Here is a 112,584-nt window from a genome sequence, read left to right as displayed (position 1 = left end):
GATCTGTACATTGATGTCAGTGTTGTGTTGAGCAACTCAGCAGGGCCAGGTATCCCAATCTGTACAGTGATGTCAATGTTGTGGTGAGCAACTCAGCAGGGCCAGGTATCCCAATCTGTACAGTGATGTCAGTGTTGTGTTGAGCAACTCAACAGGGCCAGGTATCCCGATCTGTACAGTGATGTCAGTGTTGTGTTGCGCAACTCAGCAGGGCCAGGTATCCCGATCTGTAAAGTGATGTCAGTTTTGTGTTGAGCAACTCAGCAGGGCCAGGTATCCCAATCTGTACAGTGATGTCAATGTTGTGTTGAGCAACTCAGCAGGGTCAGGTATCCTGGCTCAATAGTAATATGAAACCAGACATAGGTGGAATCATCATGTGAATAGTGCTTCTTTTTTTTCAGACACGATGATGTCAGAGTCTTTTCATCCACTTCATGTAATGAACTATGCACTTGCAGTAATGGTCCGTTGTGTGCAAAGATGTGTGGAAGTTATACTCATGTGTATATGCGTTGGAATACGAGCAATGAGTCAGTGTAAGCCAACAAATCTTGTTTACTCCATCCTAATTTATGTGTTTGTTCAGATCCTGTGTGGATGGTTGTCTAAAGGTATATAACACAACTTTGTGACTTCATCAAATACCATACACATAATGTTGTGCCAAATAAAATCTTCAGGTACACACGTCCACGTTTATCATTTTGACAAACCCAGAGAAACTTGCTTCCAGAGGTGTGCAAGTCTTACAGAGTCACATGTGAGAAAACCTTTTGAGATAAAAGTCACAAACATGGGTGTTGACCCTCTAGGTGTGTGAGTGGCATCTCCAAGGTAATGATGAATAATCAGATTATGACAGACAGCTTTGCTGAGTGTAAATCTTTGACAGGTTTCTGTGTTCAAATTCACGCCTATGCCAAAATGCTGCAGTTGTGGAATGGTGTTTAATGTTCTAGATTTCTTGGCTATCATGACTCTGATAATGTCAGGATTATCTCGGTGTGGGCGTCCCTTATGCTGCATGACCAAGGTTATCTTGGTGTGGGCGCCCCTTAAGCTGCATGACCAAGGTTATCTCGGTGTGGGCGCCCCTTAAGCTGCATGACCAAGGTTATCTCGGTGTGGGCGCCCCTTAAGCTGAATGACCAAGGTTATCTCAGTGTGGGCGCCCCTTACGCTGAATGACCAAGGTTATCTCGGTGTGGGCGCCCCTTAAACTGAATGACTAAGGTTATCTCAGTGTGGGCGCTCCTTAAGCTGAATGACTAAGGTTATCTCGGTGTGGGCGCCCCTTAAGCTGCATGACCAAGGTTATATCGGTGTGGGCGCTCCTTAAGCTGAATGACCAAGGTTATCTCGGTGTGGGCGCCCCTTACGCTGAATGACCAAGGTTATCTCGGTGTGGGCGCCCCTTACGCTGAATGACCAAGGTTATCTCGGTGTGGGCGCCCCTTAAGCTGAATGACCAAGGTTATCTCGGTGTGGGCGCCCCTTAAGCTGAATGACCAAGGTTATCTCGGTGTGGGCGCCCCTTAAGCTGCATGACCAAGGTTATCTCGGTGTGGGCGCCCCTTAAGCTGAATGACCAAGGTTATCTTGGTGTGGGCGCCCCTTAAGCTGAATGACCAAGGTTATCTCGGTGTGGGCGCCCCTTACGCTGAATGACCAAGGTTATCTCGGTGTGGGCGCCCCTTAAGCTGAATGACCAAGGTTATCCTGGTGTGGGCGCCCCTTAAGCTGAATGACCAAGGTTATCTCGGTGTGGGCGCCCCTTACGCTGAATGACCAAGGTTATCTCGGTGTGGGCGCCCCTTAAGCTGAATGACCAAGGTTATCCTGGTGTGGGCGCCCCTTAAGCTGAATGACCAAGGTTTTCTCGGTGTGGGCGTCCGTTATGCTGCATGACTAAGGTTGTCTCAGTGTGGGCGCCCCTTACGCTGAATGACCAAGGTTATCTCGGTGTGGGCGCCCCTTAAGCTGAATGACCAAGGTTATCCTGGTGTGGGCGCCCCTTAAGCTGCATGACCAAGGTTATCTCGGTGTGGGCGCCCCTTAAGCTGCATGACCAAGGTTATCTCGGTGTGGGCGTCCCTTATGCTGCATGACCAAGGTTATCTCGGTGTGGGCGCCCCTTAAGCTGAATGACCAAGGTTATCTCGGTGTGGGCGCCCCTTAAGCTGAATGACCAAGGTTATCTCGGTGTGGGCGCTCCTTAAGCTGAATGACCAAGGTTATCTTGGTGTGGGCGCCCCTTAAGCTGAATGACCAAGGTTATCTTGGTGTGGGCGCCCCTTAAGCTGCATGACCAAGGTTATCTCGGTGTGGGCGCCCCTTAAGCTGCATGACTAAGGTTATCTCGGTGTGGGCGCCCCTTAAGCTGAATGACCAAGGTTATCTCGGTGTGGGCGCTCCTTAAGCTGAATGACCAAGGTTATCTCAGTGTGGGTGCCCCTTAAGCTGCATGACCAAGGTTATCTCGGTGTGGGCGCCCCTTAAGCTGAATGACCAAGGTTATCGCGGTGTGGGCTTCCCTTAAGCTGAATGACCAAGGTTATCTCGGTGTGGGCGTCCGTTATGCTGCATGACTAAGGTTGTCTCAGTGTGGGCGCCCCTTACGCTGAATGACCAAGGTTATCTCGGTGTGGGCGTCCCTTATGCTGCATGACTAAGGTTGTCTCAGTGTGGGCGCCCCTTAAGCTGAATGACCAAGGTTATCTCGGTGTGGGCATCCCTTATGCTGCATGACTAAGGTTGTCTCAGTGTGGGCGCCCCTTACGCTGAATGACCAAGGTTATCTCGGTGTGGGCGTCCCTTATGCTGCATGACTAAGGTTGTCTCAGTGTGGGTGCCCCTTAAGCTGAATGACCAAGGTTATCTCGGTGTGGGCGTCCGTTACGCTGCATGACTAAGGTTGTCTCAGTGTGGGTGCCCCTTAAGCTGAATGACCAAGGTTATCTCGGTGTGGGCGTCCCTTATGCTGCATGACTAAGTTTGTCTCAGTGTGGGCATGCCTCAAGCCATATTACCATGGTTACCAAGGTTATCTCAGTATGGACATGCCTTCTATTCTGTAACACAGCATCACACCACCTTCTATCACAGTATGTGGGGTACATCTTCATACCATATGTTGTGTTCCCAGCTGTTGCATCTACAGGTGTTGTTTATCTTCTATTAAAGTTCCAGCTCACAGATATCACACATATTAGCAAAATCAATTTCTACTTCGTCTCCAGCCATACAGAATGATTAATTAGCCTATGGTTATTTCATAGATACAGTTTTGAATTTCATTGGCAAATGATAAGTAATGCTCAGTTTGTATCTATGAATTCAAGTTGTACAGGTTCAGATATAATGACCGGAAATGCTCCATGTTCATGTAGCTTCATGTTGACTCAACCAAGACATTTTACTTAGGAGCACATACTGGCATGTATGTTTTGTTCTCGCCCATGATCAGTAAACTATGTCACATGGATAGCAACTGACCCAGTGAGATAACATAGTTCATGGTTAGTGGGACGCTGAGTTTCTGGGGGGTTTTCTGGGACACTGATAGGTCTCAAGTTGACCTAAAATGTTAGAAAAATTTGCAAATTTTGATTTAAATACTATAGTTGATGTTAGGTATTGTATCATATTTTTGTTAGGCATTTCTTCCCTGGAAACAACACCTGTTAATGAAGTGTCATACAGTGATATGTACAGTGCTGAAATATCTCCAAATTTAACAGAAAATAAAACCTTTCAGTTTTCTTCACATGTGCACAAACCACTTTTTCTTCCAACTTGTCTGTCACAGCATGAGTTTATGTGTTACACAGAACACCTACTGAGGCCCTGTCTGTGTAGAGTTGCATCTCTCAATATCCAGGTCCAGCTTGTGAAGGGTTGACATCTCAGTCTAGACTCTGGAATGGTTAGCTGAGTGTCAGCACCACACCCTTTGCTCATGTAGAGAGGTAGATATTGGTTAAGTCCTACTCCATCATAAAGCTTATAAGCTGTGATACAGTTTCCCTGTACCGGATAGCGGTATTATTACTCTGCTTCAGTTCTCTTCTCAGTGATGGTGTGTAACCTATGTTTGACATTTTGCTCTAGGACAGCAGGATCCTATTCAGATGAAGGTTCTTGACTATGTGAGAAACAGCATGTGCTGCAGCTTGGGGGCGTGGTATCAGGCAGCTTGTATGACTGTACATACATCACCAATCTCCTGATAGATTTAAGTGTGTGATAAACAGCATGTGTTGAAGCTCATGGGCGTGGTATCAGGCGGTGTGTGTAACACTACATACACCACTAATCTTATGTTATACCAGCTGTATCATTACAAGATGTACATAGATGTGATATATTCAATACTTATCTGAATGCTAACATCGAAAACTCTATGGATGAAAATTTATGTGGAAAAGTGTAAATAATCAAGAAACAATTAACAATAAATTAATCAGTTGCCCATGGATTGATTTGTTCTGTATTGTTTTACGTGAGAGTTTATATTTATATTGAGAGTTTATATTTCAGCCACAAACATTCAGGATTTCTGTGACAATGTTTAAGAATGCAACATGGACAACTGGCTACAAATCTTCCATCATGAGTCAAAGAATCACTTCAACATCCACCAAAGAGTTATTTCTTTTTACGCCTTGCAGTAACTACCCTAAAAGCTTTTACAAACACCAGAGTTCTGCACAGTGGTTTGTCAAAAACACAGTGGCTAGGAAAATTACCAGTCTTATCATATTCATTAAGATCTCAATTAAAAAATAACAACACATAAGAAAATATAATTCCACCTCCCCATTCCGTACTATCGGAATCCCGTGAGATGTGCGCATGCGCTGAAACATCAGTTCGTGTGAGTTGCTTCATCAGTCGACAGCCTCCATATAAGTTCCAAGAAGTTTTATTTACATAGTTAATAGACAGGATAAATCATCGATCAGAAATCGCCAGACACTTTCTGGTTGTGTCAGGAACAGTTGGGAATTTTGGACTGACCGTCTTGTGAGTGTGTGGCTAGAACACTCAGGTTTTGTCTCAGAGACCGATACGGCCACGGGTCGTGGTCTGCCAAAATGGCGCAGCCAGAGGGGCAAGGGGCCAAGGGCCAGCGTGCACCCGATTCTGACAATTTCTTTGAATTTGTGGAAAACCTCACGGAGGTTACCACCATTCCTTTGGAGAGTACGTCCACGGGAGGAAAGTCAAACTCTATGCAAGGTTTCCGGAGTGAAACTGAGGGGGTCAAGAGGAAAGCCGCATCTCATAGAGAACTTGACCCCGCGGGGGAGAAACAGTCCCCCCTTGATGCCATTTTGCGCTCGCTACTTGCAAGCCAGCAGGCCCAGTCACACACCATGGCTCAGATCAGCACAGCGTTGGCTAAAATTAGCAACAGCGCGGAGAAGGCCGAACAAGACCGAGAATCGGCGAGTGGCGGTCTAAACAAAAACAAACATGGCGGCGCCCAGGAAATAGAGGAGGGTGAAACGTCCGACGAGGATGAAATGGACATGTTGATACACAGGTGCCTTGATCAAGGGGAGGAGACGCAGACCGATGATGAGACCGACGATTTTAATAGTCTCATGAAAGACATGACGGAGTTTTTCGGGGAAGAAGATAAAACAGGGCCTGTGATTAACAGCGACTTAGCTAGGTCTATCAATGATGGGCTCACTAAAACCCCGAACTTGGAAAAACTCAAAGCCATTATGGAAGCTTACAAACGCCCTAAAAACCTGGAATACTTGATGTCACCCCGCGTTAATGCCGTGATTTGGCATGAGGCGAGAGCTATGACCAGGTCCAAAGACATTAACCTGCAACGGATTCAAAATCTGCTGGACAAGGCCACTACTCCGGTTATTCAAATGATGGACTCCCTTATGTCGGCAGTTGTTCACAAGAAGGACATTAACCCTAAAGAACTCCTGGGGAAAACCAAGGATGCTGTTAGAATGTTGGTGGGCCTACATAGTGATATCAACAACACAAGGCGAGAGAATTTTAAGCCAGACCTTCGTGGGCCTTATAAACGGTTGTGCTCAGTGGATACAGTGGCAACTACAAACTTGTTTGGAGATGACCTCCCAAAGAACATAAAGGACATAACAGAGTGCAAAGAACTGAGTAACAAATTACATAGCTCTGAGAAGCAAAATAGGAGTTTTACTGCTCCATCACCCTCTCCACGTGGACATGGCGGAGCCCACCATGGAAACAGATTCAGGCCTTATGACTCACCTTATAGAGGACATAAGAAAGGTGGTTTTACTAAAGGTAAAGGTCAGTCCTCTCACTCAGGCACATATGGACCTACAGGCCGGCACAACCAAGGACCTTTTTTAGGCAAGCGACCGACAGGGTCACCATGGAAAAAAGGGGACCAGCGGAAACAGTAGAACAGTCCTGTAACCAGGGTGATGTGGAAACCGCTCAGGTGAGCTGGCTACTTGACGGTATTGGCAATACACCCCAAAATTTTATGGCAGGGAAAGTTGGCTTGTGTCATGACAATTGGAGGGTGATCACGTCAGACACGTGGACACTAAAATGCATTCAGGGAGCGCGAATAGAGTTTAAGCATCAAATATACCAGCCCGTCATACCTACACCCTTTAGGATACACAGTGACGAGTGGGAGCGGGTAGACAACGAAATCTCCCGTTTGCTTCGCATTAGTGTGATTGAAAAATGTACCCATGTTCCAGGGGAATATATATCTAACATTTTCTGCAGGGAGAAAAAAGACAGTTCACTAAGAATAATTCTGAACTTAAAAAGCTTAAACAAAGAGGTTGACTCATCACATTTCAAAATGGACACTTTCAAAACAGCGATCTATCTGGTACAAAGAGACTGTTACTTTGCATCAGTAGATTTGAAAGATGCATATTACTCTGTTCCGATACATGCTCAAGATAAAAAATTTCTAAGGTTTTACTGGAACAATGAGCTATATGAATTCACTTGTTTACCAAATGGATTAGCATCTGCTCCAAGACTTTTCACTAAAGTTATGAAACCTGTCTTTTCAAGCCTAAGGAAACAGGGATTTGATAACACTGCCTACATTGATGACTCCCTGTTGGTAGGGGAGACGGAAGAGTTTTGCATGGAGAATGTGAAATGTACAGTGAACACTTTAGACACATTAGGATTTACAGTTCACCCTGAAAAATCGGTGCTAAGGCCTACAAAATCCATTACATACCTGGGGTTTGTAATTGACAGTGAAACCATGACTGTAAATTTAACACAAGAAAGAGTAAAGAAAATTCAAAAGTGTGTCGTGACCTACTGAAGTCCAACATGACTAAAACTACCTCAATCAGGACTCTTGCTGCAGCAATCGGACAACTAAATGCTAGTGGACATGGGATGATGTTTGCACCCTTGTACTATAAACATTTGGAAATAGTTAAGAACAAGGCTCTCAAGAGGGAAAAAGGGAACTATGATGGGAAAGTTTTGCTTGATCATACTTGTATCCATGATTTAAAATGGTGGATTGACAATGTGGGGAAAAGGCCACAGTTTCTTGACCAACGTCAGCCAGATGTACTGGTAACCTCAGATGCCTCTAAGACAGGTTGGGGCGGAGTTATGAATGGAGTTAGTGCACAGGGACTCTGGTCTAGTGAGGAAAGTGAAATGCATATAAACTCCTTAGAGCTGTATGCAGCCTGGTTAGTGCTAAAATCACTCTGCGCAGATGGCAGTCACCTTCACATAAGAATAATGATAGACAATACCACTGCAGTTGCCTACATTAATCACATGGGTGGTACAAAAATAGGATGCAATAGCATAACAAGGAAAATTTGGCAGTGGTGCATCGAACGAGACATTTGGATCTCAGCAGCTTACTTGCCAGGGACACAAAACACAGAAGCAGACTGGCACTCTAGGAATATGTGTGATGATAAGGAATGGCAATTAGATTGCAGCGTTTTCCAAACCTTAACATCCATCTATGGTACCCCATCTAGAGACTTGTTCGCCTCACGGCTGAACACACAATTGGATAGATATGTGTCCTGGCACCCTGATCCTTGTGCAGAAGCAGTGGATGCCTTTTCTGTTTTTTGGGGAAATTCTTATGACTATATTTTCTGTCCTTTTAGTGTGATCGGACCAGTCTTGCAGAAGATACACAGAGAAGCGGCCGACGTGTTAATGGTGGTTCCCATATGGACAACCCAGCCATGGTTCACCAAGCTGCTGCAATTGTTAGTAGATTGTCCAAGGCTGCTGCCAAGATCACCAAACCTACTGACACTGAAAAACCGACCACAAGCTTTACACCCGCTTCACCAGAAATTGCGACTGGCAGCTGTAAAATTATCAGGGGATCTATTCAAACGGAGGGATTTTCAACAGCAGTTGAGGACATCATACTGCACTCATGGAGAGAAACCACGCACAAACAATATGGGACATATCTCTCAAAGTGGAGGTTGTTTTGCAACAAATGGAGTATCAATCCCTTTTCACCCACTTTGAGGCAAGGTTTAGACTTCCTAGCTCAGCTGTTTAAGTTAGGTCTCAGTTACTCGGCAATTAACACCGCCAGATCAGCCCTGTCTGCTATTGTGAAGACGCCAGAACTGACCCATCCACACTTTGGACAGCACCCTACAGTCACAAGATTTATGAAAGGTGTCTTTAATTTGAGGCCCTCCTTGCCTCGTTATAATGTGACATGGGACGCAAGCACAGTGATAAAATATCTAAAAGGTGTCAATGAAGATGAATCCTTGCTGTTGCTATCAATGAAGTTAGCAACTTTGATACTACTGCTGTCAGGACAGAGAATTCAGTCTCTCCATTTGATTGACAACAGGAATGTAGATATTTCTAACGGACAAGTCAAGATCAGATTTGGTGACCTGTTAAAACAGACACGACCAGGATACCAACAAAAAGAACTAATTTTTCAGAGATACCCAGACAAAGCACTGTGTGTAGTGTCTTTGCTAACCCAATACTGTGAACACACCAAGGATCTGAGAGGAGAAGAGACAGCTTTATTCATAGCCACACAGAAACCACACAGAAGGGTCTCCAAGGACACCATTACTAGATGGGTGAAGACTATGCTAAAGAATGCTGGCATCAACATGAAAATATTTAAGCCTCATAGCATAAGGGCAGCCTCCACTAGCAAGGCCTGTAACCTTAAAGTACCTTTAAAAACAATACTGAATACAGCAGGCTGGAGCAAGGACTGTGTGTTTGGACGTTTCTACAACAAACCAGTAGAAAATGACAGTGTTTTCAGTGATGCTATTCTATCACCTGAAAATTTGAGTAGTTCTTAGCAATACATTTGCTCTGGAAGAGCTTGATCCTGTTTCGCCGACCTAGTTAATGTGTAGAGGTTTTAGGCATAGTGACATAAAATTTTCGCAATAATGTTTCATTGTACTTTTGGAATACATATTGAAAGAGAACGAGTATTGTGTGTGTTCTTTAACATGTGGTTGAGGGGAAAACACTTTTCTGGAAATATGCCTCCTACTCTAAAATCTCACGGGATTCCGATAGTACGGAATGGGGAGGTGGAATTTAAATATTAAACGAGACTTACCTGTAAGGTGAAGTTTGATATTAATTCCACCGACCCATGAAGTACTGAGGGATTACGTGCCCTCCACTCCCACCCTTGCTAGCCAGGAACCATATTTCTACGCTAAAGACTGATGTTTCAGCGCATGCGCACATCTCACGTAATCCCTCAGTACTTCATGGGTCGGTGGAATTAATATCAAACTTCACCTTACAGGTAAGTCTCGTTTAATATTTAAAGTATTTCATATAGATTCTGCCATTAGCATAAAGTCATGTGTCCCTTACACAGTTGCATACATAGCTAAACTGTACCATGTGTCACAGTGCCAGTCATTCCAAAATGCTTGTCAGCAACTTTCTGCATGATTGTAACACATGTACCCTGTGGAAATCAATGCATGTGATACACAGCTGGTGCCTCTGCTCATCTGGGCATGTGGTATGGACTGTCAAATCCTAGGTCACATATAATCACATCTTGAACATACCTTGAATGTATGAATCAATCAATACCATTGAACTCCGATACAGTACTGTTTTTACTATAGCTGTGAAGATCCAACAACGCTTCCCTCATCATCAGTGGAGAGTTCTTGGAATCTATACCAGACATATCGAGAATGTGCCATCCTAGATTGTGTCAGGAGTTTTGTTATGGAACCATCCACCCAACCTTGCTGAAGGATGCATGGATTCAGGAACCAGTCTGATGTCAGCCTCCCGTGGCACTCACATCTACCATGATTTTCACACCATTCAGGACAATACAACAGCATGGACAATACTGTGTACATCGGGACTGCTGTCCTATATTTATAAGGTACAGTAACTGGACAATTTACTGAGACTGGTACTGTTGCTTGTAGTCAGCTCTATCACAATAACCATGGACACTTCAGCAGTTGATTATAAGGCACTCACTGACCCTGACCACACACCAAGCACTGGGTAGCTGTGTTCACCGTTCATGAGATGCTCAGAGAGATTTACCAGCCAAACTGGGAAACACCTGACTGTTATCCTCCACCATGTCTTGAAATCAGTCACACTTTCCCTGAGTCTGTACTGAGCTCTGTCCTGTCAAATCCTTCTATAACAAAGCTGTCCTAATACCATGGAGGTTACAAATATCCTAGTAACGTGGAGGTGTGGCAGGACACACTCTGTTTCGACATGGACAACGTCTGCAGTGGTTGCCAACAGCAGCACAACAGATCCATCTCAATAGATAGGTCCTTCGTCCACATCATCATCATCATCACCATAGCCCTCACCATTGTCAAAGTAGTTCAGGTTGTAATCAGTTTCCTGCAAAAACAGTACCTCCAAAGGATCAAATAATGATGTGATCATTCAAGAATAAGAGGGTGTTCAAGTACCTGGAATAATACAAGGGACATAACTCTGTTAAGCTTCATCTCCAGACTTTCTGCAGTCTGGCACTGAATTGCAGTGTTCTTCAGCACTTGCAATCCATCTGTCACCTATTCTCAGCATTCAGTGTGCCTGAGATGATTTTGTAATGATCCAAAGGTAACATAATTTCAGCTGTATCAAGCCCTAGCACTGACATGCTTCATGCATACACACGCACACACGCACACACGCACACACACACACACACACACACGCAGCTGACAACCCTCGAGCCTACAGCTCCCAGCTCTGACAGTCAGTCACCTCCACAACCCGCACCAACTGATACACACCTCCAGCCCTCCAGCCTACAACCCCCAGCTCTGACAGATGGCCACCCTCAGTGATACATAACTCTCGTCGACCCACAAGGCTTCGGCTCCCAGCTCTGACAGATGGCCACCCTCACTGTATAAGCACCTCCAGCCTACACCCCCCAGATCTGACATATGGCCACCCTCATTGTACACATACCTCCAGTCTACAACCCCAGATCTGACATATGACTACCCTCACTGTATACACACCTCCAGCCTACAACCCCAGATCTGACATATGGCCACCCTCACTGTATACACACCTCCAGTCTACACACCCCACATCTGACATATAGTCATCCTCACTGTATACACACCTCCAGCTTTCACCCCCCAGATCTGACATATGGCCATCCTCACTGTATACACACCTCCAGTCTACAACCCCCAGATCTGACATATGGCCATCCTCACTGTATACACACCTCCAGCCTACAACCCCAGATCTGACAGATGGCCACCCTCACTGTATACACACCTCCAGCCTACAACCCCAGATCTGACATATGGCCATCCTCACTGTATACACACCTCCAGCCTACAACCCCAGATCTGACATATGGCCACCCTCACTGTATACACACCTCCAGTCTACACACCCCAGATCTGACATATGGCCATCCTCACTGTATACACACCTCCAGCCTACAACCCCCAGATCTGACATATCGCCATCCTCACTGTATACACACCTCCAGCCTACAACCCCCAGATCTGACAGATGCCAGACTCACTGTATACACACCTCCAGCCTACAACCCCAGATCTGACATATGGCCATCCTCACTGTATACACACCTCCAGCCTACAACCCCAGATCTGACATATGGCCATCCTCACTGTATACACACCTCCAGCCTACACCCCCAGATCTGACATATGGCCACCCTCACTGTATACACACCTCCAGTCTACACACCCCAGATCTGACATATGGCCACCCTCACTGTATACACACCTCCAGCCTACAACCCCAGATCTGACATATGGCCATCCTCACTGTATACACACCTCCAGCCTACAACCCCAGATCTGACATATGGCCATCCTCACTGTATACACACCTCCAGCCTACAACCCCAGATCTGACATATGGCCATACTCACTGTATACACACCTCCCGCCTACAACCCCAGATCTGACATATGGCCACCCTCACTGTATACACACCTCCCGCCTACAACCCCCACATCTGACAGACAGCCACCCTCACTGTATACACACCTCCAGCCTACAACCCCAGATCTGACATATGGCCACCCTCACTGTATACACACGAGCCTTCACCCCCCAGATCAGACAGACGGCCACCCTCACTGAAAACACACCTCCAGGCTACATCCCCCAGATCTGACAGGCGGCCACCCTCACTGTTTACACACCTGCAGCCTACAACCCCAGATCTGACAGACAGCCACCCTCACTGTATACACACCTCCAGACTACAACCCCAGATCTGACAGATGCCACCCTCACTGTATACACACCTCCAGCCTACACCCCCCCAGATCTGACAGGCGGCCACCTCACTGTATACACACCTCCAGCCTACAACCCCCAGATCTGACATATGGCCACCCTCACTGTATACACACCTCCAGCCTACAACCCCCAGATCTGACAGATGGCCACCCTCAATGTATACACACCTCCAGCCTACAACCCCAGATCTGACAGATGGCCACCCTCACTGTATACACACCTCCAGCCTACAACCCCCAGATCTGACATATGGCCACCCTCACTGTATACACACCTCCAGCCTACAACCCCAGATCTGACATATGGCCATCCTCACTGTATACACACCTCCAGTCTACATCCCCAGATCTGACACATGACACCCTCACTGTATACACACCTCCAGCCTACAACCCCAGATCTGACAGATGGCCACCCTCACTGTATACACACCTCCAGCCTACAACCCCAGATCTGACACATGACACCCTCACTGTATACACACCTCCAGTCTACAACCCCAGATCTGACAGATGCCAGACTCACTGTATACACACCTCCAGTCTACATCCCCAGATCTGACACATGACACCCTCACTGTATACACACCTCCAGCCTACAACCCCAGATCTGACAGATGGCCATCCTCACTGTATACACACCTCCAGCCTACAACCCCAGATCTGACACATGACACCCTCACTGTATACACACCTCCAGCCTACAACCCCAGATCTGACAGATGCCAGACTCACTGTATACACACCTCCAGTCTACAACCCCAGATCTGACACATGACACCCTCACTGTATACACACCTCCAGTCTACAACCCCAGATCTGACAGATGCCAGACTCACTGTATACACACCTCCAGCCTACATCCCCAGATCTGACAGATGGCCACCCTCACTGTATACACACCTCCAGCCTACAACCCCAGATCTGACATATGGCCACCCTCACTGTATACACACCTCCAGCCTACAACCCCCACATCTGACAGACAGCCACCCTCACTGTATACACACCTCCAGCCTACAACCCCAGATCTGACAGATGGCCACCCTCACTGTATACACACCTCCAGCCTACAACCCCAGATCTGACACATGACACCCTCACTGTATACACACCTCCAGCCTACAACCCCAGATCTGACAGATGGCCACCCTCACTGTATACACACCTCCAGCCTACAACCCCAGATCTGACAGACAGCCACCCTCACTGTATACACACCTCCAGCCTACAACCCCAGATCTGACAGATGGCCACCCTCACTGTATACACACCTCCAGCCTACAACCCCAGATCTGACACATGACACCCTCACTGTATACACACCTCCAGCCTACAACCCCAGATCTGACAGATGGCCACCCTCACTGTATACACACCTCCAGTCTACAACCCCAGATCTGACACATGACACCCTCACTGTATACACACCTCCAGTCTTCACCCCGACATCTGACAGATGGCCACCCTCACTGTATACACACCTCCAGCCTACATCCCCAGATCTGACAGATGCCATCCTCACTGTATACACACCTCCAGCCTACAACCCCAGATCTGACATATGGCCATCCTCACTGTATACACACCTCCAGCCTACAACCCCAGATCTGACAGATGGCCATCCTCACTGTATACACACCTCCAGCCTACATCCCCAGATCTGACACATGACACCCTCACTGTATACACACCTCCAGCCTACAACCCCAGATCTGACAGATGGCCATCCTCACTGTATACACACCTCCAGCCTACAACCCCAGATCTGACAGATGGCCATCCTCACTGTATACACACCTCCAGCCTACAACCCCAGATCTGACAGATGGCCATCCTCACTGTATACACACCTCCTGCCTACAACCCCAGATCTGACATATGGCCACCCTCACTGTATACACACCTCCAGCCTACACCCCCAGATCTGATAGACGGCCACCCTCACTGTATACACACCTCCAGCCTACAACCCCAGATCTGACAGATGGACACCCTCACAGTATACACACCTCCAGTCTACAACCCCAGATCTGACACATGGCCATCCTCACTGTATACACACCTCCTGCCTACAACCCCAGATCTGACATATGGCCACCCTCACTGTATACACACCTCCAGTCTACAACCCCAGATCTGACAGATGGCCATCCTCACTGTATACACACCTCCTGCCTACAACCCCAGATCTGACATATGGCCACCCTCACTGTATACACACCTCCAGTCTACACACCCCAGATCTGACATATGGCCACCCTCACTGTATACACACCTCCAGCCTACAACCCCAGATCTGACACATGACACCCTCACTGTATACACACCTCCAGCCTACAACCCCAGATCTGACAGATGGCCATCCTCACTGTATACACACCTCCAGCCTACATCCCCAGATCTGACATATGGCCATCCTCACTGTATACACACCTCCAGCCTACAACCCCAGATCTGACATATGGCCATCCTCACTGTATACACACCTCCAGCCTACAACCCCAGATCTGACAGATGGCCATCCTCACTGTATACACACCTCCAGCCTACATCCCCAGATCTGACACATGACACCCTCACTGTATACACACCTCCAGCCTACAACCCCAGATCTGACAGATGGCCATCCTCACTGTATACACACCTCCTGCCTACAACCCCAGATCTGACAGATGGCCATCCTCACTGTATACACACCTCCAGCCTACAACCCCAGATCTGACATATGGCCATCCTCACTGTATACACACCTCCAGCCTACAACCCCAGATCTGACATATGGCCATCCTCACTGTATACACACCTCCAGCCTACAACCCCAGATCTGACAGATGGCCATCCTCACTGTATACACACCTCCAGCCTACATCCCCAGATCTGACACATGACACCCTCACTGTATACACACCTCCAGCCTACAACCCCAGATCTGACAGATGGCCATCCTCACTGTATACACACCTCCAGCCTACAACCCCAGATCTGACAGATGGCCATCCTCACTGTATACACACCTCCAGCCTACAACCCCAGATCTGACAGATGGCCATCCTCACTGTATACACACCTCCTGCCTACAACCCCAGATCTGACATATGGCCACCCTCACTGTATACACACCTCCAGCCTACACCCCCAGATCTGATAGACGGCCACCCTCACTGTATACACACCTCCAGCCTACAACCCCAGATCTGACACATGACACCCTCACTGTATACACACCTCCAGTCTACAACCCCAGATCTGACACATGGCCATCCTCACTGTATACACACCTCCTGCCTACAACCCCAGATCTGACATATGGCCACCCTCACTGTATACACACCTCCAGTCTACAACCCCAGATCTGACAGATGGCCATCCTCACTGTATACACACCTCCTCCAGCTCCTCTTCCTCATACAACTCCTCAGCGTCTTCCTCCTCTCTATCTTCTTCCTTCTGTCTCTCATTCTCCTCCTTGTTATCTTCTTCTGCATCTGGAAGTTTCTCCAGTTTCTGAAACCAACATACCGTCCAGAAAAAATGTCCTCACTGGTCATCCTGCATCATAGCATGGTGAGCAGTGTCTAGGCTAATGACAGAACTTCATGAATATAGGCATTTACTGATTTGGATGGGGGACTTGGCTTGAGACTAAAATCCCCTTCTGTGTACATAAAACAGACTGTACCTCCAAAGTCTTGTCAATGTCCACTTCACTCATCTTCACTTTTGCCTTTTTCAAGTTGGGTTTAACACTGGTTCTGCCAGAGTGAGGTCTCTTGGTCTTAATCTTCAGCTCCCCTGGCAACCTACGCCAGTCTGTCCCCAAACACAGAGAGAGTGACAGAGTGAGTTTGCTTTTAGATCTCTATTGACTACATTCCAACTACATCCTGTCTGTTGTCACCAAAACAAACAGAAATTTTAATGATAGTTACTCAAGTAACGTTTTCCCCAAGTGACCAACAAAGTCAAAACTATTTTTTCATATTACGTCAAAGGGGATGATTAAGATATATGTCAATAATATGTGGTCAAATGGTATTATTTGGGAGATACTTGACAAGGGGACTGTCCAACAAGTTGGGTTGACATATTTTAGCTACCCCTAATTACCATCTGTCTTATTTACACAGTGCCCTTATCTAATTACCATCAGTCCTTGGTACCCACTATGAATCAGAGTTACCCACTATGAACCGGTGTTATTCACTATGAATCCAAGTTACCAACTAGGGGGCATGGTGGGTGAGCTGGCTAAGGCGCCAGGCTAGTGATCCAGAGAGGTTGAGGTGTCGGGATTGAGCCCACCTTTGAACGGGTATAAAAACCTTGGAGTCAACTTTGTGTGCAGACTCTTTCAGAGTTGTCACAACCCCTAGTGTACAGTACACAACCCTGTGCACTTGAAATAACCCACGAATCCGTTGGTATATGACCAGATGGTGGCCACATGAATACCTGCCAACACACAGTTGCGGGTACAGCAACGTGCAGTGAACTTGGACAAAGTACTGTGACTGTGTGTCCCAGTCCACCCATCTGTCAATGGGTACCTCGTTAGGGTGAGAGAGCCTCAATAAACTTGGTGCGCCAAGTGGCAGCAAGATTGTATACTCCCTAGGGAGTTGAGATTGACATACGTTGTGCTGTTGGGAATGACATCCAGTGATCGAGGGAAAAATACCAACGCCTTGAGCATGTACTAGTGCATGGATATGTGCGCTATATAAATATCCTATATCTATCTACATCCATCTATGAATCAGAATTACCCACTATGAACCCGTGTTACCAAATATGAATCCAAGTTACCCACTCTGAATCAGAGTTACCCACTAAGAACCCAAGTTACCCACTATGAATCCAAGTTACCCACTATGAATCCAAGTTACCAACTACCCTTATCTAATTAATGTCAGTCCTTGTTACCTACTGTTGTACCTTGGTAGCAAAGTGCTAGAACACAGAAGTCAAGACAGGAATCATGAAAGACATATTTATAAAAACAAAGCATATGATGGTATCATAAACATACATTAAAGACTCAATGCATGATGACTTGAAGCATCACTGCAAACTTGGTTCTGTTCCTTAAATGTTGAATAATGTTACAAATTTCAGTAATCAAACATATTTTCAAAGTCTGTAGATAACTGTGCTAAGGAAAAAGTCATTGTTGTTTGTAAAGTTCATACATACCTAAAGGTAAAGAGGCACTTTAACATTGTTTACAGTGTAATAGCATTAAACCATGCATTAAAGCCTACTTTATCAGGTCATCCTGTTATCAGAGACAATTTGGGAATATTCTCTGACATTGTTTCCTGCTAACAGTCTAACAATCTGATGTAATACCATATCAGTAACCACTGATTGGTGTGGTATAGCTCCTGAATATTAAATCTAGCAGGGTATGCATCAAACCTACTTAAGATACCTGTTATTACCTGCTCTAATTTATCAATACGTACCCTTCATGAACTGTATTTTATCATGCCTTATCTTCAGTCTACATTCTCTGCTTTGTACGCTCTTGGCTACATCAGAACATTCAGAAAAGACAATCTGGAGTGACTCACTGTTACCACTTATTCTCACACTACCTTAAGCTCAGTTTCAAATTACAATAATAATTTCATCTCCAGTCGAACCTCACCTTATATCTTAAATTTCTAAACACCCTAGGTTTATCTCACTTGCACAACAACAACACAACACTGAAAACACTCACAGCTATGATGAGTTAAACCAGGTTATACATTTTCGTACTCTATATTTACATCACCATTTAAATTCACATGGTCATCATATGTGGGTGTTTGAAATCAACTGCAAAAATGTTATCAAAGATGTGCAAATGTTTACCCTAACATGACTGAACCCATACCTGTCAGGTTACTAAGTGAACGCTCTACCTCACGGCCAGCGGGCCGACAAAGCTTTCATCGCTGAATGATCTATTTATAGTTAGGCCTACTGTCAATACACTGATTTTACTAGCGCTTCAGTTACTGTTATGTAGCTTCATGACATGATCACATAATTATCTATCATTGACAGTTTATATGTATAATATCGCACTCCTCTTCAGTAATGGATGGGAAAGTTACACTTGAGACTGCTGGGTAAACTTGATGATGTACAGAGGAACCTACTAACACAAACATTTACAATACATCCTCCATGGGTGTAGGTACAGGTGCAGGTATAGGTGTACAGCAGTGGAATGGTCCCCTACAGTGGAATGGTCCCCTACAGTGGAGTGCTCCCCTATGGCTATAGTGGTCCCCTATATCTCACCTGGTATCCACCCAGAGAAGTTGTCCTGCTGACCCAGCTGGTATTTGTCTGAGTACCTCTCTATGTCTTTTTTTTTCTCCATCAAGTCGAGGAAGAATGGTGACTTTCGACTTGCACCACGAAACTCTTGCTTCAGGGCCTGCATGTAATCATAGTCCTCTCCTGTTGCCAAGGGAACCGCTTTGTAGTTGACAGGCTGTAACCATGACAGTACTTCAGTAAGTTATAAGTGAGTACAAAATTTGTACATCTTTATCTAGTGTTGTGCAGGAGTATGCCTGTAGCCAAACCTGAAACATTTTAGAGTTAAAATGCACAACGTTGAATTCACCTTCATGTGAATACATCTGATGATTTTAAACAGGTGTTAGAAGAATATTTCTGAAATTATGCAAATTATACCAGGCCTCTACATGGTAGCAATACTGGGGTCTGAACCGAGTGAAACCACCTGCAGTCAACTTCCACGGGTCTATTGTAAAGTCTCTACTTCAACAGTCAGGGTCCACAGCCCCATAGTAAAGTCTTTACTTCATACAGTCAGGCTCCTCCACCCCATAATAAAAACCTTACTTCTGCAGCGAGGTACCACAGTCCTATAGCAAAGTCCTTACTTTACCAACCAAGGTCAACAGCCCTACTGTAATGTTAAGTCCTTACTTTACCAACCACACTCCACACTCCTACAGTAAAGTCCTTACATTACCAGCCAGGGTCCATGCCAATACAGTTAAGTCCTTATTTTATCGGCCATGGTCCACAGCCCTACTGTAATGTTAAGTCCTTACTTTACTAGCCAGGGTCCACAGTCCTACAGTAAAGTCTTTACTTTACTAGCCAGCATCCAAGGCCCTATAGTAAAGCCCTTACTTCAGCAGTCAGGGTCCACAGCCCCATTGTAATGTTAAATCCGTTTTTTACCAGCCAGGGACCACAGCCCTACATTAAAGTGATTGCTTTACCAGCCAGAGTCTACGGCCATGTTGTAAAGTCCAAAAGGAGTCTTGTCTTCCGGGGGTTATCGTCCACTAAGTAGGAGCTGTAGTAGTTGTAGCAAAACACTGTACACATTACAGGCCCATTCACCCACCACACCGAAGATCCAGGTTCGATTCTAGGTTCGATTCCCCATATGCTCATAATGTGTGAAGCCCATTTCTGGTGTCCCCTACTATGGTACTGCTGGAATATTGCTAAAAATGGCATAAACCAAACCTCACTAACTCACAAAAGAGTATTCAAACGTCACTTACTCAACGGTATGTGACAGACAACAGTCTATGAATATGCATGACTCACCAATGACACTGCAAATTCAACAGCTGTTCATGAAAAACACTCGTGTTCTGAATGTATTATAACAGATTCATTCACACACACAAAGCATAATGTTAGGGTTACATTCAGTTCAGCATGAATCAGACAAACAACATTGAGGAGGTCTTGTGGCAGGTGATGTGGAGTTCAACAGTTACCAGTAGAACATGGAGGTGCCACACACTAGTGTGCACGTACAATAACTCCTTACAGTGACCACAATGGGTATTGTAAGTCACTCATGACCTGAACAAGGGGTTCATCACAGATAACTGCTTGTCGAGGCTGGAATCTGTACAACAAACTGCACTAATTGTTGCCTGGCAGAGATGGGATGATGTGTTGTACTATAACACATCAACAGAGAAAAGTTCAAGGTCAAATGAAGTCTCTTCACAGTACACACTAAATCCTCATGAATTTTGCTGGTGTTAACAAATGCTCACAATGATTTACTTAAAATGACATCAGAGCTGAACATACAGTGATTATAAATAGATAAGGATAACCATGGTGACACAAAACACAATAAACGACAAACATCTAGTACAGTTCAACTTTCCTACATATTCCTAAATATGCTACAGCCCAGATAGCATTCAGACATTGGCCGTGCATTGGCCCAGTGTTTACCAACGTTGGGCCAATGTCTGCCCATGTTGGCCTAACTCCAAATGCTATCTGGGAGTGAGATTTGTTTCCATGAAATATGGAGTGAATTATTCATCAAGCAGTAGTTGATGTAATTCCACATATTCAGTATACTGTACATGTAGATAATGCTAGTTTGACACATTTACTTTACCTTAGTATAAACAAAAATATATTCTCATACTAACCAGATCAACCCATCATCCTTGAAATCCGAAAATATTAATTACATCTATCATTACTTTTCTTCAAACAGTCTCATATGAAATTTGTTTTTACCACTGTCCCACTATACCCAGACAAGGGTCAGAACATGTTCTTTGTTTCACATATTCCTGTACATTAATTCAATCTAATATGGTTGTCACTGGCAGTCACAGAAAGCACACCCACTGACACACAAGGTTAAACAATGTTTGAAAACTTCCTGTGTCCTGCTGTGTATGGGTACACAGAAACTTAAAACTGTAAATATTCAACCCATGCTTGAATCAGGAGCAGATGGACAGGCTCCCTAACCTGGTTGACACCATCACTGCACCCATATTGTCAAGATCAATGCTCATGCTTTTGATCACTGGATTGTCTGGTCCAGATTAGTTTATTTACAGACTGCCAACAAATAGCTGGAGTTAATCAACAAGTACAGCAAACAGTACAGTATGTTCCTCAGGGAGCTGAGTAATCAAGTGCACATTGATAGAGTGATGAGGTAACATGACACCAAAGACATCCATGGACTTATCATCAGATGCAGTACACAGGACTACAAGTGACATGTGATTCTAATCACTGTACAGTGTAGGATGCTCACAGCTAAAGTGCAGATATAACATCATTACATGCTTTCAAAAGTCAAACTACAACTTGAAGCAAATTCTGTCATCACTATACAAGACTCAAAAGTTGAATAACCTAGTTACAACATTTTGGGAGCAGCCAATGAAAGTTCAAAACAGTTTCTTTCAGGCGACTGTGACCAAACTTCAGAATGTTTGATAACAATGCCCAGTGTGTGGATTTTGTCTACACTTACTGATGACCGCTGGGTAGGGAGGTCAAGTACTGTTCTGGCCAACAATATGTGAACAAACAGACAGGGGTCCAGGTTATGCACCATTAGACTAACCACTCATTCAGACCACAGAGTCAGCCGTGTCAGAAGGTCACCATCTTCATCTGGGTTCAACAGACCATTAGACAAACCATAGTCTATCGCCAGTGGCCACAGTTGTGAGAAGGCCACCATCTTCATCTGGGTACAACACCTGACACGGCATAAAGTAAGTAGTGTCGTCTGTTTCACTTGCAGCAAGGTGACATAAGTATACACTGTATTAATGGTATATACATATATTTGCAAATCATCAACTGTACCCACACTGTACTGTACCTACCACATACTCCAGCATTGCACACTGTCATGGAAAGATGACTAACATATATTTGGACTAACTAATTAAATTAGGTCAGATCTATATTTGTTTATAGTGTTTTATGTGTAACAACCCTTAACTTTACACAATATTAATTAAAGTACTGTTATGCTTTTCCAAAAATTGTCTTGCACAGAAGTTTTCTTGAACTTAAACTAAGATTTCATAATAGGAAAGGAACTCAAGTCAACAATGATATCATTTCTAGTGCTTTTATTCTGCCACCTGTGACGATTCAGGCATAACACAGGTACCAACTACATGTTCAACCTTTCCTTCACAGAGGTCATGAAAATATACTCACAGGACTTGAACAGTAATTTTGACAAGGAAAAAGAATTTTGTTCTAAATCATTCTGCACAAGATAATTTATCAAAAGGTTGCTGACACAGAGTGTAGTCTTGACATGGAGTTTCAAGAATGTCTGCTATGTAATGCCTCAAGGATTTATACTTCACATCCTTGACCCCTGACTGACCAGGTCAGGGTGACCTAGGTGACACATACATTGTTGACAATAACTTACATAAGTTCTAAAGTAACACAGTGTTTATTTGTTATAAAGATTTATCTAAAATCATACCTATTATATCTCCTATCTTAATTATGAAGAAGAGATTAATTACTATACCGTACAAAACTTGGCTTGTTTGGGTTTTCTAGCCCGGAATACCCAATGAGGGGTATTTTTATTTCACATTCAAACATTTGTTTCTTACAATAGCTTAAGTAAAGGATCAAAACCAACTTCGAAGATGAGCAGAGGGGAATCAGGGAGGGTCAGTAGGCCCAGTCTAATTTCCAAAGATCAAAGACTTTTCAAACAACATCCAGGAGGAGGTTTTGATCCAAATGATGAACCGACTGAAGATAAATTTCAGATGTAATTTACTGGCTGGGATATATTATTTTAAATTACGTGTTGGTTTTCAATTCAAAATTTGACCACACTCGTATCTTCATATTTACAGATTTCAACGGGCACCACAATGAGTACCTGACTCCTGGTGCTGGTCAAGCTAGGTAATAACTTACTCTAGTAGACCACCACTTAAGAACAGGTGCAAGAACAGAAAATCAGTTTCCTTAATAATCAGCATCCTATGCATATGCATGGTTGTCATTTTATATGCCCAAAACTTCAAGCTTGAAATTTATTTCCACATTTCTTCAAATCACATTGGACTAATCAATCAAAAGATGTGTGATATATAACATCAATCCTTACCCACAATGAACCAGTCACACTTAAAATACTTATGATAGTAAAGGGTTGCTTATGTAGAGATTGTACAGAGCTGCCCAATGATACGGATTGTGAAGAGGTGCTTGCTTACGAAGGGATATTGTGACTGTGAAGGGCTGTGGGAATAATCCAGTTTACTAACTGCACCATTTCAGAATCCAGTTCTCATGCCACAGAGTATCAAGATGGCTTTACCAACTTCAGCGTTATCTTGGCTTGTCAGTGTATTCAGACAGCCAACATTTTACAACAGGTGCTGTCACAAAGAATCTCCATGTACATGACATCAGCATCTGTTTGTTTATGGAAATAAATGGAAAGAGTGGAACAGGTCATGGAGGGTTGGTTTGTTGTTGAACACAGCACTCAGCAATATTCCAGTCACAATAATTATAATAATAATGAATTTGTATACCATCTAGTTTCTCCATACAGTGAAACAGATTTGGAAATAATAGCCATTTTTTGGCAGTCTGTAAATAATCAAATCTGGACCAGACAATGAAGTGATGAACTTCATGTGTATCGATATGCACAGATTGGATACAATGACATGTGTGAACCAAGTAAGCAAGTCTGACCACATGATACTGCAAGTCAACTCTCACAACAAAAGCATGAGTTGCTGAAGACCAATTGTACTTGGAATCTTCAAGGGTGAAGAATAGGTCATGGACTAATACAAGGGTTAAGGATTAACATCATGTCTCATAACTTTAGTTTCCAGACTCTTACAAATGGGCCATTTTTCCCATTCCCTAAACTACAAGAATTCCAAAACATTTAATCATCTTTTCACAATGTTTCGGGTAAGAAATATTACAAATGTTTAATACTTTACTGTTGTCAAGCACACAAAACAACAGAAGGAGATTCTCATTGGTGTAAAACCATCTTGTTTATTGCCTGTGAATTATACCATAATAGTAAGATGCTGTGTCAGTGTCAGAATGTGATCAATCAGGCATATTAATCAGTCAGTCGATGATATAGCACAGTGGCCTGCGTTAATATTATGATAACCACTAAATAATAGTGAATGTTTATATGATGACATCATATACTGGTGATGCATCATATTATTTCTAAAACTATAAATACTTGATGTTGATAATAGAAGGTTTATACCATAGATCATAATTTGTAATTATACTTTTACACAGTCTTACAGGCTTGTGCTTAAGTTAGTAAGTGATACATGATAGATATGTTTGCTTTATGCTCAGTCGGTAGCAATATGTTAACTAACTTAAGGTACTTAACTCATAATAATTAGATATTTTTGGACTATGAAATAGAGAAAGAACATAGAGAGGGTGCTCACCTGTGAATTATACAACGTTAGTAAGATGTTGAGTCAGCCATGCATGTGTAATGGCAACCACATGACAACTGAAGGAGAATTTAAATTGTCATACATCACAGGTGTAGAAGCCCATGATTTTGGTGGTGAGCCAAGTATAGGCAACATGTACAACTTCCTATATAAGACAGTGAAGAAGCCTTCTGACTGGGAAATAGAAGGTTAAAATCAATACCACACAAATACCACATGAAAAGAGGGTACTAAACCCTTTGACCCAAAGCATGCATTGCTCATTGGCTTCATTGAAAAACATATCCTGAAAAAATAACTGATTTACTGCAAAAGATGTCCAACTATAGACTACCTGGCAGATGTTCGTACAGAGCTTGGACTGAAACATGCGGATGTGTACAGCTACTGTATAATTTTCTCAGTAAATCAAGAAAGATAAAGTACAGACCAAAAAAAGAGAAATAAAAAACTGACTTGTTTTTTTAACCCCTGTATATGTTGAAAAATTTGCAGAGATTGGATGCAAAATAATGATTTCATTTCATCGACAACTGGTAATGGTTTAAAGGTCCGGTTTAACCAATAGAATTTTTGAAGGGTTTGAGGTTGAAAATTGTAAACCAAAAGTTACTGTGTTCTGTAATCTGAATGGTTGAAAAACATGATCAAATGGTATTAGATTCCCGTAAACTGCAAGACTATTCACTGCGTATTGACACGTAAACAATTGTTTTGTTGTGTCATCAACAGTGGTGACGTCATTCAAATCATATTGTGACGTAAAGTTAGAATGACGTCACAAATGAGCAACTCCACATGCTACCATGGGAACCAGCTGAAACAGCCAGCTGATGACACTTAACTGCTGTACCCCTACTCGATGTAAACGAGTGCAGACACTAAAACCCCTTTTTTTACTGTTTTGTTTACAATTTGGATAAACATCATATGTTGGCCCATTTCTGGGTGTTATTGAGTATTTGAAGCACATGAATATTTCATTTGAAACCTCCAGCTGACGCTGTCGGTTCCAAATGCATTCCTGTGCTTCAAATACTCAATAACACCCGGAAATGGGCCAACACATGATGTTTATCTCCTAATTTGACACTTTTCCGCATTTTGGAGTTGCAAGTTGGGGCTTCCATAGGTCATATTCTTACGAATACACCCAAACCTGCAAGTGAACTTGATAGTGCAGATCTCCCTGCACATCATGCTCAAATTTCCCTTGTTAACATTGTTTGGAACACAGATCAATCACACACTGAAAATCATGCCTCAATGTTGTCTCAGCATTGCTGACATGAGGAGAGCTATTGGTTGGATCCTGGAGAGTATTGTCATACGTGAGGCGGCGAGAAGACTTAATGTTTCACCCTCAGTTATTCACAGACTATGGGTTCATTTCCAAACTACTGGAGAAGTCTGTAAACAATGCCACCCTGGTCGTCCACAAACAACAACTTGTCCAAAGGACAGATTCATCGTCATCACAGCATTATGGCAAAGAACCATCCCTGCAAATGTCATTAAAAGTCTCCTCGGAAATGGAGACAACGTTAGTGTCTCTGATCAGACCATCAGGAACTATCTGTGTGAGAACAATTTAAGGTCACGATATCAAGCTGTATGTCCACCACTGTTTCCACATCATCGAGTTAACCGTTTAACATGGTGCCAGATGCCATTTGCATTGGGACCAGACATCAGTGTAACAATGTGCTCTTCACTGACAAGTCTAGATTTTGTTTGCAGTACAATGGTTTGTTAGTACAATGATGTCGTGTGTGTCGAAAAACCCAAATTCACAGGTCACAGATCAATTCAAGTGAATTCAGGCGAAGCAAAGTTGGTCGAAAGAAATTGATCCGAAACTACATGATCGTTAAGGGGACCTTGTTTAGAAAACGAAAAACGAGCCAGTGAGCTGAGGGCGATCAATCTTGCCTAAGGGTAGTAAGGCATTTGACCGAATCGGCTGGAACTGGTGATTAGCTCCGGTTAGATATCTAAATAAATAATATCGATAAAAGGTGACGAAACTCACTGGAAACAGCGGCGGTGGTTGTTGTACTGCACCGGGAAGTGTTTCGCCTCTTCCAAACCCAAGTGCTTCGATATTGAAGGACATCCCCCTCCCTCTTCCTCTTCCACGACCTGCCATGTTATAATTATCTAATAACGTATCCTTGAGTATTTTACATTGTTACACAACGTGGAAGCATCGTCTACATGTGCGCAGCCATCTTGGTAGGAGCCTTCATTTACTGTTCAATACAATCTGTCCTCAACTTGGGCTACCTTGCATTATTGTTTGTGTATTGCTATTCAAATCACTAAATATCTGGATTCTTAGTTACAATACTTCCCGTTTTGCCATAAAAAATACGTTTAACAAAAGAAAACAAATGAACACGAAAAGCACCAAAGCTCGCCATTACCCCTCCCCATTAAGTGTCGTTTGCAACCTTGACCTTCAAACACTGCCGTGTGCAAAACGGGATCACAACAAGAATACGTGATTGTGGTCAGTTGGTAGCATACAAATTGTTCCTGAAACTTTTTCATGTCATTCAGATCCTTCTTGTTTCATTGAATTGTAGCGCGAGAACTGTAAGTCTTCATATTTCTTTAGAGAGACATCCTTAATCTACTTTGTGACTGATAATTGCTGTATACTAGCTATATTGTCACGTAAAATCCGGACCTTGTTTGATTTTATTCTTAGACGTAGGTTCACATAAGGGTGGACGGTGAATGACTTGACGTCGGGCCAGTGGAAGTTTCATGACAGCTGTGTCTTAGACTCTCTACAATCCAAAATGTCGAATGCAGCTAGATGTGGAAGGATCGCTCTTGGACGTGTGAGAGCCAAGACATCTGGTAAGAATTCTTGTCAAGGACATGTTTCTAGGTGTGTTTGGCATAGGGGTTGGGTATCGGTATGACTTGGAATCAAATCAAATAAAATAACATGGAATGTTCTCTTTCATTTATTTGATGTTGGTTTTTTTTGTGGATCATGTGATGATTTTCCCAAAGAATAAAGATAATATGATACTGGTGGAAGTCTCTCCCAATATCAAATATATGTTTATGAAGCTATTTCACACTGGAATTTTCTACAATTTCATAGATGTCAACATCAGTTGAGGTTAATTTGCACCAGAATCAACAGGCAAGTGATAAAATCATCACAGATATCATATCTGATATCATATGTGTCTAATTTGCGAATCATTCACAACCTGTTCATGCAAATGCCATCTTAATTACCTGCTGCTACTTCAGCACCGGTGTTGTACATTTATGTACAAATATGTGTCCATTGTATTCTGAAATATCTGATATTTCTATTTTATGTTAGGTCACTGGCTGTTGAATACATGGAAATAATTGTTAGGGGTGAAACAGTTACAGCAGTATTAGTAGAACTACTGTACTTTGCCTCCTGTTCAGTATACTGTAATACAATCCAAAAATACAATATTTTTGGTTTTGGTACTGGGTCATCATTTCTATCAAGTCATAAATGACACTTTGTTCATTCAAATAGCAAAGATTATGTGTCTTTTTGCCTATGTTGTTACAATGTCAGGTTGGGCTCTTGTCAATTTTCTGCATTATCATCGTACCTTGCACACCCACCTGAAACAAACCGAACCGAAGGTCTCTTACCACAACAAGTACTGAATATGTACTGAATTGTGGTAAGAGCTTACAGTTTCATCTCTAATAACTATTTGTCTTTTCTTGCATTGTTATAATCAAATTCATTCATCAACCTTAAAAAAAGATCGAACACCAAGGTGTATCTGTGTATGCCTAGTAATTTTGATCTACACGTATTTATGGACTTACCCTTCAAAAGATCTTCAATGTGCAAGACTGAAGAACTGTTTGAGGGAAATGCAAAACACATTGACAAATGCGTAAGACATTTCACATTTATAATTTTCAGGATGTTAGTGCTTTGTTTTAGAGCTAACATTTGTGAAATGTCTCATAGTTATAACTAATGACGAGTGACTGATGGTATATTATAATATCTACTAGTTGTTCTATTTTCATATTTTTCATCTGATAAGGATCCCTTTAATGTCTATAGCTATGAACTCAGTAATGTATATTTTTAATTTTACAGCTGCTGTAATTGTGTTACAATACATTTATGTCTCTTAGATAAGTTTTGTTTGAATTAATATCTGAACTATTTGGGCAGGGATTTGGGGATTTTTACCCATTGAAATATAAAATATCCCATTAAAATTTCAACATGGGGAGAAATTCCCATTACTTATGCATGCATACATTACACTGTGTAAATAATATAGAAAACTTCTTCTGAAAATCCCATTGTTCTGATTAAGGAAGAGATTTCCCCCACTGACCATTTACTAAAGAGTGAACCTTGTGTCTGTCATTCAGTGCTCAGTATTGATACATTTTCCATTACTGGGTCTAGGTCAGTGGCCATGATGTCAAAACAATATGAGAAGAAATTGAGTAAGGAAATATTATAGCACTTAACAGTTACTGACATAACATGGAATTTATGTAAACATATTTTTTCTTCTAAATATTTCTTTGGAAAGCAACTGAATATCTTTTGTTACATACTTGTGAAGTAATATTTTTTATATGATCACTGCACTATGTGCAAGCAATGAGCTGAGCTCATCATAGTGAAAATACAGATATGTTATTTCCAACAGTAAAATTTCTATTATCCATTGATGTCTCAGTATTGGTAATGCTGAAAATTTTAATCATATTTGTGTTTATTTTAAGCATTCATAATATTTGATGATGATTACATAATTTTGTAAACAAGATAAATTCAAGAAATCATCATACATTTCATGCCACAAACTCATCATTTGCTGACATGTAAGTCTACAAAACCGTGACAATGATAATTTTGAAAAATTCAGATTCTTTTAAAGAGTAATCACATTTTTGACTGGTCATAATGTCAATGACACATTTAAAATAGATATGTATTGTATTGCCCTTTGATCCAAGGCATGGAAATACATTTTTTGGATTACAAGTATTTACATCATTAGCACACCATGGATTATCAGTGATCTTGTTATCTCTGGAGCTAACAGAGTAACTATGCCATTTATTAGATGTTTACTAAATGTTTGGATTACCAGACAAACAGAATTCTTTCCTGGGTCAAGGGCTAATCATGTTATTGTTCAGTACATTTACATCAGGTGCAGATGTTCATTTGCAATAAAACAGAAGTTGCAGAAGTGTATGCTGAAATGAAATGGATACTGAGACAACACTGCCCAAATATGGCTGCCAGGCCATCCCAACTCACCACTACCCAATCCACTCGGAATTCTCTAGAGGTGTACACCCTGAAGATTCAAAGATTCACTAGTGCTTGTTAATTCATGTTGCTACATGTTCAGTGGCGTAGCCAAGTGGTTAAGGCATTCACTCTTCATGTTGAAGACCGGGGTTTAACGGGTTCAAAAATCCCATTTCCTGATGCCAGTGACAAGTCAGTTTTCATTTCAAATAAATGGTATCTTACATGTCCATGGGCTACTGGATGATTTCCACTTATGGTTTCAAACTGCAAATAAACTTGGATTTCATTTCATATCTGCTCATAATGAAGCTATTAAAGTTAGCACTGATAATAAAGTAGTGCTAGTAGAGAGTGAAATTATCACTCTTCGATAAATAGCCAAGTAAACAGTAACATCACGCATCGTGTCATAAAATCAGGGCAAATGATAAATTAGTCAGGACAAGTTACTTTCTTGAGGTCTCTTGCCCTTTGGTGAGTGGCTTTTCAAAATATTTTTGAACCCCTGGTTTAATTTACCATATGGGTGATGTGTGATGCCCATTTCTGGTGTCCCCTGCTTTGATTTTTCAGGAATATTGCTCAAACTAAAGCTATGTAAACCTTAACTCACACACTCATTCACTCATGTAACCATGTATTAGATCTATTTAAATCACTTGGCACTACCAAGTTTTAATTCTTAATACTGTCTGAAAAAGAAGTTAACCCATTGGAAATTTTCCATATGAAGACATAAGTTCCCTCCCATAACATGTGTAATTTGCATTATCTTTATGAAGTATGCAATAAATGCATCTAATGAAATAAAATAATTCTCACCATGAGATTTTAGTTATGTATGGGTAATTCTAATTTTAGACCTAATAATGTCTGCAACCAATCCCATTATACACCTGAGGCTATCCCATGATAGATCATGTCAGGATAACTGTTCATGCACTTTGACAACCAATAAAATGATTATCATGAATTTCACAGGAAAAGGAAATCAGGAGGTTGTTTTCTAGGGCTTTTCTGGCACTTGTTTCAGATTGATGAGGTTTAGTTCAAGACTGCTGATACATGGACTCTACACAGAACTGCACGAAAGACAATTGTGTTGATCTGGAGTATAATGTTATGATTGTTTTAGCAAGTGTTATTTAGGTGCTCTTGTTGACCTGCAGTGGTGCTGTTTTGGCCGAACAAATCCATTTTCACTAAATCATAAGTCTCTGTGTTTTGGCAACAAAATGATTGGATAATTACTTTCTTAAAATGATGCCCCAAGTCTTGGAATTCCACAGGAATCCAATATTAGGAGTAAGACAAGATGTGTTTGTGACAGTCACTCTGCAGATATTGAAACAGTTATGACCTTCTTATAAATGCTGCTCAAAATATTAATACATGTCATATTCCTGTAAGATATTAATAAATGAATTTTTACTTGTTTACAAAACTGTTGACTTGCCATTACCACTGGTGACGAGGAGTGTTCATTGACTAAACTAATATACCATTCACATTAGATCTGTTTTGGTGCCAAGGGACCATCAAACAGAGGGAAAGCATTCATGGTGCATGACCATTTTTCATGATATGTCACAAGACTGATATTTAGCTCAGAACACCCCAAACCTATCAATACCAGTGCCAGTTGTCAGTATGTTTAAAATCATTTGCAGGTGCCAGCATTCAGAGGCTGCAGAGGTACCTTGCCTCATCCCATGAATCTAGCAGGTGCCTGTCCACTTCACCATCTCTTGGTCGCTACGCCTCAGGAACTGGGGATGGTGACAAGACCCCCACATCAGGGAGTTCCACGGGGGGTGGGGACAAAGGTGGCGACAAGAAGGGTTCTGGTCAGCTGAGATGCCCCAAGTGTGGGGATCCATGCACACATGTGGAAACATTTGTCTGTAAGTTGTCCTAGCTTAGTACTTTCATGAACAAATAGAGTAGAAACCATGACATAATTCAGTATGGAAGCTTTATTGCTAGATCATAATACCTACACTGACACTGTATAGAATACTATTTCAGTCTTACTGTAGTGCATGTCTTAGTGCATGTGTTCACATGACAAGTGCTGACATTCTGACTCTTTTTGTTTGTCTAGCCTCTACCCGGTTTGTCAAGTGTGAGAAGTGTCATCATTTCTTTGTGGTGCTCTCAGAAACAGATTCAAAGAAAAGTTTTAAAGATAACAAGGAAGAGCGACTTGGTCAGAAACGGAAACCCCCACCACCACCCAGGAAGGTAGGACCCTAGTCTTTGCAGAAAAGTTGTATGTTTCAATACAATCATTGCTCACTGATAGTAGAAATCATTAGTTTCAGGCCCCAAAGTGCAAGTGGAGATAACTGGTATCAGTCCCCACACTAGAAGTAGAGATCCCGAGTTCTAGGCTCAAACTGAGAGAAGAGATCCCTGGTATCAGTCCCCACACTAACAGTAGAGATCCCGAGTTCTATGCTCAAACTGAGAGAAGAGATCCCTGGTATCAGTCCCCACACTAACAGTAGAGATCCTGAGTTCTATGCTCAAACTGAGAGAAGAGATCGATGGTATTAGTCCCCACACTAACAGTAGAGATCCTGAGTTCTAGGCTCAAACTGAGAGAAGAGATCGATGGTATCAGTCCCCACACTAACAGTAGAGATCCCGAGTTCTATGCTCAAACTGAGAGAAGAGATCCCTGGTATTAGTCCCAACACTGACAGTACAGATCTCTGGTTTCATGCTCCACAATGCCAGTGAAAATTCCTAGTCCATAGAGAAGAAATCTCTGGTGTCCCACACTAACAGTACAGATTCCTGGTGACTGTACTTTTCATTCTGCGATGAGTTGAATGAGTGTGTCTGTTTCAGATATTTGAGTTTCTCGACCGTTTTGTGGTTGGTCAGGACTATGCAAAGAAAGTACTATCTGTGGCAGTGTACAACCACTACAAGAGGATCTACCACAATCTTCCGGTGAACACCAGCAACAAACAGAACACTGAGGTCACTGTGCATGACCCAACACGTTACCCAAACACATTTTCCCCAAGAGGTGAGTGACACACTGACATCCTAAATGTTAGTATATCTCTGATGCTACTAATATTGTGGCATGTGACCGTGTTACTTCTTGTGAAATAGCATGGGACAGCAGCAGGTGATCAGACAAAAGTTATCTCCTCTTCCCGTTCTTTGTTTACAGATGCGTAAACACAGTGTATAAAATATAGCCCATCCCTCAGTCCTTGAAGTTCTATTTTTGTGAAGGAGGGTCTATTAAATAAGTAAGGCTATCCTTTAGTTAGGGGAAATACTTGAAAAAAGAAACTTACCTTGTTGATGTTTGATTGTTTTCATTCATGAGACTGACTGTTCAGGAATGGTCACTCTTTTGGAAAGCCAGCCCTTGGTCAGGTCACATTTCAAAACTATTTCATACTCTGTTAGACATTAAATCACTCTCTTCTTTTTTGAGTTTCTAAACAAAAGAAGATGGGGATGGTGGGTAGGGGAGGGGAGCGCTGTAGTTTAGCATGTAAGTCAGGATAAGTATCAAATAGTATCTTTACTTGTCCTGTCTCATCCTATTTGCTTAAATCCATCAGTAGGTGGTAGACAGCCACATATTTTCATCCCCCGCAATGCGTTTTGTGGAGGGTGTTAAAATGCACCCTGCCCGTTCTACCATTTATCTTTTCTGAAGCAGAACTCTAAAACCGTTCATTATTTCTTAACCAAACTTGACACATAGATTTGTTTAGTGGTGTACTAGTGCCTTTTGATAGTTTTGGAATTTGGAATAAAATATTTTTGGCATTTCCATAGCAATAAGTGTGAATTAGACTGAAATTGGAGGTAATGCAGGGGATGTTGATGACTGTGTCTTCTTGTTCGTTCATGCACACTTCATGTAACACCCCATGGAGTAACCATGGGAACCATATTCTTTTGGCACAAAATCTTTTAAAGATTCTCTGAATTCGGAGGACTGGCATAGAATATAAGACTTTCTTGTCCCAAGACTGTACATATGTTATGATTAGGTTGTAAACATGAGTAATATTCTAACTAAACAATACATCTTTACTTCAAGCCTGTGTGTTAGAACACAGTCTCAGTACCCCACCCTATTGTTTCCAACTAGAAATGATGTCAGAGAAAGTCAAAGACCATTACTAAATGCTTGTGTGTATTCTGTAACAACATGGTGGACAGTGTGTAATGAACTCAGCTATATTTTGGTATAAATTGTTGCTATTGGGCTTTTGAATGCCTAGAATAGGTTCCATTTTCACAGGATATAAATACCTTCATTAATACCATGGCATAAGACATCATTGATTCAAGTCTTTGAAGGGCATTTAGAAGTGAAATACATAAGAATGAAGATTTTTATGGATATCAACTTCTTAGTATGAGAACACAACATTTCGGAGTTAATGCTTACTCCTTCATCCATGAAGATTTTTATGGATATCAACTTCTTTGTATGAGAACACAACATTTCGGAGTTAATGCTTACTCCTTCATCCATGAAGATTTTTATGGATATCAACTTCTTTGTATGAGAACACAACATTTCGGAGTTAATGCTTACTCCTTCATCCATGAAGATTTTTATGGATATCAACTTCTTTGTATGAGAACACAACATTTCGGAGTTAATGCTTACTCCTTCATCCATGAAGATTTTTATGGATATCAACTTCTTAGTATGAGAACACAACATTTCGGAGTTAATGCTTACTCCTTCATCCATGAAGATTTTTATGGATATCAACTTCTTAGTATGAGAACACAACATTTCGGAGTTAATGCTTACTCCTTCATCCATGAAGATTTTTATGGATATCAACTTCTTTGTATGAGAACACAACATTTCGGAGTTAATGCTTACTCCTTCATCCATGAAGATTTTTATGGATATCAACTTCTTTGTATGAGAACACAACATTTCGGAGTTAATGCTTACTCCTTCATCCATGAAGATTTTTATGGATATCAACTTCTTTGTATGAGAACACAACATTTCGGAGTTAATGCTTACTCCTTCATCCATGAAGATTTTTATGGATATCAACTTCTTTGTATGAGAACACAACATTTCGGAGTTAATGCTTACTCCTTCATCCATGAAGATTTTTATGGATATCAACTTCTTTGTATGAGAACACAACATTTCGGAGTTAATGCTTACTCCTTCATCCATGAAGGAGTAAGCATGAACTCCGAAACGTTTGAAGGAGTAAGCATTAACTCCGAAATGTTGTGTTCTCATACTAAGAAGTTGATATCCATAAAAATCTTCATGGATGAAGGAGTAAGCATTAACTCCGAAATGTTGTGTTCTCATACAAAGAAGTTGATATCCATAAAAATCTTCATGGATGAAGGAGTAAGCATTAACTCCGAAATGTTGTGTTCTCTCATAAAGAAGTTGATATCCATAAAAATCTTCATGGATGAAGGAGTAAGCATTAACTCCGAAATGTTGTGTTCTCATACAAAGAAGTTGATATCCATAAAAATCTTCATGGATGAAGGAGTAAGCATTAACTCCGAAATGTTGTGTTCTCATACAAAGAAGTTGATATCCATAAAAATCTTCATGGATGAAGGAGTAAGCATTAACTCCGAAATGTTGTGTTCTCATACAAAGAAGTTGATATCCATAAAAATCTTCATGGATGAAGGAGTAAGCATTAACTCCGAAATGTTGTGTTCTCATACTAAGAAGTTGATATCCATAAAAATCTTCATGGATGAAGGAGTAAGCATTAACTCCGAAATGTTGTGTTCTCATACTAAGAAGTTGATATCCATAAAAATCTTCATGGATGAAGGAGTAAGCATTAACTCCAAAACGTTGTGTTCTCATACAAAGAAGTTGATATCCATAAAAATCTTCATGGATGAAGGAGTAAGCATTAACTCCGAAATGTTGTGTTCTCATACTAAGAAGTTGATATCCATAAAAATCTTCATTCTTACCATTGATTCATCCAGTATTATGGTTGATTGTAGACATATTGTTTGTTTTGACATACAAGACATACTTCTCTATGTTCTGTACAGTATACAGTTTACAAGTCACCATCACAATGATGGAGAGAGTTAGCGCCTTTGTATTATGCTTTGTTACTAAACTGATCCTTCTTAAAGTATCAATGCAGTTGGACCATTTGACTGAGGTGAATGACGTTGTCATGAGACTGTTGGACTAAGGAATTCTTGTATGACTGTTAGGGCGAGGGGTGTGTATGACCGTTAGACTGGTGGATGGTTGTATGACTTTTAGACTGAGGGATGGTTGTATGACTGTTTGACTGAGGGGTTTTATGACCGTTAGACTGAGGGGTTTTATGACTTTTAGACTGAAGGATGGTTGTATGACTTTTATGACTGACTGAGGGATGGTTGTATGGCTGTTTGACTGAGGGATGGTTGTATGACTGTTTAACTGAGGGGTTGTATGACTGTTTAACTGAGGGGTTGTATGGTTGTTTGACTGAGGGATGGTTATATGACTATTTGACTGTATTTCTCAGACATGCTGCATATTGCTGTGAGTGGCCCAGGAAACCCGCTTGGTCCAAGTCTTCAACAGCAACAACAGCAGCAACAGCAACAAGAGGAGACAGCCCGTCGATCTGACATCCTGGAATCAACAAGTCATGAGCTGAGACTAGAGAAGAGCAACATCCTGATGCTCGGACCAACTGGGTCAGGTGAGTTTCCCTACAACAGCATAAGATTAACTAAGTTTTACAGCCAGCATGAAGGGTCAGGTGAGTCTCCCCACAACAACATAAGGTTAACTAATTTATACAGCCATCATGAAGGGTCAGGTGAGACTCCCCACAACAACTTGAGGTTAACTAAGTTTCATAGCCATGAAGGGTCAGGTGAGTCTTCCCACAACATAAGGTTAACTAAGTTTTACAGCCAGCATGAAGGGTCAGGTGAGACTCCCCACAACAACATAAGAGTAATTAAGCCAGCATGAAGGGTCAGGTGAGTTTCCCCACAACAACAAAGATTAATTCAGTTTTACAACCAGCATGATAGGTCAGGTGAGTCTCCCCACAACAACATAAGGTTAACTAAGTTTCGTAGCCAGCATGAAGGGTCCGGTGAGTTTCCCCACAACAACATAAGGTTAACTAAGTTTTACAGCCAGCATGAAGGGTCAGGTGAGTCTCCCCACAACATAAGGTTAACCAGGTTTCACAACCAGCATGAAGGGTCAGGTGAGTCTCCCCACAACATAAGGTTAACCAGGTTTCACAACCAACATGAAGGGTCAGGTGAGTCTCCCCACAACATAAGGTTAACCAGGTTTCACAACCAGCATGAAGGGTCAGGTGAGTCTCCCCACAACATAAGGTTAACCAGGTTTCACAACCAGCATGAAGGGTCAGGTGAGTCTCCCCACAACATAAGGTTAACCAGGTTTCACAACCAGCATGAAGGGTCAGGTGAGTCTCCCCACAACAACCTAAGGGTAAGGATATTTTATTGCAAGGAAATCTAATACACCCCCAGTACCCAGTTCTATCAAACCACCACTAAGGAGGGTCATGCTGCCACCATATGTGACATGACTGACTTATGTCTGTGTACCCTGTAACATGTAACATTGTTCATGCTTCCAGATGCTGACTTTAGCTGCCAATTTTTGCTTGCATAATAGTTGTAAAGGTTCATTGTCTCAAAGATTACTTTGGCCATATTTTTTCCCAAAATATTTTGATAGAATTGTGTGAAAGTATAAATCTCTAACTGAACTTAACATATGTCTCTGTCTTGCATGCATCATATATAATGTTCCACCTTCAAACGTGTTTTCATACTGGTAATGTAGGGAATTGTCTGATCCAGGGAAGACGCTACTAGCCCAGACACTAGCCCGGTGCCTGGACGTGCCTTTCGCTATCTGCGACTGTACGACCCTCACCCAGGCCGGCTACGTCGGAGAGGACATCGAGTCTGTAATCGCCAAACTGCTGCAGGATGCGAACTACAACGTTGACAAAGCACAACAAGGTATGCTGCTGCACCAAGTGATAAGACAAGGATAACAAGCTCTGGAGACCTCTACTTAAGGATGCAATCATAGTTCATGATTGTCTTAATGAATTACCCAGCACTTTTGAGAAGGGGTTTGGTCAGGAAATCAGGAAGAAAATCTTTTAAATGTTCTGTTTGTGTTATGATTACCATTACTTTGCCATGTATATGTAGAGTATATTAAGAGTATCCACTACATTCACTTGTGTGTCTATATGACTTGAGTGATTGTTTGGCAACAGGCATTGTGTTCCTGGATGAGGTGGACAAGATCGGCAGTGTCCCGGGGATCCACCAGCTGCGAGACGTCGGGGGAGAGGGTGTGCAGCAGGTGAGACATAGTAAGGGAGAGGGTGGTAAGTAAGTGCAAAGTAGAGGAGATAGTTCAGCAGGAGGAATTCTGCTTGTATGGGGTGTAGGCAAGATGGTGGTCTGCAGGTGTACTGGAGAGTGGTGGTGTGTTCAGCAGGTGTGAGTTACTTTGTTGAGGGTAGTAAGGTGTGGAGTATCAGAGAAGGGGTGTTCAGCAGGTGTGAGTTACTTTGTAGAGATAGTCAGAAGGTGTGGAATATCAGGGAGGTGTGTTCAGCAGGTGTGAGTTAGTTTTTGAGGGTAGTATGAAGGTATGGGGTGTCAAGGGAGAGGAAGTTCAGCAGGTGTGATGTGTTGGGTGTTAGAGGGTCTTAAGAAGTTGAAAAGAGCAACTGTAGGTAACACAGCATTCCAACTCAAGCAGCATGTCTAGATAAATCTCTTCATCATCCTTCTTGGCAGGATAAAGCCAACAGGTATTTTGGGTATCCATTGGGGTCATGCATGGCTGTCGACACAATTTAGAGAGGTCATATGCAAAATGGCCTACTTTCAGTTTCACAGTGTAAACAAACATGGCGTCCAGGGTCAGCGATCATGTTCAGGTTGACGGCCATGGTTATGGTACTGTCAGTGCTTTGATTCCAGAAAATTCATGCCTTGTTATGATAGATAGTGTAGATTACAAAGCAAAGATCAGTTTTCTGACCAATTGTCAGTGTTAGCAAGAGAATGGCATAGGAATCCAGGTGCACAATGTCACACAAACGTTAAAGGGTATTTGTTGTTCTAAAGGTTAATGGAAGGTTTCTGAACTTCCATGTGAGTTTATTGTTATCCCTGGCAACATGTTTTTAGGAGGGTATTAAAATGCACTGTGTCCATGCATCCTTCCTTCCGTCCATCTGTGCACATTTGTCTTTGATTTCTGAATAAAATATATTTTTGCGTTTCCATGGCAACAAATTTGACTTACACTTAAATTAATGATGAAGACTAGGGGATACCTTAGCCAACTATCTTATCGTTGAGGCCTTGCAGGGCAAACGTGTGGAGTCTAAATATCCACCTCAGTTTGAGTGATCTCCTCTTTTGGGTGGTGCTAACAAGCTCAGGGTCCTCTCTGAGTTGTGCGATGATCTCGTAGGTGAGATCTGATTTGCAACAGGTTTATCTCTGTTGTGCGTGATGTCAGCGAAGTGTTCGTTAAGCCTCGTTTTGAAGCATCTTTTGGTTTCCCCTACATACTGTTTTTTGCATTTTTCGCAGGTGAGCAGATAGACCACATTTTTGTTGGTGCATCTGTATTGTCGTTTACGGTATTTGACACCAGACACTGAACTCTGGAAAGTGTGCAAGCGTTTTATCATAATGCAGATTTTGCAGTTGTGTTTGTTGCATAGGTCGTCAAGGAATGTGACCACACGGCCACTGATCTGTGGCGTATTTTTGGGGTATTCTAGTGAGGCTCGTGCTAGATAGTCCTTCAGGGTTCTGTTCCTCCTGTAGGCTGTAATGTGGGGTGAGTTTAACACTTTTGGGCAAATTTCTGATCCGGATGGCAAATGCCATCGCTTCCGGATGATGGCGTTGAGCTCCATGTTGATTGGGTTGAAATCGCAAACAAAGACCATGGCTTTTTGTTTGGTCTCATACAGTCTTGTAAGGGGTGTCAGGAGGGTCTTCCTGTCCTTGCCGTCAGCCTTATGTTTGTTCTGTTGTATCAGTGCCCATCCCACTCCGACAGGGCCCACCATCAGTTATATTTACACTGAAATTGGTGGTGGTTCTCTTTTCCGGAGCAGAAGTCTAAAACCATTCAATGTCTCTTCACCAAACTTGGCACATTGATAGACCTAGTGGTGTACTGGTGCCTGTTGGTAATTCTGGATTTCTGAATAAATTATTTTTCATTTCCATGGCAGCAAGTTTGACTTTGCTGTTGCGGCAGATATTGATGACTTTGCCTTCTTGTTATTTTATAAAAGTAAGCTAAGATTTGGTGACAACTATACACTCTTTACCACAAAAGCTTAATAGGAACTAGATGGATGATGTAACACAGTCAAATGAGTGATCAGTAGAGACTTGCATGACCAAGCTTGTGACATCACATATTACTACACACATGATCATAGATACAAGGGCACATCTCACAAAGTTCAGTTTCATGGCAAATGAAATCCCATTTTTGTTTTAATTATAAAGTAAGAATTACGTGTGAAACATAGGTTATCACACTCGTGTGTTTTGGGACGGGTAATATCCTGCATTAGGAATTAACACTATGTATTTAGCCCTCTAAGACTCGCTAAAAAGAACCAACCATCCCAAAACACACACGCGTGATAACATTTTTATTGTACATTGTTTAGCCGTCTGACTGTCTTAGGGTGTCTAGTACCTGAATCTGTCTCCTGCAGGGCATGTTGAAGATGCTGGAAGGGACTGTGGTAAATGTTCCAGAGCGGAACTCAAGGAAACTGCGTGGGGAGACAGTGCAGGTGGACACCACCAACATCCTATTTGTTGCCTCAGGTGCTTTCAACGGCTTGGACAGAATCATCAGCAGGAGGAAAACAGAAAAGGTCAGCCTCACAACCAATCATATCAACTGCTTGACCAGATCTAGAATCACCAACATAATATTATAGCCAAACTCAGCTGAGCTCAGTATTAAGCACATCCACATCTACATGGTGTAGTGGTGTTTGAGACCATTTGGAGTCAAGTGATGGTGTTTTCCCTGCAGTGGCAGCATGAATTATTGGTAGCATTAGTGACATTCATTGTGAGCTGTCTGAGCAGAGCATAATAATCAAAAGTACATTTACAGTATCATGTACATGTGAATTATCTTCTTGGTAAATGTGAAGAATGCAGTGACTCAGTGACTGATATCCTGTTCAGGTGTAAGGTAAATAGATGTACCACTAAGTAGTTGTGGATTACTCATGTGTGCTGTGATATTTTCTTCAGTATCTGGGTTTTGGCGCTATGTCCAACACCAACCAGGGGCGCCGTGCTGCTACTGTCGCAGACTTCAAGAACCAGGCTGATGGTGCCACCGCCGTTACAGAGAATGAAGAGAAAGACGTACTGTTACGTCAGGTAGAGGCAAGAGACATGATAGAGTTTGGTATGATTCCTGAATTTGTTGGCCGACTCCCAGTGATCGTGCCCTTCCACAGCCTGTCGGAGGAGATGTTGGTAGAGATCCTGACCAAACCACACAATGCCCTTGTGCCACAGTACCAGGCCCTCTTCAGTATGGACAAGGTGAGAGACACTCTGCAACTGTGCAAGCATCCATTGTGAAGTCACCTTACATATGTCCAGCGAACATAATCTGCTTCTCTCTGAGTGAAAAATAGTTACATATTTACTGCAATGAAAGTAGTGGTACAGCATTTTCTGAGTAGGGATGTTTGTGTGTTTCATAAAATGCCAGTATGATCAGTGTCTCACAAACACGATGACAGTAACGTGTCCAGAGTCCAACCAGTCTACTATTTGAGAGAAGCAAAAGAAATGACTGTAGGAGTGAATGAGTGAGTGAGTTTTATGCTGCACTCAGCAATATTCCAGCTATATGGCGGCGGTCTGTGAATAATTGAATCTGGACCAGACAATCCAGTGATCAACAACATGAACATCGATCTGCGCAATTCGGAACCAATGACATGTTTCGACCAAATCAGCAAGCCTGACCACCTGATCCGTTAGTCGCCTCTTACAACAAGCATAGTCGCCTTTTAAGGCAAGCATGGGTTGCTAAAGGCCTCTTCTACCCCGGGACCTTCATGGGTCAAATGACTGTAGGGCCTGGATGCAGAAGTGTGGAATGTATGGTGACTATACCCTTTTAGGAAAAGATAATCAAACTGACTTCACATTAGTAGATAACATGTATTATATTTTTATCCCCCAGTATGTAATGCAGGGGGATATAGTTGACGCCTCATCTGTCCATCCGTCCATCCAGCCGTCCATAGTCATTTTGTTTCCGGAGCATAACTCAATATTTTTAGACCAAACTTGATAGATATAGTAATCTCTGCCTATGGTTGTGCCTTTTGCTATTTACAGATTTTTTATTCTTTGTTTTTCCATGGAACATTTTGGTGTTAATCTTATGGTAGGGTGGGCTTCGTTTCCGGAGCAAAACTCAAAAACCATGCTATATTTTTCTGCAGATCCTGGTAGATATATCAATCGGAACCTAAAGTGGTGCCTTTTGCTATTTACAAGTTTTCGTGATCTATTATTTTCTCAGTTTCCATGGAAACGTTTTTGACTTCGTCTCAAAAGTGAGAGGTGTGTTTTGTTTCCAGAGCAGAACTAAAAAATTCTTAATATCTGTTGGTAAAACTTGCTAGATATGTGTTGCAGAACCCAAAGTGGTGCCTTTTGCTATGTACAGGCTTTTGTGATTTCTTATTTTCTTGGTTTCCATAGAAACGTTTCAAATTTAGTCTCAAAATGGAGGGATGGGCTTGGTTTCTGGAGCAGAACTCCATTCAATATTTTTCAGCAAAACTTGGTACATATATCAATCAGGACCTATAGTGGTGCCTTTTCCTATGTACAGGATCTTGTAATTTATTATTTTCTCAGTTTCTATGGAAACATTTTGGACCTAGTCTGAAAAGTGAGAGGTGTGTTTCGTTTCAAGAGCAGAACTCAAAAACTTCTTAATATCAGTAAAACTTGGCAGATATGTGTAACAGACCCCAAAGTGGTGCCTTTTGGTTTTTATGATTTCTTTTTTTTTTTTGTTTCCATGGAAACGTTTCGGACTTAGTCTCAAAATGGAGTTTCTGGAGCAGAAGTCAAAATCTGTTATTTATTTTTCTGCAAAACTTGGTAGATATACCAGTCAGAAGGTAAAATGTTTCCTTTTGCTATTTACAGATTTTTGTGATCTATCATTCTCCCAGTTTCCATGGAAACGATTCGGACCTCTCAAAATGAAGGAATGGGCTTTGTTTCGGAGCACAACTCAAAAACTATTCAGTATCTTACAGCAAAACTTGGCAGATATTTGAGGCAGACCACAAAGTGGTGCCTTTTGCTATTTACAATGTTTCGGCATTTTGATTTTTCCTGGTTTTCATGGAAACAATTCTGACTTAGTCTCAATTGAGGGATAGGCTTTGATTCCGGACAAAACCATTTCATATCTTGCAACAGATCTTGGCAGATATATGAGACAGATCTTGAAATTGTGACTTTGCTGAATACAGATATATGGCATTTTATTATTTTCATGAATTCCATGTAAACAATTCAAACTTAATCTAAAAAAGCAATGAGTAACCGGGAGATGATTTGTCCTTTCAAACATGTGGGAGCTGGGGGATATGTCATCTTCTGATGACTCTTGTTTCATTATCTAAAACTGCAGGACTGTTACTCGGATGTTTCAGGCACACCTTGATGTGAAGCCTGAAGCTATGAAGGCTATAGCTGCCCTTGCCCTCGAGAGGAAGACAGGAGCCCGTGGTTTGCGCTCTATCATGGTAAGGGACCCTGTGTCAAGGCCCTCTCACAGCGCACTCCTGTCTGCTCCTGTTACTTTCTGTCTTTATTTTGTTCACCACAGATACTGTCATGACAGGGGAATGGGGCGGGAAGTCTTGTGTGGCTTTAATGTGATTTTTGAGATGAGGCAGTCAGTAATGTTGGTTATATGTACGGAATGCCATGGTAGTGAGTTCCATGATGATGTCTGTACGGAGATCTCAGAGATTCGTATGCCCCTTTGCAGTGCTATTTTCTAACAAGGTTTTCTGTTAGGAGCTAGGAATGATCACCTGAAGGTGACCACCTGAAGACTTGCAATGTGGATTCTGAAGGTGACAACCAAAAGATCTCAGGGTGTATTATGGTAGCCCTGTGGTGGTTATACCCTGTCACAAAACTGATGGTTTAACTTTGTCAGTCAGTCACAGTGTACAGGTCACAATTAACACAGATATATGGGAGTAGAAGGGGAATACTTGAGCTGATATTAGACTGTGAAATATATCAGCCTCATCAGCCTCTGCCAATTTTCTCAATGTTCTTGTCACAGGTGCACCCAACCTCGACATATATAAAATACTCCTGCAAGAATTGTCTCCCTTTGCAGAAAGTATGACCACATCACTCCTGTATTGAAAGACTTACATTGGCTTCCAATGCTATACAAGATAACCTACAAACTGCTCTGCTTGACCTTCCAGTGTGTCACTAACAGTGCTCCAGAATACATATGTGAACTTGTAAAACTATACATTCCACGAAGGGCACTCAGATACCAAATAGTCATCTATTTATTCAAGATGACACGTGATGAGATATCATTCTCATATGCTGCGACCTCTGAGTGGAACAAACTGCCCTTGGAACTGAAATCATGACATAACTTTTCATCTTTCAAAACTGCACTAAAGACTCAACTGTTTCATCTCACTCGTCCATCAAACTAAGAACTTGATCTCTCTTATCTCCAGTCCTTTGAGCATACATAGGTGTGGAAAATGCTCATACCAAATATATATATAGAAAAATACCCATCCCCTAAGCAGTTAATTGAAATGTCCTTTCTTTGTTGCATATGTTCTGGTGTAGAATAAGTCCCCAGGTACTGCTTCATGTTTGCTGTAGGTATGTCATGTTTGTACTGTGTCCAGGTGTCCTCTTTCAGATTCTAGCTAAATCTGCTCCAGTCATATCTGGTGATCCTCATCCTCACATTGTTTTTCCACACTTAATGGTTGCATTGGTTTTACTCTAGTGTCTGGTATCCAGGATGTGTTTCTAACTCGTGTACATCTGTTTCAGGAGTCCATCCTTCTTGAACCAATGTTTGATGTTCCTGGCTCCGACATTTCAACTGTGATTCTCACTGATGAGGTTGTCCGTGGAGAGAAGCCAGCTTCATATGTGAGATCACAGCGAGCCCCAACACCTGACATTGAGGAGGACAGCGGATATGAAGAGGAAGAACTTAAAGTGCAGAACAGTTGATAACAAGGGAACTGCATTAAACGTTATCAGACATGAAATTGAGATCAGATTAATGTCTGCTTCTTGAAAATCTCAGACAATCATATTACCTTAAGTTTGTCAGAAATTCTGTTTCATTTGGATGAACATCACATTCTTTGACATGGGAAGAAGGAACTTCAGATCATCTCTTAGGCATGAGTGAAAATAATTGTGTACATTGTTGTAAATTTGGCCAAGCTGTATTATGTGAATTTGTGGTATTTGGGAGCTGTGCCACTTGAGACCCGTTCAGGTGTTCTTGTCAGTCCGGGTCAAGTATTGGGAGAACTGTTAACTAAGATTTACATGTGGTCTGTGATTCATCTGTACAACTCAACTTTTTAGAGGGATATTACCTTTTCATGATATTCACTAGTAATTATCATTATATGTCAAGTGTGTATTTAAATATGATGGTATATCTGATTATCCCTTCCAAAAAGTGAATGTATATATATTATAGAGGACTGGTCCCAATACGATAGGGCATTACCGACCTGTCCATGAGTCTTCAGAGAGGACAAGTTGAACATATCTGTACCAGAATGATTCAAGGTCATTGTGACTCTGGGAATAAAATTCATAGTTATTGGCTCAGTGCAGGGTTTTCTTCATCTATAGAAATATTTTGTCGCAAGTCTTGCTGCAAGTGTTCACTCAGAAAACACCGAAGCGTCACTCACTTAAGCAGTACCATAGCTTCTCTGTAAGAACCAGCCATAACTAACAGTCAGTCCTATTCAGTGTCTTCCCATTTGTCATACGTAGGAACCTTAATAGTGATGAGTTCGTCATATACTGCTCAAAAGAAATTAAGGAACAACAGATTCTCTCACATTGCTATAGTTACTGGTAGTCTAACCTGCCAGATCATATGTATAGTAATGTGAAATAATCTGGGTTTCTATAGCTGTTTTGAGCAGTGTGTATTGAAGAACCAGTACATGTGCTTCATATAGAGATGAAGCTTGATGTGAAACTGGTGTGTTCTGGAGTACCCAAGCAATGGCAGTCTATGTACAATATATTTCAGGAAACATTTATGAATAATGCCTATCAAAGATATTTATGAAGGACTTAACATTTCTTTGCCTATCTTTGATTTTCCTTTTGTACATGTCTTGCAATGTGTTGTTTTGTATAAATACTTAAATGAAAGTATGTATCTCAGAATTATTGTGTTCATGTTCTAAAGACTGTTTTACAATATCAGTAGCAAACTGGTCTCAGTATTACTAGAACTATGAAAGTAATTTATCTTCTGATTGCATTCTGTCTTCATGAAGATGTTGTCTTCTAAAGAACATCAATAATAACCTACATTTTATCACCTGTCTGCTTTCACCTGCAGTGAACACAAGGTCATTCATAAGTAAGTGATCAGGTCCCTCCCTTGTGACGACCCCTCCACAGTGATGGCCCTACTCTGTATGTGTTGGTGAGGATTTGCTTCTGTAGTCCATTACATGATGTGTCCCTGTATATTATTGGAACTTGTCAACATTGTATCACTGCCACAGTATTGTTCTAGCAGGTCATCACTCAGGCACACATGTTAGATTCAAATGGGTTTTCAGTAAATGGGTTGTGGTATTCTCGGTGTATTTGTTTTTTCAAAGTATTTGAAATTGTTCTGATGAAGTTGATATGGACTAGAGAGAGATGGCAAGACAGCAGGTATATGTGTGTGTACCAAAGATTGTGTGTTCCTGATGAAATGATGAAATGTTCACAAAAAGTCTAATTCCTGTATGGTGATCTTTGAGATTCATCAGTTTGATTATCTCAGATTGTTTGTGATTACTGTGTGAGATTTCTCTTGTTCTCGTTTATTGCATGCTGTTGTATCTTGGATGGGGAAGAAATTGTCATGCTTAAACAAAACCTAAAATATATCCTCTATTTTGTGACCAGTGAAGCAGCAGTATAGTAAGTCAAATGCAATGAAATCTATATCTGGTTCATAGATAACAATATTTTTATGTGGAAATTTGTTTGTTTTGTTTTTGTTTCTAAGAGTGACAAAACAATAAAATATTTATCTTAAAGTATATGAACATCACAGTGAAACATTCTGCATCTCGGTGACTTACTTGGATCAAGTATGTAGATGATGAAGTTACATGTCAAGACAAGGTGGTATGACAGTGTCAGAGAAGGTGGTATGACAGTGTCAGAGAAGGTGGTATGACAGTGTCAGAGAAGGTGGTATGACAGTGTCAGAGAAGGTGGTATGACAGTGTCAAGAGAAGGTGGTTTGACAGTGTCAAGAGAAGGGAGATGGCATCATTTTGGTTAGCATCAGCACCATGTTTCTTGTTCTGTGAAAGAGTTCCAGACAAGAACCTGTCCCTTTGTATCTGTACTGTAGATGGCAATGCAGCAGCATTACCGGAGGCCATCCATGGCCAGGGATATGTAACAGCGTGGGACTGGAGTTCTAACACTTCAGGTTTAAAACCATAATAAACAGGAAGTGATATCCTTTAATGTCAGTCAGTACTGAATATAATACTTCTACTATGAACCTTAATGTCTCTTGTACCTTGTACTGACAAGCATACTTCAAGTACTTAAGGCACCAAGTTTACACAAGCTCAGCTCAGAACAATGCTACACTATGAACATGTTTACAATTTTTAAAGAGACTGAAAGATCTTAAGCTTTGTAAAATTGGACCCTTGACACAAAATGACTTTCTGGGGGTTTTTTTCAGGTATTTTAACAAATAATCAACTTATGAAATGAACATTATATGCACTTGTTTTACGTTTTCTTAAACATATATGACAGTTTTTTTGTTTTAATATTGTTTCTGGATTAGATTAACACTTGACTTTCAGAGAGACTAGGGGTTTCCCTTCTGTGGAAGTATTATCCAGCGTGTTCTGTAGTTTGTGCTGAACTCTGCATGCTTCAACATGCATCAACTGTCATATTTCTCCTTTTTCTTTGTGTTCATTCTTATACTATGAGGTCTTAGCAAAACGACACAAACTGTTTCATTCAACAAATTTAGTATTTAGTCCTATTAGTTGACTTAATCTTCATATGGTGTATGACTATATTTTACATATTACTGGTGTTTGTAATCAGAGTAGTGTAATCTATTTGTAAATAGTTACTGGAATCTACGAGTGAACACATCTGTGTGATGTACATCTTGTTAATCTTCTGTACATATGCAATGACAGTGCATCACGCTGTTTTCATTAAAAGTTGAAAACTACCGCTGTTTGGTGTTTTCTTTTCCTGTGAGTGTGGAGATAACATCAAATCTGTGCATCGTGCACGATGGACGTGCTGTTGGGTGTCTTCAGTATGGACACAACTGAGGAGCATGTCATCCAAGTCAGGGCCTAGTTGGAGTCAATAGTGGACTGAAAAGGCGACATAGGGATTAAAGTCGCAATCACAGTTATTGCACTTATTTAGCAACATGCAAAGGTGTGGCAGCCTGAAGAAGACGGCACATTAAAACAGTGCTACTCCTGAGATACCATGCATCACTCGCACACAGCTTACCATCAAGTCTTACACATGACAGGGCAAATGCTGTCTATGTTTGTTATAGCAAGGCCAAGCTTAGAACCACTGACCTCCCACTGTGGGCAGACACTGTATCCAATCGACCACAGACACTTAGGCACCTACTGGTGAGTGTCACTTGCCTGTGAGTTTTGTGACTGCTCAGCTTGAATTTCAACAAGTCTCAAGAAGTGGCCTGCCTGTCTGATCCAGTGTAACTAACACAGCAGCTGAAATAAAGTTGACTGCAGCATAAACCAGCCTCCATTACTCAAAAAGAACAAAGCGAGTACAATTGTTTATGTTTTATTGTAGGTGCTCCAGCTGCCATAGTTAGACAGAACGTAATTCAGAGACAAGGCAGATATCTGATACATCTGTGCATGTCAAATCATTGCACCAATTACATCAACCTGACCCAAAACAACTTACCTGCCTCAAATATAACAACCGGTTGAGGACAACACCAGGATTAGCTAAGAACAAGCTAGCTTAAATCTATGAAATTGAAAAACAAAATACTTGGAGTTTGTAACTATGCTGTGAGGGGTTTGTAGTGGACTTCAGAACCAAATGGATACATACAAATATCAATGACATTGTTTTTGGTTGGTCATAATGTTCGGTACAGTTGGTCTCAGCTATGAGTTAGTTAGTTAATGGAGTATGTAACCCATTGCAGCATGCTGAACGGCCTGCCCTCCACGCTCAGCCTGTAATGTACAGGATAAGATGTGGAATGGAATGAAACAATGTGACGGCATGACAGCACAGGAGGAACAAATTTTCTAAAACAGCAACATTTTCTTACTCACAACATTGAAATATACAAGAAGTGTCTAAACATACTTTTCTGATCAAATAGCAACCCCCTCCCTCCCTAACCGGCACAATCAGGTGTAATTCCAAACTTATCTATATTGAAACATCTTTCGTGACAAAGTCTTTAATCCCAACCTACAGATCCAGACTCGAGCATGTTCAATCTATCATGTATTCTCTCCCACTTGCCAGGAGCAGGAATAAGACAACAAACTGAAAGAAAACAGAACACAAAATGTAAATACTGAATAATGAACACAAGGTAATATTGTTCACACTGAATACTTCCTGGAGGGACTTCACATGTATATTTGACATTATTACATTGGACATGGTACTGTCAAACATGCATCTACAACAAAGTACACACTTCAATAACACATACTAAAGTAGACCTTACAAAAGGTAAGTGTTAGATTGTCTTTACAAACATTGAGAGAAAAACAAAATAATAATTGGCTAAAGAATCTAATAACAATGAAGAATACTGATGCCAAGAGACAATTCCTTGTCCGTGATATCCACTATTGTCCTCTGATACATCAACAATAATATGAAGAGAATTATTTCAGTTGGTCAGAAATCCCAACTCTTGGAGATATTACTGATGTGAATTCATTATGTGGACATCACCAGTTTTAACAAATAACTAAAGATGACACACATTTGATCAAGCACACAGATTGTTGTTTGAATGGAACTTCATTCATCCAGATGTTTCACATTCAAAAATACTGTTTGGATGCTTGGCTTTTGGCTTATGGCCAAAAGTTTAAGACTGATACAAAAGTTTCAGTTTTATGTTATGGCATCAGAGTTTCCTTATCATGAAAACAAAGAGTGAACATTCAGGGGTTTGAAATAATCATCAAAACAATGATAAAGGAAGTTCAGGGGTTTGAAGTAAGTCCAAACAAAGTGAATTTCCTTGACAAACCCCCAATAAAGCAACCATGATATCATGTATGGTAGAGTCAGTGCCCTATGTGGCACTTCCTACAGCAGCAATGCTGAAGTACTACATGAATATATGTACTCCACAGATTGGAACGATATCGAGATCTTTGCCAAGCTGTTGTAATAAGAATGTCCATGCTTGCAGGATATGGACACTCAGGGCAGATAACTCTGTACGGCAATTCCAAACACCATCCAGACTCTGAATGGAGCATCATAACACTACTATTCATCATACCTGGTAATCTAGCAGGTATTGCCATTGTAACCAGTTGCATGTACATATTCAGGACTTCACAGAAATGACAAAATACATGTTCAAAGATGAACAAAACAAAAACCTCATAGAACATTATTATGACTGGATTAAAAAACATACTGGAATACTAAAGAGAAAAAACAGTTAACATGGCAGTGAAAAAATAACAAAACCATAACAAGACAAGCATAGGGACTAGATACAACCTGGTGATTAAGGAACCAGGATAAGACCAAACCTGCAAGCAAAACAATAGGTCACTTTAACACTACACGATTAAAGGGAACTGACAAAACTGTAAAACTGCCAAAGTTTGATAACTGGAGTCCTTTAAAAAGGAAAAATCTTCGAAAACACTCATTTCATTTGTACACTCTGAATTACATATTAATATCATTAAGTAGCATTTTAGATGCTGAATATCAAAGCTGACTACATTCTTTACACACTGTGTTTGACAAGGTGCCAGTATCATGTCTTGAAGTCTAGAATATTCACTCAAAAAAAACCCAGAAAATACCTTGAAAGGAATTTCGAGTGGAAATCAACCAATCATCTTTGGACTGGCAGCTATTGACAGTTTGTTTACTTACATGAGTCTTCTAGGGTTCGGTTTCAAAAACAAGCTTCTACCTGCTTCACACATTTGAAAATGTTGGAAATAATGCATAAAAATGAACTCATTGTGGTCTAAGAATGAAATGTGTACTGTCATCAGAAGTTTGGCAAAAGAAATAACCTTACCCTCCTGACACTTGTCACCAGCTGATGTATACTGCAACATTATCTCACCCTCCTGACACTTGTCACCAGCTGATGTATACTGCAACATTATCTCACCCTGCCAACACTTGTCATCAGCTGATATATATTGCAAATTATCTCACCTTGCCAACACTTGTCATCAGTTGGTGTATATTGCAATATCATCATCATCATCATCATCATCATCATCTTATTACAAATATCAACCACTATATCGAAAGCAACAACTGACATACAAACATGACATCCAGCAAACAGAGCACCTGAGCCATGAGTGTCCTTACTGTGTGTCGTCTTGTCAGTTTAATATTGTACTAGAGCATTCAAAATATTCACCTGGTTTAAACAGTCAAAGTGTCACTCTATAAAGGGCACAATTACGTTGCCACAACCACTATAAAGCCAGTGGTGCTAGGTATTACTCAACAAAGTTTCATTTCTGTATCTGTTTCTACACAGTCTATCTAAAAGTCTATTACCTTGTGCACACTGTTCACCTAAAACCACCAGTGCTGGAAGATATACCATCTGAATCAAAGGGACTCAACAAAGATGTGAAGATGTAAAAACAACAATGTACTTTGCCAACAGGATTTAAGCTTTTGCATGTGAAATCTATTACTAATAGTTACTAAGATAATAATTCTAGTCAAAACAGAGAATCCTTTCATAAACTTAAAGTCTGGCATATTTTGTATCTCATTCAGAATTCAGTTGTTTGTTCTTGTGAAATGAAACCTGCCACCGGTCTGTGACACAGTGGGTATGGGTCATCATTCTCAAAACACTCTCAAAGCGTAGTTCAATACATGAAGAGTCTTTGGAACTGCTTGACAAAAGTGTTTGGCAAGCAGATAACGAAAATAACAGGTGAGCCAGATGGCAGGATCACGCATCAGTAAAATAACTTACCACTATAAAACATCAACCAGTAACAGGTGAGCCAGGATGTTATCTTCACTTAGCAGTAAAATAACTTACCACTATAAAAGATCAACCAGTAACAGGTGAGCCAGGATGTTATCTTCACGTATCAGTAAAATAACTTACCACTATAAAACATCAACCAGTAACAGGTGAGCCAGGATGTTATCTTCACTTAGCAGTAAAATAACTTACCACTATAAAACATCAACCAGTAACAGGTGAGCCAGGATGTTATCTTCACTTAGCAGTAAAATAACTTACCACTATAAAACATCAACCAGTAACAGGTGAGCCAGGATGTTATCTTCACTTAGCAGTAAAATAACTTACCACTATAAAATATCAACCAGTAACCGGTGAGCCAGGATGTTATCTTCACTTAGCAGTTAAATAACTTACCACTATAAAACATCAACCAGTAACCGGTGAGCCAGGATGTTATCTTCACGTATCAGTAAAATAACTTACCACTATAAAATATGAACCAGTAACAGGTGAGCCAGGATGTTATCTTCACTTAGCAGTAAAATAACTTACCACTATAAAAGATCAACCAGTAACAGGTGAGCCAGGATGTTATCTTCACGTATCAGTAAAATAACTTACCACTATAAAATATCAACCAGTAACAGGTGAGCCAGGATGTTATCTTCACGAATCAGTAAAATACCTTACCACTATAAAATATCAACCAGTTATGAGTGAGCTATCAGTAAAATGCATGAATAAATGTTCGTTGTTGGCGTTCACTGTTTTCTCACATATTTACTAGACTGTTTACATTTGACAGGATACAGTGTAGGCTTTCCTGTAATACCACAACACCACTCAACAACAGAAAACTCACACCTGGTACGTGTAAACACGACACAAAGACTTAAGGCAAGGTCTCAAAGGGACAGGGACAAAGAAGTCTAGAAGAGCACCATTGTAAAACTACCATAAAACCCTGAGAAATAATTCTGTAACAAACTTGTCTCCATATAGAAAAACTCTATATACAAACACCTAACAAGTGCTTCATGGGCACATCATGTACAGCTGTTTAAGCAAATTCAAACGTGAAACAGCACTCGTGAAATGAACAATTTAGAAGATACCTTATAAAATACACCCTTTTCAAATGTGTCCAAGCAATCAGTTCCCTACTCCCAGCATGGGTGGAATGTAAACAATTTTAAATATCTGTGTCTATAAACGTCGAATGGGCAGGGTGGTACTCTGTTGATTGCCAGATACAGGTGATGCGGAATAATGACTTCCTGTGGTATATGATATGTTGTAAATAACATGTGGCACACTCCATAACAAATAACATACATTATCAACTTCGGTAAAATGTATCAGTTCATATTGTAAAGATTTTGTGTTGGTAGTAAGTAAAACAGCAATAAGACAGCAATGGACATTGTCAACACGCAGCCCTTGTGCAGCACAACCATCACATGCACATACACAAGAGCAGTGTGACCTGTACAGGTCACTATACGATGCTCAACACCTACCAATGTGCAAGTAAACAGAACAAACACACTTGCATCACATGCAGATAAAAGTCTGACAAGACAAAGTCAGGATCAAACAACAAACCATGTACAGCATGATGGATGTGCTTGAAAGTTCCAATATACACAAATGACATGTATTGAGCAATAATAACATACAGTTTCACATAGCCCCTTGAGGGTCAGTTCCCAGTTTCTGGCTGTGTAACAGCACTATTTCAGTCTGGATTATGAAAGTTTCTCTATGCTACTACAATAAACATCTTGGATGCCACCACTTCATTTCAAGTTGGACACAAAACATGCAATGGTTATATCAACCATCATGTTACACCACCAACAGAGCAATTCTGTGTCTGTTACAAGATGAAGGGGAAGCAGAGGTGCACTCTGAACACCAGGCACGGAGAAAGGATTAGGTTTTGATCCATAGCACAAGACAACTGAGACATTGTGCAAAGGAGGATGGCTACAAACCTATAGACATCAAATAACTAAATCAGTGGAAAGTAAAAATTCTCCTTCACTGGAAAATGCTATTTTCTGAAGTACGTAGAAGTTTACTGCCTGACAAACAGTGGTCTACATTCCAGGGACAGAGTGGCATAGAATCATATTATGATTATTCATATCAGAAGGAAATAATTCTAAAATACTAGGATTGTGAACATTATCTATAGCAGTACATGCCTTTATCACAAATTATACAAACAGCAACTCCCTTCGAGTATATTATTGTAGGCTGACCCTAACTGACTCTGGATCTATTTGTAAACTTTGCTTAATCAATTGAGAACAACAATTTTATCCCTGATACAAGTTAACGCCATTAACCATGCTCCTGAGGCACAGCAGCATAGGTTGGATCTTGTGAGGACATGAAGCAGGATCACAAGGTAGTGTAGAGTCGTCCAAAAAGAAATACATCAAGTCTTTTCACATTAAAAATCTTTTCGAAAATGGACAAAGTCTCAAGCCTACATGAATCAAGTTCCCTTCGAGAAACTCTATGACGTCTACCTTAATCGGTGGAGCCAGTTGACCAATACGAAATCAGTCCATGCAATGCTAGCCCAAAATAAAGAGGAATATGTACATCGTAGGCAAGTGCTGACAGTAAACAGCTCCAGTAAAGCACCAAAACTATAACCCTAATCTGCTGAGTCAAGCTAAAATGGAGTTAAAGTGAGCAAGTGTCACTGTACAAAGAAAATGCCTTTTCTGGACTTTACAATATAATTAAAACATTCATGTGTGCTCAGGAAAAACAAAAAAATGCATTCTGATACTTGTCTCATTATCAACAGTGCAGTTCTGCCAAACTTCATTTAACGGAATTCATGAATGTCAAAACTAAAGCTCACTGATATTGATCCATGCTACATAAACTTCTGTTACACATTCCCCTAAAAATCATGAAAAGTTAAACATGTTCTTCAACACCAACACCAGAAGTATTCATCTTGATGGAGAGGTCATGAGAAGCACCTGTCCATTACCTAGCAACAAAGGTTACTGCTGCTACTGTGAAGCTGCAACTCATGACATGTCCACAACCTAGCTGGAGCTAGCATCTTTCCTGGACTGGGAGTCACTTGAGGCCATGTGTGGGTGGCGCTGGATGATGCTTCCTCCTGGAATAACTGTCATGTAGTCTCGGTCACTTCTGTAACTCTTTCCCGATTCTGAAATGATTTCAGTTGACTCCGACCGTGAACTTAACTGAGGATTATGATCTGGGGATTGTGATGAGTTGGAGGAAGACTGAGACTGGATATGAGAATCTGACGTACGTCGTGTGACCATACGTCGAGCATCAGAGTTCTGAGCATTCATCATCTGCTCCGATCTGTAAGACGACAGATGAAACTGTGAATCAGATGACTTGCAGGTAGTTCCTCTTACAGATTCCATTCTGTTGCAGGATTGAGAAGTGTGTCTCTGACCATCAACACATGATCCATCACTGGTCCTCTCAAGGCTCTCCCTTGACTGATGACTTGTTTTGTTCAAAGGCTCAGACACAGCCTCTGAGGAACACTTTGGGACACTACGACATCTAGCACCACCAGGTGGTGAGTTGGACGTCTGAATGGATGATGATGACTGACTTCTGGGCACAGATCTACCACTCGGATGACCTCTAAGCTCTGTTGAAAAACCATGCACCTCACCTTCACCTTGCGCCTGGCTCCAAGGATCAGTGCTTGGATGCTGCCGTTTTTGAGAACTACTGACTTGACCTCTATGATCTGGACTACGCACAATCGGTGAACGTGATGGAATAGATGGACAGTGACCATATGGGGGAGCACTAGTGCCCCGCCCTGCACTCTGAGTGAGGGACCCCCTTGGGGGAGGCTGGGGAGCAGCTTGAGGGGCAGGCCGGAGCCCAGGGAGGGTAGAAGGCACAGGGTTTGGGTTCCTGGGACTGTCAGGGGGTCTGCTCTGGCGAGGACTATCTGACAGGTTTTCAGATGGACAGCGACGTCTAATGTCTGGTGAGTTAAGTCCTGGTGACGTCTGAGCTTCAAGTCTCTAAAAAAATTATTAACAAGAATTAAAGAATTCATTCATCATACAATGAAACTTGGTTGCAAAACTTGTACAATCCATCTTAGGCCTTTACATTAATCTTCAGAAAATACAATATTTGCGTGTAGAAAGAGCAAAGGAAATTACTTATAATAGAAAGATGACAAGATGTACAACTGTCCCTGTGTTTAAACAGTGGTGAGTGAGCTGAGGATTGTTGAGCTAAATGCAACTAATGATCTCTTGGAAACTATAATGATAAAAACGTAGACTGTTCTAAGGTAAATGATATGTAAATATCCTATTGTGAGACCAATATATCCCATTGTAAGATCATTATACACCATGTTGAAAACACAATATCCCATAATAAGACCACTATATCCCATCACACCACTATATCCCATCACACCACTATATCCCACTGTAAGACTACTATATCCTACTGTGAGACCAACATACTCTATGAAGACAGTGACTAAGAGCATCATACCCCATCACTGTTCAATAACTCACCTTGAGGGCCTCTCTCCGCTGGAACTCCACCTTGGCCATTTCCAGCGCCACCCAGTCAGGGATGTCAGGAATAGCATAGGCAATAGAGAACTTGAGCAATAGGATCAGATGCTGCAACAGACACACAACCTTTGGATAAAACACACACTTGTGAAGTTTCTCTGGCTTCCTGATGCACTTGGAATACACTAACATGCATCAACCATGTTGTTTGACCAAATCATCCCATATGCCGCCTCTCACAGAAGGCAAGGGTTGCTAAACACCACAACGTCTACTTCCAGTACAATGATAATACCTTGCATACCTACAGTACAATGACAGCCATGTGACCTACCCATAGTACAATGATGACAATGTCACCTACCTCTAGTACAACAACAATGTCACCTGCCCGTAGTACAATGATGTCACCGACCCCTAGTACAATGATGTCAATGTCACCTACCTCAAGTATGATGACGACAATGCCACCAACCCCTAGTACAATGATGATGACGTCACCTACCTACAGTACAATGATAGCCATGTGACCTACCCATGGTACAATGATGACGATGTCACCTACCTCAAGTACAATGACGATGATGATGGTGGTGCTGTCATCCATGTTGGGCATCATTCTGTGTGTCAGTCCAGACATCCCAATCAGGGCACAGTTGACAATGACAGCAATCACTCCCATCACCTCTAAGGCATCCTGCCCAAACAATCAATGCCCAATCACATAGTGCACAAACAGTAGGACCATCAAATGTCCAATGTCTGTTGTTGGATTATTTACCTTTTGACCTGAGTAAGTGACTTGCTGTTGATGCAGCGTCAGCCAGCAATATTTCCATCTGTGAACCAGTATCTTTTGCCTGATACAGTATATGAAATAAGCAAAAAACACAGACAGACATCAGGACTGTTAGCTTCAAAATATTACCAGCCAAAATTGAATTTAACCATGTATGGAACATGATATCAAAAATGATAAAAAGACCATCAGCCTGGTTATGTGTAAGCACAGACTGTCAGAAATCTAGCCTGTCTCAGCTAGTCAGATAGGCTTGTTTCATACACTGCATGACATCAGTTGGAGCATGACACAGACGTGGTTGATGTCATGAAAATGACTCTCAGTGTCAGGAAAATATGACAAAACTGTACAGTCATCTCTTACAAAAATATGAAACACTACTACATAAAGCATGAAGCACTACAAGACAACAGGGATGACAGGAATGGACAGTTTGCAGTGAACATTCGCAAGACAAACAGCATGGCAAGCTTAGAAATTATCAAATTTGTGTTCAGAGTAAATTTGTTGAGCTGTAGGTGGAGGAAAGTTGTCAATATTTACAGAGTCATGATTGCAGTGATTGACCAGCACACCTACCACAGGGACAGATATAAAACAGAGTGATGACCTACCTGCCAGATGCCAATGTTCTCCACACGTTTGCCAAATGGGCGCTGATGATTGACACAAAGCTTGAAGGCGTCGCTCCGGATCTCGATGATGTTGTTAAGCAGGGCACACAGGGCTGCTAGAGGAAAGGCCGAGGAGAAGAGTGTCACATAGCCAAACTGGATGAACATCTCAAGGTAGTCCTCGTAGGTGTCCTCATACTGGAGAACAGACATTACAAATCTAACTTTGCATATCAGTCAGTATGTGGGGAACAGACATCTCAACTCGCCCAAACCTCCCATCAACTCACCCCACCTCCCATCAACTCGCCCTACATCCCATCTATTCACCTCACCTCCCATCAACTCACCCAACCTCCCATCCATTCACCCCATCTCCCATCCACTCACCCCATCTCCCATCAACTTGCCCAACCTCCCACCAACTCACCCCATCTCCCATCCACTCACCCCACCTCCCATTTATTAACCCCACCTCCCATCCACTCATCCCACATCCCATCAACTTGCCCGACCTCCCATCAACTCGCCCCACCTCCCATCAACTCGCCCAACCTCTCACCCACTCACCCCACATCCCATCAACTCATCCCACCTCCCATCTATTCACCCCACCTCCCATCAACTCACCCCACCTCCCATCAACTCGCCCTACATCCCATCTATTCACCTCACCTCCCACCAACTCACCCCATCTCCCATCATCTTGTCCCACCTCCCATCAACTTGCCCAACCTCCCACCAACTCACCCCATCTCCCATCCACTCACCCCACCTCCCATCAACATGCCCCACGTCCCATCCACTCACCCAACCTCCCATTTATTAACCCCACCTCCCATCCACTCATCCCACATCCCATCAACTTGCCCAACCTCCCATCAACTCGCCCCACCTCCCATCAACCCACCCAACCTCCCACCCACTCACCCCACATCCCATCAACTCACCCCACCTCCCATCTATTCACCCCACCTCCCATCCACTCATCCCACATCCCATCAACTTGCCCAGCCTCCCATCAACTTGCCCCACCTCCCATCAACTCGCCCAACCTCCCATCCACTTACCCCACATCCCATCAACTTGCCCCGCCTCCAATCTATTCACCCCACCTCCAATCAACTCACCCCACATCCCATCAACTCACCCCACCTGCCATCTATTCACCCCACCTCCCATCAACTCAGCCCACCTCCCATCAACTCACCCCACATCCCATCAACTCACCCAACCTTCCATCTATTCACCCCACCTACCATCCACTCATCCCATCCACTCATTCCATCAACTCGCCCCACCTCCCATCAACTTGCCCAACCTACCATCAACTCGCCCAACCTACCATCCACTCACCCCACCTCCCATCAACTTGTCCCACCTCCCATCAACTTACCCCACCTCCCATCAACTCGCCCAACCTCCCATCTATTCACCCCACCTCCCATCAACTCACCCCACATCCCATCAACTCACCCCACATCCCATCAACTTGCCCAACCTCCCATCTATTCACCCCACTTCCCATCCACTCACCCCACCTCCCATCAACTCACTCCACATCCCATCAACTTGCCCAGCCTCCCATCTATTCACCCCACCTACCATCCACTCATCCCATCAACTCGCCCAACCTCCAATCAACTTGCCCCAACTCCCATCAACTCGCCCAACCTCCCATCCACTCAACCCACCTCCCATCAACTCACCCCACATCCCATCAACTTGCCCAACCTCCCATCTATTCACCCCACCTCCCATCAACTCACCCCACCTCCCATCAACTCGCCCCACCTCCCATCAACTCGCCCAGCCTCCCATCAACTCACTCCCCCTCCCATCCACTCACCCCACCTCCATCTATTCACCCCACCTCCCATCAATTCACCCCACATCCCATCAACTCAACCCACATCCCCTCAACTCACCCTGCCTCTTAACACTACCCACCTTCTTCATGGCACTCTCAACCTCTGCCTGCGTGAGTGTTGGTCCGCTCATCTTCTCCCCGAGTGGGGACTGACTCGTCTCTATCACAGGGTCCTCCTGCTTCTCCTTGTGTAGGATGTTGTTGGCCAAATGCTGCTGGGGACTTTCCTCACCAGGACTGGGTTCTGTCTCCACCTGCTCCTGTTCAGGCGTGTTGTCAACTGTCAACAAAAGATATCATCTCATTAACTTAGCGACATTTACATTAAATAGGTATCGGATGAGTGACGACAAATAACAACTAAATCCCTTCACTCACCACAATCACTCGTCACCCTTTCTACTCTAGCAGCTAGCACTAATACCTAACCCATAAATTTAGTTCCTGCAACCCTACACCATCCCATATTTTTCCTTACCCCAGCAGTTCACCTCCCTCCATGCCGTCTCCCATCCATGCCAAGCAGTCAACCTCCACTATCCATGTCCTCTCCCATCCGTGCCCAGCTGTCAGCCTCATCCCTCCATGTCCTATCTCACCCACAACCAGCAGTCAGCCTCATCCCTCCATGTCCTCTCTCACCCACAACCAGCAGTCAACCTCATCCCTCCATGTCCTCTCTCACCCGCAACCAGCTGTCAGCCTCATCCCTCCATGTCCTCTCTCACCCGCAACCAGCAGTCAGCCTCATCCCTCCATGTCCTCTCTCACTCGAAACCAGCAGTCAGCCTCATCCCTCCATGTCCTCTCTCACCCGCAACCAGCAGTCAGCCTCATCCCTCCATGTCCTCTCTCACCCGCAACCAGCAGTCAGCCTCATCCCTCCATGTCCTCTCTCACCCACAACCAGCAGTCAGCCTCATCCCTCCATGTCCTCTCTCACCCGCAACCAGCAGTCAACCTCATCCCTCCATGTCCTCTCCTACCCATGCTCATCAATTGACCCATCTGCATCTGTGTCCCCTCCCACCTGTGCCAAGCACCTGACCCACCTGCATCTGAAGTCCCTCCCATCCATGCCCAGCAATCAACCCATCTGCACCTGTGTCCCCTCCCACCTGTCCCTGCCCCAAACAATCAACCCACCTGTCTGTGTGTCCTCTCCCACCTCTCCGTGTCCCCTCCCACCTGTCCCTGCCCCAAACAATCAACCCACCTGTCTGTGTGTCCTCTCCCACCTGTCCCCGCCGTCGCCGCCTGACCCCACTGGTCATCTCCTTGATTTCCTTGTCCAGACTTGAGGGGGACATCTGTCCAGTGATCTGCAGACCCACCTTCAACAGTTTGGCCTTCCACACGAGATATGGCAGGAGGGCCTCCTTCAGGTTTCCGATCACCTGCCTGGTGATGAGCAGCGCTGCCAGTTGCTGGGGGAACAAACCATCGTGCATATCTACTAGAAATAGTTTCTGAAGGTTCAAAGTGTATCATAACACATTGCAATACATAAGGTTATATTGCAATACGTATCATGATATATTGTATAACTAGTAAAATGTCTTTGCATGAATTGGTCTTAAGTAGAACAAAACAAGATGTTGGTGATAATGACTGACCATGTCACCATCTTTGAGGCCCAAATAGTGTTCAACGAAATGTATGAATTCACCTTAGAGCACAATATCACAAAGCCTTGGTTCCAACCCCATAGTTCTCACATCGATCTCTGGTCCCCTGAGGTCCAACTAGAGATACAGATCCTAGCATGTTTCCTTGAGCCTACCTCTCTCAGTCGGTCCATATCCCGCAGATAGAAGGCGATGTAGAACAGGGACAGGAATGAGTTGACAAACTGGAACTGAAGCAACACATATATTATTACTGGGCTCATTTGTACACATTGTGCATCATTCCTAATGCCTTGACAAGTCACTTTGGAAATCATAAAGAATGAAACAAAGAGACAAAGTCATTAATATTCCCCACAAAAGCAAAATATTCTTCATGAATATGTCTACTAGTTATCTGCTCCAGACAAGATGACATCCTCCTAGTTACAGGTAAAGTGAAACAGCCCAAACCAAAACTCATATCTGGGTGTACCACCAAAAAGGGACATCTAAGGATGAAGAATGACACATGTACCAAGCTGCTCACAAACAGTTTAAGAGGGATGCTTCTGACAAAGTGTGACAGACGCACGGACACATGCATGGATGAATGGAATTTGTTCTCATATCCTCCACAACAATGAAGTTAAGAAAATACCTGCCCTCAAATATCCAAACAACCACACAGTTCACATTGCAATGTATATGACAACCGTTGGAAACTTACCATTACTAGTTTTAGAATGAGCTGATTTTCATATGTTTCTTCCAATCGGTAGTTCTCTGTAAGGAAAACAACAATACTACCTTGTCACTTGAGACACACTACAAACACAACAAAAATCTAGATAGAAGAATATGTATGGCTATTAATGTAATTATGAAAAACTCTTTCACATTACTGATAAAAATTCAGTGACAGAACAACATGAAGTGGTAGGTTCTAGACATAAGAAATTCCTCAGCTGGAAATCTATGGCTGAATAAGCTGTTTAGCGAACACTAAATCAACACTTACCCTTATCATTTAGCCAAACCGCAATCACTCTGTAAAGTTCATCAAAAACTGTTATGCACATTGCTAGCAGGATCTTAGGGCAGAACCGGAGGAATGATGGGATATCATCTGACGCAATGAGGGCATTGACCCATTCCTGCAACTGGAAGATGAGCAGCATCACAGCGAACACCACGAAAAGACAGAAGCCTATCACGGGGAAGCTGACCAGGTACCGAAACAGGTTGCGTTTCCAGGATGGGTAAAATGGCTGCATCCGTCCTGTCACAGGACTCTTCACCAGGTCGCCCTGAAACAACATCCGAAGGTGTTCTGTTTTCTTCGTTGTTTAACACTATTATCAGTAATATTCCAGTAATATAAAAGTGACCGGTAAATAATTAATGAGGATGAGATAATCCAGATGCTGACATTGTGAACTACAATCCACACCATCAGGGTACTAGGCACGTCACTGAACTTGACCCATCAATCCATTTGATCACCTCTTATGACCAGCATGAGTTGCTTCGAATCAGTTCTAACCCTGAATCCCCCACATGACTGAAAGTGCCCACACATTGAAGATCAGGAAACAGTATTTTCTTTTTATGATTACTTTAGAAGAAAGACGTGATAAAAGGTTCATAACACCCATGGTGCTGATAAGAAGCATTATTTGGGCACAACTGGGAAGATCAGCTGATCCTGACACAACTAAGGAAGGTACCACAATGAAATACTGTTGCTATAAATATTGCGTCACTCAAATATTGCATCATACAATACCGAAAACCTAGTTCTTTGACATTAAGACACAGGTTGGCTTTAAAGCAATGGTCTACCACAAATTATTCAAATAACTATTTAATATGTTTCCAAATAATTCTACAACCCTGCTCTGAACTTGAACTTGTCAACCTTCCTACCTTATAGAGGGGTCTTGGGTCCTTAATCAGTTCATCTTTTCTTTCCAGAGTGCCCCACTTGTAGGCAAGCTCTGAGCTGGTTCTCTTCCAGTGCTCCAGATACAAGGTTGCCCATATCACATTGAACAAGGCATAGGTCACAAAGCAAATGTCCTCAATCTCCTGCAGAACAATTCCTAATACCATCAATATCAAAATAATTACATGATGAGACAGGTGGGTGTTGCCACAGACAGGATGTGGCCAAATGAAAAACTGAACAATACTACATATTTTCCAACCTCAGAATATCCATATAACCTGTTTTCTCCTCAGTAAGTACATACTTACAGTTTGTTATCACATACAGTAGTAATGTATTCTGGTTATATAATTACAGTGTGCCCAAGTCCATCAATACAGCTGTAAAAATAATGTTCAGTTTGCTGTTTCAGAAGCGTCTGTCTGTCTTAAGTCTACGTTACAGAACAGGAGGTACCACAGTTGTAGCATTACAATCGCTGTGTGACACGGGGCCCGGGGCACTATTGATAACAGAATGACCCAATTTGTGTGACTTTTGATCCAATTGAACTTAATCAATGACTGATTTGGTAAATGGCAATCTTCAGTGAAGTAAGCGCCATCATTAACAGGCATATAATGAGAACTGATGATGTGCTAACAGTAGACACAATGTTCCCTCTACTCCCTCCCTACCTGTGTCACAGCCCAATACTGTAGTGATGGAGTAGAGGGGGAGACTTTTGCAACACAGAGCTGACAATACACAGAGAAAGACTTGTTACAGTGCAATATACCCCACTGCCAAAAGCAACTCATTCAGTACTTCGTGGTAGTTACTTTTTATCTCGACTGACATTACATGTTACTGATGTTTTGCAAATGGTAATCAATGGAAGGGAGATAACTTTAAACCTGACTTCTACGAAATCTAGCAAAGGCTATGAAAACATTTGACTCTCTTTCCAATAAAAAAAATTTAACAAAACGTTCAAATGTAGTCCCTGTGAATATTAAGAACAGGATTTACACTGTGGCAAATTTACAAAGACAATACCTATGGAGAAAAACAGCAAGATGCAAGGATTGAATCTGAATGATGAAACAGTGTACAGTTTTTACGTTGTGCACTGGAAAAGAGGGCTACCACCAGTTTCAGTCTGTCCAACTTGACATGGAAACGCAAAAAACACATTTTTTTCAGAAATCCAAAAGTACCAATAGGCACCAGCAGACCACCAGATCTATCTGTGCGCTAAGTTGGGTGAAAGTTATAATCCTGAAAAGAAAAATGTGCACAGACACACAGATGCACAAACACACTGGTACATGGACAGACAGTCCATTCTGATAAGCCCCAATTAAACATGTTGCTGGTGATAAAAATAAAAATAAAACAAGAAGACAAAGTCATCAAAACATACTGTGGGAGATAATTATATAAATATACTACAATCAGGTACAGTCATTACTGTACTCAGTCAACACTAGGTGCAGTAACTGTATCTCTGCACAGCTGACTACAAATTAAATAGAGTTTGGCTTGTCACTATGCATAGCAGAGACACAGGCTGTCAATGACAGCATAAGAGAATGAATTCGTTTTGTTGAATTTTACACCTAACTCTAATTTGAACACTCATTTCTGTTATATCACCTCGAACTGATGATTGTTATAAATGTTCAACAGTTAGTGAAACTCCTCACACAAGTATGGAGTTGCCATATCAAGAAACATATGAGGGGTATATGGGATTGAACCCATCATCCTTGGTTTCTGTGACATCTAAGGGAGGCAGCTCCATTCAGGAGAGACTGACTTAGGTCAGAGAATGTTCAATAACCAACATTCAGTACAGCAACAAGCCATCTGTATATCAGATGCTCCATAGCAACAGCTGCACCTGACTAGGGTCACATGTAACATACACTACACTGGAGAGTTATTTACCTGGTCAATACATTCACTGCATCTCAATTCTCAGCCTCCACAACGTGTCAGATTCACACTTAATACATAGCAACACATTTACAGCACTAAGTATATACTTTTTTCCTAATATATATGGTATATACTGCCACACTTATCCTGAAATGTCTAACAAAATTTTAACGTATGCATTTGATAGACACGTTGGCTTATTACAAATCTCTTGTATTATGTTCAAAATTTCTTTTAAGGCAATTATGTCAACAACCATTAATATCATTATCATCTCTTCATCTGCCTCATGTCCTATCAAGGAATATCTTCAGAAATGGTCTGTCAACCCATACTCCTAATGTGAGGAAAGTCACCATGACCTGTGTTAATGTGCGCATCAAACTAACATTGACTGATCCTTGGAATCACGGTACAGGCTGACCCTGCACCACGCAGCTGTCACACATAGCTGTGTTACTCATGTACAGAAACACTCAGTCAAGATGTCCTGCACTCACTGTTTACCTTTCCACTGCTACCATGCTGCTGATATAACAGATACACCTTCACTATCACTGATGTCAATATACTGACACCATTATCACTGATGTTAATATACTGACATCTTCACTATCACTGATGTTAATATACTGACACCTTCACTGTCACTGATATAGATGTACAGACACCTTCACTATCACTGATATCAATATACTGACACCTTCACTATTACTGATATCAATATACAGACACCTTCACTATCACTGATATCAATATACAGACAGCTTCACTATCACGGATATTGATATACTGACACCTTCACTATCACTGGTATCGATATACAGTGAGTGACACCTTCACTATCACTGATGTCAATATACTGACACCTTCACTATCACTGATGTCAATATACAGACACCTTCACTATCACTGATGTCAATATACAGACACCTTCACTATCACGGATATTGATATACTGACACCTTCACTATCACTGATATAGATATACAGTGAGTGACACCTTCACTATCACTGATGTCAATATACTGACACCTTCACTATCACTGATGTCAATATACTGACACCATTATCACTGATGTCAATATACTGACACCTTCACTATCACTGATGTCAATATACTGACACCATTATCACTGATGTCAATATACTGACACCTTCACTATCAATGATGTCAATATACAGACACCTTCACTATTACTGATATCAATATACAGACACCTTCACTATCACGGATATTGATATACTAACACCTTCACTATCACTGATATCAATATACAGTGAGTGACACCTTCACTATCACTGATGTCAATATACTGACACCTTTACTATCAATGATGTCAATATACTGACACCTTCACTATTGCTGATATCGATATACAGACACCTTCACTATCACTGATGTCAATATACTGACATCTTCACTATCACTGATGTCAATATACTGATACCTTCACTATAATGATATCAATATACTGACACCTTCACTATCACTGATATCAATATACAGACACCTTCACTATCACTGATGTCAATGTGCTGACACCTCCACTATCAATGATATCAATGTACTGACAACTTCACTATCACTGATCAACATACTGACACCATTACTATCACTGACGTCAATATACTGACACCTTCATTACCAATGATGATGATATACTATCACCTTCACTACCAATGGAGGTGATATCCTGACACCTTCACTACCAATGGCCGCGATATACTGTCACCTTCTCTACTAATGACCATGATATACTGACACCTCCACTGTGATACACTCTCATAGGTAGTGGAGCAGTGGTAGACATCAACACCTGTGGTATTAGCATGAGTGGTGCTAGAGTCTTTAAAAGCAGACTGACACTGATTGGCATGACTGCATTATCATAAGAGGAGATATAAATACTGGTAATTGTTAAAAAAGGCATGATAAAACACATGCAAAAAAACACAATACAATGCACATATATTGATGGACTTTGGTCAAGGTGTAATAATGTAAACCACAAAAATAAAACACATGAAAGCAAGCTGAACAGAAATGAAAACAGAAATTAAAGAAAACTAAACCTCTAAACACTGCAACGTTTCAACAAACTTGTTTTTGTTTAATCTGCAGCTGCCGTAGCTACTTAAACAGACGACGTCATTGCCCATTCAGACCTGCCATGGGTCTGTCACCATCACTCACACTGCAGTCAGTGTGTCTAGTACTACTTGTTAACACATCACCAGGGAATTACACTGACAGGCAGCTGACCTCAAGGCAAACACAACATAATGTAAGTGTTGATTACAATATCAATAATTCATCTGAAGCCAGTCTTATAATCACACATACTAAACTCAATATATGTGATAGAGTGGCAGCAAGCACCTTGACCCGTGCTCTCAATAATACATTTATAACTGTTTCCATTAAGCCAGACAAAAAAATTACTTTGCTTTCTGAAATGTCTACATGAAATGTTGATATGCAGGAGGGAACTCATCAAGTTTTCATAGGAAGATTCTACATTTCTCAAACAGGAAATTTTGCAAAGATATGATGTCCTTCACAAAAATTGTTTCAAAACCTTTCTAAGAGTTCATAAGTTGCCAGGGCCGTTACAGTCACAGTCTTCTGTGACCAGCTGTTGGACTGGATGAATGGTCAACCAGCACCAGAATGTGCAGAGATTCATCAGCTCACAAAAGCTTTCAGTCTAACTCTGGCATGCTCTGTGTTGGAGAAATGCTATACATTATAACACCATAGAGATATGCATACTGTATGCGGCTGCACTGATCAAACACACCCACAGAAACCAAGAATTAAACATGTGTGATACATGTACATATTATCGTTGACATCATCACATCTCTCCCTGTACAGAGACTGCAAAGTATGCAAGCAGTGAACCAAATACCGTATTATCTCACCTGTGAGTCCTGTATGAACCAGAACACTATCCCCAGCAGTGTTGGGAAGCACAGAGACGCTGTGTAGTGTCCTAGGTAGGCGAAATACAGAGCAATCTTCACACCAAAGTACTCACAGATCTTCTCTGAAAGTCGAGAAAGTCAAATACTTATCATTACAAATTGCAATACTTATTTTCAGGATAATCTTTAAAGTATCAACCATACTAGACCTTTTTGACCTCTTTTTGACACCTACAGACACTGGTGTGGTAGAACATCAAATCTACATGTAAATCAGCAGATCCTGCCTCTGCCAAGAGAGGCAAATTTAGTGCTGCAGTGATTACAGCTATTCATTCATGTTCACTCAAGACATCCATGGGAAAGAATGGGCAAAGCTGAACACCTGCTTATGAAAGCATCTTTACATATTCCTACAACAACGTGAAGGAAAATATGATGTGTCTTCAAGCTAGCATGAACTTGATTCTCAATTTCTATCATAATTGCCACTTAATATTTATTTTTCTTCTTCAGTGAACATGAAAGTAATATACCCTTTTGAGGTTCTGTCGTTTAAACCTGAGCTATACTCAGGTACTCAAGAAGGTTCACCATTTAACAAGGATAGGAAAAGCATAGATTCCTAACAATGTTCATGACTTAATGTGATGCGACATTCAAGTCTGGCGGATTAATTGATACCTACTAACATTTAGGGTGAGGACTATTTTATGGATATACAACTTTTTTATTTTGTATAGACTAAAGTATAAAGAAGTTGTATATCCATAAAATAGTCCTCATGCTTCAACTCCCCAACTTCTAGAAAGCCAATCAAAGCCCTACTATCATTTACTCACTCACTCCTGACAAGACTCACTGACTCACAATGGGGTGTTGTTTGGATTAGATTACTTAACCTGAGTGGTTACAGGAAAGGTTACAGGAGGTTCTCTGTGAAATACACTCTGAGGTATTGGCTGACTGTTTGTCACACTGGTATTTAGTGGTGGGCTGTTCCTACTCCATTACCTGGCTGCCATGAAACATTCTGAACAAGATGACTGTAGCATTTGTCACAGTCACTGCCAACTATATTTCACATACGTTGTGGTTGTTTCCTGAAGAACGCCTGGACCCAGCACTTTCGCAGCTCGGCAAGATCCTCCTTGTTGTGGAGGGGAAACACCTGCGAGATGACCTTGCCGGACTCGAGGCGGGGAACTGTATGGAGGAATCACAGGCGTCATACTTCACAGAGGCTGATCAATAACTGCAGTGTCCAAGATAATTCACTTACCTTGTGGCATACTCAAGATACTCTTCACGGTAATGATGAACTCGTTCTATGGAAAACATGCAGCACTGATACAGCAAATCACAAATTCCGAAAGTCCAGGGGGTGACAGCTAATGTTAAAGAAAAGTAATTTCGGCAAAATGTCATGAAACAAATATACTCTACAAAAATACAAACACAAAAATGGTTTTCGGATGGATACTTTACGTACTGTATGAATAACCAATAGATTGAATTAATAGATTCAACAAATATACTACCGACAAGAAATAAGGGAACTAATGAAATAATAGCGAATTTGAAACTGCTTTAAATATCCACTAAATCAATTTTAGGCGTCAAGTTCAATATCTGGTGTGTCCACCATGTTGGGCAACACATTCACGGCACCTTGATGGCATGCTGTTAATCAATTTCTGGATGGTTGCCAGTGGTATTGCACGCCATTCCTCTTGGAGAGCTGCACCAAGCTGGGCCAGGTTGGCGGGTCATGGGTCCCTGGCGTACACCCGTCGACCAAGAACATCCCAGAGATGTTCAATTGGGGACAGGTCTGGGGACTTAGAGGGCCAGTCCAATGTCTGAATACCTTCTGGTCGGAGATAAGCGGAGACAATTCGGGCCAGATGTAGTCTGGCATTATCATCTTGGAATACAAAATTTCGGCCGATAACTCTAGCCAATGGAGCCACAGCAGGACGCAATATTTGGTCAGCGTATCGCTGACCAGTCATGGCTCCGTTAATTATGACCAAATCTGATCGTCTGTCATGTGTAATCCCACCCCGCACCATGACACTAACACCTCCATATCGATCATGGTCAAGAATTGCTGCTCTGGCATATCGCTCCCCGCTCCAACGCCAACAACGTTTTCTGCCATCTGTGAATCGTAGGCAAAACTTTGACTCATCAGAGAACATGGTGTAACGCCAGTGGCGCATAGCCCGTCCCTGATGCTGCCTAGCCCATGCCAATCTTTGGCGCTTATGGTGACCTGAAAGGGTGACACCCTTAAAAGGCCGTCTTGCTTTCAGACGAGCTTGATAGAGTCGGTTTTTAACGGTTGAGGTTGAAATTCGTCTTCCAGCGAGTGTGCGGAATTCTCTATTGATGGCAGGGGCCGATTTAAACCTATCACGTAGAGCAATTAACGTAATGAGACGATCCTGTCGTGGTGTCGTTGATTTTGGTCTACCACGCCCAGGTCTCGTTGCAACCCCACCCGTTTGACGGTACTTATCCCACAGACGTGAAATTACACTTTTTGATTTACCCACTTGCCGGGCAACTTCACATAATGATGTCCCCCACTCTATCATCCCCACAATTCTCCATTTTGTTGCTTCACCGAGATACTGCCTCGGAGGCATTTCTGTCAGTAAGTGTCAATCTCTATTGCATTAGTGATTGCGACTTCTCCAGTGCATTTACAGGGGTTAACTTCTTTATGCATGTGTAGCATGTGCTGGGCATGCATTATGCGAAATTCCATTGTCATTGGATGTTGCGTTTGGGAGATACGCCACGATAACGGACCCTGTCACAGTCAAAGTCATCTACATTCAATTTCTTGGTTCGCTTATTTTCTGTCGGTAGTATAGTTCAAATCTGGCAGAAATCATTGTCACTGATTGAGGTTCATGAAACAACTCAATGTGAAGGTGAAGGTGAAGGTCATATGTTCTTAATATCTTGTGTGGACCTAAGGCAAGTCCAGAACTGCCTGTCACTGTCACTTCATGGAATCAATCAATCAATCAATCAATCATCAAGTGTTTCAAACATTAAAACAGCTGTTCCAAAATTATGAGAAAAAGTGTAGATTGTTTGTTCGTTTCTTCACTGCGATCAATCATCGATTATTTCATATATTCGGAAAACCACAAGAGGTCATTGTTGTGCTGAAAAATAATGTCTGCTTGTTGCATAATGGGAAGGTCAAACACCTGCACTTGTAGATAGTGAGGCACTGTGTGGGATATAGTCCTACACAACCCTGATATAGATGCAGCTACTGCTGTATTGAGCTTCTGTCTGCCGTTGCAGTGGCTGTACAATTGTGATGGCACACAATAAAATTCATCATTTTCATAGCCCATCAATTTACATTGTGCTCATTTCATGTTGGTATGTTTGGACACCACACTCGCATATTGTTCTGCTTTTGCGTTTCTCCCACTTTATTTTGTGCTTTTTGGACGTACATTATTCAACCTGCACAGATCACTCCTGATGCATGCAGACACGAGAAATTGATATTTGGTATTCATTTTGTATTAATATGAGCAAAACTCAAATTTCCAATGTTATTAAAATCTAAATATTTTAGATATTTAAATACTTACCTTACCATAGGTCTTATGCATGTTACCTCAAGCTCCGCTAAACGAGATCAAACAGTCGTTGATTCGCCATTCCCATGAATGGATACCACATGTATCAACAATTACATAGGCATGGAAGTGACATCTCTGTACCCGCGCAAGCGCTGGTCCATCGAAAATTCACTTTTACTGAATGCTTGGTCCTTGGAGCCCAGAGTGGGGAGGAGTGTCCAGCATTGGGAGGGAATCACTTACCTTACCACTGTAAGGTAAGTATCTAAATATCTAAAATATTTGACTTCAAGGACCAATCACATTGTATATGTGATGTCACCGGTGTTGGAGCTAAGAGATCATAATGAAATCTTATGCTGTCGGTGATCCCCTCGCTAGCAATCAGTTTTATCCTAACATCGTCACTGTTCGGCTCGTCCCAGGAAAACACGAGTGAGCACGAGTATAGAAGACTCAGTAAAAGCGCGCAAATTCTTCTGCCGCTTTATACTGACGCATGATGACTGCGCTTCACATCGTTGCATCAGTGATCTTCCGCAGAAGATAACACCATGGTCATCTAATACAAGAGCTGTGAAGCAAATGCCCCACTTCCCCATGTTGATACAGGTTGACTGTAGTACACGGGCTCAATGAAGCGTCATAAATAATGTTATTGAATTCCACGCTGCTGGTGCATGGCAATGTAATGTTAGAGTCGTATGCTTGTTCGTAAGGAGGAACCAGTCATGGTGGTTCATATCTTCTCGTAATAAGGACACTTCCATGTCGGACATCAAGGGGGAACCCGAGAACGATCCTGTTGATGGCGCTAACCACTGTAGTCGTACTTGCCACAACCGTGGCCTCTGGTGAAAGTGCTACGGATGGCTTCCCTGCAGAGGACATAATCTTCCAATGTTGACAGTGACACCATGGTGTCCATGAGCTCAGCATGCTGACAGTAAATTTCAGGAATCATCCCTTCAAAGAGAAACCGAGCAGTGAAAGGAGCTTGTAACAAGTGTCACTTGAATTCAACCTGCCACAAGCAAAGGTTCAAATTCCTGAACCGCGTACAAAGTCATAGCCAACGTCAAATGAGCCAGCAGGTCATGTAGCACCTTCCCCTGCCACTGGAGTCATAAAGGTTGCAACGTGGTCAATCCTAGACGAGTAAACTTCCGTGAGATTCCACGCAGCCACTGAGGTAGTCAAAGCTAACACAGAAATAGGCTTTAATGTCCTTTCCAGCTCAGTATTTGTTGCCAGCAACTAGAATCTAAACCCTGTAAGACGATTGCAACGAACTCGACAAACACTTGAGGGACCCATCATGAGCAGCCCCACTGTCGGTAGGGTCTAGGCTGTGAACCTTGTAATCTTACTTGCACAACTTTGGAGCTTGATTGTTGGATTCACTGACAACTTGGAGAAATCGGCATCTGCCGATGTTACAGCATGCGCCACCATAGAATGAGTGGGGAAGCAGAAACTCCGGGGAAAGCTTAATAGCTCTTAATGTCAGCTGAAGGTGACGGGCAATCTGGCAGTCTGTCCACAATCCACTCATAAATGGCAGAAGAGAGATGGGGGCAGTAGGTATACCCGTCATCCATATCTTCCAGCTTGTCTTCACTATAACCTGGAGAGAAAAAAATGATCTTCGGAGTCATCCCAGGACACAGGTGAGGGCCAGGGAGATCTAGACCTGGATTTAAGATTGCGCCTCCCACCTGTGAGGGACGTAGCTGAGCATGCTCTTCCAGAAACTGGCGCTGTAAGGCTTCCTCTCAAGAAGGGGTATGAGATGAAAATACACCAGGTACGCGGTAGCCCAAGCTCTGATAGGCAGACAGCGTAATCATCGGGATGGCGTAGGTAGAAGAGGCATTGACACTAGTACCGGTCCTGGATCCCACAAGTTCACCCCCCTAGTAGGGAGAGGTGTACAGGCACCGGCACTTAAGACATGATAGCTGAAGCAAGGGTCAGCACTGGCGTTGGTGTTGTCGTCGAGGTTGGCGCTGATAGTGGAGACATCGACACACACCGGAGCTGGATCCAACATGAAGATCACCACCGTAGTAGGGGGAAGTACTGGCGCTGGCAGTGAAGACACGATGACTGAAGCAACATAGTCAGCACTGGAACAGTAGGGTGAGGCACTGGCAATAACAAGGTGGAGTCAGAGAACAAAGTAGGCGTCAGCGTTGGATTGACATTAGGTAATAGCAGGGAGCATAGTAGTTTCTGCACCTCAGGATGGGAGAGCCTTGATAAGTCTATGACGGTGTCACTAACTTAATGATCCGGTGACAGTGTCACAGGCGCTGCTTATTCTTGCAAGATTTCCAAGCCTGATGCTGAAGGAAGGCATTGATCAGGAGTATCCATCAATGAAGAACGCAATCCCAGTGAAGAAGCTAGGATGGCATCTTGCACTGATGCTGCGTGAAGCGTATCCTCTTAACTGCCAAGAGAGTCTTGAACTCAGTGGTAGACAACGGCACACCGTGAAGGCAACAGTGATCCAAAGTGCATGCAAACGATGCACAATCAGGACACCAGGGGTGCGGGTCCTTAGCCGATTTCAGGACTTACAAATGGTGCAAAACTGGCCAGTCATGCACAAACACTGTAACATGAAAAAAGGGGAAGACATACAAAATATTATTTTAACAAAAAAAAAATAAATAACCTTACACAAAAGTGTAGCAAAACACCCCTGCACGAACAATAGTCATGCCCCGTTATGCAAAACAGCTGAGCGAGACATACAAAGATGGCTGCCCTCACACTGAGAGCAACACATGCCATTGAAAACAACAGAATATACCAGCCATAATGAAAAAACACAGCTGAAATACAGAGTACAAAGGAGAAGAAAGCCAAGGGACTAGCAAACTGACCAAATGCCCGTACAATCAAGAAAGAACCATATGGGAAACACCCACATCAGAACAAAAACATGAGGTAGCCAGGTAAGTGAAGAAACTTCGTCTTTACGCTTGAAAAGAGGGAATAAGAACAAAGATAGGTGGTCTGAAAAAGCAAACCAACAACATGTCCTCACATGACGCTTGAAGTAAAAGTGAATTTTGGATGGCCCACAAGGGTACAGAGATCACGTCACTTCCGTGCCTATAGATTCGTCGAAACATGAGGTAGCCATTCATGGGAATGGCGAATCAACGACTGTTTGATCTCGTTTAGCTTGAGGTAATATGGTTGAGGTAATATCCATAAGACCTATGGTTGAGGTAATATCCATAAGACCTATGGTTGAGGTAATATCCATAAGACCTATGGTTGAGGTAATATCCATAAGACCAATGGTTGAGGTAACATCCATAAGACCTATGGTTGAGGTAATATCCATAAGACCTGTGGTTGAGGTAATATCCATAAGACCTATGGTTGAGGTAATATCCATAAGACCTATGGTTGAGGTAATATCCATAAGACCTATGGTTGAGGTAATATCCATAAGACCTATGGTAAGGTAAAATCCATAAGACCTATGGTTGAGGTAATATCCATAAGACCTATGGTTGAGGTAATATCCACAAGACCTATGGTAAGGTAATATCCATAAGACCTATGGTTGAGGTAATATCCATAAGACCTATGGTTGAGGTAATATCCATAAGAAACATGGTAAGGTAATATCCATAAGACCTATGGTTGAGGTAATATCCATAAGACCTATGGTTGAGGTAATATCCATAAGACCTATGGTAAGGTAATATCCATAAGACCTGTGGTTGAGGTAATATCCATAAGACCTGTGGTTGAGGTAATATCCATAAGACCTGTGGTTGAGGTAATATCCATAAGAAATATGGTAAGGTAATATCCATAAGACCTATGGTTGAGGTAATATCCATAAGACCTATGGTTGAGGTAATATCCATAAGACCTATGGTAAGGTAATATCCATAAGACCTGTGGTTGAGGTAATATCCATAAGACCTGTGGTTGAGGTAATATCCATAAGACCTATGGTTGAGGTAATATCCATAAGACCTATGGTTGAGGTAATATCCATAAGACCTATGGTTGAGGTAATATCCATAAGACCTGTGGTTGAGGTAATATCCATAAGACCTATGGTTGAGGTAATATCCATAAGACCTATGGTTGAGGTAATATCCATAAGACCTCTGGTTGAGGTAATATCCATAAGACCTGTGGTTGAGGTAACATCCATAAGACCTATGGTTGAGGTAATATCCATAAGACCTGTGGTTGAGGTAATATCCATAAGACCTATGGTTGAGGTAATATCCATAAGACCTATGGTAAGGTAATATCTATAAGACCTATGGTTGAGGTAATATCCATAAGACCTATGGTTGAGGTAATATCCATAAGACCTGTGGTTGAGGTAATATCCATAAGACATATGGTAAGGTAAAATCCATAAGACCTATGGTTGAGGTAACATCCATAAGACCTATGGTTGAGGTAATATCCATAAGACCTATGGTAAGGTAATATCTATAAGACCTATGGTTGAGGTAATATCCATAAGACCTATGGTTGAGGTAATATCCATAAGACCTGTGGTTGAGGTAATATCCATAAGACCTATGGTTGAGGTAATATCCATAAGACCTGTGGTTGAGGTAATATCCATAAGACCTATGGTTGAGGTAACATCCATAAGACCTGTGGTTGAGGTAATATCCATAAGACCTATGGTTGAGGTAATATCCATAAGACCTGTGGTTGAGGTAATATCCATAAGACCTATGGTTGAGGTAATATCCATAAGACCTATGGTTGAGGTAATATCCATAAGACATATGGTAAGGAAATATCCATAAGACCTGTGGTTGAGGTAATATCCATAAGACCTATGGTAAGGTAATATCCATAAGACCTTTGGTTGAGGTAATATCTATAAGACCTATGGTTGAGGTAATATCCATAAGACCTATGGTTGAGGTAATATCTATAAGACCTATGGTTGAGGTAATATCCATAAGACCTATGGTTGAGGTAATATCCATAAGACCTATGGTAAGGTAATATCCATAAGACCTATGGTTGAGGTAATATCCATAAGACATATGGTTGAGGTAACATCCATAAGACATATGGTTGAGGTAATATCCATAAGACCTATGGTAAGGTAATATCCATAAGACCTATGGTTGAGGTAATATCTATAAGACATATGGTAAGGTAATATCCATAAGACCTGTGGTTGAGGTAACATCCATAAGACCTATGGTAAGGTAATATCCATAAGACCTATGGTTGAGGTAATATCCATAAGACCTATGGTTGAGGTAATATCCATAAGACCTATGGTTGAGGTAATATACATAAGACCCATGGTTGAGGTAATATCCATAAGACCTATGGTTGAGGTAATATCCATAAGACCTATGGTTGAGGTAATATCCATAAGACATGTGGTTGAGGTAATATCCATAAGACCTATGGTTGAGGTAATATCCATAAGACCTATGGTTGAGGTAATATCCATAAGACCTATGGTTGAGGTAATATCCATAAGACCTGTGGTTGAGGTAATATCCATAAGACCTGTGGTTGAGGTAATATCCATAAGACCTATGGTTGAGGTAATATCCATAAGACCTATGGTAAGGTAATATCTATAAGACCTATGGTTGAGGTAATATCCATAAGACCTATGGTTGAGGTAATATCCATAAGACCTGTGGTTGAGGTAATATCCATAAGACCTATGGTAAGGTAAAATCCATAAGACCTATGGTTGAGGTAACATCCATAAGACCTATGGTTGAGGTAATATCCATAAGACCTATGGTAAGGTAATATCTATAAGACCTATGGTTGAGGTAATATCCATAAGACCTATCGTTGAGGTAATATCCATAAGACCTGTGGTTGAAGTAATATCCATAAGACCTATGGTTGAGGTAAAATCCATAAGACCTATGGTTGAGGTAATATCCATAAGACCTATGGTTGAGGTAATATCCATAAGACCTGTGGTTGAGGTAATATCCATAAGACCTATGGTTGAGGTAACATCCATAAGACCTGTGGTTGAGGTAATATCCATAAGACCTATGGTTGAGGTAATATCCATAAGACCTATGGTTGAGGTAATATCCATAAGACATATGGTAAGGTAATATCCATAAGACCTGTGGTTGAGGTAACATCCATAAGACCTATGGTAAGGTAATATCCATAAGACCTTTGGTTGAGGTAATATCTATAAGACCTATGGTTGAGGTAATATCCATAAGACCTATGGTTGAGGTAATATCTATAAGACCTATGGTTGAGGTAATATCCATAAGACCTATGGTTGAGGTAATATCCATAAGACCTATGGTAAGGTAATATCCATAAGACCTATGGTTGAGGTAATATCCATAAGACATATGGTTGAGGTAACATCCATAAGACATATGGTTGAGGTAATATCCATAAGACCTATGGTAAGGTAATATCCATAAGACCTATGGTTGAGGTAATATCTATAAGACATATGGTAAGGAAATATCCATAAGACCTGTGGTTGAGGTAATATCCATAAGACCTATGGTAAGGTAATATCCATAAGACCTATGGTTGAGGTAATATCCATAAGACCTATGGTTGAGGTAATATACATAAGACCTATGGTTGAGGTAATATCCATAAGACCTATGGTTGAGGTAATATCCATAAGACATATGGTAAGGTAATATCTATAAGACCTATGGTAAGGAAACATCCAAAAGACCTATGGTTGAGGTTATATCCATAAGTTCTGTAGTTGAGGTAATATCCATAAGACCTGTGGTAAGGTAATATCCATAAGACCTATGGTTGAGGTAATATCCATAAGACCTATGGTTGAGGTAACATCCATAAGTCCTGTGGTTGAGTTAATATCCATAAGACCTGTGGTTGAGGTAATATCCATAAGACCTATGGTTGAGGTAATATCCATAAGACCTGTGGTTGAGGTAATATCCATAAGACCTATGGTTGAGGTAATATCCATAAGACCTGTGGTTGAGGTAATATCCATAAGACCTATGGTTGAGGTAATATCCATAAGACCTGTGGTTGAGGTAATATCCATAAGACCTATGGTTGAGGTAAAATCCATAAGACCTATGGTTGAGGTAATATCCATAAGACCTATGGTTGAGGTAATGTCCATAAGACCTATGGTTGAGGTAACATCCATAAGACCTATGGTTGAGGTAACATCCGTAAGACCTATGGTTGAGGTAATATCCATAAGACCTGTGGTTGAGGTAATATTCATAAGACCTTTGGTTGAGGTAATATCCAAAAGACCTGTGGCTGAGGTAATATCCATAAGACCTATGGTTGAGGTAATATCCATAAGACCTATGGTAAGGTAATATCCATAAGACCTATGGTTGAGGTAATATCCATAAGACCTGTGGTTGAGGTAATATCCATAAGACCTATGGTTGAGGTAATATCCATAAGTCCTGTGGTTGAGGTAATATCCATAAGACCTGTGGTTGAGGTAATATCCATAAGACCTATGGTTGAGGTAATATCCATAAGACCTGTGGTTGAGGTAATATCCATAAGACCTATGGTTGAGGTAACATCCGTAAGACCTATGGTTGAGGTAATATCCATAAGACCTGTGGTTGAGGTAATATCCATAAGACCTGTGGTTGAGGTAATATCCATAAGACCTATGGTTGAGGTAATATCCATAAGACCTATGGTTGAGGTAATATCCACAAGACCTATGGGAAGGTAATATCCATAAGACCTATGGTTGAGGTAATATCCATAAGACCTATGGTTGAGGTAACATCCATAAGACATATGGTAAGGTAATATCCATAAGACCTATGGTTGAGGTAATATCCATAAGACCTATGGTTGAGGTAATATCCATAAGACCTATGGTAAGGTAATATCCATAAGACCTGTGGTTGAGGTAATATCCATAAGACCTGTGGTTGAGGTAATATCCATAAGACCTGTGGTTGAGGTAATATCCATAAGACCTATGGTTGAGGTAATATCCATAAGACCTATGGTTGAGGTAAAATCCATAAGACCTATGGTTGAGGTAATATCCATAAGACCTGTGGTTGAGGTAACATCCATAAGACCTATGGTTGAGGTAATATCCATAAGACCTATGGTTGAGGTAATATCCATAAGACCTATGGTTGAGGTAGTATCCATAAGACCTGTGGTTGAGGTAATATCCATAAGACCTGTGGTTGAGGTAATATCCATAAGACCTGTGGTTGAGGTAATATCCATAAGACCTATGGTTGAGGTAATATCCATAAGACCTATGGTAAGGTAATATCTATAAGACCTATGGTTGAGGTAATATCCATAAGACCTATGGTTGAGGTAATATCCGTAAGACCTGTGGTTGAGGTAATATCCATAAGACCTATGGTAAGGTAAAATCCATAAGACCTATGGTTGAGGTAATATCCATAAGACCTATGGTTGAGGTAACATCCATAAGACCTATGGTAAGGTAATATCTATAAGACCTATGGTTGAGGTAATATCCATAAGACCTATGGTTGAGGTAATATCCATAAGACCTGTGGTTGAGGTAATATCCATAAGACCTATGGTTGAGGTAAAATCCATAAGACCTATGGTTGAGGTAATATCCATAAGACCTATGGTTGAGGTAATATCCATAAGACCTGTGGTTGAGGTAATATCCATAAGACCTGTGGTTGAGGTAATATCCATAAGACCTGTGGTTGAGGTAATATCCATAAGACCTATGGTTGAGGTAATATCCATAAGACCTATGGTTGAGGTAATATCCATAAGACATATGGTAAGGAAATATACATAAGACCTATGGTTGAGGTAATATCCATAAGACCTATGGTAAGGTAATATCCATAAGACCTTTGGTTGAGGTAATATCTATAAGACCTATGGTTGAGGTAATATCCATAAGACCTATGGTTGAGGTAATATCTATAAGACCTATGGTTGAGGTAATATCCATAAGACCTATGGTTGAGGTAATATCTATAAGACCTATGGTTGAGGTAATATCCATAAGACCTATGGTTGAGGTAATATCCATAAGACCTATGGCAAGGTAATATCCATAAGACCTATGCTTGAGGTAATATCCATAAGACATACGGTTGAGGTAATATCCATAAGACATATGGTTGAGGTAATATCCATAAGACCTATGTTAAGGTAATATCCATAAGACCTATGCTTGAGGTAATATCTATAAGACATATGGTAAGGTAATATCCATAAGACCTGTGGTTGAGGTAATATCCATAAGACCTATGGTAAGGTAACATCCATAAGACCTATGGTTGAGGTAATATCCATAAGACCTATGGTTGAGGTAATATACATAAGACCTATGGTTGAGGTAATATCCATAAGACCTATGGTTGAGGTAATATCCATAAGACATATGGTAAGGTAATATCCATAAGACCTATGGTAAGGTAACATCCACAAGACCTATGGTTGAGGTTATATCCATAAGTTTTGTAGTTGAGGTAATATCCATAAGACCTGTGGTAAGGTAATATCCATAAGACCTATGGTTGAGGTAATATCCATAAGACCTATGGTTGAGGTAACATCCATAAGTCCTGTGGTTGAGGTAATATCCATAAGACCTGTGGTTGAGGTAATATCCATAAGACCTATGGTTGAGGTAATATCCATAAGACCTGTGGTTGAGGTAATATCCATAAGACCTATGGTTGAGGTAATATCCATAAGACCTATGGTTGAGGTAATATCCATAAGACCTGTGGTTGAGGTAATATACATAAGACCTATGGTTGAGGTAATATCCATAAGACATATGGTAAGGTAATATCCATAAGACCTTTGGTTGAGGTAATATCTATAAGACCTATGGTTGAGGTAATATCCATAAGACCTATGGTTGAGGTAATATCCATAAGACCTATGGTTGAGGTAATATACATAAGACCTATGGTTGAGGTAATATCCATAAGACATATGGTAAGGTAATATCCATAAGACCTATGGTAAGGTAATATCCATGAGACCTGTGGTTGAGGTAATATCCATAAGACCTGTGGTTGAGGTAATATCCATAAGACCTATGGTTGAGGTAATATCCATAAGACCTATGGTAAGGTAATATCTATATGACCTATGGTTGAGGTAATATCCATAAGACCTATGGTTGAGGTAATATCCATAAGACCTGTGGTTGAGGTAATATCCATAAGACCTATGGTAAGGTAAAATCCATAAGACCTATGGTTGAGGTAATATCCATAAGACCTATGGTTGAGGTAATATCCATAAGACCTATGGTAAGGTAATATCTATAAGACCTATGGTTGAGGTAATATCCATAAGACCTATGGTTGAGGTAATATCCATAAGACCTGTGGTTGAGGTAATATCCATAAGACCTATGGTTGAGGTAAAATCCATAAGACCTATGGTTGAGGTAATATCCATAAGACCTATGGTTGAGGTAATATCCATAAGACCTGTGGTTGAGGTAATATCCATAAGACCTGTGGTTGAGGTAATATCCATAAGACCTGTGGTTGAGGTAATATCCATAAGACCTATGGTTGAGGTAATATCCATAAGACCTATGGTTGAGGTAATATCCATAAGACATATGGTAAGGAAATATACATAAGACCTGTGGTTGAGGTAATATCCATAAGACCTATGGTAAGGTAATATCCATAAGACCTTTGGTTGAGGTAATATCTATAAGACATATGGTTGAGGTAATATCCATAAGACCTATGGTTGAGGTAATATCTATAAGACCTATGGTTGAGGTAATATCCATAAGACCTATGGTTGAGGTAATATCCATAAGACCTATGGCAAGGTAATATCCATAAGACCTATGCTTGAGGTAATATCCATAAGACATATGGTTGAGGTAATATCCATAAGACATATGGTTGAGGTAATATCCATAAGACCTATGGTAAGGTAATATCCATAAGACCTATGCTTGAGGTAATATCTATAAGACATATGGTAAGGTAATATCCATAAGACCTGTGGTTGAGGTAATATCCATAAGACCTATGGTAAGGTAATATCCATAAGACCTATGGTTGAGGTAATATCCATAAGACCTATGGTTGAGGTAATATACATAAGACCTATGGTTGAGGTAATATCCATAAGACCTATGGTTGAGGTAATATCCATAAGACATATGGTAAGGTAATATCCATAAGACCTATGGTAAGGTAACATCCATAAGACCTATGGTTGAGGTTATATCCATAAGTTTTGTAGTTGAGGTAATATCCATAAGACCTGTGGTAAGGTAATATCCATAAGACCTATGGTTGAGGTAATATCCATAAGACCTATGGTTGAGGTAACATCCATAAGTCCTGTGGTTGAGGTAATATCCATAAGACCTGTGGTTGAGGTAATATCCATAAGACCTATGGTTGAGGTAATATCCATAAGACCTGTGGTTGAGGTAATATCCATAAGACCTATGGTTGAGGTAATATCCATAAGACCTATGGTTGAGGTAATATCCATAAGACCTGTGGTTGAGGTAATATACATAAGACCTATGGTTGAGGTAATATCCATAAGACATATGGTAAGGTAATATCCATAAGACCTTTGGTTGAGGTAATATCTATAAGACCTATGGTTGAGGTAATATCCATAAGACCTATGGTTGAGGTAATATCCATAAGACCTATGGTTGAGGTAATATACATAAGACCTATGGTTGAGGTAATATCCATAAGACATATGGTAAGGTAATATCCATAAGACCTATGGTAAGGTAACATCCATAAGACCTATGGTTGAGGTTATATCCATAAGTTCTGTAGTTGAGGTAATATCCATAAGACGTGTGGTAAGGTAATATCCATAAGACCTATGGTTGAGGTAATATCCATAAGACCTGTGGTTGAGGTAATATCCATAAGACCTATGGTTGAGGTAATATCCATAAGACCTGTGGTTGAGGTAATATCCATAAGACCTATGGTTGAGGTAATATCCATAAGACCTGTGGTTGAGGTAATATCCATAAGACCTGTGGTTGAGGTAAAATCCATAAGACCTATGGTTGAGGTAATATCCATAAGACCTATGGTTGAGGTAATATCCATAAGACCTATGGTTGAGGTAACATCCATAAGACCTATGGTTGAGGTAACATCCGTAAGACCTATGGTTGAGGTAATATCCATAAAACCTGTGGTTGAGGTAATATCCATAAGACCTTTGGTTGAGGTAATATCCATAAGACCTGTGGCTGAGGTAATATCCATAAGACCTATGGTTGAGGTAATATCCATAAGACCTATGGTAAGGTAATATCCATAAGACCTATGGTTGAGGTAATATTCATAAGACCTATGGTTGAGGTAATATCCATAAGACCTATGGTTGAGGTAATATCCATAAGACCTATTGTTGAGGTAATATCCATAAGACCTATGGTTGAGGTAATATCCATAAGACCTATGGTTGAGGTAATATCCATAAGACCTATGGTAAGGTAATATCCATAAGACCTATGCTTGAGGTAATATCCATAAGACATATGGTTGAGGTAATATCCATAAGACATATGGTTGAGGTAATATCCATAAGACCTATGGTAAGGTAATATCCATAAGACCTATGGTTGAGGTAATATCTATAAGACATATGGTAAGGTAATATCCATAAGACCTGTGGTTGAGGTAATATCCATAAGACCTATGGTAAGGTAATATCCATAAGACCTATGGTTGAGGTAATATCCATAAGACCTATGGTTGAGGTAATATACATAAGACCTATGGTTGAGGTAATATCCATAAGACATATGGTAAGGTAATATCCATAAGACCTATGGTAAGGTAACATCCATAAGACCTATGGTTGAGGTTACATCCATAAGTTCTGTAGTTGAGGTAATATCCATAAGACCTGTGGTAAGGTAATATCCATAAGACCTATGGTTGAGGTAATATCCATAAGACCTATGGTTGAGGTAATATCCATAAGTCCTGTGGTTGAGGTAATATCCATAAGACCTGTGGTTGAGGTAATATCCATAAGACCTATGGTTGAGGTAATATCCATAAGACCTGTGGTTGAGGTAATATCCATAAGACCTATGGTTGAGGTAACATCCGTAAGACCTATGGTTGAGGTAATATCCATAAGACCTGTGGTTGAGGTAATATCCATAAGACCTTTGGTTGAGGTAATATCCATAAGACCTGTGGCTGAGGTAATATCCATAAGACCTATGGTTGAGGTAATATCCATAAGACCTATGGTAAGGTAATATCCATAAGACCTATGGTTGAGGTAATATCCATAAGACCTATGGTTGAGGTAATATCCATAAGTCCTGTGGTTGAGGTAATATCCATAAGACCTGTGGTTGAGGTAATATCCATAAGACCTATGGTTGAGGTAATATCCATAAGACCTGTGGTTGAGGTAATGTCCATAAGACCTATGGTTGAGGTAACATCCGTAAGACCTATGGTTGAGGTAATATCCATAAGACCTGTGGTTGAGGTAATATCCATAAGACCTTTGGTTGAGGTAATATCCATAAGACCTGTGGCTGAGGTAATATCCATAAGACCTATGGTTGAGGTAATATCCATAAGACCTATGGTAAGGTAATATCCATAAGACCTATGGTTGAGGTAATATTCATAAGACCTATGGTTGAGGTAATATCCATAAGACCTATTGTTGAGGTAATATCCGTAAGACCTATGGTTGAGGTAATATCCATAAGACCTATGGTTGAGGTAATATCCATAAGACCTATGGTTGAGGTAATATCCATAAGACCTATGGTTGAGGTAATATCCATAAGACCTATGGTTGAGGTAATATCCATAAGACCTATGGTTGAGGTAATATCCATAAGACCTATGGTAAGGTAATATCCATAAGACCTGTGGTTGAGGTAATATCCATAAGACCTATGGTTGTGGTTGAGGTAATATCCATAAGACCTATGGTTGAGGTAATATCCATAAGACCTATGGTTGAGGTAATGTTCATAAGACCTATGGTTGAGGTAATATCCATAAGACCTATGGTTGAGGTAATATCCATAAGACCTATGGTTGAGGTAATATCCATAAGACCTATGGTTGAGGTAATATCCATAAGACCTGTGGTTGAGGTAAGTTAAAAATGTTCATGTTTTCTGTTTCTTTTTTTCGCTGAGTATATTATCATTACTACATCCCATGTAAACATATTACAATACCTCACCTACATTCTGTTGTATTATCATCTTCTCGTAATCTATTTCAAAACTATGGTTACCTCCCCAATAATCTACTGATTCTTAATTATGTGAATCTCTAATTTATCTATCGTATCATAATTACCCCCCCACAATGTCAACCTTGACTGATCCAACTGCTACTCACCGATGGGTTGACCTTCCACGAACCTAATCTTGGTGAGCTGCTCTCCCTCGACAGCTCGGAGCTCACACAGCAGGTGGTAGAGTATGTTCTGTCTTTCCTGGCTTGTCAGGAAGGTCTTCTCATCCTCCACACCAGCGAAACAATCCTGGTCCTCAAACGTGAACTCCTTCATGCCTCCGCCATAGTCCATCTTCAGTGGCTTCTTGATGCTAAGCTCCTCTGTGCCCTTCAGTAAACTGTCAGAAGCAAACATTCATCTGTAATATATCTACCAGTCCACATCATGTTCAGTGGTTCCAGGACACCATCATCTACATCACACCGGCCTCTAAGCTTGGAACAGAGAAGCAAGAGACTCATATTACAAGCCAAGTCCCATATGATTGGCCTACACCTGGTCAGCAGTGTCACCAATTACTCCCAATCATGATGGCCATCCAGTCCAAAGTCAGTGATAATCATGCAATATATATCTGGAAGACAATAATAACACAGCATATTGCAGAGGAGATATTACATGTTTACATGGGAGATAGTGGTAATATCCTCTGAAAAAAAGAAATGCACAAGTTGAAAACTTGTTAGAATCTAACTAACTATAAATTTGTCAACACTACATGAATACCAGAACTGAAAAACTGTGGGACAAATTAAAACATTTCTAACATTCTGATTCTGTGTTGAGGATATGGCAGGTGAACAGTGTGGTACATTCAACATCCATTTTAACAGCTACCACACAGTGCCTGTTGATATTTCGGACCACTCACAATCCCAGATCACATGCCCTGATACCTATGGTTCACATAACAACCACACAGAACCTACTCCGGTACCACTGAGTTCACTGAGACACTCCATGGAGTGTGAGAAAGCTACAGACAGCACTATTCCAGCTACACCAGCTGAGTTGGAGAAAACAAACCAGTGACTGAAATCTAAAGGAAAGATCCATGATGGTCCATGATGGTCCATGATGACCTGAAGCCAGCCTGCAAGTCTGAGGTGCAGGAGCTATTCTCACATGATAGAGTTGTTAACACCAGAACCAAAAATACCACACTGTACCTACACAGACTGTACCAATGTAAAGGTTGGGACAGGCAAACGCAATTTCCACCATCACATTCATTAATGAACTAATGAACAAAGGCAAAACACTAACAGTGAACATATCAAATGTACACCATGCCCATATTAACAACTCACTTCTCATACGTCGCTGTCATGTAGAAGCCATAGATTCCTGAGTTGCTGTGGTGACGGACATGAACAATTATCTGAGGAGCACGAGTCTTGAGCCGTGCCAGGAGCCACATAAGAGTTGCATCATCTGCCTTGGCAGGAAATGTGAGAAGGATATCACAGTTCTGTGTTGGGATAGTCTTCATCCATACCTTGCTGGACACCACCAGTCTTTTCGTACTGTCCAGCCTCTTCCCGAACATCCTGTACGCTGAAGACAACAAGGAGGGAGTCAGACAGAATCAATGTAGGACACAAAAGGGAAGGGCAGCAGAATGTCAACTCAATCCAGTTACTGTATCACTATGAGATGATAGATGCAACATTTAAATATTTAATACCCATGGGTTCATTAGATGGTTTCTGTTCATGTATCAGAATTATGGTGGTGGGTTGTACATCTGTGTATAAGAAGGGCAGTGCCCGCAACGGTCAAGCTCAGTCATAGAGGCCTGTGACAGGAGAAACTACTGTACTGCATAAATCAAAGAATAATGCTGTTTTCCAAAATGCATCAATGTCTGTCAGTTTAACTAAACTGGTCAAAAACCATATACTAGTGACAGTCAGTGCAGCCAGTGTGCATATTCACAGCCAGGATTATTATCGGGCTAGAACACTGAGGATTAGGACATGGGGGCTCCATGGGGGACCAGACTCATAGAGGCTTGGGTCAGTAGTGATCTCAACTCACTAGAACTTACAAGGCTTATGACAGTGGGGAACAGACTCCCACAAGCTTGGGTCAGTAGTGATCTCAACCCACTAGAACCCAGAAGACTTATGATAGTGGGGACCTAGGCACCTAATAATGTGGAATGCTTCCTACCAGATGAAACCCTTGGTCCTTGCTGAAGACCACTACTAGAACACTCAACATTTCCAGTGAACAACTTCCCTTTCCCTCACATGCGTCAGTATTTGATATGTTAATGACCTGTCACAAGTGACTTTAACCAGAGGAAGATTTGGAAAAAGGAAACATTGAATATTTACTAAATATGCTTAAATGCTACTGTATATTTCAAATATTCTCATACAGCATTATAAAATAAAATAAGAATGTATTGCTACCACTTAAGAAAACCTCAAAACACCTTAAGCAATATATACCATTTCTATTACTCAATTCACCTCTGAAAAATACTAGAACCACACTTCTGAATGAGACTGATCTATCAATACAACATTAATGTGTCTGTGGTCCCGGGCTGAAACACAAGCACCAGCAAGGCCCATCCATCAGTGTTCCAGTAGCTCATACATAAGTCTGTGACATTTCAGACGATCAGGTACATGAGTCAGAGGAAACACACAAAGTATACATGGATACATCTCATGTCAACCCATCAGAATGACCATCAAATGGCCATGGCTCCATTTCACATAGCTTCATACTGATCTGCCAAATGGTCCTGAAAGTCATAAACGACGATATCAAGCTTACATGCACTTTCAACGGGTACATCTGTTCAGATTTAGATGCAGATCATTTTGCAAAACAACAGAAAAATGATGTATCAACCACAACATTAATCAACATACAAGTATCTCATAAATCTTGACTGAACTTAAGACTCAGCATATGCTTGATTTTCAAAAAATGTTTTAACAAACTCAGTGATAAAAGCAAAACACTAGATGGATAGATCCTACACCACTTACTGCCTAATACAATACAGTTCACAGTAAGCTTATGTTAGCCCTCTATGTGTAGATACAAAGAATAGAGATCAGAGTAGGATCATACAAACAGCACATACACCCCCCCACTCCCCTCCCCCAACCCCCACCCCATTAGAATATGTACATGTACAAGCCAGACAATCCTACACCAGAGCCACACCACAACCACAGCACATACACACACCCCACTAGAATATGTACAAGTCAGACAATCCTACACCAGAGTCATATCACTACACAGCACATACACACCCTACTAGAATATGTACAAGTCAGACAATCCTACACCAGAGCCATATCACACACACAGCACATACACACACCAAACTATATACCGTACAAGTCAGACAATCCTACACCAGAGCCATGTCACACACACAGCACATACACACACCCTACTAGAATATGTACAAGTCAGACAATCCTACACCAGAGCCATATCACACACACAGCACATACACACACCAAACTATATACTGTACAAGTCAGACAATCCTACACCAGAGCCATATCACACACACAGCACATACACACATCCTACTAGAATATGTACAAGTCAGACAATCCTACACCAGAGCCATATCACACACACAGCACATACATACACCAAACTATATACTGTACAAGTCAGACAATCCAACACCAGAGCCATATCACACACACAGCACATACACACATCCCACTAGTATATGTACAAGTCAGACAATCCTACACAAGAGCCATATCACACACACAGCACATACACACCCACCCCACTAGAATATGTACAAGTCAGACAATCATACACCAGAGTCATATCACACACAGCACATACACACATCTCACTATACCACACCCGTGAAGGTCCCGGGGTAGAATAGGCCTTCAGCAACCCATGCTTGTCATAAAAGGCGACTATGCTTGTCGTAAGAGGCGACTAACGGGATCGGGTGGTCAGGCTCGCTGACTTGGTTGACACATGTCATCGGTTCCCAATTGCGCAGATCGATGCTCATGTTGTTGGTCACTGGATTGTCTGGTCCAGACTCGATTATTTACAGACCGCCGCCATATAGCTGTAATATTGCTGAGTGCGGCGTAAAACTAAACTCACTCACTCACTCTCACTATACCATGCAGAAGTCTCGGTCTAGCCCACAATTCGGGAACATAACACATACCACTAGCTCAAGTACAAATCAAGACCAGAAAACAAGTTACAAATGTCAGCCTCCATAAAACCAATCCATATTGAATTAACCAAGGAATCTTGTCACTTAATACATTCAATAGATGTCAGTTAAGATGTGATTATGTCTCCCCATATATCCCGGTTTTGTACATACACTTGCTTGCGTGGGCATCATTGTGACGCTGTCGTTACCTGCCTGGCACAGAGAGGAAAACATCACGTAACACTCATACACTCCAGAAGCAAAAGATTCTCCTTCATATGAATGTCGCCCAGTACGCAACAGGAATTACAAGATAACTAACTGATATCTCATTAAGCCTGCAGGAAAAGCGACAAGAGATATGTAAAACAGGCTGTATCATAATTAGACAGCTACACAATGGGCGGGCAGGCGACTAACTGCACTATCACAAACTTAGCACTGTTCCCAATTCAGTCCCACTCTGTGTCTTAACATATTGATTAAAGTTCCTACAATAGATGGGAAGTCCTGCAGATGAAGCACTTGCCACAGAGGGGAGCTCAACCTGCTGGGGATGAATTATAGAACACAAAGGATGCTAAGCAATTATAGCAGTATGAATAGTGTTAATTACTCTGGGCTGTATAGTCATTGTGATCAAGGGCAGGGCTGCAGTAATAGGACTTCACTGACGACATTGTTAACATAGCTATAGAGGGACGACAGTGACAAGGTAGAAGATGCAGGGGTAGAGACAGTCATGTAGATGTTGGTGACAGTTATCTAAGGGGGATGCAGGGGGTAGTGACAGTCACGAAAGGAGGGATGCAGGGGTGGTGACAGTCATCTAAGGAGGGATGCAGGGGTGGTGACAGTCATCTAGGGAGGGATGCTGGGTGGTGACAGTCATTCAAGAAGGAATGCAGGGGTGGTGACAGTCATCCAAGAAGGGATGCAGGGGTGGTGACAGTCATCTAGGGAGGGATGTAGGGTGGTGACTGTCATCTAAGGAGGGATGTAGGGGTGGCGACAGTCATCCAAGAAGGGATGCAGGGGTGGTGACAGTCATCCAAGAAGGGATGCAGGGGTGGTGACAGTCATCTAGGGAGGGATGCTGGGGTGCTGACAGTCATCTAAGGAAGGATGTAGGGGTGATAACAGTCATCCAAGAAGGGATGCAGGGGTGGTGACAGTCATCTAGGGAGGGATGCAGAGGTGGTGACAGTCATCTAAAGAGGGATGTAGGGTGGTGACAGTCATCTAAGGAGGTATGAAGGGGTGGTGACAGTCATCTAAGGAGGGATGCAGTGGTGGTGACAGTCATCTAGGGAGGGATGCATGGTAGTGACAGTCATCTGGAGAAGGATGCAGGGATGGTGGCAGCTATCGCTGGAGGGATGCAGGGGTCTCTCATCTAGAGAGAGATGAAGTGAGCTGACAGCCATCTGTGGAGGGATCAATAGTGCAAATAGTTTACATTTAGATTTATGGCTAACTTTATATTTTGGGTCAAACTTAATTTTGGTTCCATTATGTAAAATAACAGTAGGAAAATGAATTGCATATTTACTACCCTATCTTCTGTACTGCACTACAAGTTTTTCAAATAGAATCTAATGTTATAAAACAGAATATAATGTTCGCTCACAATAACCACAACAAATCAAACAGTCTGTGCAAAGCTTTATGCAGCAGATCCATATCTGACGAGAAGCAATTCAACAAGTACATGATACAATGACCACTGATGATGTGAGCCAAGTCTGTCTTCAACAGACTCAGATCCCCTCAACAAACACTACGTAGACACAAGGCAAGCTGTCACCAATCTGTCTCCTTAGATCATACATTGGATTATATTCACCTCTGCATCATAATAAACTACAAACATTGGGACATAGATCTTATGTACAAACAACCTCTGAGATTTCTCTAGTTTGCATTCTAAAACATTCATAAGACTTTGTGAACCAGTGATTCAAAATATTCATAAATATTGAGACTTTGAACAAGGAATTTAAAAACAAACCTGAACAAAGCTAGAAACAATTCTCTTTCCATATGATATGAAAGAACTTAACGACAAGCAACAGGTTTAAGAGTTTGTCAACCTAGACCTTTGATACTAGCAATAAGCATGTTACAGGCCCCTTTGTAAGAACATGTGCTTCGTATGAATACTTTCCTCATGATCACTCTCCTTCTGGAATTTAATTACCTTTGCTTCTGGGGTGTTTTATACATCAAATATGGCAACTGCTTCAGTTACTAAGCATGTTTAAATCAGACAAGAATTTGGTGTATAGATTGTTGTAAAAATGTAACAGGATCATCTTCACAATACTTAGACTTCATATGAATGGTAGATCCACAAAACTGGGCACAAAAATTTATCATCATGTTTATAGTTGGTCAAACTGCACATGACATATGTACTGCACATGACATATGTACACTTACTACATGGTATGTGAAGTGACTGGTAAGTAATATGCCAAATACATACATTTTCAACATGGCTGCCCTTTTATGAACCCTTTTATGTTGGTTGAAATTACAGATTACAATACAAGGCCCTTCCTTGCAATGCCACATCACAGGCCTCATAAATAAAAGTTGACAAACTGCAGGGCAGACAGACACTGCTGAAGACAAAACACCAACACAAAGGTACACCAGAACTGAAAGGATCTGTTTACGTTAGCTGGAGATTCTATCAACATGACATAAATTCTAACCTATGCACCACATCCATTGTTGCAATTCAATCAACACAAGATTTGACTCTGAGTTGTTCAACAAAATGATAATTCCAGTTCACTCAACACAATAATCATGATGATAACACCATGGGTGATGAACAGATTCTGTAGCAACTTACTAATGGAAGGACCTAGCTGGTACATCTGTGTATCATGTTTCTAGAGAGAATATTTCATTACCATTTTCTTACAGTTTCTAAAGTCAGGGCTTTTGTTCAACATCTGAACAATTATAGGAAGTCTTCCATAACATCAACATTTCAGTGTAGCATTTGACTATGCAATCTCTGTTTGTTTAATGAATTACACTATAAAACTCCCATAATTATTGTGGCAACCTGAAAATAACTGTGTCTAGACAAGACAATTCAATGATTAATATTGTGAACACCCATCAATACTGTCATGGAGCTCTGGCATGCTATCAATAAAATCCCTCATGCATTTATTTGCCTGTTATGTAGAGCATGGGTGGCTTGAGACCATATTATAAACACAAGTCCCTGCAGGGGCTGTAAGACTTGGTCTTTGAGTCTACAGATCCACATCATGCAACATTCTCAATTTGACTTACACAGGAAAACAACATTGAATCTGCACCCAAAGTAGTAAAGATAACTGAAACGCAGTAAGGTGGACAACTATCAATATTTTTAACATAATTCTCCAGCGTTTCAAAACAAGGCTGCATTTGTCACTATGCCAGTTTAATTAACAACCCAAATGATGGCAAGTTTTTTCACATAAGCAATGGAAAAGACAGAAAACACCTCTTTTTCAATTTTCTAGCATGCCTTTTGAAGCCCTTCATAAATCAATAGAATCTGTGCTAAGTTGGAAATGCCTCTGAGAGGCTGCTTGCCTGCAGCTGGTCACGCAACCATCACGCTTCGCTGCTTTAGATCCCTGTCAGATAGACAGACACAGCAGTGCAGCACAGCTAACATTCGCAGGGATTAAGTACACAGAGATTACAAAATTACTTACTGTTCATTCGCATCATGATCCATTCTTGATCACAAAACTGAATAAATGGGCCTTAACACAAATACCAGCCTTCTGATGGAGCATCCTTATAATATCTATGAAACACTTCATGTCCTGAACTAAAATACCTGGTTTTACAGAAAGCAAGAGCATCAAGTTCCCGTGTTTATCGCTGATGAAGGATCATGGTTGAGATACCTGTCCTACCTGGAAATAATCACGACAAGAACTGACAGGGAAGATAAGCAGCATACCTGGAGGGAAGCCAAGCTTCATGTTTACCATTCCACCACTTTTTGTATATTTTCAAGTTTACATGAAACAGCATTTAAAGAATTATCGTGAAAAGTGGACATATTGCTAACAGATGACAAAATACCATTTCACAATATTACAGGATTATAAACCCAAGAGTCCATGCATGAAGTCGGGGTTGTAACTTGTTTCATATCACACTAAACTCTCATACTTGAACGGCTTTTAAAGTAGTTGATAAAAAATTCTGACGTCAGTTGAAAGAAAGTTGCACTATATATATTTAGGTTTTCGTTTACGGAAATATATTCTGGAATGAGATGCAGCCCATGCAGCTGACTGGGTAGTCTTCATTTAATACCAACTACTGGAAACAGCTTTCCATTTGCAACTTTACTGCAGCCACAACAGTTTGACATTACACCACAAGTCTACACAGTGACAGCCTCAACAGAAAGCAGCCACTGACATTCACATTAGACAATGTGTACAAGACTGTACTAGTGTCAGTCTACATCCAAGACTGACTGGTTCTTGATCCCATCAACAGATGGGTTTGTACATCGGTTGTATAACGCTGCACTCACCAATATTCCAGCTATATGACGGTGGTCTGTAAATAACCAAGTCTTGACCAGATAATCTAGTGGTCAACATCATGAGCATCAATTTACACAAGTGGGATACAATGACGTGTCAATCAAAACAGTGAACCTGATCACTCATCCCTTCAGTAGCCTCTGAAGACCAATTCTGAGCTGGGTTCGTCATGGGTCTTCAAACTGACACAGAGTATCAGAGAGCAGGTCCCATTGATGCCTGTATAGTGGGTTTACTGTAAACATAGCTCCTATTAAATTATACACAACAACTTTATCACAAAAGTGCAATTTTGTTGTTGCTTCTTTCCATGTTCCTCCATGTGCAATAACCACTGCACACCTCTTGTTCATGTGATCATGGCAAAATGGGATCAATGACAATTACAGAACCAATCAATGACAATCATAGAACATGTGTGCTTGCATGAGTTTAGTTTTACGCCACACTCAGCAATATTCCAGCCATATGGCATCAGTCTGTAAATAATCCAGTCTGGACCAGACAATCCAGTGATCAACAGCATGAGCATCAATTTGCACAACTGGGAACTGATGTGTCAACCAAGTCAACAAGAATGACCACCTGATTCTATTAGTCGCCTCTTACAACAAGCATAGGTTACTGAAGGCCAATATTCAAACTCTGACCTTCACGGGTGCCATCCTTCAGTGATGAATCAGCTTCCTTTGAGTGATATTCATGCTTAGGTTTTCCTACCAGTAAACCACCAAGAGACTTCAGCCTTCAGCCTGGACCAACAGCAACAACTTATAATGGAAAGTAATGTAACACTGGTCCATGTGTCATTACTACTAAAATCACTTTTTATAGAAAAATGTCCAAAATCCAATTACAATCAGTATCAATTGCTGTAGTAGACTGAGTACATAGCACGGAGTACAAATAAGCATATACCATATATCTTTCTATGTATTTAAACTTTACTGACTGTGTGTTGTGACGTCCAGCTGTGCTAGATCAATATCAGAGCACCAGGCTATTAACTCGTGCATAATACCATAAGATATGATAACATATGTGCATTATTCTCTCTGTGAAATATTAACATATCAGAAGTACTGGCAGAGTGAGTGAGTGAGTGAGTGAGTGAGTGAGTGAGTGAGTGAGTGAGTGAGTGAGTGAGTGAGTGAGTGAGTGAGTGAGTGAGTGAGTGAGTGAGTGAGTGAGTGAGTGAGTGAGTGAGTGAGTGAGTGAGTGAGTGAGTGCGTGAGTGAGTGACCAAGAATCCAGATCAGTTTCAGAAACATGGATCATACAATCCTAGCATTAAAAGGTAAGCATGGGTACTATAAAACCCTAACTGCAAAAATTGTTCTGATGAGTCCCACATACCCAATGAATGAGTGAAACACCAATCGTATGAAACAGTAGGTTCCACAGACCACAAGCCATAAGCATCAAAAGCTTTCAGGCAATGAGTATAGGAGTATTAAAATCATTTGACATCTCCAGGATTAGCCAACTTAGTGCCATAATTCCCCGTTTCATGTTACAACAGCTTCCCAGTATCCCCTGAGGATCATCATCAGACTCCGAGATTCCATTTGAGTCATGCTATTAGTTTCAGCCACTAATGTATACTAGAACAGACTTGATGTGGATGTGAAATGGGGCGGGCAACAAATGGAAAATCAGGAATTTATCAAAGTGAATACAGAACTATTGCTGATCATGATACAAATCAGCTAAAATGGTCTGGAAACGTTTCATGCAATTTCAGTAATACAGTTGTTCTGTTCGGGTGTGCTGCCCATGTACAAATCTGCATATCTGGGTGCAAAACCTTTCAACCACCTCTTGAACACTGGTTCTATTAAATGAAAGTCTGAACAAAACCAACTCATTATATTGTATTCCCTGCAGTAGAGTGAAGTGATGGTTCTTCCCCCAAAATACACATTCAGAAGATAAAAGTTCTGAGTTTGAAAATTAGATGAATTGTAGACCAAATTGATAGTCTCTAAATTTCAGAATCTTTTTAAAGACTATCAATTCAATCCAACATTCATCTAATTTTTAAACTTATTTCGTTTTTATCTCCAGTCGACCATAACCAGTTTAACATCAACCTTCTTTGTTCTGTTTAAGAGAGGCAAATTGAACTAATCTGTGAAGGTGCTCTCTCTTAATTGTTTTAAATACTGTAACATTATGTCCAAAGAAAACAAACAACTATCTATTGAATGCAGTAATTTAATATGTAACAGTAAGGTTTTCCACCCTCTCATGACTGAAACAAACTAAGCCTACTGTGTGTCTTAATACCTCCCCACTCACCCCCTCGCCCCTCCTTTCATACACCATTATGGAATGGTCTTATCTACCTATTTTCTTGGAAGTAGTTGTTGAAAGTTACACAACAGTTTGAAATTTAGGAAGAAGCAGACGGGCCAGGGTTTACATTTTGCAAAAAGTTAAAGGTAACATGCAACGTAAAATACAACTTTTCAGATTCTGATACCTTTCATTATGAGCTTACTGAGACAAATCATCAAAAATGCCAGTTCAACCTATAAAGTTGAAAAAAAAACTGCAATGAAAAAAAGCCGGCGAAATCCTAGTTCAAACAATTCAAAAAGTGGTTTCAACAGCTGTGCTGCGAAGCGCCCATGACGCATGCACAGTGAATAGGTACGCAGAGTTTGAAACAGTGTGCCTGCCCGGAGTATGAGGTCGTGAGCAGTAGTCTAGTCTTGGTTGTGTACACAAACAAGTAAATAATCTACTCATTACATAAAAAAAACTTGTTGATTGTGGTAAGCAGCCTCTGTCACAGAGAAAGCTCAATGCCTGGTTTATTGACACCTATATGTCTGCCTGCCTGTCTGCTAACGAAAATATTCAATACACAGCTTCAATCATTGACCACACGCAATTTGAACTTAACACCAATCAGGCTATGCGCCATAAACAAAATAAATTGATTTATGACTCGTGCACCCGAGTCTCTGCCAAATTATGGATTTAGACAGGTATGATACTAGTACACGACATGTTTTTATGTCTGTGGGTTGCAAACAAACTACATCTATTTTTCTCGGATGACTGGATCTGACGGAAACTGATGCAAACTCTTGTCAGTTTCAAGTCCTGCTTTGTACTTGGACGAATGACAGTTTCCAACCACGCAGTAGTTCACCATCTCTACAGAGATGATTTTTGATTGAATCGAATGCAAATTCAGAGAACATGTATCTACAAAACCCAACAGTTCTGTAGACATTCTTTATGGATAACAACTTCTTCCAGCATACATGATTTTGTTTGACAACGGTATATGAATCCATACTGAAACGCCGCCGCAAATACAATAAAAGAAGTTGTTATCCATAAAGAATGTTACTTTCGTGTGACCCACTATGACTGGGTTCGGTCTCCCGAAGGCTTGTTTCGAGGGAAGTAAGTACAAAATATTGCACTTTTGAATCGCGATTGTACACTTATAATTTTGTTTATTTATCTCTTACAAGCAGCAATGTATATGTCATGAATAATTGATAATTGTATTTTAATTATGTTTGATTTTTTGGTTGCATGTGACCTTCAACAGTTGATGAAGCAAGGGAGAAAGCTACTTGACTGACTGTATAATCTGAACCCTGGAGAATAGTGCCTTTTCTGATCCACCGATGAATCAAGTGTTGTAATTTATGTTGGTCAAGGACTTGATTTTTATGACTTATGAGTTTCCATCAGAATTCCGCATACCTCTACCCAGGCATGCGACAAATCAGTTTCAGTGATGGCACTAATGCAGCTACTTGGGTTTTCTTGAAAATTGTTTTCATTACCTTGAGACAGGATTGTGACCAAGTGGTTTTGAGGAGTACGGACATGGATCACCAGCAGCAACAGTCTTGGCAGAAACTTCTGGTGGTTCAAATTTTATACATACTTTTTGAACAACTCAACGGGACATAAGGGAAACTGAGTGGCATAACTTTGGGGGTTTGTCTGCTCCTTATCTTGTGAACATTTCACATGCAAGTGTCAAAGGTGTCACAGTTCTTTAGGAAATGCTTCACAATCCAAACTTATTACAAGCTCATGTGGTGTAAACCATTTTAAATGGAAATAAACGTAACATTAAAATGGAGGCAAAAATATTGTTTATGGTAATGGTTCGGCCAGTACATTGTCACTGAGTTTGTATTTTCTCATAACTGAAGATAATATGATAGTCAGGTTCCCTAATAAATATGGAGGAAAAAAACATATATTATTGTATTTTTTGACTTGTTATAAATGTTCTAGTATTTACATTTAACATCTGCTGCATTAATATCAGCCAAATGGAAGGTGTGGCAGTGTTGTGTACATGCACCATGTAGGACACAATATCGCACGCATTTTCAATCTGAATTGATAGTGTCTAATTTTATTTGTCTAGTCAAATTTCAGTATTTAAAGGCACAAGTTTTTTATGGATGACAACTTCTTTATTGTGAAGAGTCACGACGTTTCGAAGTATATTCTTACTTTTTCATCACGTTTCAAAGCATATTCTTACTTCTTCATCACGTTTCAAAGCATATTCTTACTTCTTCATCACGTTTCAAAGCATATTCTTACTTCTTCATCAGGTGAATGAAGAAGTAAGAATATACTTCAAAACGTCGTGACTCTTCACAATAAAGAAGTTGTCATCCATAAAAACGCTGTGTCTTTATGTGTATCACTTCTAAATGCCATTCAAAGATTTTGAGTATAACCCTATCAACTGGAACTGCAAAATGTCATGGAATATTTACCAATATTTCCTGTGGCCTTTCAGACGAAGATCTGCCTCTGAACAGGGCTCCTAACATGGTATTCTATGCAACAGTCCAGTACAATTTATAGCACCAAGCAGGATATGGATCAATGTTCCAAAACTGGTATGAATTCAGATACAACTACAAGCACTACAGCAAGACAAGCATTGAGAACAAAGATCCATTCTGGCCCACAAGATCTACAATGAAACAAGCATCAAGAACTAAAGATCCATTCTGGCCCATAAGCACAACAGAGAGACAAGCATCGAGAACTAAACATCTGTTCTAGCCCACAAGCATAACAGAAAGACAAGCATTGAGAACTAAAGATCTGTTCTAGCCCAAAAGCACAACAGGGAGACAAGCATCAAGAACTAAACATCTGTTCTGGCCCACAAGCAGAACAGAAAGACAAGCATTGAGAACTTAAGATCTGTTTTAGCCCACAAGCACCACAGAGAGACAAGCATTGAGAAATAAAGATCCATTGTGGCCCACAATGACAACAGAGAGACGAGCATCGAGAAATAAAGATCCTTTGTGGCCCACAAGCACAACAGAGAGACAAGCATCAAGAACTAAACATCTGTTCTGGCCCACAAGCACAACAGAAAGACAAGCATTGAGAACTAAAGATCTGTTTTAGCCCACAAGCACCACAAAGAGACAAGCATCTAGAACTAAAGATCCATTGTGGCCCACAATCACAACAGAGAGACAAGCATCGAGAAATAAAGATCCTTTGTGGCCCACAAGAAGAACAGAGAGACATTGGCTTTATCAGCAAGTGATTTATTACACAATCTTTTACAATCTCTGATGTGGGTCAAATAGGTTCTGCAGACACATCAGAAAGAAAAGCATAATCCTGAAAAAAAAGACTACTGAGTTCCACAAGGGCTTGTGATACACTGGCTATACCAACTATACACAAGGGCTTGTGATACAGTGGCCATACCAACTATACACAAGGGCTTGTGATACACTGGCTATACCCAACTACACACAAGGGCTTGTGATACACTGGCTCTACCCAACTACACACAAGGGCTTGTGATACACTGGCTATACCAACTACACACAAGGGCTTGTGATACACTGGCTATACCAACTACACACAAGCAGAAGCGCCACTGACCTGAGAACAGAGTGACAGAATCAATAACAAATTAACAACTGATAGCATCAAGTTTCAGTTTAATGCATTTACTGCTCTGCAAGATTTAAAACATTATTTCTGCAGGAAAGAAAAATCAGGTCATTTCTGGTTCTCTTTCCACAAAGCACTAAGGTGACTCTAAGTCACTTAGATGTGCAATGTAAAGAAAGCGAGTTAAAGGTTAACCTGGGTTCAATTCCCCATATGGGTACAACATGTGACTTTCTGTGAATCCTATTTGTGGTGTCCCCTGCCATAATGTTGCTGAAATATTGCTAAAAGTAGCATAAAATTAAACTACACTTATTGACACAATTCCTACTACAACCACTTCCCACTATCGCTACATCCCGTTATGACTACTTACCATGATGACTAAAACCATTATTGCTAACCAGCTACACTGTACCAAAAAGATGCTAAAATACAGTACTTGTTGGTCACTGCCAGGCTTTTGACATTAATGGTTACAAGGACTGGTCGGTTCAGAATCAGTATAATGTGTCTAAGTAGGATATTTATGTTTAACTGTGGCATGATATCTCACATCCTCGATATTTCCAAAGCATTACATTCTGTTAAGTCTCCACCATACCCTGGATGCATCTACAGCTCGTCCCGAGCCGAGCATGCCAGTGTCAACAATTATAACGGTAGCAGCTGTCAAGGTTTGTTCTCAGTGCGACTCAGAAATCATACAGACAGACAAATTCAGAAAATTTGAAAAAAACATATGCAAGAACTCCTTCTGCCTCTTTCAGAGAACATGCACAAGGTTTGTTTGGGCAAGTTTAATCGGTTAGATAACTTAAATAGCGAAAGTGAGTTGTGATTGGTTTGCTCAACTTCCCAGCATAAGACACCTCATTGGATAAAAAGCCAGCCAAGCAAGGTGATAAATTTATCATGCTTAGCTGTAGATGCATCCATGGTATAGTGGAGACTTATCGGAACATATACGCTGGAGATATCGAGGATGGATATCTCAGTGAGCTAGAACTATAATATCAGTTTAAGTCTGGTCTAGTATCAGCAGTCACACATACACATGCTCACATGTCGTCATATAAGTGAAATATTCTCTTATATGTCATTAAACCCCATTTCAACCCATCTCACATCCCATTATGACAGCATCTCATTATGACTACATCCTGTTATGATTACTTCCCATTATGACTACATCCTGTTATGATTACTTCCTATCATGACTAATTCCCGTTATGACTACATCCTGTGATGATTACTTCCTATTATGACTACAGGTGTTATGATTGCTGCCCATTATGACTACATTCTGTTATGATTACTTCCCATTATGACTATATCCTGTATTGATTACTTCCCATTATGACTACATCCTGTTAAGATTACTTGCCATTATGACTACAACTTGTTATGACTATTCTCGTTGTGACGTATAGGTTATCACGCCAGTGTGTTTTGGGATAGGAATAAACACTATGTATTTAGCTCGCCTTTGTTTTGGGATGGTCAGTATCCTGCATTGGGAATAAACATTGCAAGCCTTGGCAAACTAAATACATAGTGTTTATTCCTACTGCAAGATATTAACCATCCCAAAACACACGAGTGTGATAACCTATTTATCATATAATGTTGTTCTTACTTTAAACGCTTTTTTAAAAATGTGATTTCATTTGCCACAGATCATCAATCTAAACTTCTGAGATGTGCCCACACATCTATGAAGTCACAAATATGTGCGTTGTAATACGTGACGTCACAAGCCCGGTGACGCAGTTTTCTAGTGATCACTACTGTGACTGTGTCAGCTTTTATGTTCTTTCATAATTACTCGTCTCTTTCCATTACCTGCAAGAAGACTCTTACCCCTCTCGTACTCCATTACTGCCAAGAATCGTAGCACACCAATCAAATCGTGTGTTGTAAAACGCATTTCAAAACATGAAACTGACGGAACCGTTGGACTTTGAAACCTCGCTAAACTATACCAAGCACAATTTAAACATAAGCTTTGGGCTAAAGGATGAAGACCTTTCAACAGTGAAACATATTTGCAAAGGGAATAACCGCATTGCTGTTTTGCCCACGGGATGTAGGATATTCTTAAAGCCATGTAGGATATTCTTAAAGCCATGTAGGATATTCTTAAAGCCATGTAGGATATTCTTAAAGCCATGTTTGGAAATTCAGAGTTATCATTCCTTGATAATTTAACTAGACTGTTTTCATCTCCATGCCCGTTTGCGCTTAGACAGGACCCAGTCGTAAACATGGCCACGAGAGGGGTACGAGACGCCATCCGGCTTGCCGGAATGACACAAGTAGTTACGAATCCTTTTATGTTAAAGAGTGTATTGTTGTCATCAAATATTAACTTAGTTTGAACAATGACAAAAAAACATGTGGATTTGGGGAAAATTTCAGTTAAACTTTTGAACAACAACCATAATGTTCACGAGGCATTATGCGCACTAGTCAACTGACAAAGTGTCAAACAGTTCATTCGAGATTTCTTGGCTGCTGTCCGAGTCAATGATTGCAAGAAACCTGCATTTCAGTGCTGTTGAAGTCGTAATCAGTCACATCTATCATTATGAGACAACAATGTTCTCTCATCAAGGCACACACAGTATCGTAATCCCAGCTGTCAATCTGGACATGATTGCCAATAGATGGGCATGACGCCCTGTTTGTTTACAGTGTGAAAGTAGTCTCTAAAATTTGCATATGACCTCTCTAATTTGCATCGGTATCCATATATGACCCCAAGGGATACCGAAAATATCCGTTGGCTTTATCCTGCCGAGAATACTACTCATTCTATGATAAAACATCCCATTATGACTCCCTCTTCAGTAAAGATAAGGTTTCCTTAAATTATTTGCTGCACAAACCATCCTTTGTACTTTCTGTGACAGAGATGTCCCAGTATCATAGATATGTGGCAGGTATGAAGTCATGTAAAATTTGGTTTATCTGAAGTTGTGATTGTCTACAGTTTTAACTCAAGTGGTATCATTTGTAAGCGTTCGTCTACAGTTATTTTCAGATCTTGTCTTGCTCATTGTGGGTATAATGGGTGTCATGAGTTTGTGTCACCACATGTGTTGTGTCCTTTGATTTGTTTAACCTGTGTGTCCATTGGTTCTCTTAAACATAGGACTTGCATGTCAGCCATTGCACTTCACTTCAATTCGATCACATCTCAGAGCAACAAAACAACTAACAACTCAGGTCTAAGGTAGGAACAATATTCTAAGTGTTGTATAAATAACAATGTCATTAGTGTTAATTATACATTCTTGATGATAATGAAACAAATTAAAAAAAATATGTGCAATTGCATATATTATGCACAGGAAGTATTTATCAGAAGTAGATTAGTTGCAGTATTAAAGCTCATGCAGGAATTGATATACTGAACTAATACATCTATGCATAGGTTACATATCTTGCAGTATTACCATTACACACTTGAATTACATTTCAGAGGTCAATTGAATGGCTGAACGTGTGAATGATAAATTGTTCCGAGAGTACACATGATTTCTGTACTTTGTATTGTTATTGATTAAGTGATAGTTATTATTAAGTCAAATTGTGCATCATGGCAATAGTGTTTTAGCGGCCCGCCTTTAAGGTAGAGTTTAAGAGTTGCCTCCCTTCAGTATGTGTTTTGACTGTTCATAAACGAAGCCAATCACAAAGGTTCCATACTTTCCTGGAATGCTAAAGAACCAGTGACTGTGTATATAATGGCTGGTTTTGTGTTGATGGGGCACATGGACTTACACTCAGAGTAATACGGGAGTTGTGTCATCATTCAATCTATCTAAATCTGTCTGCCTCTTCACCAACATTTGACCTATATCCAAGACAGACTGCATGCTGTGAAAGATTCGGTATCACTGTTTGTCACTGAAAACCAAGACTTTGGTGAGTTGATAGTATATTTGTGACCCATTACATTAGATTTGACATAGCCACATTGTACTAGAAACCTCTATTGTGAATCTTTGTATCTTGCTCTTTGGTCAGTACATAATATTGAATATTATAGACTTGTCATTGTTATATTTTGCTGGTTCACTGGTGATTTCTTAAACCTTTCATCACACCAGTTTATCAACTGGAACAATATAAGTATGACCTGTTGCAATTCACGCATGGTTACATTAAACAATGTCAGGCCTACTGATTTTATTATTTGTATACATACCTATTTAGAATATTGAGACATTGCTTTGCTTGTTCTTGTAGCAGCCGTATATTCATCTTGGAGACGTGGCTCTTCTACACCCCAGTGTCACACACAGGATATGGCTATTACTATTCTAGATGTGATATTTTCATGCATGTCTGCACTTGGCAGGTAACGTGAACACGTTTCAGCTCATCATGGTCATATATTGGACTCTATTTCATAAATAGGTAAGATGTATTCTCATTTGTCCATACGTCTACTTTTTTCATGTACACCTTTCTAGTATCCTTGCACTGGAGGGTTACCAAATAGTTATCTGGCTGTGTGTCATAACTGTGAACTTTATTGCCTGTCAATGTATGTGTATATATTGTTAAAGTTTAACAGTTTGGGGGGCAAGATGTGTTACTGGACAATGAATTATTTCCCTTGATGATACAACCAATGTTGTGTATAGTTTCAGGTGATTATTTCCCTTGCTCATTTATAATGCTGTGTAACGTACATGTGTAATTGCTGGATTACAGACTTTATTGTGACAAACTACTTCTGATGCCTCTGCAAAACATTATGCAATGTGCAAATCTTACTAAGAATGTTACTCTATTTCAGTTCTGACAGATATATTTAACTCTGTATAAACCACAACTCACCCCCTACAGCAAGTCATGTGATTCATCTCATCTCTATCACTTGGCATCCGAACAGCTGCAACATCATTGTGTCATATGAAGAATATGTGTAGTACCAAGGAGTTACCGTTCCAGTCATTGTGTTAATGGCGATGTAACTATTGCAACAACATTGTTTAATGTGCATCTGTTCACAATGATTTGATAGTTATGTTTATTTGTTGTAGTTTTGAACTCAGGTTTTAGATAGTAGTGGTTCAACAAATGGAGATTATAATTATTACAATGCCCTTCAAAGACTTGATACAATTATCAAGTATTTTATTTTTAATAAAACAAACAAATATCTGCAATATGGGGCCACTTTTGAGAGATCAAAATATTTGGTACTAAAGGAATTTCCATATCTGCAGCAATTTCACGCCAAAATGTAACATCGTATTTGCACATTATAATACACAATGGTTCTCTTTCGCAACCAGATTCAGTAACAAAACTAGCTGCAACATTTACAAATGTTTGAATATCCAATTCCTAATGATTTGTATCTTCACCAAATTTCTAAACTTGTGTAAAAATTGAAGAAGTCATTGTTTTAAATGCTGATATCATGTAATCACAAACAAGTAAACATTTCATGCTTTCTTCAATAATCTGCACACACTAATGTTCCAGCTGATGGTAATACACTGGCATATCTGTATTCTCTATACATCGAACAAATAATACCTGATGATTAACATCTCACATTACCTACTGTGCACAAATCTATCAGCAGAACACAGATGACACCTGGGATTATTCTATAGGTGGGCTCATTTTACCCCTATCATTAGCAGTCATAATAGGACATTGTCATAATGAGACATACTCATAATGGAATGTAGTCATAATGGGAATTGTCACATCTTGGGTGCAACAACCAAGGCCACAGAGATACTGTCCCAATATTACACACAAGACAGTAATTACAGCTGTCTGTTAACACCTAGGACGTGTATAGTCCGTTTGGCTCACAACTGGACTTATAAATTTCAAGTTCGCTCCAAAAACTAATATACATATAATACATTAACCAGGGCTGTCATCTCCATCCTGCCGTGCACACCAGACTGTTCTCTTTACACTCCTCCCACGTAACAAAATTTAATACTGAACTGTGCTGAAATTTTAATGGCAGTTTGTCAAACACATTTTGTATTTTAGGACATCAATTCTGCAAAAACCAGACAGAGTTGGTATGATGCCTTAATTATGATCAGCATTTCACTTAGCATTATATGTTTATTAGTTTTTGAGTTAGATTGCAATTCATCGGTCCAGTTTTGAGCCAAACAGACTATGATAATTCTACCCGAAAACAAGTCTAGATCTGCGTACAGTATTGCCTTTAGACATATCCAAGTGTAGTTCAGTAAATGTCCCACAACAATGTTATTCAATGAGGTGCAGGAATAAGTCTTATATTAGTCTTATAACAATCTCATACTTATGTAAGATATGTAAACAGGGTTGCTGAGAAGTGATGAAAACATACATGACGAAAAATATACAGTATATATACTAATTACAAAACTACTAACTATGTCAAAACACATCAGTTTTTGCTTCTCTACACTTCAGACACATCCACCATGACAGTTATTTAAATTGTGCACACATCTGTCATACAATAAAGATTTTTTTTTAATTTGATCAAACTGGCTCGATACATGCTATATTTTCTAACTGGAGCATAACATCACATTCCCTGCAGAATAAAGCAGTATAAACTGGGAACTTAGGCCTACACTAGCGATGATAATTAACAAACATAATAATAGGATATGAACTACATCATGTTAACAGAGGTAACTTGATGTTTTCTAAGATAGGTCAGTTTCCTTCCTTCATCATTAGATTCTGTAAAACAATCAGGTACTCATCAATGTGCTAAGATACATTTTCAGTTATTCCATTTCAAGGCATATGTCACCACTGTTGATTTTAAACATGACATTAACCTGTATACCATGGATGACATGTTTTCCATAATTGTACATTAGACTGAATCTTCGACTGAATCTTCTCATGGGTTAGAAATGCTACTCTTTTGAGAAAGTAACTTGTCCTGACTAATTTTCCACTTGCCCTGCTTTTTATGACACAATCATGACAACGTACTTAAGTCTAAATCAACATCTGATGTTTAGTGGACTATTTATTGAGAAGTGGACTATTTATTGAGAAGTGATAAAGACCAAAGAAAGATAAATCTGCTTTATTGTCATTGTAAAATATGAAATGAAATCCAAGTCTGTTTGCAGTTTGCAATGTAAAAGCCGAGATTATCTGGACAAGTAACATACCATTATTTGATACCCCAAAATGAAAACTAACTTGACCTAGGCGTCTGGAGATGGGATATTTGAACCCATGCTTCTACCAATCAAAACATAGCTACACTCATGATAATGTCATACTATCATGCTCACCAGCATAAACGAGAGGCATAATATGACATAATCATATTACATGAATAACAGACGATATATTATCATAATCGCCAGGGACTATACACAAACAACTTAAATCCACATGAATAAAGGGAGCGTGTACTGTTGGTACGACTGTTCATGTAACACGAAAACAGGTGACACTTCCTCTCACATTTTCATTGTTTACATCAGTTTCGGGCAATACAGAGAACGACAACGAGTTGATGGTCTGACAGCTCTGTGGCGTCTCTTGGCGTCCTAGTTAAGCGTCCTGTAAATGTGTTTATCTCATGACTACTATTGACGTTATAGATGTGACTGCAGCGACCATGCACATCAACCGCGACGACAGCAAAACGTCATTGTTGTGTCGTGTCACATCAAAACAAAATAGTGATCAGCTGTATACACAGAGTGTACTCACGAATGCCTTGTCGCAAGCCTCGTCTGCCTGGTGGCGTGGCATCGCCAGGACGTCGGTGGTCTGCGCGTTCGGAAGATATGGAACTCATTATGCCTGCCCATCAACACTTATCGAGGCCAGAGTCAAATGTTTGGGGCACTTTGACGACCATCTTCCCCCTGATATTCCTCGCCGCCATATTAGCACATGTGTGGTCACGTGATCCGATGGGGAAGCATTCCGATTGTCAGTGAAAGAAAGAAATGTCTGCAGAGTTGGAGTAACTACAATATGACGCTGGCTTAGATAGTAAAAGCTATGTTTGGTTTTTTTTTTGTTGTTGTTTGTTGTTGTTGAAATAAATTGTTTCTACTCGGTTCCAGTCAATGTTACAAGAAGATATATTTACCAAATATTGCCAGAAGCTGACAATGAAGCTAACAATGGATGTATGTTGACCATATCAAAGGTCTTCAGCAACCCATGCTTGCCACAAAAGGCGACTGTGCTTGTCGTACGAGGCGACAGCCTGGATCGGGTGGCCAGTCTGGCTGACTTTGTTGACACATGTCATCGGTTCCCAATTGCGCATATCGATGTTCATGCTGTTGGTCGCTGGTTTGTCTGGTCCAGACTCAATTATTTACAGACCGCCGCCCTATGTCTGGTATATTGCTGAGTGTGGCGTAAAACTAAACTCGCTCACTCACTCACTCACTCACTCACTCACTCACTCACTCTCTCACTCACTTGCTTACTTGAGTGCCCCTCATGACATTGTTCGTATTTTGGATATTGTGTGAATGAGGGTAGTGTTCATTTGATTAATGTGTTCAATCACTATTTTATCGGTTTAAAGTAACAAGCGTTGGAGAAAATTAATTTCCCAAAATAGCAAATTAGTTATATATAACACTTCACGAATTATCAAAATACGGCAAGAATGGGAAGCATTAAAGTATTGTTACACATTTAGTAATAACGACTTTAAAATGTTACACAACAAAGTTCACAAGGAAGTGTTATGGACTGACATGTTTAAAGTTTATCAACATTAACGGAACATTATTAACATTGTGTCATAACTCGATCAGTCGTCGTGTGCTGACAATACATATATATGTGTATATTCTCGATAAAGGGTTGGGCAGCCTGAAATACAGCCTGTCACTGGACAGGGCAACACTGTTCTTTTTGTCAGTAATACAAAATCCCGAGGCCTGACCACAGTGAACAGCCACGTTTGGGTTGGAATGGAATGGAATGTTCTTATTTAAAAGAACATTGAAGTCCGTTTCCCTCAAAAGCGGAAAGTATCAAACAAAATGATTAAAAATATAATTACTTCTGTGGTCTTTGAATAATCCATGATACAAGAGCCACTTAGAATAAAATTCGGCGTTACAGCTTTTGTTTACGGAAATGACCTGTTCATATTGTTGGGAAAAAATTACTTGTGCAAATGCAAGCTAAACTCTACTCTACCAAATATCTGAGTGCAGAAGTGAGTCGAGATTGCGGTATAGTATTGACAATGTATCTTCTTCAGTATACTGAAAGTTGGCAGATTAGGCATTACTGTGGAAAATGAAAAGAACACATTCTAAAGGTTCATGTTCACTTTGAGGACCTTTCACTTAAAGTCAACACGTAAAGAATTACATCCAAACTGCATGGAGGAAGGAATTGCGAGGTCCTTGTTCAGTGGTCCTCATATACTCCATACATCGTGTTACCACGACCGTACATAGTTCGTTTGTCACTTTTTGTTTATGTTGATATAAATCAGGAAACAGTTAACTTGGTGCATTCACCCAAACATTATGTATGTAGCGTCGTTTCTACTGGAAGGTGTGACTTGTCTTCAGCTGTTAATTATGCACATTCCTGTGTATGCACGTGCTTCTTGTCCATACTGGGTGGTGGGGTAGCCTAGTGGTTTAAGCGTTCGCTCATCTCGCCAAAGCCAAAGACCGAGGTTTGACTCCCAACATGGATACAATGTGTGAAGCTTATTTCTGACGCCGCTGGAATATCACAAAAAAGCAGCGTAAAGCCATCCATACCCGTTCACTGTTCGCTGTACGAAAATGATATGCGTATACACAGATGTCTATTACGTATAAAGAAGGATTTATAATGTGTAGCGGTCCGTTCAACAAATGGCCTTTTCATAGGTGGATACAGAGGGGTGGGTAGGGATGCGGGAGTGTGCAGTCCACTCCCACAACCCCTTTCACAAAAGCACCTATAAGGCTGAAGGCACGAGTGTGCGATTCCTTTGTGGATACAGCGTATGATGGTCATTTCTAGCGTGTTCCGCTGCTGTGAAGCTGGGATGTTGCTGAAGGCCGTGCATGTCACTTCACCATCAAAACATAAAACACAAACCAGTGTTCGTCAATGCGAACACCCGTAGCATCAATACGTATTCTTTATCATGCCGAGTGATAGAGAATGGCTAAATTCAGATAGTACAGTGGGATTGTGCCGTTTATTAAATAGCGTTTGATTTGTTTCGGTGAGTGCATACCGAAAGGTATCAGAATCTGCAAAGTTGTTTTACGTTGCATGTGATCTTTAAGTTAGATGTTGAGTGAGTGAGTGAGTGAGTTTAGTTTCACACCGCACTCCGCAATATTCCAGATATATGGCGACGGTCTGTAAATAATTGAGTCTGGACCAGACAATCCAGTGACCAACAACACGAGCATCGATCTGAGCAACAGGGAACCGATGACGTGTGTCAACCAAGTCAGCGAGCCTGACGACCCGATCCGTTAGTTGCGATCGTCTCTTAGACAAGCATAGTCGCAGTAGAGCACAGACCTGCACATGAATAAATACTAGTGTCACCAGGCTGCTCCACTTGCTCCCTCTACTCCTGTGGGCGACCTCACCTCATCACGAGTGCTGTTTGG

General features: G+C 41.0%; 3 protein-coding genes across 5 annotated transcripts; 1 reads left to right on the top strand and 2 right to left on the bottom strand.

Annotated features, from left to right (window-relative positions):
- Window positions 1-9,824: 9,824 nt before the first annotated feature.
- On the bottom strand, window positions 9,825-27,349 carry LOC137278674 (DNA-directed RNA polymerase III subunit RPC7-like). Its single transcript, XM_067811181.1, has 5 exons — window positions 27,131-27,349; window positions 19,112-19,307; window positions 16,497-16,627; window positions 16,202-16,321; window positions 9,825-10,908 (listed from the first exon to the last, which is right to left on the bottom strand). Exons 1-5 carry the CDS (start codon window positions 27,245-27,247, stop codon window positions 10,822-10,824), a joined length of 651 nt encoding a protein of 216 aa, XP_067667282.1. The 5' UTR covers window positions 27,248-27,349; the 3' UTR covers window positions 9,825-10,821.
- Window positions 27,350-27,561: 212 nt separating this feature from the next.
- On the top strand, window positions 27,562-49,051 carry LOC137278665 (ATP-dependent Clp protease ATP-binding subunit clpX-like, mitochondrial). Of its 2 annotated transcripts, none has more exons than XM_067811169.1 (12): window positions 27,562-27,610; window positions 27,812-27,966; window positions 32,086-32,319; window positions 32,520-32,659; window positions 33,272-33,455; window positions 36,952-37,131; window positions 38,285-38,449; window positions 38,716-38,804; window positions 41,209-41,373; window positions 41,765-42,064; window positions 44,215-44,307; window positions 45,614-49,051. In XM_067811169.1, the coding sequence occupies exons 2-12, from the start codon at window positions 27,906-27,908 to the stop codon at window positions 45,797-45,799; spliced, it is 1,797 nt and encodes a 598-aa protein (XP_067667270.1). In that variant the 5' UTR covers window positions 27,562-27,610; window positions 27,812-27,905; the 3' UTR covers window positions 45,800-49,051. The 2 variants fall into 2 exon arrangements, with proteins under 2 accessions (XP_067667270.1, XP_067667271.1); XM_067811170.1 differs by having other exon boundaries at window positions 27,594-27,696; window positions 45,614-49,049.
- A 7,005-nt stretch (window positions 49,052-56,056) lies between these two features.
- On the bottom strand, window positions 56,057-109,876 carry LOC137278669 (anoctamin-8-like). 2 transcript variants are annotated; one of them, XM_067811174.1, is made up of 15 exons: window positions 109,685-109,876; window positions 88,558-88,804; window positions 87,349-87,584; window positions 70,425-70,541; window positions 69,333-69,457; window positions 64,460-64,621; window positions 63,552-63,840; window positions 63,261-63,316; window positions 62,707-62,781; window positions 62,140-62,350; window positions 61,004-61,203; window positions 59,054-59,251; window positions 58,203-58,334; window positions 57,635-57,745; window positions 56,057-57,121 (listed from the first exon to the last, which is right to left on the bottom strand). In XM_067811174.1, the coding sequence occupies exons 1-15, from the start codon at window positions 109,770-109,772 to the stop codon at window positions 56,141-56,143; spliced, it is 3,228 nt and encodes a 1,075-aa protein (XP_067667275.1). In that variant the 5' UTR covers window positions 109,773-109,876; the 3' UTR covers window positions 56,057-56,140. The 2 variants fall into 2 exon arrangements, with proteins under 2 accessions (XP_067667275.1, XP_067667276.1); XM_067811175.1 differs by lacking the exon at window positions 109,685-109,876 and adding an exon at window positions 95,293-95,359.
- Between the last annotated feature and the right edge of the window lie 2,708 nt (window positions 109,877-112,584).

The sequence above is a fragment of the Haliotis asinina genome, chromosome 3 (assembly GCF_037392515.1).
Source record: "Haliotis asinina isolate JCU_RB_2024 chromosome 3, JCU_Hal_asi_v2, whole genome shotgun sequence".
Lineage (NCBI taxonomy): Eukaryota > Metazoa > Mollusca > Gastropoda > Lepetellida > Haliotidae > Haliotis > Haliotis asinina.
Note: the sequence above shows the minus strand (reverse complement) of the source record. Positions and strands in the feature narration are given on the sequence as shown.

What these genes read in the sequence shown, in the direction of transcription:
- LOC137278665 (XM_067811169.1), top strand. Translation starts at nt 27,906, where the DNA reads ATGTCGAATGCAGCTAGATGTGGAAGGATCGCTCTTGGACGTGTGAGA. An exon ending in CCCCACCACCACCCAGGAAG is followed by an intron (nt 32,660 to 33,271) that starts GTAGGACCCTAG and finishes TGTCTGTTTCAG; the next exon opens with ATATTTGAGTTTCTCGACCG. An exon ending in GGGGAGAGGGTGTGCAGCAG is followed by an intron (nt 38,805 to 41,208) that starts GTGAGACATAGT and finishes TGTCTCCTGCAG; the next exon opens with GGCATGTTGAAGATGCTGGA.
- LOC137278669 (XM_067811174.1), bottom strand. Translation starts at nt 109,772, where the DNA reads ATGAGTTCCATATCTTCCGAACGCGCAGACCACCGACGTCCTGGCGAT. An exon ending in GGGAGAGGACACACAGACAG is followed by an intron (nt 61,204 to 62,139) that starts GTGGGTTGATTG and finishes TTTTGTTGACAG; the next exon opens with TTGACAACACGCCTGAACAG. An exon ending in TTGAGAGTGCCATGAAGAAG is followed by an intron (nt 59,252 to 61,003) that starts GTGGGTAGTGTT and finishes TCTGTTCTCCAG; the next exon opens with TATGAGGACACCTACGAGGA.
- LOC137278674 (XM_067811181.1), bottom strand. Translation starts at nt 27,247, where the DNA reads ATGGCAGGTCGTGGAAGAGGAAGAGGGAGGGGGATGTCCTTCAATATC. An exon ending in CTTCTCTGGGTGGATACCAG is followed by an intron (nt 16,628 to 19,111) that starts GTGAGATATAGG and finishes GTTTGGGGACAG; the next exon opens with ACTGGCGTAGGTTGCCAGGG. An exon ending in AGGAAGAGGAGCTGGAGGAG is followed by an intron (nt 10,909 to 16,201) that starts GTGTGTATACAG and finishes CTGTTTTTGCAG; the next exon opens with GAAACTGATTACAACCTGAA.